Below are 104067 nucleotides of genomic sequence, written 5' to 3' on the forward strand. Positions count from 1 at the left end.
CAGTGCTTCTTTGTATATGTGTTGTAAGGCCCTTTAATAGTGCCATTCCCCAGGGCAAATTACAGAAGTAAACCCACCAATGAAATATCCTTTATTGAAGGAAGTCAACTTTCAACTATGGCAGAGTCAGGGACAGCAATACACCAAGGGTCATTCACACAATACACTTGTTTCTTAAAGGTACACTTAGACAGATATGTATACTCCACTAGACAAACTTGCAAGTCCCAAGCTCACTAACCAATAGTTGGTGGTGTATCTTTGAAGTAAAGTTGTAGGGCTGGGTCTTGCTCAGTCACCACCTAGCATTTAACTGAGGAAAACAACTCTCGGATCCTATGAGAGATTAGAACTAGCAAAGATCTACAAGCCCATTCCTTTCAATGGGTCCTGTGAGACACAAGCTGTGGGGAAGTCTGTCTCAGCTTTTTGGGAGAGTCACAAGCTGGGGCTAAACCTTCACCAGTGAGCTCCAAGCCAGCAAGATAGGCCTGGTCCTTGCAGGTTAGGGCAATTTTTCAGAAGGATGTTCAGAGCAAGTAGCCTTAGCAGCAAAATCCAAGCCAATAACTCAATTTCCTATCCCCTCTGAAGTCAGGTCCAAGCAACATGCAGAATCATCTGAAAGCTTCAGAGACACAGCGATATTATGAGCTGAAATCATCAGATTGGCATGTAATCCACAATTCCCTCTACCAGTAACAAGTAGTGCCAAATGGTACTAATGAAGAGAAACTCAGCCAAGCTATTAGCATCACCAACTGACACAACTAATACTGTTGGTTTGAGAGTGAGAACAATCCTAATGACATTGTTAACTAACCCAAATAACCTGAGGATTATAAAGTGAGAGAGATTCCTTCAGCATTGCCAATTGACCCAATTAACATTGCTAGTTAAAAAGTGAGAGAAATCTCATCAGTATTGACAACTGACCCAACTGGTACTACAGACTGGAGTTAAAATGATCCCATTATCAATAACAATTGAATTAACTGGCATCAACTACCCAACAGGTTGAGAGATTTAGCTAATAATGGCGTCAAGAGCACAGTTAACTGGTACCACTGAATGAGGGGATAAACACCAAGTAATACTGGTACAAAATGATTGATCCCGTAATTAATCAGCAGAGAATATTGATATCATGACGTAATGATTGAATTGGTTACATAGTCTTTGAAGACTTAAAATGGGAGATGAAGCAAGAGCTCTAACACCAGCTGGAAGAAGGCAATGAAGGAAAATTAGTGTCTGTATGGAGGGACTCGATGGATCCCGCACTCAAATTCAGTGACAGACTGAAGGAATCAATAATTCATGCAAAAAATATGGGTAAAAATCTATCGTCCCTCATTGCACCTCATTTCTATCACACAAAACTTTTTGTAATGGTTCAAGATGTCTACGAAATCCCAAGGTGCAAGTAATTCATAAGGATAAATGTGGGAGAGCAGCAAGCTACAAGTTATGGGACAGGATGCTCATGGCTATATTTGGCTCTGGACTGACAGGCACTTCACTTTTCAGATAATAAACCGGAGGGGAAACGCCTTTCAGAAGAATGTTGCCAAAGATATGACATGACATATTTCATGTGCAAATAAAGAATACTACATTGCAGACACTAGTTCTGCATTCGCTCCAGAGACTGTGCCAAGTGCATGATCTGACTGGACATCCCTTACAACATGATGGAAGGACTTTTACTTCTAGGCTTTGTTGCAGTTGTTCTAAGCAGAGTTCCTGATGACCAATATGCTGGGTAAGGAGAGACACTAACTTCATAAATTTTTTCCGCATGGTAGTGTAGCAGTTAGTGTAACGCTATTACAGCGCCAGCGACCTGGGTTCAATTCCCACCACTATATGTAAGGAGTTTGTATGTTCTCCCCGTGACTGTGTGGGTTTCCTCCGGGTACTCCAGTTTTCTCCCACGTTCCAAAGACGTACGGGTTAGGAGCTGTGGGCATGCTATGTTGGCGCCGGAAGAGTGGTGACACTTGCAGGCTGCCCCCAGCACATTCTCAGTAATACAAAAAGAAGCATTTCACTGTGTTTCGAAGTACATGTGACTAACAAATAAATATCTTATCTTATCTTCTGTAGTCTCACTCTCCCTTCTTTTGTCCATGCAATGCATTTAGAAGTCTGTGCTCCTCCAATTCTAGCCTTTTGTCTATTCCCCCTTTCCTTTGCTCCACAACTGCCAACATCCATCCAGCATTCAAAACCCTAAAAGTTCTCCCCTCAGCCTCTGGCTCTCTTTTCCTCCTTTAAGATCCTCCTTAATACAGACTGTCCCTGGGTTACGAATGCCCAATTTATGGACACCCTTACATACTGTATGAATGAGCTCTCATAATATCAGTAAACTCAAAAGTCTGATATATATACATACATTCGTTCCTTTTCATGGCAGGACTCATCCTCCCTCCCTCTTTCTCTCCCCTTTTGGTAATTGTTTCTTATCAGTCTTGTGTGTTTTTGATGCCATTTGTTACAACACTGTGGAGGTATGATTGCCATATCAAATGAATTTTGTGCATTTTCCAACTTACGGGCAAAATCGTCTTAAGGACGTCAGTAAAAAAAGCAAACCCCTTCATTACACGGGATGGTTTGTACTTACCATTTTGATCAAGCCTTTTGAAGCTTCCACTCTTTTTAGCTCATTATCAATGACATCTGATTTTCCTCCTGTGGCATCATGAAATCCATATGATGAGATACTACCTCAATTAAAGGGGTGATATAAACACCGGTCATTGTATCGCAGAAGCATTGGGTGCCATATGTAATAAAGCTCACATTTACCTCTTGTTAAAGGGATAAAGTTCTGCATCTGAAACCAGAAAATGAACAGCACCTGCAGTTTATAAGGGACATGGCTCAAACAGTAAAGGTATGACGTCCAGTTGCTACTTAGCAAGATGATGGTCAGTAACTTTTGATGAAATTGAATCATTAATTACGTCCTTGGTGTGTTCACAGATTGATTTCTGGCAGCCGTCTTCTCTCGACCTGGTGACCACCAACAGGAGTGTGGATTTCAGGGTCCCTGCAGACTGGGTTTCTGACATTCAGTCCCGGCTGGAGAAGATTGGATTGAAATACAAGTTAGTTTCGGATCCCACATTAACTCTAAGGCACCATCTCCATCTTACACGCAGTTCCCAATAGTGTCTAAGGTTGCAATAGTTTACTAAACTTAATTTGTTTTCTTCAAGGTAGACCCAGTAGATATGGAGATCATGTTTCCTCTGGCAAGGTATCTAGAAACAGGGGTCACAGTCTCAAAATAAGGGGTTGGCCATTTGGGATTGAGATGTAAAGAATTTTCTTCAATGCAAAGGGTAATGAATCTGTGAAATTCTCCACTCAGGAGGGTTGTGGATGTTTGGGTATAAAGGGACCCAAGACCTATGAGTTTTGAACAGAAAAGTAGCACTTGGGTAAAGGATACTGTATTATGGAATAGAGGAACAGAAGCAAAAGGCCAAATGGTCTACTTCTGCTTCTTATATTCTAAGTTTCCCTTCAATTTTGTTTGCTTTTTACTGTGCATATAAACTTCCACAGGCCAACATAATTGTAGAAAGTGTTAAAACATTATTGGTTTTTCATCCATCCATAGTCTTTGCTCATGGAAACCAGTTATAGTTTGACTAATACTACTGAAAATGGGATCCTCACAAAACAAGATTCACAAGAGTATCTAATCCCCTATAAGCAATTGCATTTTAAATACATGAAATTACTTTAAAAATGTAGAATTTGTTACTATATATATCAATGTATAATATTCAGTTTCTTAGCAGGGTAGAAAAATTAAAATTTTAAGGGATGCCTTTTAGTGCCAAATGAGCTTAAGAGGAAGCAAAAGTTAGTTCTACCAGCCACCTGGAGACAGCTCAAAGATCAATAGCTCCTTACAGAGATTAATCCTGTTTAATGGGTGATTATTCATTATTAATTAGGTGACTAATCAGTAATCAATTCTGATTGATCTGGATTAATATGTAATTAATCCTGATTAATCAGTGATCAATTCTGATTAAAGTAATTAATCCTGATTAATCAATGATCAATCTCGGTCCATGGCAGTTTTGTGGGGTGTGGCGAGTGGTTGGATTTGCTTTCTATGTGTATCAATGTGACTATTTTTTAAATCTAACATAAAAGACTGGAGAAATTCCAATTGTCCTTGGTATGACGTGTCCCTGATATTCCTCCCTCTTTCACACTAGTTTGGCTAATTTGTGGTGAACTGTGAAGCCAGTAGAACCTCTACCCACTAACCTTCAGGATGCACACATACTGTTTCCTAATTAATCTTATTTCACACAGCGTGTTAATTGACGACATGAAGACCCTGATAGAAAACCAATTTGACCAAAAGGATACGAGCTCAACGTTCTACAATTATGAAAAATATCATCAGTGGATTGAGGTAAAAATATGATTGAGACAAAAATACAAAACTATAACAAAAGTAAAACCATGTTGAAGGAGAGATACATACTGTAAAAGCTTATATACAGGAGATAAAGATTTCACTTTGCTCTGAGAATGGTGAGGTTGGAATTATGATTCAGGTAAGTTTTCTTGTTCAGTGTTCCTAGTGAGACAGTTTTTTAAAGTGCCTGTCATTTTATATCAATGCTGGGGCCTCAGTTATAGAGTCATACAGCACAGAAACAGGCTCTTCAGCCCGACTCATCCCTGCCGACCGAGATGCCCATCTAAGCTGGACCCATTTACCCGTGTTTGACCCATATCCCTCCAAATCTTTAGTTTTGTGCAAACTATATTAAGGGACTGGGTTAAAAAGAAACAAATGCCCAGAAATTCAATTGAATGAGTTTTCCCTGTTGTGCAATCCAACTTCTCCAAAAAATAAAAAGCAAATAATAATGAAAGTTTCACCATATGATCACAAAATCCACAAGTTTTGTTTTGGGTACTTCCATGGTACTCACAAATGAACTTGGACTTGCACCAACATCACTTCCAGGAAATTTGTACGTGTAACTGCAGGAGGAAATTCCCAGCGTGCTTTAATCTTTTGCTGTTCAAGTTAAAGGGGCTGTCCTGGGCAGGTGCTGGGAATCTAACTCGGGTAGCTTCCTTAGAGATATTGGTTTAAGTCACACTGCTTCAGACCTTCAACCCCAGAGACTGTGATCCTCAACCACCCACAAATTACAAACTAGTGAAATTTAGGATATCAGCTAAAGTCAAAGACAAATTTATTGTCAATATGCACAATTACATGTATGCACGGGTGCAATGAAAAACTTACTTGCAGCAGCATCAGATAAATAGCATTCACAAGATAAACATTAATTAAACATAAATTATGCACAGTTTTTACAAGAAAGAGCACAATTAATGGTCATAGTGTTGCTATACTGAGTCAGTAATTAGGGTTGTGCAGGTTGGTTCAAGAACTGAGTGGTTGAAGAGCAGTCACTATACGGTGAAATGCAAAATGCACAGAGCAGTGATTCTAATCCAAAGTCAGGATTCTCTAGTTTAAGTTCAAGTTTATTGTCATGGGCATACATACCCAGGGTAGAAATGTCATGAAAATTTGATTTTTGCAGCAGCAGCACAGGACAATACAAAGAGGACAAACATAAATTACATAAAGTTAAATTAACATAAATTATACATAACTTAGACAACAAACTAAACAAAAATAGACATTGAGTCAAGTTGAGGGAAATATAGTCCAAAGTAGAATTAAGGTTTCTCAAGTGGGTTCAAGAACCTGACGGCAGTGGGGAAGAAGCTGTTGTTGAACCTTGAGGTGTGGATCTTCCGATGTTGTTTTCTCTTGCTACAGAGTACAGAACTAGGGGGCAGAGTCTCAGGATAAAGGACTGGCCATTCAGAACTGTGATCAGGAGAAATTTCTTAACACAGAGGGTTAGAATTAGGGTACGTAGGTGCTTGTCATTGAATATCTTCAAATATGTCCCTCTGTAAAGATCGATAGATTTTTGTACTATGAAAGCTAGGACACAGAATCTGTCATGGTCATGGTGGAGTAAGCTTGAGAGTTTGAAGCAACAATCTGCTGAAAGGACTCAGTGGGTCGAGCAGCATCTGTGGGGGGAAAGGAATTGTTGACATTTCATGTCCAAACTTTGCATCAAGACCAAAATGTGGACAATTCCTTTCCCCCCACAGATGCTGCTCGACCCGCTGAGTTCCTCCGGCAGATTGTTTGTTGCTCCATATTCCAGCCTCTGCAGTCTCTTGTGTCTCAGCCTTGAGAGTTTGTAAGGACAACTCCTGCTTCTGTCCTTTTTTTATTGTCTTGATATATTTAATGATGATAAACTGGTGCAGCTGGAGAAACTGATGTCCAGATGTTGGCATCCATTCTGTCCATTTACGTGGCTCCAAACAGGTGCAAACTATGTCAGCTGAAGAGCAGAACATTCTGGGTCCCTAAAGCTGAATGGAAGCAGGCACCAGTACCTTGGAAATATATTGAGTGGAAAGATTCCTGGGCAACATGAGTTGCCAATGACAGACACGTGCTGGGTCTGTTCTTGTGCAGAATCACCAAGCAATCAACCAATATATAGTATTTTTTTAAATAAATGGGAACTTTCCAAGGAGGGGAGATACCAAAATCCCATTACTTATGCCACATCTTTTACTCACTCTCCTCCTCCTTCTGAAACCTACCTGAACATTTTTTGATACAGTCTGCCACAGCCTCTTGTTCCTCCGGTCTTTTTCACGGCCATCACACCACGGGCTAGTACATCCCGCAGATAGGTAGAATCAGTCAGCATCTTGAAAGCCACATGCGGCATTCTCAAAGCAAAATCAATGAGAATATAAATGGTACATGGTTTGCGTTTACTGCCGGTGCGGAGTTTTATTGATGAATAAAATGTAGAAAGCAATTTTTTGAATAGCCATCAGGAGAAATTTTTTAGTTTATATCAGTTAAAAAGGAAAAATTATGACTTAATCATATTATATACAGCTTTGATATTCTTGAAAAATAACAAATGTTGAAAAAAGTAGAAACTTGTAACATATATCTAAGCAGTGATAAAAGTTGTCATCAAATTCTGGAGTGTTTACATTGAAGATGAGCTCACAGCTGAATTCTCTATTGTAGATTGAATCCTGGATTGCTAAAGTTGCAATCGAAAACCCAAGACTGATTTCTTGGTTCAGAATTGGAAGGAGCTATGAGCATCGCAACATCTATATCCTCCGGGTAAAATCGCTTATGGCGTTGTAAATGTGAGAGTTTCTGATCCCTCCAGCCCACCCTAGATCAAGTGCCAGAAGCCTTGGTGCTTTGAGTGATATTGCTTGGTTATCAGCAACGTTGGTTAATGCAGCACTCTAGTACGGTAGCAGGAGCTGTGGTTTTCTGAGTCAGAAAATTACCAGTGCAAGTTTCACTCCTAAAACCCAGGCTGGAGCTCAGGGAAATACTAAGAAATGCAATACTCTGAAAATACTAATTTTTGGACAAAATATTAAATTAAGGCTTTGTTTTCTCTCTTACTGGACATAAAATTCCCCATGGCATTATTTTTTGAGGGAATTATCAGTGGTGTGCAGCACAGTATATTTTCTCTTCTGACAACATCACCAAAGCAGATGGCTGTTTGTGGGAGCTTGCTGTGCATCAATCGTTTACTGAGTTTTTAAATTCAATTTCAGTGTCTGGGCATTGCCAGCAAAGCCATTACTTATTGTCTATCCCGAATTACAGCCAAGGTGGTGATGGTCAGACCCCTTCTTGAACCACTGCCATGCTTCTGATGAAAGTACTCCCACAGTGCTGTTGAGTAGGGAGTTGTAGGAATTAGACTCAATGACAAAGAGGGAGTGATGATATACTTCCAGTCGTGACGGTGTGTGACACGAAGGGGAACCTGCAAGTAGGGATCTTCCTGTGCCTCTGCTGCCCTTGATATTTTTGGTAGTAGATGTTATGGGTTTGGAAGGTGCTGTCAGAGTAGCCTTGGCAAGTAACCGCAGTGCATTTTGTAGATGTTAAACTACAATGTTTCCAACATTACAACAGTGGCTTCACCTCAAGGGTAAAGTGCCTTTGGACAGCTTGAAGAGGATGTCCAAATGCACTATGTAAATGCAAGACTTTCCTTTTTTTGACAATGTCTGCCAATCTCTCACTAAAGGTCGGCAAGAGAACAGGTGTGGTGAAGCCCACCATCTTCATGGACTGTGGAATCCATGCCCGGGAGTGGATTTCTCCCGCCTTTTGTCAGTGGTTTGTGAAGGAGGTCAGTGGATCAATTGTGGAGTTTATTTAGTGAAATTTTCTTTAGTCAGGATCGAGGAACATATCATCTAATAAGATAATGTTTCCACAGGCTGTTCAATCTTATGGAAAAAATTGTAGCATGGCCACCCTTCTTGATAACCTGGATTTCCTGATTGTTCCTGTTGTCAATGTGGATGGTTATGTCTACAGTTGGACCAAGGTAAGTATCAGAACCTCTTTGGATGACCCAGAGTAATTTACAATGTGATAGTTTGCAATCTTGCTGGGACTAAGCAAACATAGCCACTTAAACTCCTTGAGACAAAAGATGGGAAGTCGTAATACAGATCAAAGAGACCAAGAATTTGGTGCAAAACCCAATTATGTAAAAAAAAAAGAGTGGGTGACACTCAAAGCTGCTTGCCATTGCTAAGATCAGGACTGATCCATTTCTCAACATCACTTTGCCACCAGATCCCTTCTTAAATACCTAACCTTTGCTTCTACTCATTGACTGAGCATCCACAGATCTCTACAGTAGATAATTCCAAACTTCTGTTAGGAATTTTCTCCTCCTTTCACTCCTGAATGGTTGACCATTAACCTGAGATGGGACCTCTGGTTATAGGGAGAATGTTTCTTCTTTGTCTTGGCTAGTCCTTGATGAGATCATCTATAGTCACGTAAGGATCCCTCCCTATTTAAATTTGGGTTGGAATGTTGTTATGACTGAATCATTACTCTTCTCCCAACCCTCGTTAAGGGAATGGTCCCTGTGATTTTAGGAGCTGAACCATTATATTCTCAGTACTACTAGGAACTGCAACATGCAGATCTGACCTGATACAGGGTTTTGACCCAAAATATCAACAATTCCTTTCCTCCCACAGATGGTACTCAACCCAATGAGTTCCCTCAGCAGATTGTTTGTTGCTTCAGATTCCAGCATCCTTTTTGTGTCTCTACTGTGACCCTTGGAACTGACTTGATTATATGCTGAATAAAGAAGCAGACACGTTTTTTTGGGAGGGAGAAGGACCAAATTGTTTGCAACCAGGTTAAAACTGGTTAAGAAAAAAATGATAGTGTCTTGGGTTAACGTTGGGAGTGAGTGTTAGAAAATTGTTAGAATTCTTTATGGTAGAAAGACCCAAGACCCCTGCTTCCAGCCAACATCTGCGCTTTGACCAACATTATCTGTCATTTATCTCGCTGCTGTTTATGGGATCTTGCAGCGTGCATATATTACTTGTCTTGATAGTCTGCAATGCAACAGGGACTACACTTCAAAAGGTACTTTGGGACATGATAAGATATCTTTATTAGTCACATGTACATCGAAACACACAGTGAAATGCATCTTTTGCGTAGAATGTTCTGGGGACAGCCCGCAAGTATCGCCACACTTCCAGCGCCAACATAGCGTGCCCTCAACTTCTTAACCCGTACATCTTTGGAATGTGGGAGGAAACCAGAGCACCCGGAGGAAACCCACGCAGACACGGGGAGAACGTACAAACTCCTTACAGACAGCGGCCGGAATTGAACTGGGCCAATGGCACTGTAATAATGTTATGTTAACCGCTACACTACTGTGCCTGCCTCCTGTGGAGATGAAAGGATGTTCTGAATCAGAATCAGATTCATTATCACTGACATATGTCGTGAAATTTGTTGTTTTGCGGCTGCAGTAGAGTGCAAAGACGTAAAGACATAAAAATTACTACAATCTGCTCCAAAGACTTGACCACTCACTCTAGCCTGATGCCAAGGGGGTGACGCATTGTCTATGGTGCTGGATTTCCAATGGGATGTTATACCAAGGCCAGTCAAAGATCAAGCATCCCATTATACCATATGAAAACAAATCACAGCATTTTGAATGTCCACCTTATCCAGGCTGAGAAGATCTCAAGATCCTAGATGGAGACAATAGTGGATGTTTCAAAATAATACAGACAGAGAGACAGAGACAGAGAGACAGAGACAGAACAAAAGCCAGCCCTGCAACCCAGTAGGTCTGTGCCAACCATCAAGCACCCATTTTTACTCTAATTCCACCCTGGCCCATTCTGTTCTCCCTAGGCTCCCATCAACTCCCCCCAGTTCTACTACTCACTTGCCCACTGGGGGCAATTTACTGTGGTCAATTAACCTGCATATCTTTGGGATATGGGAGGAAACCAGAGCACCCAGAGGAAACCTACGCCGTCACAGGCGGAACATTCACGCTCCACACAGGAGACAGCACCTGAGGTCAGGATTGAACACGGGTCACTGGAACTGTGAGGCAGCAGCTTGACTGAACTGCCCCAAAAATAAAAACAGAAGAATATTTAGAGCAGGAGTGTAGAGCAGGTGTATCGACAGTTGGAAATGTAAAAGCTAATTTGTATTTCAGGCATTGTCTGGATGAAAATGGTTTTTGATCATGTTACCATTTCCCATTCTCTCGAGGAGCCTCTCGCCAACCCTTTTTCTTCTTTCTTTCTTCAAGCGTTGCCCAAACCAGCCCTGCGTTTTGTTCTCGTCTCTGTGGATGCAAATGATAGCAGATGCATGTCCACTTGGCAGGCCTCCCTTGCTCTATACACCATTAATTTGAGGTTATCCCAGTCTCTGCTGCCCACGTCCTAACCCACACCAAGTCCCAGTCACCCAACACTCCTGTGTTTGCTGGCCAATCGATATCTTAATTTAAAAAAACACTTGTTTTCACACCCCTGTCTGGCCTCACACTCCCAGTCCTCAAGAATTCCTCCAACCCTCATAGATATCTACATTCCTCCAGTTCTGGTTATTTGATCATTCCTGATGTTTCCCAGTTGCAGCCACACCTTGAGCTACCAAAGTCCTAATCTTCGAGTTCCCTCCTAAACTTCTCTACATTTCTTTCCTCCTTTAAGATCTCTTTATACACCCTACTTCTGAAGGACTTTTCACTTATCTGTTCTACCCTTTCCCTATGTGGCTTAGCATCAAACTTTCTTTGATAATCATTCCAAGGTGGTACTTTTGGGACACGTTGCTAGGTTAAGTAAAAATATAGGTTATCGTTGTTGTTGCTGCTGCTGCCTACAGGACCGACTATGGAGGAAGACGCGCTCCAGGAATCTTGGCACTAACTGCGTGGGCACTGACCCCAACCGAAACTTCGATGCTAAGTGGTGCTGTGAGTTTGTACTTTTTAACAAACACTCTGTAAGCAAGGCAGGAGCACTTGTTAAAGCAGAAAGAAAGAAATCTAAGCTATCAGCAGTGTCGGGCAAACCTTGTTGACAAAACATCATCTGTGGGGAGCAGTTCCTGTCCACGAGCCCTAGTTCCTGTCGTAATCATAGTTGAGGTGGGAGGAAAGGAGGAGATGAGGACAAGGGGTTGGAGGGCTTGAGTTGTAAGGAAAGACTGGATAGGCTGGGGCTTTTTCCCTGGAGTGAGGGAAGCTGTGGGGTGACCTTATAGAGGTCTATAAAATCAGGAGGGCCATGGAAAAGAGTCAGAGAGTCTAAAACTAGAGGAGTTTAGATTTAAGGGGAGGGGGTAAAGATTTAAAGGGGACACAGAATACATGTACTTGTGCATATGACAATAAAGTCGACTTTGACCTTGTGACCACAGCAGGTGCTATCTAGAAGCCTGTCACTGTTACCCACTCGACAATCTCCTGTCGGGCTGTTTTTCAGGGGTGATGTTGTTCTAAATTGTGTAACAGTTGCATTTCACTAATGCGCTTTTAAGACAAGAGGGTGTAGGTTTTGGGTAAGGGGGAAGAGATTTAGATGGGATCTGAGGAAGAACCTTTTCACCCACAGGGGGGTTGGAATCTGGAACTAACTGCCTGAGGGAGTGGTGGAGGTAGAGACCCTCACAACATTTAAGAAGTATCTAGACAAGCAATTGACTCACCAAGGCAAGATAGAGGTATACAAGATGATAAGAGGCATAGATCGAGTGGACAGTCAGGGACTTTTTCCCAGGGCAAAAATGGCTAACACAAGGGGGCATAGTTTTAAGGTGATTGGAGGAAGGTATAAGGGGGATGTCAGAGGTAAGTTTTTTTACACAGTGAGTGGTGGGTGCGTGGAACGCACTGCCGGCAGAGGTTGTGGGGGCAGATTCATTAGCGACATTTAAGAGACTCTTAGATAGCCACATGAATGATAGAAAAATAGGGGGCTATGTAGGAGGGAAGGGTTAGATAGATCTTAGAGCAGGATAAAATATCGGCACAACATTGTGGGCCAAAGGGCCTGTACTGTGCTGTAGTGTTCTATGTTAAGGGGCAACTTTTTTTTTAACACAGGCACATACACAGAGGGTGGTGGGTATATGGAATGAACTGCCAGAGAAAATGGTAGAGGCTGGTACAAGAACAACATTTAAAAGACATTTGGACAGTTATATGGATAGGAAAGGTTTAGAGGGACGTGGGCCAAACACAGACTAGCTCAGGTGGGCACCTTGGTCTGCAGGGATGGAGTAGGGCCGAGGGGCCTGTTTCTGTGCCATGACTCTGTGACTCCAAGGAAAGGGGGAGAAGAGAATGGGAGAAGAGGTGAAAGGAAAAAGAGGTAGGAATGGAAGGGAAGGAAAAGGAGGGGAAGTGAGAGCGTGAAAGATTGTGGGGAGAGAAAAAAAGTGATGTGGCAGAGGGTGAGGGAAGGGGGGGGGTCAGCATACGAGTAGATTTCACTTGGAGGAGAAGAGAGATTTGGATGGGAAAATCCATAGGGAGAAAATGTCACCTTTCCTTCAAAAAAAAATCACAGGCAATGGGACAGGCAACTTGGGTGGGTGGGGATGTGACATCCTTTCAGATGAGACATGAAATCAAGGAGCTGTCTGCTCCCTCAGGCAGATGCATATGATCCCACAACAACAATATACAAAACATAACAGGCCAGATCAGGCTCCTGTAGAGAACCTCTTGCAGGCTGCAGTGTGCACCTCAGTGTGTTCCGACCTCTGCATCTACACACTGCAGTGCTGAAATACGGAATGCTCTGGAGGTCCGCTGCTGGCACAGTGGAACTCCTATTCTGCCACTGGACTCAACACCGAGCCCGGGTAGTTCCTGATTGTACACAGCTGAGGGACTGGTCACTCTTCATACCTGGTCAATCACCTTTACACCAGCCACTGCTGTTTGTTTTAGCTGCTGGCTTGTTATTAATTAACTTCATTTTAATCAACATTTATGTTTTAATTAATTCACATGATTGAAAGGGTTTTTAAATAAAATTAGTTTTTAAAAATTAAAAAAAGAATCGATTTTATCTTTCATCAGAGGCAGTATGGGGCAGGAGAAAAGGACTTTGACAGTGAGAGATCCCAGAGGACTTCAGAGAGGTTTGGGGAATGGGGCTTGAGTTTCTGCTGTCTAAGGTGTAGTCACTGCTCGGAGCCCTGCTGTTCACTGAACACTAATCAAGCATCCAAAGCAACGAGAGCCACACGGCTACAAGAGGTTGATGCCATCTGGGTCAAGAATGATCCAGCCCACTAACAGGGTCATTCGTTTCACTGCTGTATGTGAGATCCAGCTAATTGGATAGCACATATTCTACAGTGCAACAATGACTTTGTTTCAAGAGTAGTTAACAGGTGGTAAACTACTTTGGGTTGTGAAACTCGCTACGCCAATGCAAACTCTTTCATTTTTATCTGCAGCCATTGGTGCCTCGAGGAACCCATGTGATGAGACTTATTGTGGGTCGCATGTGGAATCTGAGCAAGAAGTCAAAGCTGTGGCAAACGTCATCCGTAAATACAAAGCGATCAAGGCTTACATCACAATGCACTCGTACTCTCAGATGTGTCTCTTTCCATATTCCTACACATACTCATTGACCCCAAACTACAAGGAACTGGTAGGTGGCAGTCATCATTTATTATCTAAGTGAGATACTTCAGTACTGTGAGATTACTGTTGGTTAACAGTGCAACAATGGAGCAGCCATATTTCATTAAGAAACAATATGCATGCACTATGATCTTCCAGCTCCAGTGCAAGGTGATCATTTTCATTCTACTCAAGGTGGGAGCAGGCACCTTATGCTGCATTTAATCCTTTCTGGAGCCTTGTATCTCCAGTGAAGCATTTGCTGTTCAACAGGTAAGAGCCTTCAGCACAGGACAGGTGCCCAGGAGTGTAGACCATTGATGCAGAGCCATGAGTTCCAATCTCACTCTGGCAACTGGAGAACTCATGTTCAAATTCACACAAAGACTCAGTCCTGGAGACACAAGAGACTGCAGATGCTGGATTCTGGAGCAACACACAATCTGCTGGAGGAACTCAGTGGGTCAAGCAGCATCTGTGGGAGGAAAGGAATTGTCGACGTTTTGGGTCGAAACCCAGCATCAGCACTGTCCTGATGAGGGTTTCAACCCAAAATGTCAACAACACCTAGTCTTGGTGAGTCTTGACCAGAAGGCCACTTGACTGCTGTACACACCCATCTGGTTCACCAAAGGAAGGAAACCTACCACCTGAAATCCTTGCCTGGTCTGACTTATTGTGACTCCAGGAGGCTAATCTGCATCCCTCTTAACTCTCTCCCCAGTTCGGGGACCAATAACGATGGACAATAGATGCTGGTACTGCCAGTGTGTGTAAAAAAAAAAATGAAAGCCTCTGGACAGTCTTACGGGCTGCTGAGAATCTGCAGGGCGCAGGAACCCTGGTTAGTTGCAAGAATGAACCACAGAAACCTTTGAGCTTCAACATAATTATTGTCACTGCTGCAATAAGGCAACAGTGGGGACTCCTGAGGAATTCCCTTTACTAGGAATCCGGGGATTATTGGATGGCAGTGAGGATCAGCAGTCTGTGAAGTACAGGACAACCCAATAGGTAGCAGCTGACTGAGCCAGGGATGAAAGGATGCAGGAGATTTACTGTGGATTTGTAAAGGTGTGCCTTGGTTGCAATGTAACAGGAGGACTCAAAGGACAAACATGAGCGAGGCTTGTTAGCTCACATTCTCAGCACTGGCGCCCCACAAGGCTGCGTCCTCAGCTCCCTACTCTACTCCCTGTACACAAACGACTGCGTGGCCAGATTCTGCTCTAACTCCATCAACAAGTTTGCAGGTGATACCACAGTTGTGGGCCGTATCTCAAATAATGATGAGTCAGAGTACGGCAAGGAGATAGAGAGCTTACTGACATGGTGCCATGACAACAACCTTTCCCTCAATATCAGAAAAACAATAGAGCTGGTCATTGGCTTCAGGAAGGAGGGTAGTGTGCATGCACCTGTCTACATCAATGGTGCTGAGGTCAAGAGGGTTGAGAGCTTCAAGTTCATAGGAGTGAACATTACCAATGGCCTGTCCAATCATGCAGATGCCATGGCCAAAAAAGCTCACTAGCACCTCTACTTCCTCGGGAGGCTAAAGAAATTTAGCATGTCCCCCTTGACACCCACCAACTTTTTTCAATGCACCACAGAAAGCATCCTATCTGGATGCATCATGGCTTGGTATGGCAACTGCTCTGCCCGGGACCTCAAGAAACTGCAGAGAGTTGTGGACACAGCTCAGCGCATCAGGGAAAACAGCCTCCCCTCCATGGACTCTCACTGCCTCGGTAAAGCAGCCAGCATAATCAAAGACCCCTCCCACCCGGGACATTCTCTCTTCTCCCTCCTCCCATGAGGCATAAGATACAAAAGCCTGAAAGCACATACCACCAGGCTCAAGGACAGCTTCCATCCACAGAGACAAGACTATTGAATGGTTCCCTAGTACGATAAAATGGACTCTTGATTTCACAATCTACCTCGTTATGACCTTGCACCTTATTGTCTACCTGCACTACACTTCCTCTGTAGCTGTGACACTTTACTCTGCATTCTGTATTGTTTTACCCTACCTCAAAGCACTATGTAAAGAATTGATCTGTATGAAAGGTATGCAAGGCAAGTTTTTCACTGTACCTCGGTACATGTGACAATAATAAACCAATTCCAATTAAGTTCTAGGTGCTTTTACCTCAGCCAGCCAACACTAGATATCATAAGATCACAAGAGAAAGGAGCAGAATTAGGCCGTTCGGCCCATCGAGTCTGCTCCGCCACTTCACCATGAGCTAAACTATTCTCTCATCTAGCCCTAACTCCCAGCCTTTTCCCCATATCCCTTGATACCCTGACTAATTAGATACCGATCAATCTCCCCCTTAAGCACCCCCCCAATGATCAGGCCTCCACAGCTGTATGTGGCAATGAATTCCATAAATATCCCAACCACTGTTAAGTAATGTACAGAATCAATGCCACGTCCAGCAGGAACCTCCGGTACACAGGAGGCAAACTCAGCTGGTAAAGTGCAGCCCATCTATAATCATGCCTAGTAACCCCAGTTAGCTGATCCTGAGATCTTCCAGGTCGTAGATCAAGTGGACATGCACCCTGCCAACATGGGGTGCCCACACTCACCAACTGAGGCTGGAAGGTCTGAGGTCAGATACCAAGTGCAGGCCCAGCGTCGAGTGTCTGGGAGTCAGCATCTGAGTTGCGTAGCTTAGTGGAGATTCCAGTTCAAACCACATAGGCCAAGTCTCCAGAACTATGTGTTCCACGAAATAATCTTCTCCTGCTCAGCTACTCCCTATTAACTATCTCTTGCCTGCATCTACCTATCACCACCTTGTGCCCACCCCGCCTCCCCTCTTTTGTTCACCTATCACTGCTCTGCTTTTCCCTCCTATATATCGGGCTTCCCCTTTTCCTATCTTCAGTCCTGAAGAAGGGTCCTGACCCGAAACATTGACCGCCTGCTTTTCTCCACTGATGCTGCCTGGCCTGCTGAGTTCCTCCAGCATCTTGTTGATTTTCATCTAGATTCCAGCATCTGCAGTCCTTTGTTCCTCTCCCCTATTAGCTAATTCACCCTCCTCCCTAGAATTATTGCCCAACATTTTTTATTGATCAACAGGCTACATATTTGAATCATCCCTCATCTACTGCACTTGCTTTCCTCATGTCTAAACATACCTTAACCAAATCTGTCATCCAGACAGCATCGTCTGCCCCTGTCCAGCCCAGCATTGAGGCTCTCTGGTTCCCTCTGGTGTTTCCACACAAAATTTAATTGGGTGATGTTGCAACCTGGGTCAGTTTGTATTGTGCATTAACGATAACCTAACAACCAAAGATACAGCATAACACCAGTGGTTCAGTTACTGGATTACAGATGAAAGGTCTGGGCTATTGAGTTTGAAGCCCGCCAGAGCAGCTGGGAATTTTAAATTCAAGCAATTCAATAAAATCTGGAACATTTAAAAAAAATAAATGGGTTTATTATTGTCACATGTACCAGGGTACAGTGAAAAACTTTGTTTTGCATGCCATATATATAGGTCATTTCATTGCATCAGTGCATTGAGGTAGTACAAGGGAAACCAACGACAGAATGCAGAATCAAGTGTAACCGGTACAGAGAAAGTGCACAATGAAATAGTGGGACAGGATAAAAATTGTCAATTTGTAATCCTTACCTGCACTCTGGCCCATGTGATTCCAGATCTATGGTAGGTTACTCTTAATTGCAATCTTCTTGATTGACTCTGAATTCAATGACAGTCAAGGATGAACAACAAACCCTGACCTAACCAATGATGCACACAACCAGTGAATGAATAAACAGGTAGTCTCCCTCAATTATTTAACTGCTTAGTATCTGTGAAGCAAGGATTTGAGCAAAAGTATGCAGGCTTTAACAAATTATTTTAAGGAATTAACTGATTGATTTGGATTAATTGCTATTTTAACAATTAATTTGTTTTCTTATGCACACATCACAGATCAGCCTTGCGATTATTTCCGCACCTGCCATTCCATGTGCACTCGCATTGGTGCATCTGACATCTTCCAGTGTCAGATGCCCACCAAGTGATGCCACTGTACATGCAACACTCACTTTCTCCTCTTGCCAATATAAATTGCAGCTCTTGGGTGCCGCCTTCAACCAACAACGAGCGCTCATAGAGTCACAGAGTCATACAGCAGAGAAACAGGCCCTTCGGCCCACCACATCCATGCTGACATTTTGCTGCATTAATCTCATTTGCTCGCATAGAACCCTACCCTTCAATGCCTTCCCTTGCCTTTCAATGCCTATACAAGTTCCTGTCTAAATATTTCTTAAACATAGTGATTGTATCTGCCTCCATCACCTCCTCTAGCAGCACATTCTAGATATCAACCATCTCTCCTTGTAAAAAACTTTCCCCTCAGATCCCCTTTGAAACTCCTTCCTCCCACATTAAACCAATGCCCTTGTTTTTTTTTGACACTCCTACCATTGTACCTGTACCATACCACATTAGTGCATATGACAATAAACCCAACTTGACTTGGCCTAACTTGGAAGCTTTAGGACTCACTGCAGGTTACTTAAACATAGTGTGCCCTGTGTACCCAGTGTTCCTCCAGCACTTAACTCCCATCGTAATAAATGAGTGCACCAATGGTGGGAATACTGATGATAATTTATTACTGGAGGTTTCACTCTGGCACTGAATGGCCACACAGTGTGTTGGGGACCTTGAGGCAGGAAGTGGACATGTCCATCTGCAAGGAGTCTGGTCTCAGAGATACCACATCCCACCTGATGAACAATATATTTGCTGGTTCAGGTTTGGCATGGCTGAGATACTTGCACTTGACTACTCTCTTGTGCCTGGACTACATGCTGTGGAGGCCAGGGTCACATTAACTCTCAACTACTTCACCACAGACTCAGCCCAATACATCAGGGTCACATCCCTTCCTACCATCGGTAGTATCTACATGAGGTACTGCCTCAAGAAGGCAAACATCTGTCATCAAAGATCCCCACCATCCAGGACATGCCATCTTCTCGCAGCTACCATTGGGCAGGAGGTACAGAAGCCTGAAGTCCCACACCACCAGGTTCAAGAGCAGCTACTTCCCTTCAACCATTCGGTTCTTGAACCAACCAGCACACCCCTAATTACTACCTCAGTATAGAAACACTATGACCACTTTGCACTACAAAGGACTTGATATTTTTGTTCTAATTGTTCCAATTCTCTTGTAAAAATAATGTGTATTTTATACTTAATTTCTTGTGAGTGTTGTATATCTGATGCTACATACCTGTGATGCTGCTGCAAGTAAGTTTTTCATTGCACCTGTGCATACATGTACTTGTACATATGACAATAAACTTGACTTTGACGGTGGCTATAGCAGATCTCCACCACGATTCAACAACGCTCACAGCTGCATCAGAGAGGTCACTCGAGCAGTGCATTCCAGTCAGATGATTTAGTTTACTTCAGTGAGGAACAGAGCATATCGAGCACTGGGATTTGCCAGCCTTACTGGTTTCCCATGAGCACAGGAAGCTCCCATGGAGAACTCAGACCCTATCACCAACAGGAAGTGTTTCCACACCCCCAACCTGCAGATGGTTACTGATCTTCAGAAGAATTTGTACATGACAAAATAGGACTCCTTCATCCTCAGGGACATAGAACTGCTGGGAACTGTTCTGCCTCAAGAGATGGACCTTGAGGGATTGCCTACCATCTACTTCCCAGGCTTCTGACACTGATTCTCCCTACAACAAGAGCCTCACAACCTCCAGAGTCATTGTGGAAAAGCCCAGTGGTCTTCTGAGAAATAAATCCCTGCATCAATGCAGAGAAGTGGGGGTGGGGGCTCTCCAGTATACACCCGTCACTATGTACCATACGTCACCCAACCCAGCAACCAGCACAGAGGAAGAGCGCCCTGAAGACCTGGAGCCTGTGGCACAGGGTGAAGAGCCACTAGAGCAGGAGGATGAGGGAGGTAACCAGTGGAGACTCCCAGCAGAACAACAACCTCATCTCCCTGCAGAGCAGAGAACCATTGGCTGCATGGGCTCTCTGACAGGCAAATGCTTTTTGTATAAAGCCTCAATGCACAGCTCCAAATCCAGACAAAGTGAGGACATCCCCGTATCTGAGGAAGGATGTGCTGGTCCTGGAGAAGGTCTGGAGGAGGTTCACAAGAACAATCCAAGGATGAAAGCCTTGACACATGAGGAACGTTTGATGTCTCTGGGCCTGTACTCGATGGAGTTCAGAAGGATGAAGGGCGAATCTCATTGAAACCTACCGGATACTGAAGGGTCTGGATAGAGTGGAGGAGGAGAGGATCCAATATCACAGCTCAGAATAAAGGAATGTCCCTTTAAAACTGAGATGAGGAGGAATTTCTACAGCTAAAGGGTAATAAATCTGTGGAATTCCTTGCCACAGAGGGCTGTGGAGGCCAAGTCATTGGGTGTATTTAAGGCAGAGATTAATAATTTCTTGACTGGTAAGGGGGTTAAGGGTTATGGGGAGAAGGCAGGAGAACAGGGTTGGAAAAAAAATCAGCCATGATTGAATGGCAGAACAGAGTTGATGGGCTGAATGGCCTAATTCTGCTCCTATATCTTATGATCTTATAGACAAATGCTTTTTGTGTAGAGCCTCTTAATGCATAGCTCCAAATCCAGACAAAGTGAACCTCTCCACACTCTAATCCTTAATATCAACGTAGTTCACCAGTACAGGATAATCCATCATAATCCCTGACATCTGCCTTTACAGGACCTCTGGTTCTGATCATGATTGAATGAATCCCTGATCATTTACTGAAATGACTCACCACAACCGTGAAGATATAACATTTATTTCAGTATTATTGAATGTGTGGGGATCCCCACAGCTGGAGAAGAAAGCTGCAGCCCCCTCCCATGAGACTCTTAGCCCTAGAAAGTTGCAGTAATCTGATATTAAACCCATTTTTATTCTTCCCACATTCTCATCAACTGGGTGATCGATGGTCAACACTGCTTTGGTGGGTTGAATGGATTTCTGTGTTGTATCCCTCTATGACTATGATCCATTGCTTTCAATCTGCCAACTCCTTATTCCTCCAGAGCTTTAACCTCTGGATGGGTAACATCTGATGTCTGCACTTCTACTATAGGGTTTCTGAAAGAACTATATCAAAAATCTTTTAAGAGTCCACTCTGTGTATCGCATCCTCAGAAGGAAAGATCTGACCCTTTTGAAATCATCGATTACTGGTTCACTGCTAAACCTCAGAGTAATCTTGTTAACTAGACAGTTAGACTACAGTTTGTTGGTTAGGTTGATTACATGCCTTCATGCACATACATGACCATGGGGCCACCAGAGGGCACGGTGGCACAGCAGTTAGAGCTGCTGCCTCACAGCTCCAAGGACTTGGCTTCAATCCTGACATCTGCGTGAGGTTCGCACATTCCCCTCATGACTGTGTAATTTTCCACCGGGTGCTTTGGATTCCTCTCACATCCGAAATATGTGCTGGTGGGTTAATTGGCCACAGTATATTATCTCTCAGTGTAATTATTACCTCTAAGCGACAAAAGAATCAAAGGGACATTGATGGACAGCTAAGGAAGGATGAGTTCTAGGGCTACAGGGAAATAAGGGAAAGGGGAATAGGACTGATGGGATTGCTCTGCTGGGAGCTGGCATGGTCCTGATGGGCTGAATGTTCTCCTTCAGAACCATAATTGTTCTTTGTTCATAATAAGTAAGTAAGTAAACCAAAAGGGAATGTTTAAATTGGTAAATCGGTTTATTATTGTTACATGTACCGAGGTACAGAGAAAAACTTTGTTTTACATGTCATCCATACCGATCATTTCATCACATCAGTGCACTGAGGTAGTACAAGGGAAAACAATAACAGAATGCAGAATAAAGTGTTACAGTTACAGAGAAAGTGCAGTGCAGGCAGACAATAAGGTGCAAGGTCATAACGAGGTAGATTGTGAGGTCAAAAGTCCATTTTATCATACAAGGGGACCATTCAATAGTTTTATAACAGAGGGATAGAAGCTGTCCTTGAGCCTGGTGGTACGTGCTTTCAGGCTTTTGTATCTTCTGCCCAATGAGGAGGGGAAGAAGAGAGAATGTCTGGGGTGGGTGGGGTCTTTGATTATGCTGGCTGCTTTACCAAGGCAGCAAGAAGGATAGGCAGAGTTTACAAAGGGAAGGCTGCTTTCGGTGATATGCTGAGCTGTGTCCACAACTCCTTGCAGTTTATTGCAATATTGAGCAGAGCAGTTGCCATACCAAGCCATGATGCATCCAGATAGGATGCTTTCTATGATGCATCTATAAAAGTTGGTGAGGGTCAATGGGGACATGCTGAATTTCTTCAACCTCCTGAGGAAATAGAGGCCATGATGTCTACATGGCTGGACCTTTCCTGCCCCCCTAAGCATAACAGTATTTAAATCCTCTCCCCACATAGTCATCAGGGATGTCACCAAGGCATCCATTCAAACATCACGCAAGCTATCATATCAATAGGATCATCAGGGTACAATACTATTAACAATATCTTGGGGTATAAATGCAAAATGATTATCAGTAAATCCAAAGGCAAATCAGGAGAAATTTCTAAACTCAGTGACTGGTGAGTAGGTGGAATCTACTACCACGTGATACAACTGGTGCACGTAACTCTTCAGGGAAAGCTTAACTAGCATAAGAGGGAGAAAGGAAAGAAAGATGCGGTGGTAGATTTAATTTAAAAAGTGGTGAGAGGTGATCCAAACATTGGCTTGGATCAGTTGGGCTGAATAGTCTGCTACCATGTTGTTCAATACATGAACCTTTCCTTAACTTAAATGAAGATTCAAAGTGAAGCAAAGTGAGACTTTCTGTATCATATTTTGCCATTGACTCTATTTTTGTTTCTGTGATTGTTTGTTAGAATTTCATCGCCAGGAAGGCAGTTATGGCCTTGCAGAGCCTTCACAGAACTCGATATTCCTACGGTCCAGGTGCACTCACAATATGTAAGTGACAGTAATTATTCATGCCTGTGTAAAGCTGTAGATCACTAGTTGGGAACAGGTGCTGTGCTTGCTGCATCAAGCCAGTGAGCACCTACCCAGCAGAGGGTCCAAACTTGATCACCATTCTATCGTGAGTTAGAGGACACTAGAAAGGGAATTCAAAGAGGATCTCCACATGTCCGCATTGACCCTAGCCCACAGCAGAAACAGCAACAAGGGTTTGTATTTCTACCCAATGTCCAGTGAAAGAGTCCAATGAAAACAAAATTGTGCTTTGTTCTACATTTGCTCATTTTAAGGAATAATGGATCAGGTTCCAACAAGAACAAACTGGAAAGTCCACTCCCACAGATCTACTGATGTATATCTCACATTACAGAAGCAATTCTTAAAAATCTTCTTAAATGTTAAGATAAGAAATCTTTATTAGTCACATGTACATCGAAACACACAGTGAAATGCATCTTTTGCGTAGAGCGTTCTGGGGGCAGCCCGCAAGTGTCACCACACTTCCGGCACCAACACAGCATGCCCACAACTTCCTAACCCATATGTCTTTGGAATGTGGGAGGAAACCGGAGCAGCCGGAGGAAACCCACGCAGACATAGGGAGAACGTACAAACTCCTTACAGACAGTGGCCGGAATTGAACCGGGTCACTGGCGCTTTTATAGCGTTATGCAGATCTACCAACGTATATTCACATTACAGAAGCAATTCTTATAAATCCTCTTAAATGTTAAGATAAGATAATATATCTTTATTAATCATATACTGGAGCTGGATAAATATCTGAAAGGAAAGAATTTGCAGGATTATGGAGAGATGGTGGGAGGATGAGATAGCACAATTGATCTTATATTGGCCTGGTACAGACTAATTAAACAGGAAGGCCTCGTCCACTGTGATCATTCTACAGTTCTATTCTATCCCTTTCCAGATCCTTCAGCTGGAGGTTCAGATGACTGGGCCTATGATTTTGGAATCAAATACTCGTTTACCTTTGAACTCCGTGATACAGGCAGGTATGGCTTCCTCTTGCCTGAGTCCCAGATCAAACCAACGTGTGAAGAGACCATGTTGGCAATCAAATATATCGCCACTTACGTACTCAGGCATCCATATTAATCTACCTCGGTGAATAAGTAACCACTGACTCTCAGAAAATATTGCGTATGTATGTTTCCATTGCTTAGGGTGTATCAGTGTATAATTGATTATGTGGAGGGAGCAGAGTTCAGAGATCTTCTGGTCAACTTCTCTCGGGGTTTGAAAATATGATCTCTCTCTCTCTCTCTCCTGTTTCTCTGTTGTCCGGTTCTTACTGTTCCTCTTTCTCTCTCTCTCCATTCTTTTTCTTTTTGCTTCTTCTCCCTCTGCCTTTCTCTCTGTTTCTTTCCCTCCAGAAGGAGGTGATGGAATTGGAAGAGGAAAAATGTCCCACCTTGAGGATCCACTTCCACTTCTTGCTTCAATTACTCGTGTTCCCCACCTCACCCACCCCACCACCTTGCTCCTCCAGTTCTCCACCCCTTCACTCTCTGATAAGAACATTCACTCCCCTTCATTCCCTTCAATTTTACTAGCCCTTTGCCACCAAACTCGATGTTTAGTTTGTCTATTCTCTTCTCCCTTCACTTCCCTCTCATCAACCAAACTAGTCCTTCCTCCACAAGACTGATATCTCCTTACCCTCTACCGATTCCCAGCCTCCATAGACCTCACAACGTCTACCCTACCCTCCTATTCATTTCACTCAAATGCTTGCCTTGCTTCCAAACCTAACCTATCTTTCTCTCTTTCTATTTCTACATCGAGCTCATGCGGGGTAGAAAATACACATTAGATAGCCACATGAATGATAGAAAAATAGGGGGCTATGTGGGAGGGAAGGGTTAGATAGATCTTAGAGCGGGATAAAATGTCGGCACAACATTGTGGGCTGAAGGGCCTGTACTGTGCTGTAGTGTTCTACGTTCTATGTTCTAAAATCACAGTAGCATAGAGAAAATGGGATTCAGCATGTACCAGGTGAGCGACTCGCTAACATTCAGGCTTGTATTTAATTTTTACCTCTGTGTCTGTCTTAGTCCTAATATTTGGTTTTCCACATCAACAAAGCACTGGCAAATTTATGATAGCTTTGAAAGCCAACATATTTTTGAAAATTGAATTCATATTAACATTGTAAATATGTGTCTGATTCGTTTTCTATAGTTTGTACAAAACAAAATTGATTTGTTTGGAGTACACTGTCATTTCATGCTCGTTGAGGTGCCCATGCATACTGTCAATAAGAGCTTCAAATGTATACATTCCAATTTGTCCTGTAATGTCAAAAAACTTGAAACATATCTGAGCAGGAGATGTTATCAGTTAAAATTCTTCCTTCCCATGGCTGATCAGTTAAAGATCTTCCTTCCCATACTTGGCAGAGATGGGGCCAATGGAAGCAAAACCAATGTTAACTTTCAAAAGAGAGTTAATTTTAACGTCTAAGAAAATTACGGAGTTATTAGGGAAGAGCAGGAGAGTGTGATTAACTGGCAGTTCTTTCAGAGAGCTGACAAAAGCTGAATGGTTTGGATGGTCTTAATTTATCCAGTAATTCAATAATTCCAAGGGTGCACTATAAATTGTCAAACTGCACAAAACTAACATTTTCCACAGGGTCATAGCTCTGGGGAAGATAAGAGTCCCAAATCTCTCACTCTCAATTATATGATGGCATTTAACAATATAGTTAGTAGATTAGGACCTGAAGATGCTGGGTTCTGGATTTCTCCATCCAGATTCTTTCTGGAGCAGAGTTTCTTTCACCTAATGGGTAGAGGGAGAGAAATAATCCCTTCCACGACTCCACATCCCATTCCAAATCTAGCGATTCGCTGTTCACTTATTCCTGTTGTGTATTCCAGAAGTTTGCGCTGCCGGAGGTGGAGTTTCCACCTAGAGGTCCAACCTTCAAGCTGATGTTACATGCCCAAAGATACATCAGCTTTCAGCCCCTTTCCATATAACAAGAGCACAGGTTACAACACAACGCACTTGTACGCAGGTCTCCAACCAGCTCTCAGGTTTCAGAACCATACAATGCTAGAAGGAAACACCCATCATCAGCTCTCCATGTGCCAAAAAACATATTATCTGCTGCATTATTTGCTTTCATTGTGGAAAAGATATTTTATTTATAAATGGTTTTGTTTCCTTATGCATTGTGGGATAATGTAAGTGCCGTAATAAAAAAACACACTTAACAAAGAGTCATTGTGTCAAATCTTTCAGCAAAATAATCCACATTTAACCATTGCGCAGGATCTGTTGGCCAATCTTGCTTTTTCCATTCATTCATTGGAGTACTTCGTTCAATTAATTACATTTCAAGAACAATTTTATACTGTAAATGAAGAACATTTAATTGGAATTTTAGACATTTGACCTTGAACTTTACATAGCACTAAAGGACAAAACTACCTTTGACTGCTCTGAGCTTGATGTACTTCTAAAGGCACTCATATAGGTAAAGGGGTGCTTTTACCTCTGTGTCAACTTATTGAGGGATCATCCTGTACAAGTAATATACTTGGAGAGTAAGAAAATGTTAACAGCGTCAATGGATGACCGTGACCTCAAGAATTAGTTTTGTTAATAGTGGTAGTGCACCAATTAAATCAGGTTACCAGACCTGACTAACATGACCTGACAAAGGCCTGGACTAACAATCCATGGACCTGAGTTCAAATCCCACCACGACATTGTGGAAATTAAATGCATTTAATAATTTGGAATGAAATAACAATGAAATCTGCCATCCTTCCTTAACCTGTTCTATGTGTGACTCCAGACCCGCAGCTATGATTTAATTGCCCTTTGGAATAGTCCAGGATACTGCTCAGTCATGCCATTACTTCTGGACTGTGGCATTACAAGAATATGACTCGCCGTCACTTTCTGTAGATGTACAGTGGAGAGCATTCTGACTGGTTGCATCACCACCTGGTATGGAGACTCCAATGCGCAGGATCACAAGAGGCTGCAGAGGGTTGTAGACTCAGCCAGCTCCATCATGGGCACAATCCTCCCCACCATCGAGGACGTCTTTAAGAGATGGTACCTCAGGAAGGTGGCATCCATCACTAAGGACCCTCACCATCCGGGACATGCCCTCTTCACGTTACTTCCATCGGGAGGAGGTACAGGAGCCTTAAGACCCACTCTCAATGATTCAGCAATACCTTCTTCTCCTCTGCCATCCGATTTCTGGCCCATGAACCCATGAACATTACCTCATAATTCCTTTTTTTTGCACCATTTATTTATTTTTGTAATTTATATTTATTTTATGTCTTTGCACTGTACTGCTGCAACAAAACAACAAATTTCATGTCACATAAGTCAGTGATAATAAACCTGATCCTGATTCTGACTGTCAAGAACAATTGGGAATGGGCGATAACTGCTGGCCTTGCCAGTGAGGCTGTATCCCGGAAAATGAACAAATTAACAATAAGAACGATTGGGATCCTGCTATCTGCTGGAGAATTGGGAAGTATATTTCTCTGTAAAGTTAACATGGCTTTTGCCCAACTAGTTCTGATTTCATTTCTGCTTATATGTTAAATCTTTGGAGGTTTGGAGGCTTCTACCTTATCGAAAATATTGGTTAAATTCTTGCACATGGATGGGCTTTGTAGGAATGTGGAGGTGTGAGGTGAGGTTTTCATTGATGAGTGAACCGCCATTGTTTGGACACTGGGCACTGCCGCATCCTTTCATTGGCCGGGGCAGTTGAAATATCACACATCCTGTGCATCCTCCTCATTACTATTGAACATCATTCGTAAATGGAGCCCTCAATAGAGGGATCGGAACTTCTCCATTACCTCAATTTTTCCATCCCCTAATATCACTCACTTTTGATTATACTCAACGACTGAGCAATAACTGACCCCACGACTGCACAAGGTTCACAACTTTAATTTTCCTCAGCTCCTTACCCAAAAACTAATTCGGGTTCAAGATATGGAAATAGATCCAAGGGAATGCCTATAAACACATTGGCTGCAGAATTTAAAGGGAGTTCAGCTCTTTAGGTCTATTAGTTACTTTAGCTATCACCTGACTGCTATACCTAGAGGGAATATTCAGATGCAGTTTGATGAGGAGATGGTTATTCAGGAAACATTTTAGCCTTGTTACATCTTCAAATTCTTCTCAAGCCGGGTAGTAATCTGGACGAGAAATCTAATGGCTTGCTCTTGGATTGTTAGCCTGTTACTATATCTGCCAGGATGCAGCAGTGTGCTCAATGAAAACCTCACCCAGTATATTTAGAATAATAATTTTCTCATAAGTAAATGGATATGTACTTTGTAACCAATCACTGCGATACTTTAAAATGGTTGATAATTGTTGCTGAAATATTATGTGCACTTGGACACTTGTTTAAAGATGATATTGTCAACTAATCATAAAACCACAGCTTCCTTTAGCTGCTTTTGTTTAGGATCTGGCTTACAACCCGTTTCTCGTGTGCCCTCAGTGATGTGCTTTAGTTTGGCACTGCAGTAACGGAACAATACCTGAACCAGGTTTAACTTGTTTAATGTTATGTGACCCTGCAATCGGATGCACACTACCAATTTCCCTCTGTTATATCATGGAGTTCACGCAACTGAGATGTATTAAATGATTTGCCCTCTTCTTTAGTTTCCATGTAATGCTCCCCGATACCAGATGACACTGAAAATCATCTTGGGCATTCAGGCAAATAGGACATTTAAGCATAGGAACATCATTGTAGACATAGACACTGCACATAGATGCAATCATAAGGAGAGCACACCAGTGTCTTTACATTCTTAGGAGGTTAAGGAGGTTCGGCTTGTCACCGAACACTCTAACAAACTCCTACAGATGTATTGTTGAAAGTATCTTGACTGGTTGCATCATGGTCTGGTGCGGCAATTTGAATGTGCAGGAACGTAAGAAGCTGCAGAGAGCAGTGCTCTCTGACCAATACATCATGGGTTCATCCCTCCCTACCATTGGTAGTATCCACAGGAGGCGCTACCTCAAGAAGGCAATATCCATCATCAAAGATCGCCACCATCTGGGCCATGCCATCTTCTCACAGCTACCATCGGGAAGGAGATACAGAAGCCTGAAATCCCACACCACCAGGTTCAAGAACAGTTCCTTCCCTTCAACCATTCAGTTCTTGAACCAACTGGCAAAACCCTAATCACCACTACAGTTTATCAACACTATGACCACTTTGCACTAAAATGGACTTTTTTTGGTTTTAATTGTGTTCCTTCTTGTAAAAGTTGTGTATGATTTATGCTTAATTTATGTTTTTCTTGTGAATGCTGTTTATATGTTGCTATGTGCCTGTGATGCTGCTGCAAGTAAGTTTTTCATTGCATCTGTGCATACATGTACTTGTGCAGACAACAACAAACCTGACTTTAACTTGACTTTGACATGATGCTGCCTGGTTTAGAGAGTATGCATTATGAGGAGAGACTGAGGGAGCTAGGGCTTTACTCTTTGGAGAGAAGGAGGATAAGAGGAGACATGATAGAGGTGTACAAAATATTAAGGGGAATAAATAGAGTGGACAGCCAGCACCTCTTTCCCAGGGCACCAATGCTCAATACAAGAGGGCACAGTTTTAAAGTAATGGGTGGGAAGTTCACGGACGATGTCAGAGGAAGGTTTACCCAGAGAGTGGTTGGGGCATGGAATGCACTGCCTGGGGCGGTGGTGGAGGCAGGTACATTGGTCAAATTTAAGAGATTACTAGATAAGCATATTGAGGAATTTAAAATAGAGGGATATGTGAGAGGAAGGGGTTAGAAAGTCTTAGGCGAGGTTTAAAGGTCGGCACAACATTGTGGGCCAAAGGGCCTATATTGTACTGTACTGTTCTATGATTCTATGACTTGATTTTGCTAGATACTGAGTTTCTCTGATGTCAGTAGATCTGATAATCAAGACTGAAGTTTAACTACATGAATTGTCATAACACTCACTTTGAATATCTGTTTGGTTCCATTCATTTGAACAGGCTCAATGGAACTAAGTAAAAGGAGATGAGTATAACTGATGGACATTCAGTGCTAGTGACGAGGACCCAATTTCGCCCTTGTATTATTTCCAGTCAATGTGGAGCATGAAGGACTTCCCCAATGATCAGTCGCAACAACCAGACAGCTGGACAATTTGTTGCCATGCACCTTTTGTTCCTTCAGTCTTCAACAAGGGAGAGGCTCTTTTCACCAGAAGGAGGCCACAAAGGACAGAGATTAGAGGAACATCTTCTTTGTGCATCGTTATTATAATGTGGAACAAAGAGCCTGAAAATGCAGTGTAAGAAAATACCCTAAAAATTTTCAAGGGAGATGGATAAGTGCTTAATTATAAAAAGGAACATGATAAGAGGAAATTGAGTCTAATTGTGTCACCTATTCAAAGAGGCATCACAGACACCATGAGCCAAACATCTTCCTTCTGTACTCTATGATCCTATAACAAGGACGAATAATCTAAGGCAAATGTTATCCTAATGAACTTGTGTAAGTCCTTTATACTTTTGAAAGAGACATTAATCATTTCCACTTGCAAAATCAAAACTGCTTTTAATTCTACATCTAAACTTTAAAGACAGTCTACATCTATCTTTAACTTTGTCCCGTCATTAGAAGGTTTAATATGGATGGTTGAGAACGTAAGCAGCGATGTGGTTGATCGCCAGCATGGTCTCTTCACACGTTTCCTTGATCAGGGACTCAGGTAACAGGAAGCCATGCGTGCCCGTGTCACGGAGTTCAAAGATGAATGTGTATTTGATGCCAAGATCATAGGCCCAGTCATCTGAAGTTCCAGCTGCAATATCTAATGGGGAAGACATATTTAAGTATCATTATGGCTAATTTAATGAACATATTGTATAACATAAAACATAGTCAGACAAGAATGGGCTTTCTGGCCCCTTAGACTGGTTAAGATATTTCCGGTATTGGGCTGGATCTCTTCTTGGCCCAGAGATGAAGTTTGAGTCGGATTATACTTCAGTGACATGCCGGTGGTGAGCTATTAGCAGAAGGCAGATAGTCACACCAGCCTGGGCTTAGTCGCCTGTTGGGACAGGTCTGAGGGGATGTCTTGCCCGGAGAATGGAAGGAGCAGGAAGTCCATGTGAGACCCATAAAGACAAGCCCAGTGTGTGGCCTTGCTTTCTTACATTAAACTTCAGAATTTACAACACAGAAACACTCTAACCGCTCTCTGGTTGTGTAACCAATCATCAGGAACCCTCTCCCAAGCTATTTTATCTGATCTTAGCCATGCAGCTTTCTACTCCTCTCCCCCTCATGTATTATCCCTTTAAACATACAACATTCACCCTGAAATATTTAATGTGATAGCAAATGCCATTTTCTAGCCACTAGTTATTCCTCTTAAAGAATCTTGAACAATTGAGGGCCAAGAACCGGTGTATGAGGTACTCCACTAGTTACACTCCTCCAGTCTGAAAAGGACCCAGTTATTCCAACTCTGTTTTGTATGTGACAGCCAGTTTTCAAGCCATGCTAAGACACTTGCCCCAATGCTTTGCGGTCTTAATTTATGCACCAGCCTTTTATGTGGCACCTTGTCAAATACCTGATCAGTGAAAATCCCTTTCAATGTAAATCAATTCTGATGTTTTATTGATCAGCCCACTGCTGGCAATAAGTTGAAGTGGAGTTGACTGGCTCATCACATCTGGGACAGTTGTGGCCAGACACAAAGGAAAGCAACATGTTGCCCTTCCCCCCCACCAACAACCGCCCCCCCCCCGCCCCCCATTGTTCACATGGTAACCTGTTCGATCATTGAAATGTGACTATCTGGAGAAAGCTCTTTACGATTTGACTCACTTCCCAGCACTCAGCACAGCAATGATTGGCAGCTCTGATCTGAGCTCCTGACAGTAAGCACAACAAGCTCCCATTTGCAGGAGCAATCACCAATAGATGAGGATGTACAAAGGCTCTTCTATTACACCACAGTGGAATGTTGTTATTTTTAATGTAATTTTGCCCAATCTTGCCAAATCTTTAGGGAGAGTCAAGCTGGGCATTAGTTCTGTACACAGTACTTTAGCAAACCAAGAGGTATTTGTGAGGTCTCAAAAAGGTAACTGCTTCCTCAGACAAGAGGGTGTAGAAGTAGGAACCTCTGCGTAAGGGATAGATCATTTAGGACTCAGATTAATAACCACGTTCAAAAGACATTTGGATAACTACATAGACAGGAGAGGTTCAGAGGGATATGGGCCAAATGCAGGCAAGTGGGACTAGCTTGGTGGGCATCAGGGCCAGCATGGACAAGTTGGGCCGAAAGGCCTGTTTCCATGCTGCTTTACCCTCTGACTCTAAGGAGAAATTCTTTTCCCAAGAGGACTATAAATCTTTAGGATTTGCTATCACAGACGACTCCAGTTTTTCTGTTGTCAAAGCTGAGGTCAATGATTCCATGCTGTATGGCTCTATGATCCATATAATGGGATGCTTACATATTGTCCTTGCTGAAGTACCGTATTTGTAGTCAGTTCCATGAAGGCTTCTCAATTTCGCAACCGCATTCCGAGCTAGGGCATTCTGAAATAAAATCACCAAGAAATAATCTGGTTATCAGAAATGTCAAATTGAAAGACAAGAGACGATATTTCTACATTCTAACTAGTTGGGCGTTGCTCCACCAAGGTGCCCAGAATCAAGCAACCTGTCAGGAGAGGCCAGGAGGAGAAGTCGGCCCCTGCATTACTACCAGAGTGGCCGTACATGGGATCAATGCACTCACCCCGGCTGTAAATAGTTTTGGTGCTGTGCTCACTCATTAGTGCCATGTCTCTCAGAATAACATGAAACCCATCCATTGCAACAAAGGCAAACTGCAGATTAACTTAACACAGCAAACCACAAACTAACACATGCTGGGAACAGAAATGACAAAAAACAATAGGAACAAAGTTATGGCATTTTCTTGGATCTTCAGGGTCAGAGCCACACAAATCTATGGAGGCAACAAGACAAGTTGATAACATAAAATAAGATATCTTTATTAGTCACATGTACTTCAAAACACACAGTGAAAAACACCTTTCTGCGTAGAATTTTTTGGGGGCAGCCTGCAAGTGTCGCCACACTTCTGACACCAACGTAGCATGCCCACAACTTCCTAACCCGTACATCTTTGGATCGTGGGAGAAAACCAGAGCACCCGGAGGAAACCCACGCAGACACAGGGAGAACGTACAAACTCCTTACAGACAGTGGCCAGAATTTAACCCAGGTCACTGGCGCTGTAACAGCATTACGCTAACTGCTACTCTACCGTGCCCGCCCATATAAAGGTATATGAGACCCTTGGCTTAATAAACAGGAGGTGTGGAACAGAAATGTAGATATGTTCTGGTAAACACTTGCTAATGAACATCAAAAAATCTGCAGCTGCTGGAAACCTGAAATGAAAACAGAAAATGGTGGAAACACTCGGAGGTCAGGCAGCATCTGTGGAAAAGGAAGAGAGTCAACATTTCAGACCTGAGGCACTTTGCCAGAACTGGGAAAGAGGGCAACAAATTTGTTTTCCGTTGCAGAGAGAGTGAGGGAGGAATGGACAAAGGGAATATCTCTGATTGGGTGAGGCCAGGATTGATGCAGGGATAAGAACATAAGAAATAGGAGCAGGAGGAGGCCATCTGGCCCATCGAGCCTGCTCCGCCATTCAATAAGATCATGGTTGATCTGGCTGTGGACTCAGATCCACCTATCTGCTTTTCCCCATAACTCTTAATTCCCCAACTATGCAAAAATCTATATAACTGTGTCTTAAGTATATTTAATGTGGTAGCCTCCACTGCTTCCCTGGGCAGAGAATTCCACAGATTCACCACTCTCTGGGAAAAGCAGCTTGCCCTCATCTCCATCCTAAATCTATTCCCCTGAATCTTGAGGCTACGTCCCCTAGTTCTAGTCTCACCTGCCAGTGGAGACAACCTTCCTGCCTCTATCTTACCTATCGCTTTCTTAATTTTATAGGTTTCTATAAGATCCCCTCTCATCCTTCTGATTTCCAGCAAGTATAGTCTCAGGCGACTCAATCTCTCCCCATAGGCTCAACCCCTCATCTCCGGAATCAACCTCTGCACTGTCCAAAACCAGTATATCTTTCCTCAAGTAAGGAGACCAGAAATGTTTGCAGTACTCCAGGTGCGGCCTCACCAATACCCTGTACAGTTGCAGCATAACCTCCCTGCTCTTAAATTCAATCCCTCTAGCAATGAAGGCCAACGTTCCATCTGTTGTACCTGCAAACCAACCTTCTGCGATTCATGCACAAGCACTCCCAAGTCCCTCTGCACAACAGCATGCTGCAATCTTTCACCATTTAAGTAATAATCTGATCTTCTATTTTTCCTTCCAAAGTGGATGACCTCGCATTTACCAACATTGTGCTCCATCTGCCAGACCCTTGCAGGATAAGCTGTAGATGAAGCCATCTGATTGATAAGTTAATGAGGTGAAGTTAAAAAAAAGAACACAAACAAAAAAAACAAAAGCTCCTAAATGCAGAGTTGAGTCCATCATTTTCTCTTTTTATCCAGGTTCTAAATGTTGCATTAATGCATCAGACATTTTCTCAAATACACAAGAGATTTCTACATTGGCTTTAAATTCATCAGTAATTCATTTCTGACACACAACAACTTACCAGCTCTTCATGATCAGCTGAAAGTGAATAGTTGTAGCCGTAGGGAAACATAAGGAGTTGGGAGTATGAGTGGATCGAGATATATCCTTTGATGAGTTTACGGTGACTACGGACAAAGTCCGCAATAGCTTTGACTTCCTTTTCAGATTCCATGTACGGCCCACAGTACACATTAGAGCATGGATGTGTTGAGGAACCATTGGCTGTGGATTAGAAAAGTCATCATCGTGGAGTCACGAAGTCAGACAGCATGGAAACAGGTTCTTCAGCCCACTGGGTCTACACGAGCCATCAAGCATCCGTTTACACTAATCCTACTTTATTTTCCCGACATTCCCATTAATTTTCCCAGATTCACTCACCTACATCGGAGGGTGGATTTACACTAGCCAATTAACCTACCAGCCTGCACATCGTCGACATGTGGGAGGAAACCAGGCACCCAGAGGAACTCCAGCCAAGGCTTATCCACTCAATGCTTCTACTGTTTGTCAGCATAATGCATTCGGACAGCCTTAAGCAGTCGCCAAGGAGGCATGGCCCCATTGCATATCAAAGCACCAACTGGCAGGGAGAATGGAAAATGGAAAAATGTAATTCTCACTTTGGAGAGGAGGCTCTGAGGTCTGAGCTCACGAAATGAACAAAGTAGAGGGAGCATCAGTCTGAAGCTGGTTGTGTTATCCAACTTCTCTGGGGCTGATTTTACCTCAATCCATCTGGTATGTATTTAAATTGACCCAGCCAGAGGCTCCAGAAATACAGTCATTCAAGATTTTAATGGGAGACACAAGATACTGCAGATGCTGGAATGTAGAGCAAGATAAAAACAAAAATGCTACCACTCAGCAGGTCAGGCAGCATCTGTGGAGGGAAATAGACAGTCGATGTTTTGAGTCGAGCCCGTTCAGCTGGCCTTCGAAACAGAGGGGAGATAGCGAGTATAAAGATCTAAGGGGAAGGGGCGGAGACAGAGTTGGCAAGTGATAGGTGGCTCCAGGTGAGGAGGGGTGATAGGCAGGTGGCAGAGGGAAGAGTGGAAATAGCGACAGAGGCTGGGAGGTGACGGGTGGAGGCGACAGAGGGCTGCAGACGATGGAATCTGATAGGGAAGAAAAGTGGAGCATGGCACCAAATAAGGGAGGTGGGGTGGGCAGATGGGAAGAGGAGGGGACCATGTGGGAGGAGTGTGTGGGTGATGGGCTGATGGAGTGGGTGGAAGGGAGGAAAGAAGGGGAATGAGGGTGGTGGGGGGAGGGGTGTAGGAGGAACTGGGTAGATCGGGGGAGAGAGGAAAGGGACAGAGGGGGAGCAGGTTACCTGAAGTTGGAGAATTCATTGGAAAGGACGTGGGCTGCGGTAGTGAGTCTGGGCAAGAATGTGGTGGCAGAGCAGGAGAGCAGCAGACGTCACAGGGGGGCAGTGAGAGGGGGTGTCACTGAACTCCCATCGGAGAAAAACTTCTTCAAAGTGGGTGTACCTTGAAGAGATTTTAACTGGTTCTCCTGGGCAGTTTCCCAAAACTGATGGAGTCCTTCTCCACATTTCCCTGTTAAGCCTCAGTAACATTGAGACTCAATTGTAATCTAACTCATTCGAGGAGAAAGCAATCACAGACTTTCATGCCAGGCCAATTTGTCAAAGGATTAGCCATGAAGAGACCGTGAAAGCTAAACTTTCTTCCTTCCTTTGAGAGAGTTCCCCTGGCCCGATCGCCTCACTTGCCTCCTGATTGGAAAAACCCTGGTAAGATGCCTGTAAGAACTGCCCATCATAATAAAGCCATTCAATTTTCCACAAGTCACTTCCTGCCTCCGTCACACACATTTCAGGGTTAAAATAGCCTGGGCCTGATCTCCGAAATTCGCAGCCGAACCATCCAACATATTTCTGGATGAACAACGGGTTTCAACACTGGAGCAGCAGAAAGAAACAGGCTATGATTCCTTGACGTCATTCCTTTCCACAAGCACAAAAACTTAAACCATTTCAAAGCTAAACTCCCGGCTCCTCATACGGAAGGTCTGTGTTAAAATGCACAAACTCACTACACCACTTGGCATCGAAGTTTCGGTTGGCGTCAGTGCCCACGCAGTTAGTGCCAGGATTCCTGGAGCGAGTCTTCCTCCAAAATCGATTCTACACAAAAAACAGGCACGTAGTTGGTCAGATTTGTCATTATAGGTACAATTTATGCAAGCGTTTAATTTGTGTCATTTCTCTCCGGTACAATAATTATGATTTAATGGCGCAGCACCTCAGCACATTATCTCTGGATTAATGTGTTGCTGACCTCTGGAATTTCTTCCCTAAGGTCTCTGCCATGCCACCCCTACCCCTTCCTTTAAGCCGCACATTAAAAGCTGAGCAAGCTTGTTGGCTCCCTGTCCCCATATCCCCTTCGTGCCTTGTTGCTAGTTTTCATCTGATGACACACTGTGATTTCCCTTGGATTGCTTTACTTGGTTAGGGGCACTACTTGAACAGAGGTTGTTGATGTTCTGGGAAAAAGCATAGACTGGGACTCATTGAATAGCTCTGCCAAAGAGCCAAGGCAAGCAAAGGGATAGAACGAGCTCCATTTGTGCTCTTATCAAAATCTGGCCCTACAATTAAAATGTGCTTTTGTAATTGTTTGTAACCTCCATTTGCATTTTGTATCAACCTCATTCAACAAGATGTAGCATTTTAGACCATAAGACAAAGGAGCAGAATTAGGCCATTTGGCCCACTGAGTCTGCTCTGCCATTCGATCATCGCTGATTTATTTTTCCTCCCTCAACCCATTTTCTCCTGCTTTCTCCCCATAACCTTTGACACCCTTACTAATCAAGAACCTATTAACCTCTGCTTTAAATATTGCCAATGACTTGGCCTCCACAGCCGTCTGTGGCAATGAATTCCACAGATTCACCACCCTCTGGCTGAAGAAATTCCACCTCATCTGTTCTAAAGGGACGTCCTTCTATTCTGAGGCTGTGCCCTCTGGTCCTAGACTCTCCCACTACTGGAAACATCCTCTCCATGTCCACTCTATCCAGGCCTTTCAATATTCAGTAGGTAATTTCCTCCTGTCTGCAACTCTTTGTGGGAGATTGAAGATTTCATCAGTTCAGGGAGTTCAAGTAGGTTTTTAACTGCAGGCATTTCAACAGTATGTACTGAACTTGGTGGTGCATTTCACTGGCATCGTCCCCCTTTGCTAAGAGGTGCCCTCCGCGAGGTATGGAAAGTGGCCCATTCCTGACTGCCCTTGGGAAGGTAGTGGTGTGCCAACTTTTTCCAGTTGTTCTGGTGAAGGTAACTCCATAGTGCTATTGGGCAGCAAGTTCAAAGAATTATTTTCAAGTCATGATGGTGTGCGACTTCGAGGAGAACTTGGAGGCAGTGGGGTTGTGATGCAGAAAATATTCCACCCTGCTGGATATAGTATAGCAGACAAAACTGTGAAGAAGGTGGATATCTGATAGAAACAGCAAATGCTGGATGTATTAACTGAGGCAACATGGCCTGCAGAGTATTTCCAAGATATCCTGTTTACCTTAAAGAATGTTGTATTGACCTGGCTTCTGCACTGAGGGTCAATCATCTGTCCTTCGCCTTTCAGGCTTCATCATCATTTTACACAAATGTAGGAGCTGCTGGCATTTATTGCCCACTCCTAGTTGCCCATGGGAAGAAGGGGTGAACTACCTTCTTGAACTGCTGCAGTCCTACTGGTGAAGGTATCTAACAGTTAGTGACAATGATAGAAAGCTGATATGTTTCCAAGTCAGGACAATATGTGAGTTGGAGGTGATGGTGTTCCCTTACACCTGCTGAACTTTACTGTAGCTGTAGCGAAATGTGTACATCACTGTTCAGAAATGGAATTAAGCCCAATCGCAATTACTAGTCAATGTCATTAACCTGTCAACATGTCAAATATCAATGTATCAACCAAAAAGATAGCTGAACCAGTTTACAGAGAATGGAGTATGGAAAACCAGCCTGAAAGTTTACAAAAGCCACAGAGACAGGCAGTATCACAGAGGTATGAACAGCCAAGCTCGCCAGCAGACACAGGCCACAGAGACAGGCAGTATCACAGAGGTAGGAACAGCCAAGCTCGTCAGCAGAGAAGCTGGGATTAGACGCTGAGGGCAAGGTTACAAAGAACCCATTTCGGCCTTAGGCAGTTGTGGCTTTTGGGGAAAAGATCGTTGGGTGGGGTGGTTGTGGTGATGTGAGGATCCTGGGGACAGTGGGTAGGGAAGCCTCCAGTTGTGGTGGCTTCAGCCATCCAAGTGCTTATCTGAACAAACAGCTTCTCTCCATCCAGAAACTGAAGCAAAACAATTGCAGGGGTTAGAAATCTAAAACAACAGCAGAAAACGCCAGAAACACTCAGCAGGTCAGGCAGCATCTGTGGAGAGGGAAAGACTCTTCATCAATATTGAGTTCTGATGAATGGCCATTCACCTGAAGCATTAACTCCATTCCTCTCCCCACAGACGCTGCCTGACCTGCTGAGCGTTTCAGACATTTTCCATATTTGTTGCCACTGGATGTAGCGGAACAATACGACGATTCAAAGCAAGCAGAGGAGTTGGGATAGTGCACCGTTTTACAACTGACATCAGCATACCTGTGAGTCCAATTAGTTTTCAGATTAGCTTGCTGATGATAGCAATTGGAAGGGATTGGGCTGACCAAGAAGGGAGCTTCAGAGAGCTCCACACATTGTAGAGTATGCAGGAGAATTATAACAGTTGTGGCTGCTGAGCAGGCAATTCTTTTTGTAACAGAACAAAGTCCCTGTCCTATTTAACAAGTCAGGCCTGTTGGACAGTACAAATAAGAGGAAACAGATGGTGATATACAAGAAGGATTTAATTGACCTTCCTGGCTCCAAAGGGACAGACTATGAATTGGCTACAACAGGCCACTGAAGACCAAAAGCTTGTTTCTAAAGTGACTAACCTCTGCAGGAGGTAATAGGTTTCTGATCACCAATGGTCAGCAGAGGAAATAAGACTACTATTAATAGGCCGGTTGAGTACAAATGACCAGTAGAGGGATGTGACTCTGATTAATTAGTTGCATCACCAGGATATTTTGTTATCATCAGATACTGATGAAGGCAGGTGTCTTATCTCTGATTAGTAAAATAGTGTTGGGTTTAAAAAAAACACTCACTTTGGATGTGTGAACTTCTACAGATGTACAGTTGAAAGTATCCTGATTGGTTGCAATATGGTCTGATACAGAAATTTGAATGCACAGGAATATAAAAAGCTGCAGAGATTAGTGGACTCTGCCCAATACATCACGAGCTCATCCATCCCCACAATCGGTAGTATCTACAGGAGGCGCTGCCTCATGAAGGCAACATCCATCATCAAAGACCCCCACCATCTGAGCCATGCCACCTTCTCGCAGATACCATCGGGAAAGAGGTGCAGAAGCCTGAAGTCCCACATCACCAGGTTCAAGAACAGCTACTTCTCTTCAACCATTCAGTTCCTGAACCACCAGCAAAACCATAATCACCACCACAGTTCAGCAACACTATGACCACTCTGATCACTTTGCACTAAAATGGACTTTTTTTTTCCTCCTGTGTTTTTTTTCTTGTAAAAATGGTGTATAATTAATGGTTAATTTATGTTTTTCTTGTGAATGCTGCTTATATGATGAAATGTGCCTGTGATGCTGCTGCAAGTAAGTTTTTCATTGCACCTGTGCACACATGTACTTGTGCACACGACAATAAACTCAACTTTGACTTGGTACTGGAAGATAAAGGTCATAAGTAATTCTTCTTGGAGTATAATAATTACTGTATGAATTGTGATACAAGCCAGCCTAGAACTCTGCATTTGAGTAGCTTCCTTGCACAGTGTTGAATAAACTAGTGAATGAAAGAACTTGAGTTTTATCCAATGACATGGGTGGTGTGGAGAATTGCTGAACTACAACACTGCAGGTATGGAAAGAAAATAACACTGCAGTGGATTCTTGGGCTATGACCAGACAGATGAATAGATAGGTTGTGGAGATTGGAAGAGAACCTGGTAAATGCTCAGTCAACTACAATCACACGCACAAACTATTTTACACAATGATGCTTACATTAGTCCAGGTATAAGCGTAACCATCCACATTAACAACTGGGACAACCAGGAAATCCAATTCATTGATAAGTCTGTTCAAGAGGGATCCAGTTTTGTCAGATGCAACAGCCTACGAAATATAAATGGTTCAGGTTGAATTGTACCTGGGTGTGATTCTCAATGTCTGTAAGGAAGTTTCTGTAAATAAACTCCACAGTTGAGGTTTCTCCACTGACCTCCTTCACAAACCACTGGCAAAAGGCGGGAGAAATCCACTCCCGGGCATGGATTCCACATTCCAGGAAGATGGAGGGCTTCAGCACACCTGTCCTCTTGCCGACCTTTAAGAAGGGATTGGAAGTTAGCATCCAAGTGCCAGCAAATGTAACCGTGAATCTAATCAAGCTTTTGGAAAATGCAGAACAAATAAAACTGCAGATGCCTGAATCTGTAAGCTGGAAGAACTCAGTCAGTCAAGCAGGACCCGCGAAAAGAGAAACTATTTAATGTTTTGGGTCAGGGACCCTTTCACGGACCTGGGGGAAGAGTGAAGGAACAGAGAACTGGAAGTGGAATTGGTTTATTATTGTCACATGTACCGAGGTACAGTGAAAAACTTGTCCTGCATACCGTTCCAAGAGATCAAGTCAATACGAAGTGTATTGAGGTAGTACAAGGTAAAGCAATAACAGAATGCAGAATAAAGTGTCACAGCTACAGAGAAACAATAAGGTACAAGGTCATAATGAGGTAGACTGTGAGGTCAAGAGTCCATTTTATTGTACTAGGAAACCGTTCAGTAGTCTTATAACAACGGGATAGAAGCTGTCCTTGAGCCTGGTGGTACGTGCTTTCAGGCTTTTATATCTTCTGCCTGATGGGACGGGGGAGAAGCGAGAATGTCTGAGTTGGGTGGGAGAACATAAAATATAGGACAGCACAGGAACAGGTCTTTCAGCCCACAATGTTATGCTGAATTAATTAATCTAGTAATTAAATGCCTAACTAAACTAATCCCTTCTGCCTACACAATGTCCATATCCCTCCATTCTCTGCACATTCATGTGCCTATCTAACAGCCTTTTAAATGCCTCTGTCGTATTTACCTCCATCACCACCCACCACTCTGTGTAAAAGAACTTACCCCGCACATCTCCTGGAGCGGCTGTCCATCCCTCAGCTGCTTTCTGGCTGAGTTCATCTGACATTTCAGGGATTTTTTTTTCGGAAAATGCAGGTCTGCACTTGAGCCAGGGGCAAGTTCTGTTTGGGGTAGGGGTGGGGTTTGGATGCTAGGTCGGGAATCGCGGAAGGAATGGTTTCTAAATGTTCTGCAGAATCCAACTGGAATGCCAGCCCACAGGAGAGAAGGTTGATCATCTGGAATACCTCTGAAGTCCATGAGGACAGAAGGGCACATTGGGAGAGTGACCATGAATCTAGAGGAGGTTTCTAGGGCACAGATGTGGGGAGGAGTGTTCTGACAAATGTGATTGAAGGTTCCATTGGTGGTGGGAAAGGGCAGAAGGTAGGTGGGGAGATTGGAGAGTTTCATCTAGGCCCAACATGGTTACTGGTGAACCACTCCTCAGTTGCCCCTGCTCCCCACTATCCAAGGGGACCCTCTCTTGTAGATTCAGGCTTTCCGTTGGTTGAGTTTCCCCAGAGCTGGGAAACCCCTTCTAACCTGGCCCAAGAACAGAATGTTTATGACCTTACCAACGCCAATAAATCAACAACCCTCATTCATCCAATGACTGGCAACCTACCCCTCATCCGTCATCGTTAAAACTGTTTTCTAATGGCCTCTAGATCAGCTCAGCATTGACTCCCCATATCTGAGAGCTAAAATGCAGCCGTTGGTGTTCGGTTGCAAATTGACAGGGTGGGACCGAGAGACCAGGAACCTCCACAACACAAGAGGAATATTGGATGATAAAGGCAGCATCCATCAAAGATCCCCACCATCCTGGTCATGCCCTCTTCTCACTGCTACCATCAGGCAGGAGGAACAGAAGTCTGAAGTCTCACACCACCAGGTTCAGGAACAGCTACTTTCCTACAACCATCAGGTTCTTAAACCGACCTGCACAACCCTAACCCTACCTCAGCAATGGAACACTCTGGACCACCTCTTACATTGTCTCTGTTTGTGCTTTTGCACTTTGCACTAAGGTCTTGATTTTGCAGTCTTTCTTACTCTATCTCTTTGCACTGTCTTGTATAATTTACGCATAATTTATGGTCTGTGTGTTGTCTGCACCTACGTGTCTGTGACACTGCTACAAGCAAGTTTTTCATTGTACCCCTACCTCACCGTACTTCTGCACATGACAATAAACTTGTCTTGACTTAAACATGATCTTACCCGGAGGAGATAGATGCTTCTTCCCTCATAGCTCTTTCCAATTTCAAACCGAGAAATTAGGCGTGGGTTTTCTTCCGCTATTTTGGAAGTCCAGGCTTCAATCTACAATTGATTATCAAAACTTTACTGATTCTGGATATACCTTTATTAGTTTGGATGTGTCAGCCTGATAAAGAAGATTTTGGTATTGAGCAAGTCATTGAAGGTGCAGGTTGATGATTCCAGAAGGATGTTTGCATTGCCTACAGAACAACAGGTACTGATGACTGATGGACTGACCACCTCATCATCTCCTCTGGTATCTGTCCCAAATCCCTGGTCCCAAAGCAACAACAGCCACCGATACATTGTGGAAGAAAATCAGCATTGAAAGTCTCAAGGACCCTGAAAAGAGAGATATTCTCAGCCAGTGCCTCTTTACCCCCGATCAACAAGAACAGTGTCTGGACTGCCCTGAGGTCCACCATAACTAGCACCTGTGATGAAATTCTTGGCTTCTCTAGTAGAAAACACCAAGACCACTTTACTGAGCATGGCAAGAAGATCCAGGAGCTAGCTAACCTCAAACGCAAAGTGTCCTTGTCTTAGAAACTTCACCAGACCTCAAGAGAGTAGAAAAAGCTCTCCAGGCACCTGAAAGCCAAGATCTGCCAGGAAACCCATGACTTAATGAACACCAGGTTACTTTGATTTTGGATAGCACAGTGCTGAAAAGGAGAGCTATGTGACTCAAACTCTTGATATTTTACCTTCCTGTAATGCACCATGATCTTTACAAGCTGTATCTCCAGAGGTGGCAAAAAGATGTGGGTTCCAAAATCACACCAGATACTTAAGCATATAATTCAGGCTGACACTCCAGTGCAGGGCCAAGAGATGGCTGCACTGTTGGAGGTGCTTTGTTTTCGTAAAGTAAATAAATGCAAAAGATCCAAAAGAAATATTCTTAGAGAATCAGAGAATTTTCCCAGTGTCCTGATCAGTGTTTATCCATCAGACAATGAACAGATGACCTGCATACTTCCCAGAGAGGTGTTATATGAAGCTGTTGCATATTAATTCTTTGCCACATTCTTGCAGTTTTTGATTTAGTGCATGGAATGCCTTGCTAAAGGCAGTATATAAATACCAGTCTGCGCTATTAAACTGATCAGTTAGATTGCATGCATGTCACTTAAAGGGATGTGCAGTGGCTTATATAAAGCATGGTTAACATTAGATTCAGCTCAGATTGACAGAATTAGATAGATTTCAGGGGGGAAAAAAACATGATTGTTAACAGGCACTAATAATATCAGGAAGTGTTAATAAACCCCAGCAGTTCCTGCTAATGTCCATTTCCCTTCCAGATCTTTTCTATTGTTGGAGAGTTCAGCAGGTTTCTGACCAGAGGTAGTGAATGGAGATCCCGTGCAGATTGAATCAAATAGCAGGACCGTTTGAGAGGCTGAATAGTCTACTATTACTGCTATGCTTTTATGGCTACCAGCAGTCCTACACCAGATTGTGCACCATGTGAAACAATACTGCCAAAACGTTCATTTTACCTGTTCCCAATTATGATAATTTTCATAACTGTAGGTCTCTTCTGATGACTTCTGATCAAGCTGATCCGCAATCAAGATTTGCAGTTTTTCATTTAATACCCTGCAGAACACAAAGCATTGTTTTGTTTCCAACAGAATGGAAGGGATTAAACAATGATAAGACTTGATAAATGTTTAGAAGGAACCTGAAACTGACTCATATTTTAATGCAGTCTTCTCCAGCTGACTTAGAACTTCTGAAACCCACTCTCCAGGAACCCGGACGTCCACACTCGAGTTTATAGTCACCAGCTCTACCCAAGTTGGTATCCAGAAATCAACCTACATGCACATAAAAGACTCGATTAATTCTTTAGTTTACCTGCATTCACTTAAGCTTCAGCTGGCAGCAAGAAATAATACCTGCTCAGTTTGAGACACGTTCTTTAAGTATTGAAGGTGCTGTTCGTTTTCAGGTCTCAGACGCAAAACTTTATCCCTTTCAAAATAAAAATAAAGTCAGATTTAGTTTGTCCGGTAGAATTCCCCAGATCTGCAGCACATGCAGGGATGTTCCTTACCCGGAGTGCAGTCCAACGGGAAATGCTTCCGAAATCACGGCAACAAGCCCTAGAAACAGAAGTCCTTCCATCATTTACCTCAGATTACTAATGACACCCAAATAGATGGGACAGTTATATATACCTTGTACAGCATCCCAGCCCAAACTACCAACAGGTGACTTGTGCGTAAAACACACTTTTCTGGTTTAATCCTGGAATTTGCATGACGCAGATGCCTGACAATAGTCCAGTAGTTAATTATATAGGTGGGCTCACTTATCAACTTGGAAGCTATCTGCTGATTGCCTGCAGCCACTCCTAAAACTGAGAAGGGATTAGAGATGTCTGTGTAAACTGGGCTATCACCTTTCTCTTTTAAATCACTGCACTCCAACCCCAGATATCACTGCGCTGAAATCTTTTAAACCCACCAACTTTACCAGGGTGATACTGACTGTACTCAAACTGTGGTACCTGCTTCCATGCTGGAGACACTCTGGGCAAAGAATGCTCAGCACAATGGCGCAGCTGGTAGAGTGGCTGCCTCGTGGCTCCTGTAATCCAGGTTCAATCCTGACCTCCGGTGTTGACCCCAGAAGCAGCTCGTCCAAACAGGGAGCTGGGAACCATGGGAAAATTAGGCAAGCTGACCTATGATTAGTGTAAGGTCCAAATCCCTGTCACGGTCCCAAGTGCTGGTTCTTGATTCTGCCCCTTATCCCCGTGATGGTGCCTTGTTGTGTAGCACATGGTTTCCATGTACTACTATTTGCCTAATGACACACACCTGAGTTCCATCAGGAGACTAGTATAAGAACCCTGGTTCCACAAACACTGGTTGCCAGATTATTGGTCCATCTCTGGGTATACTTTGTCTCCTGGCTGCTTAGAGAGGACAACTCTATCTTTTTCCATCTTTTTATTAGATTTTAAATTAATAAACATAATAATTCTACACATGATACAAAGAGATTGGGATTACAATAATACCAGTTAATGTATACAAACACAGAGTAAAATATGTAACCTGAACCTCCCAATCTCTTGATAATTGAACATGAAGAAGATTTAAAAAGAAATTTGATTATATGGAAAAAAAAAACCCAAACTAAAAAAAAACAAAACTAAATGAATAGTAATAATAAACAAAAACTAACCAAGAACTAAACAAAGCTGGGCTGTCGTATTTTGTCAAATAAAAACATTATTATGTCATTAACTCTGCTCCTCTATATTTGAAAAGAAAGTTATTGAAAGGGATTCGGAAAAGGTCAACTTACATCATGTGAAAATGCTGGATAAATGGGCTCCAAGTTTCTTCAAATTTAACCGAAGGATCAACAGTACCACTCCTAATTTGTTCTAGGTTTAAACATGTTATAGTATGGGAAAACCATTGGAATGTAGTAGGAGGTTTAGGATCTTTCCATCTAAATAGAATGGATCTCCTGGCCATTAATGCAACAAATGCAATCATACGACAAGTTGAGGCAGATAAATGGCCAGAATCCATCATTGGTAACCCAAAAATTGCAGTAATATGATGTGGTTGTTACTCAATACCACTGAAATAATATCAAAAATGTCTTTCCAATATTTTTCCAAAAGAGGGCAGGACCAAAACATATGTGTTAGGGAAGCCACCTCAGAATTACATCTATCACAGATAGGATTTATATGGTTATAAGAATGAGCTAGCTTATCCTTAGACATATGGGTCCTATGAACCACCTTAAACTGCATCAAAGAGTGTCTAGCACACATTGAAGAGGTATTAACTAATTGGCGAATTTTCTTCCATGTCTCTATACGCAGTAGTATCTGAAGTTCTCTTTCCCATTCATTCTTAATTTTATCCGACATCCCTAAACATATTTTCATAATCAGATCATAAATGTTTGCAATCAAGCCCTTCTGATAAAGGTTAAAACCTAAAATTTTTTCTGTAATTTCAATTGGATGTGGTATCAGAAAAGTAGGTAGAGTAACATTTAAAAAGTTTCTAATCTGTAAATATCTAAAAAAAAATGATCTAGGCAAATTGTATTTTTGACAGCTGTTCAAAAGACAAGAAACAGTTATCAACGAATAGATCATAAAAACATGTTATTCCCTTTATTTTCCATAAAAGAAAAGCTAGATCAATTCTAGATGATTGAAAGAAAAAATTGGATAGAATAGGACTTGATAAGATAAATTTATTCAATCCAAAAAATTTACGGAACCGTCAACTCTAGAGCAGTCCCGGTTTCGCTGTTTCTCCTAGAAAACTCTGTTTCCATGTTGGGACTCCGTCACAGAGCCCCGAGGCAAGATTCCTTCTGTTTGCTGTTCTGCGTTCAGTCCCGAGGAAGCATCCCGACTCCAGTCTCGTACCGGTGTTCCGCATTTGGGTTCTTCGCGATCTCGCTCTTTGTGTGACATTGTGACAATCCCCAACTCTAGCTGGGCCAGACATTTAGTCTCAGCTCACGGGTAAGAATATCTATGGCAAGAATAGGTGCCAGTGACCACAGCGCAGGTCCATTGGATATTTAACGTAAGTATCGGTCCAGGGTAAGAGAAACAATAGAGAGGCAGACTGAATGCAGCCCAGGTTTCCCGCCCCTACCTCATTTGGAGGTCTGCATTCAAGGCTTCCCCCAAACTCATCATCCTTCAGACCAGCAGTGGCACTCCCATCTCGCCATCCAATTGGTCAAGCCAAGAGAAGTTTTTGGAAGGTCACAACAGGGGTATAAGTACCCCACACCCCAATCAGAAAACACTGCCCTCGTGGTCAGCAATGAAGAACCTTGGCAGCGAGGACCACAGCCAGCGAAGGCCTATCTGAGGTCTCCGAACAAGGCACGAGCACCACCTGAGGTAGGAGGCCAAATCTCATGAAGAGCAGAGAACCCTGGACACCAGGAGCCCAGCAAAGACACCTACGACCAGCCCAAAGCATAATGGATAGGGTTAGGGTCACGGACAGTAAGGTAGAGCCAAACTGTTGCATGATTAACTGTGTGTGTGGTTTGTGTGTGTGTGTGTGTGTGTGTGTGTGTGTGTGTGTGTGTGTGTGTGTGTGTGTGTGTGTGTGTGTGTGTGTGTGTTCAAGTTCAAGTTTATTGTCATAGGCATACATATCCAGGGTAGAAATGCCATGAAAATAAGCTTTTTGCAGCAGCAGCACAGTACATTGCAAACATGACAAACATAAATCAGACGTAACTTACACAACAAAATAAAAATAAACATAATGACATTAGTGCAAGTTGAGGGAAATGTAATCTGAGGTAGAATAAGGTCGGTTAAAGAACCTGACGGCAGAGGGGAAGAAGCTGTTGTTGAACCTTGAGGTGTGGGTCTTCAGGCTCCTGTACCTCCTGCCTGATGGCAGCATCGAGAAGAGGGCATGGGCCGGATGGTGGGGGTCCTTAATGATAGATGTCGCCTTCCTGAGCCATCAGCTCTTGTAGATGCCCTGGATGGTGGGGAGAGCTGTACCCCTGATGGAACTGGCTGAGTCCACCACTCTCTGTAGCCTCTTGTGTTCCTGTGCATTGGAGTTACCATACTAGGCCATGATGCAACCAGTCAGAATGTGTGTGTGTGTGTGTGTGTGTGTGTGTGTGTGTGTGTGTGTGTGTGTGTGTGTGTGTTAATTGGGTCAGATGGTGCTTAACTTGGCCCATGTCTTAAACCCGCCCACTTCCCCCCTTCCACTCACCTGCAGGCCTCAATACCATGGCCAGCATGCAGCCACTAGGCCTCAGGTGGTGGATCCACAGGCATCTGACCACCTTTTTACATTTGCCTGATAAAAATGAATTAAGAACAATAATATTAATTAAAACATAGACAGAAACACAGAAAGCTACTTACCTTTGCTTACCTTTTCCATTCAGGTCAGTGACCTTATTCAAATGAGCACAGCCACACCAGACAGGCCAGCAGCTGAGGGGCCAGGTGTGAAGTGCATCCGGCCCTCAGTTCAGTGAACCAGGGTTCTATGCAGAGTGGCGTCATGGTGGCATCTGCCAATTGTGATTAACCTGCATTCCTATCAATACTACACATGCGTGCAAATTTTCTTCACAACATATTATCTGGTATCATAGACACCTAAAAGAAGTTTATTTTAAGGATTGTCTATTATCTTCATTCTGTTACCTGAGGTCCATCTGTTTTCCCGCAGAGTTGGTGTTTTAGTTTGCTCGTTGACGCAGCTTCTCCAGAGTCAGACTGGGCTAGGCTGAGGGGGCCTCAAGGTTCACTGCTGACTCTGCACTTAGTGATAGGGTCTCCTGCCCCAAGGACACCAGCCAGTAACAGAGTCAGCAGCAGCAATACAAAAAACAAAGGTCACACCTCCAGGGTTGTAATGCAACTCATATTTATCAATTAATTTATTAATAGGCAGGTTAGTGTAACGCTACTACAGCGTCAGCGACCCGGGTTCAATTCTGGCCACTGTCTGTAAGGAGTTTGTACGTTCTCCCCGTGTTTGCGTGGGTTTCCTCCGGGTGCTCCAGTTACCTCCCACATTCCAAAAACATACAGCTTAGGAAGATGTGGACATATTATGTTGGCGCTGGAAGCGTGGCGACACTTGTGGGCTGCCCCCAGAACACTCTACGCAAAAGATGTATTTCACTGTGTGTTTCGATGTACATGTGACTAATAAAGATCTCTTATCGTAATCATATGGAGAGCTCTCCTGAGGAACAGTCCTCAGCTTGCTGTTTGCAAAGGATGGAAATGCAATTGTTATGTGTGGGTACTGGATTCAGAGACCTTGTGTCTGGTGTCTCACTATTCAGTGGGCTGTGTTTGCTTTGCTTGAAGCTTGCTTTAGCAGGATCCACAGGAAGGGGTGTTGTCTTGTAATTCTTATAGATAGGTGAATCACCTTGCTGTAAGAACATAATAATGACTCAGGCATTATCTCCCACATTCAAATGCTCCTTCAACACTGCACTTTATTATGGAATCTATGAACCAGGCCTCGCCCTTAACACCTCAATAATCCGCTTATTGTTGCTCTGCCAAGGGTAACAGTTTCTCACTCTATTCTGAATCTGGTTCAAAAATGAATGACTGCCAAAATTCTATCTCCATTATAAATATGACAGATCATGTTCCTGATTAAAATTCGGGATATCATTTTTCATCCACCTCAGAATTTTGTGTTTTTTTCTCCCCAGCCCTTCCCTTTCGTTCATCCTTTGTGTTTCTCGTGCCCCCCCCCCCCCCCCCCAAATCACATGCACTCGGAAAGATATAACAGAGCGGCTTGTCCCACTGGCATGGTTATTTGATCTCCCTCACATCCTGTGTGTTGTCCTTGTCACAGGCTTGTGGGCCCAGGTCTTGCAGGAGAGATCTGAGGGAGTGCAGCACCCTGGCAGGTCAAGGCTTGTCTACTCTCAGTGACATAAAAGTCACTTTGGTTTTACTTCAAAGAGGAATGGGCAGTTCCTCTTGAAACAGTTGCTCCTGAACTATTGGGTGTGTTAATCATCGCCACATTGCTGTTTCTGGGAACTTGTTATATGCAAGTTGTTGTCAGTTTTCCAATGTGACAACAGTAACTTTACTTCTATAGTAATCTGTTCGTGATAGAGTGATCTGAGGTGTTGAAAGGTGCTGGATAAATCCAAGTCAATTCTTCTTTCTTGAGAGAACCCCTGTAGTCTGCCCAAGAGGCCACTCTACTTACTTTGGTAAGGTCAGTGCCGAAGGGCATGGGTAGCATTAGTGTCAGACTCATTGTAAACATGTTGAATCCCTTATTCAAAATCAGAAAATGCTGGAAACACTCAACAGGTCAAGAAGCATCTTTAGAAAGAGAAATAGCATTTAAGGTTGGATTCTCTTCATGAGAATTGGGAATGAGGGGAAATGCTAGTTTTAAGTTGTACAGGAGATGGGAAGAGGGATGGATAGGAAATTAAAAGTATTTTTTCCACTGAAAAACACGATGATGCTGGAGGAACTCAGCAAGCCAGGCAGCATCCGTGGAGAAAAGCAGGCGGTCAACTTTTCGAGTCAGGACCCTTCTTCAGGACTGAAGATAGGAAAAGGGGAAGGCCAATATATAGGAGGGAAGTATATACTGTCCTAGTCAAATCATGTAGATGCCACGGCCAAGAAAGCTCACCAGCACCTCTACTTCCTCAGGAGGCTAAAGAAATTCAGTATGTCCCCTTTGACACTCACCAACTTTTATTGATGCACCATAGAAAGCATCCTATCTGGATGCATCACGGCTTAGTACGGCAACTGCTCTGCCCAGGACCACAAGAAACTGCAGATAGTTGTCGACACAGCTCAGCGCATCACGGAAACCAGCCTCCCCTCCTTGGACTTTGTCTTTACCTTGGTGAAGCAGACAGCATAATCAAAGACCCCACCCACCCGGGTCATTCTCTCTTCTCTCCTCTTCCATCAGGTAGAAGATACAGGAGCCTGAGGGCACGTACGTCCAGACAAGGACAGCTTCTATCCCACTGTGATAAGACTATTGAATGGTTCCCTGATACGATGAGATGGACTCTGACCTCACGATCTACCTTGTTGTGACCTTGCACCTTATTGCACTGCACTTCCTCTGTAGCTGTGACACTTTGCACTGTTATTGTTTTTACTTGTAATACCTCAATTCACTCTGTACTAACCTAATGTAACTGCACTTTGTAATGAATCGATCTGTACAATCGGTATGCAAGACAAGTTTTTCACTGTACCTCAGTACAAGTGACAATAATAAACCAATTCTAATCCCAATAACGATCTGAACTTCGGATAAGGCTTTCTCTTACAGATGACTGGTAGCACAAGAACACCAGAAAATAGGAGCAGGCCACTCAGCCCCTCAAGCCTGCCCCACCATTCAATATGAGCTTGGCTGATCTACCCCAGGCCTCATCTCCTCTTCTGTACCAGATCCCCATAGTACTCAATTCCCCAATCTTTCAAAAATGTATCTATCTCAATGAAATGGTTGAGGCAGGTATAATGACAACTTCTGAGAGACAGTTGGACAGGTACATGGACAGGAAAGGATTAAAAGGATATGGGTCAAAGGCGGGCAAATGGGATCAGTTTGGATGGGCATTTGGTTGGCATGGACCAGTTGGGCTGAAGGGCCTGTTTCCGTGCTGTATTAGTCTAGAATTCTATGATTCCACTTTAAGTACTTCTAATGAATTAAGAAGGCCCAGACCCAGCAGTTCAAGAAAACCAAGGCCAGAAACCTGCCACCAAGCTGCATTTTAAATGCACCTCCCTCAGATCTCGAGTGGGGTGACCCCCAGGGAGCAGGAGGCTTACCCCAATCATGGCTCTCACTTTGTTAGTAGCTTTAGGTTCATGGGATGGCATGCTTGGGCAACTCACGTACCTTGACCCAATGACAGCACTGTACAGCTGTATGAACTGGAACAAGATCAGATCCTTTAGTCATACTACCAGCTGCAGTGATGTTAGTGCTGGTGTGTGAGCCTCTACTGTCATTAATATCGACTTGCTCTGGGGCCTCTTTCCCAAGACTGATGTACCGTTTTGGTTGTTGACTCCTTGCTGGAAGCTTCACTTACATCCAAGACTCCAGGAGAAAGTGCTGAGACATCACACGGTTTCGAAACTGAAAATATCCCATCCTGTATGCCTTTCTGAGGCTGGGATTGTGGGGGGTTGGGTCTAGGGGCTCGATCGGGGTTTCATGTTGTTACTTGCAAGGAGAAAGTCGGGGACATAGCAACCAGGATTTTGAAGAAAATGTCAGGAATTGGGAAGGATTTAAGAGCAGTATTTGGAATATTGTTTGGGGGAAGGGTGGAAGGATCTTGATTGGAATCGGGCTCAGGATTGTCAGAATCACTGGTTGAGGGTGGATGGTGGGTTGGTGAGTGACTGAGACTGGGAATCGAGCAATCACAGGGTTGGTGTTGGAGGGAGGAAGGCTGGAGATTGGGGGCTGCTGGGGATTGGTCCAAAGGTCGAAGGAAAATAGTTGGCTTCCCAGCCCATCCCCCACAACTTGGAAGGTCACATTGCTCAGGAGAGCACAATGATGGCTAATCCCAGGACAGATTTCCCTACAATGCTGCAAAAGGAACAATGGACAGGGAAAGGCATCCCCCTGTATGTAAGGATAACTCATGCCCAGATAAGAACATAGGAAATAGAAACAGAAGAAGGCCATTCGTCCTCTCCTGCCTGCTGTCCTATTCAATAAGATCATGGCTGACCTTTCAAATCTGGGTCTCCTTCCTTCACCATCCCCATATCCTTTGATATCTTAGATATCTTACTGTTCGAATTTGCAGGGGAACACAACATAGTTCAGGATGACAATATCATATTGGTCCTCATAAAAAGATGATTTTCAATTGTATGATGCTGTAAAAAAACAGCATCATGCAATTGGATATCCAGGCAACTGTGCCTCGGATCTCTTATATATATATTCAAACAATGACCATATTTTAAAAAGTTTGTAATCTGTATAATGACTGGGATTATATGTGCTCAGGATCTGTTTTGCAGGAATATGAGGTTTACCTTCTTCAAGTTTGGCAGATGACTCATGACTGTGTGGCTAGACACAACTCAAACGCCATCTATAAATTCACCGATGACACCACCGTTGTTGGCAGAATCTCAGATGGCGATGAGGAGGGGTACAGGAGTGAGACAGATCGGCTGGTTACGTTGGGCCACAACAACAACCTTGCACTCAACATCAGCAAGACCAAGAAATTGATTGTGGACTTCAGGAAGGGGAAGTCAGGAGGACACACACCAGTCTTCATTCAGGGTTCAGTGGTGGAAAGGGTGAGCAGCTTTAAGTTCCTGGGTGTCAAGGATCTGTCCTAGGCCCAACACACTGATCCAATAAGTTAGCCATGATTGAATGGCAGAGCAGATTTGATGGGCTGAATGGCCTAATTCTGCTCCTATGTCTTACGCTTTCCACTCAGCTTCCCATTGGAGTATAGAACACCTTGCTGCCCAGTTTACTATTTGAAACGACCTCCCAAAACATCTCCATCACTTTCTCCCCCTTCAAAAACTCAGCTCAAGACCCAATGCACTCCCAATGTACAGGATTGCAAGAGGCTCCAGAGGGTTATAGACTCAGCCAACTCCATCACGGACACAACCCTCCTCACCATCAAGGACATCTTCAAGAGGTGGTGCCTCAAGAAGGCTGCATCCATCATTAAGGACCCTCACCATCCGGGACATGCCCTCTTCACGTTACTACCATTGGGGAGGAAGTACAGGAGCCTGAAGACCCACACTCAATGATTCTGGAACAGCTTCTTCCCCTCCGCCAACAGATCTCTGAACGGTCCATGAACCCATGAACACCATCTCGTTATTCTTCTTTTGCACCATTTCTTTATTTTTGTAATTTATAGTAATTTTTATGTCTTTATGTCTTGCACTGTACTGCTGATGCAAAACAACAGATTTCACGTCATATGTCAGTGATAATAAACCTGATTCTGATTCTGATTCTGAGATACACAAACTTACAGCTGACGCACAAGAGTTAAACTGCAGCTCCACTCGGGGTAATGTAATTGGTTTAACACTGGCTTTTAATCCTAAACAGCTAAATTTCAGCTTCACCTAGGGTCATGTGAACATTTAAAACTGGCTTTTAATCCTAAACAGCTAAATTTCAGCTCCACCTGGGGTCATGTGAACGTTTTAACACTGGCTTTTAAACTAAACAGCTAAATTGCAGCTCCACCCAGGGTCATGTCAACATTTTAATTCTGGCTTTTAATCCTGTAAATATCAGTAAAAAGACAATTCCCTTCACTAGTACTTAGGACCCTCTTATTCCCCGATGAAAGCCCTAGTTGAAGCAGGTTTATTGGCAAGCCACAACACACCAGGGCAGCGTTTCACTTCACTGGGTCTTCTACTGCAACAGTGGTGTATTTTTCAGATGCTCCTGGGCAGGGGGATAGCATCTGTCTCTGGAGTATTACACATGACATAGGCTTCCCATCCTGACAGAAACAATATTTCAATGGTTAATCTACGTTCAGACTTCCCCAGGAGTCAGTAGAAGCAATAAGTGTTGATGCTCAATACAAGAGGGCATGGCTTTAAGGTAATGGGTGGGAAGTTCAAGGGAGATATCAGAGGAAGGTTTTTTACCCAGAGAGTGGTTGGGGCATGTAATGTGCTGCCTGGGGCAGTGGTGGAGGCAGGTACATTGGTACATTCAAGACATTACTGGATATGCGTATGGAGGAATTTAAAATAGAGGGATATGTGGGAGGAAAGGGTGAGATAGTCTTAGGCAAGGTTTAAAGGTCGGCACAACATTGTGGGCTGAAGGGCCTTATTGTGCTGTACTATTCTATGTTCTATGTTCTATTAATCCAAATGCAAGTTACAACTTTTTCTTTTCAAAAATGATATCCTGGGAACTAAGTAATTTGAGACATGACACGTGGTGGGCTTAACAAACTTCGGAGGATCAGGTTTTGGATCCATGGTTCCCATTGTTCTGCTGTCCTGGAGATTTCATGTAGCTTCAGGTATAAGGCGACACTCACTGGATGGTTTGGGTTTATTTTTTTTGAGTGAAGGTGGCTGAGGGGGTAGCTGATTAAGGCACACAAAATTATTGGGGGCTTTACTAGATTAAACAGTGAGAAACTTTTCCCCTGAGCAGAGCTGTCAAGAGGGTATAGGTTAGGGTAAGGTGTGGGACATTTTAGAGGGAATTTGATGCAGCAATTCTTTTTGCACCCAGAGGGTGATTAAAATCTGGAAGGCACTGCCAGAGTGCGTAGGCAAGGCAGATACTCCAAAAACATTTAAGTATTTAGATAGGCACTTGAAACGCTAAGACATATCAAGGAGGTGAAAGTGTTGGTTCTCTTGAAGAGCATTAAAATGGATAAGTCCACAGGCCCTGATGGCATCTATCCCAGGTTATTAAGAGAGGAGATTGCAAGGGCCTTGACAGAGATCTTTATAACCTCTTTAGCCACAAGTGAGGTCTCAGAGGACTGGAGAATAGCCAGTGTTTTTCCTCTGTTTAAGAATGGCAGTAGAGAGTAGCGGTTAGTGTAATGCTATTACAGCACCAGCGACCCGGGTTCAATTCTGGCCACTGCCTGTAAGGAGGTTATACGTTCTCCCCGTGACTGTGTGGGTTTCCTCTGGGTGCTCCGGCTTCCTCCCACATTCCAAGGACGTACGGGTTAGGAAGTTGTGGGCACGCTATGTTGGTGCCAGAAGCATGGCGACACTTGCAGGCTGCCCCCAGAACACTCTACACAAAAGATGCATTTCACTATGTGTCTTGATGTACATGTGACTAATAAAGATATCTTATCTTACCTAAATTTTAGGTCAGTGGTACCACGACCAGTGGTAGGGAAATTATTTGAGAAGATTTTTAAGGATAGGATCTGTTTGCATGTGGAAAGGCATAGACTTATTAAGAATAATCTGGATGGCTTTTTGTGGGGGAGATCATGTCTACAAAATGATTGAGTTTTTGAGGAGGTGACAGAGATCATTGAAGAGGGTAGGGCAGTGGATGTTGTATACGTGGGTTTAGTAAAGCATTCAACAAGGTCTCTCATGGTAGGCTGATCCAGAAGATTAATGCATGTGGGACCAATGGAGACTTGGTAGATTAGATTCAAAATTGTCTTGGCCAGAGAAGACAAAGGGTGCTGGAGGGGTTTTTTCCCGACTGGAGCCTGTGACCTATGTTGATCTGCAAGGACTGGTGCTGGAACCTGTGTTATTTGTGATATATACCTGTATACATATGATTTGTATTAAAACATAGATGGCTGATTTGTAGGCTGCAAATGACAGAAAGTTGGCAAAGTTGCAGATAGTGAGGAAGATTGTCAAAGGATTCAGCGGAACATAAACCAGATGAAAATATGGGCAGAGAGATGGCAGATGGAGTTTAATCCAGACAAGTTTGAGTTGTTGTACTTTGTGAGGTCAGTTTTAAGAGATAACAGCAGGACCCTAAGAAGCACTGATGTACGGAGGGATCTTGAGGTGCAAGTCCATAGCTCCCTGAAAGTGGCAAAACGTGTAGATGAGATGGTAAAGAAGGCGTACAGCATATTTACTTCCATCAAAGTGTTGAGTATAAAAGTCAGGAAGTCATATTAGAGCTGTATAAACTTTGGTCAGGCCACATTTGGAGTACTGTGTGAAGTTCTGGTCGCCAAATTACAGGAAGGATGTAGAGGCTCTGGAGATGGTGCAGAAGAGGTTCATCAGGCCATTGCCTGGATTAGAGAGTATTAGCTATAAGGAGAGATTGGACAAACTTGGATTGTTTTCTCCAGAGCATCAGAGGCTGAGGGGCAACTTGCTCAAAGTATATAAAATTATGAGAGGCAGACATAGGGTAGATAGTCAGGCTCTTTTTCCCAGGACGGAAATGTGAAATACTAGATGGCATAGCTTTTAGGTGAGAGGGGGGAAAGTTGAAAGGAGATTTACGTGGCAAGGTCTTACACAGAGAGTGGTAGGTGCCTGGAACATGCTGCCAGAGGAAATGGTGAAAGCAGATATGATAGCAATGTTTAAGAAGCATTTAGACAGCACGTGAACAGACAGGGAGTGAAGGGATACACACCATGTTCAGGCAGAGGCATCATGGTCGGCGCAGACTTCGTGCACCAAAGGGCCTGTTCCTGTGCTGGACTGTTCTATGTTCTATGTTTAATTGGTGGGATATGGGATTAGTATGGATGGACACTTGATGGTCAAAGGGCCAGTTTCCATGCTGTATGACTCTATAACTCTGTTTTCCTACACTCCATGTCTGGATATATTGCAGGTCCATTAATAGAGAATAATTGCTGAGATTATTCAACAACTTTAATAACGCTTCCATCATCCAACTATCAGGATAGCAGATGCGATGGTCTTCCACCACCTCATGGTTTCTATATCTCTCTATTATTTACTTGAATCACTCACTGCAGAAAAGAAGCAAATACAGTTAGATATTGCTCTACAATCCCTCCAAATCATTCCTGCCTCCCAAACCTCACTTAGATTTGAATCTTTCTCTTTTGAGTCCGACAATTCTCCACTATGGTCCTGAAGTCTCGTCACTTTCCCTTGTGCAGAGTGCATCACCATCCTCAGAGTGGAAGTCATGGAGTTATACAGCACAGAAACAGGCCCTTCAGCCCAATTTGTCCATGCCAAACAAGGTGCTTACCGGAGCTTGTCCCATGTGCCTCCATTTGGCCTGTATCCCGCTCAACCTTTCCTATCCATGTACCTGTCTAAATGCCTTTTAAACGTTGTAGTTCTACACGCTTCTACCTCTTCATCTGGCAGCACATCCCTTATATCCAGAACCTTCCATGAGAAAAACCTGCCCCTCAAGTCCCCTTTAAATCTCTCCCCTCTCACATTAAACCTATACCCTCTAGTTTTAAGACTCTTCTACCCTGAGACCATCCATTTTATCTGTGCCCCTCATGATTTTATATACTTGTAAGTCCTTTTTAACAAAACATTTGAAGAAGTGTACCACACCCTCATCAGGATCAGATAATCATCAGCATGGATTCTTTTCTGTATTCTGACTCTTTGGTTCCCTCTGGTGTAAACTATTTAAGCGTGTTTTAATGAGTAAAGAGCCACAGAAGATGACAAAATAAATGCAGCTGAAGAAGGCCAAGCAATCCTACTTCATCAGTTCAAAGAGATCCTTGTATTTCTCATTTTAAGAGATAAGAATACAGTAAACAGTAGGACCCGAAGAAGCACTGTTGTACGGAGGGATCTTGAGGTACAAGTCCAAGGCTCCCTGAAAGTGGCAATACATGTAGGTGAGATGGTAAAGAAGGCGTGCGGCATGGTGGCTTAGGAAGAGGCCATTCAGCCCACTGACTCAGCAGCCTGAAGCCCCACACCACCAAGTCCAAGAACAGCTACTTCCCTTCAACCATTCGGTTCTTGAACCAACCTGCACAACCCTAATCACTACAGTTCAGCAACACTTTCTACTTTGATCATTTTGCACTAAAATGAACTTAGTTTTTTTTTGTTCAAATTAATTGTGTTCTTTCTTGTAAAAAAAATGTGTATAATTTATGTTTCTCTTGTGAATGCAGCCTATCTGATGCTATGAGCCTGCAATGCTGCTCCAAGTAAGTTTTTCATTGCACCTGTGCATACATGTACTTGTGCAGATGACAATAAACTTGACTTTGATTTTGACTTTAAGTCTATGCCAGCTCTTGGAGCAATCCTATCAATCCCATTCCCCCTACTTAAAATTCATGAAAGGTTTGATTGCAGAGGGGAAGATGCAGAGATTTACCAGGATGTTGCTGGGACTGTAACATGTTAAGTAGAAGGGATAATTACATCAGCTAAGGCTCTATTTTGGAGGCTGAGGGAGTACAATTGAGGTAAATAAAGATGAGGGACCGAGACAGAATAAAAACACCTATTTTCCTTACCAGATGGGTCTGAAACTGGGGATTATAGATGTAAAGTAATTAATAGAAGGATTGGGGTGGGGGGAAGGTTGGGGAAAATGTTTTCTCCATCCAGAGGATGGTAGGGGTCAAAAAGGGTGTTTGAAGCTGAAACACCATCTCTGCTCAGTAGGACTAGGAACCACTGCTGGATTCAGTGCCGACTTCCACAGCAGAGTGGGAGGTCAGGTGTACTGCCCTCTGATCTCCAGCCTGTTCCACATTTCTGCACTGCAGTGGGCAGGCTAGGGTATCTGGAACACACGGCCATTTGTACTGCAGCTGGATCTACGGGACCATCAGTTCATCTGGCCCAGTATGACCTGTAGGCTTTTCATTCCTCCTGAATTTGATAAACCACTTGTTCATTCCCCATCAAGTATCTAGTGCTGGTTGGAACAAAACCATGAGGGGCATAGATAGGGTGAATGCATTCAGTCTTTTTCCCAGGGTTGGGGAATCGAGAACTAGAGGGCATAGGTTTAAGGTGAGAGGGGAAAGATTTAATAGGAACTTGAGGGGCAACTCTTCTTCACAAAGGGTGGTATCAATGTGGAATGAGCTGCCAGAGGAAGCGTTTGAGGCAGGTACAATAACAACTTTTAAAACACAGTTGGACAGGTACATGGAGCGGAAAGGTTTAGAAGGTTATGGGCCAAATGCTGGCAAATGGGACTAGCTTGGATGGGGCATCTTGGTCGGCATGGACCAGTTGGGGCAAAAGTCCTGTTTCCATGCTATATAATACAGGACTGAAGGTGTGATATTTGAATGCATGCAGTTTACAAAATAAAGTAGATGAGCTTATAGAGCAGTTAGAAATTGGCAGGTACGACGTTATGGGCATCAGAGAGTCGTGGTTGAAAGAAGATCACAGCTGGGAGCTAAACATCCAAGGATACACATCCTATCGAAAAGACAGGCAGGTGGGCAGAGGGGGTGGGGTGGTTCTGTCGGTAAAAAATGAAATCAACTCCAAAGGAAAAAGTGACATAGGATCAGAAGATGTAGCATCCTTGTGGGTAGAGTTAAGAAACTGCAAGGGTAAAAAGACCCTGATGGGAATCGTATTCAGGCCTCCGAATAGTAGCCAGGATGTGGGGTACAAATTACAACAGGAGATAGAAAAGGCATGTAAAAAGGGCAATGTTACGGTGGTCATGGGGGACTTCAATATGCAGGTAGATTGGGAAAATCAGGTTGACACTGGATCTGAAGAGAAGGAATTTGTAAAATGCCCACGAGATGGCTTTTTAGAGCAGCTTGTGGTGGAGCCCACTACGGAAAAGGCAATTCTGGATTTGGTGTTGTGCAATGAATCAGATTTGATTAGGGAGCTTAAGGTAAAGGAACCCTTAGGAGGTAGTGATCATAATATGATATAATTCACCCTGCAGTTTGAGAGGGAGAAGCTAAAATCAGATGTATCAGCATTACAGTTGAGTAAAGGTAACTACAGAGGCATGAGGGAGGAGCTGGCCAAAGTTGATTGGAAGGGGACCCTATCAGGGATGACGGTAGAGCAGCAATGGCAGGAGTTTTTGGGAGTAATTCGGAAGATGCAGGATCAGTTCATCTCAAAGAAGAGGAAGCACTCTAAAGAGAGGATGAGGCATCCGTGGCTGACAAGGGAAGTCAAAGACAGCACAAAAGCAAAAGAGAGGGCACACAATATTGCAAAAGTTAGTGGGAAGCTGGAGGATTGGGAAGCTTTTAAAAATCAACAGAAGGCAACTAAAAAAGCTATAAGGGGAGAAAAGATGAAATATGAAGGTAAGCTAACCAATGATATAAAAGAGGATACCAAAAGTTTTTTCAGATATATGAAGAGTAAAAGAGAGGCAAGATTGGACACTGCTGGAAAATGACACTGGAGAGATAGTAATGGGAAACAAAGAAATGGTGGAAGAACTGAATAAGTATTTTGTGTCAGTCTTCACTGTGAAAGACACCAGCAACATGCCAGAAATTCAAGATAGTCAGGGGCAGAAGTGAGTGTGTTGTTATTACTAAGGGGAAGGTATTTGGGAATGTGAAAAGTCTGAAAATAGATAAGTCATCTGGGCCGGATGGACTAAACCCCAGGCTTCTGAAAGAGGGAGCTGAAGAGATTGTGGAGGCATTAATCGTGATCTTTCAAGAATCACTAGATTCAGGAATGGTTCCGGAGGACTGGAAAATCGCAAATGTCACTCCACTCTTTAAGAAGGGAGGGAGACAAAAGACAGGAAATTATAGGCCAGTTAGCCTGATGAGGTTTTGGGGTACTTGGAAGTACATGATAAAATAGGCTGAAGTCAGCATGGTTTCCTTAAGGAAAATCTTGCCTGACGAATCTGTTGGAATTCATTAAGGAAGTAACAGGCAGGATAGACAAAGGAAAGTCAGTGGATGTTGTTTACTTGGATTTTCAGAAGGCCTTTGATAAGGTGCTGTACATGAGGCTGCCAAACAAGATAGGAGCCCATGATATTACAGGAAAGGTACTAGCATGGATAGAAGACTGGCTGACTGGCAGAAGGCAAAGAGTAAGAATAAAGGGAGCCTTTTCTTGTTGGCTGCCGGTGACTAATGGTATTCTGCAGGGGTCAGTGTTGGGTCCGCTACTTTTCACATTACATGTTAATGATCTGGATGATGGAATTGATGGCTTTGTAGCCAAGTTTGCAGCTGATACAAAGATAGGTGGAGGGGCAGGTAGTGTTGAGGAAGCAGGGAGTCTGCAGAAGGACTTGGACAGGTTGGGAGAATGGGCAAAGAAGTAGCAGATGGAATACAGCGTAGGGAAGTGTACGGTCATGCACTTTAGTAGAAGGAATAAATGTATGGACTAATTTCTAAATGGGGAGCAAATTTAGAAATCAGAGGTGCAAAGTGACTTGGGAGTCCAAGTGCAGGATTCCCTAAAGGTTAACTTGCAGGTTGAGTCGGTAGTAAGGAAGGCAAATGCAATGTTAGCATTCATTTCAGGAGGACTAGGATATAAATGCAAGAATTTAATGCTGAGGCTTTATAAGGTGTTGGTCGGACCACATCTGGAGTATTGTGAGCAGTTTTGGGCCCATAAGGAAGGATGTGCCGGCATTGGAGAGGGTCCAGAGGAGGTTTACAAGAATGATCCCGGGAATTAATAGGTAAATCTCTGAGGAGCACTTAATGGCTCTGGGCCTGTACTCACTGGAGTTTAGAAGGATGAGGGTGGATCACATTGAAGCCAACCGAATATTGAAAAGCCTGGATAGAGTGGACATGGAGAGAATGTTTCTAGTAGTGGGAGAGTCTAGGACCAGAGGGCACAGCCTCAGAATGGAAGGACATTCCTCTAGGACAGAGATGAGGAGGAATTTCTTTAGCCAGTGGGTGGTGAATCTGTGGAATTCATTGCCACAGACGGCTGTGGAGGCCAAGTTATTGGATATATTTAAAGCGGAGGTTGATACGTTCTTGATTAGTAAGGGCATCAAAGGTTACAGAGAGAAGGCAGGAGAATGGGGTTGAGAGGGAAAAATAAATCAGCCATGATTGAATGGCGAAGCAGACTTGGTGGGCCAAATGGCCAAATTCTGGCCCTATGTCTTATGGTCTTATGCTCTCCACTCAGCTTCCCATTGGAGTATAGAACACCTTGCTGCCCAGTCTACTGTTTGAAACGACCTTTCAAAACATCTCCATCTCTTTCTCCCCCTTCAAGCACTCAGCTCAAGACCCAATGCATTCCCAACGCAGAGGATTGCAAGAGGCTCCAGAGGACTCAGCGAGCTCCATCACGGACACAACCCTCCCCACCATCGACGACATCTTCAAGGGGCAGTGCCTCAAGAAAGCAGCATTTATCGCTTAAGGAACCTCACCATCCAGGATATGCCCTCTTCACATTACTACCATCAGGGAGGAGGTACAGGAGCCTGAAGACCCACACTCAATGTTTTAGCAACAGCTTTTTCCATCCGCCATCAGATTTCTGAATGATCCATGAACCCATGAACACTACCTCATTATTCCTTTTTTTTGCACTATTTATTTTTATAATTTATAGATTTTATGTCTTTGCACTGTACTGCTGCCGCAAAACAACAAATTTCACATCATATGTCAGTGATAATAAATCTGATTCCAATCTCGTAGGCCAAACTTTCCTCCTCGCCTCACCTTTGTGAACGGTGTCTCTTCTTCTCCCATTAGAACACATTAGGACATTCATTCATGTTAAAGGCTCAAGTCAATGTACATCCAACACCGTTGGAACTAGCATTGACTAAGTTTGTGTGTCTAAGCCCAATAATAAGTACAACTACATCCAACATTAAATATGAAATGAAAGTACAAATGAGAATATGAAAGGGTACTGCATTAGAATTTCTATTCACAGCGCAACATTTTTTTGTGCATTATTCGTTCAATTATCAGCAGAAGACCAATTGTGTTGACTATATTGCATGAAGCTTGCTTTGTCGTTAACAACTTTTTGCCAGGGAGTTTGCCCACCGGGACTTCTTGTATGTAGGTCCCCTTTAAGAATTTAACATGGCCCTCACAAGTACATCCTCCACCTCACTGCTGGTGTTATTTTGGCTCTCAGAGCACACCAGGCCAATCACACACTCAGGCCTTCCCTGGTCTGATTGGGACTCCCCCATGTCCTGAACCCTTTGGGTCTTGTCCACAATAGATGCTTGCAGTGGTAGGAGTGTAGCAGGCACAAAACACACTGTGCATCACCAGTTTAACACATTTTTTCTGTTAATTTTTGTTTTGGGATGTTGTCATCACTAGCAAGTTCACCATTTTTCACCCATCCAAAATGGTTTTCTAGGCCATTTCAAAAGATTTTAAGAGTCAGCCACATTGATGGGGCCTGGAATTACATTTAGGACAGGTAGGGTGGCAGGTTTTCTCCCTGAAGAACATCAGTGAAACAGCTGAGATTTGACCAAATTCCAATTATTTCATGGTCATCATTGTAATGATGATTTTTTTTTAACTTCCAGGTTAATGACGGAATTTAATTCCACAGCTGCCATGGTGGGATTTGAACTCAGGTCTCTGGACTGGTAGTCCAGGCCTCTGGATTACTTAAACCAGTCATTTAACCACAATGAGGGATATCGACCAAACACAGACAAATGGGACTATCTTGGATGGAAAGTTTGGTCAGCGTGGACCAGTTTCTGTGCTGTATGACTCTATGACTGTAATGTTTCACCCTTTTGAGATGGGGAGCACTTTCAAAGTGAAGAAATATCATGTTGGCAGTTAAAGAGGTTCAGAAGTGAGCAGCTTCATTGTATTCAACAATCAGTTCAAGATTAGTAAAAACATAGTAATATATATAAAGAAAAAAATTCCACATTTTAGCAAAAAGTAGCAAACATTTGTTTTATAAATCTTCACTCCTTTCACCAAATAGTGTTACTGACAATCTCACAGCCCATATTCAATGCCAAGACTGTTGGTCCCAGTGGACAGCTGTGCATAACTTTATTCCATTTCAGTATCTTACTAAATATTCTCTTGCACCACGAAATGGAATCACACAACGACAATTCTGAGAAAAAAATCAATGGCAACAAAATGACATCAGGCATTTCCCACTTCTAATGTTATGATGGTGCTGCTAAAAATATGCAAGTCCCATCGCCCTAGAAATGAATCAACTTTTAATCAATGCTATTTGTTTCCATTATCACTGCAGCCCAGGCCAGACGAAGGAAATGGAATCCATATTCATTCTCATTTTGAGGCTTGTAGTAAGATGTGAGCCTGAATTCCACTATGTTTTGGATAAAGGGTCTCGAAATGGAGCACTAAACTCACTAGCAACACTTACAAAAGCCTGAAAGCACGTACCACCAGGCTCAAGGACAGCTTCTATCCTGCTGTTGTAAGACTATTGAACGGACCTCTTGTACAATAAGATGGACTCTTGACCTCAAAATCTACCTCGTCATCGCCTTGTACCTTATTGTCTGCCTGCACTGCACTTTCTTTGTAACCGTAACACTAGATTCTGCATTCTGTTATTGCTTTTCCCTTGTACTACCTTAATGTGCTGATGTGATGTGATGATCTGTATGGATGGCATGCAAAACGTTTTTCTCTGTACCTCAGTACATGAGACAATAATGAACCAGTTACCAAATTACATCCATCACACAAGTCAGTCTCCCATTCCAGCTGTCCCTCTGAAATGCCAGGATTATATCAGAGACTCAAAAGTTTATAGAACTGTGAACCTGTCACTGAACATCCTCCCCATCAGGAATGAGTGCTAAAGTTACAATATACTGAATTTTGGAGGGGGTGATTGTGTGTCTTAATCTTATGCGATATATGTCTGCACATGTCCATGATGTATAAGATATCTTTATTAGTCACGTGTACATCAAAATACACAGTGAAATGCACCTTTGCGTAGAGTGTTCTGGGGGCAGCCCGCAAGTGTCGCCACACTTCCGGTGCCAACATAGCATGCCCACAACTTCCTAACCCATACGTCTTTTGGAATGTGGGAGGAAACCGGAGCACCTGGAGGAAACCCACGCAGACACTGGGAGAACGTAGAAACTCCTTATAGACAGTGGCCGGAATCGAACCCAGGTCTCTGGCGCTGTAAAGCGTTACACTAACCGCAAAACTACCGTGCCTGCCCTGGTTTATGTTTTGATGATTTTGAGAGAGAGCCAGAGCCCTGTTTGCCCTTGTCTCGATATACCCGTTTTCCACCGTCATGGAAATGTTTCCACAGTCCGTCTAATACAGTTTATAATTGGATTTGTGCCCCACTATCCTCATGTATCCAGCTACAAACCAGTGTGGAATCTGAATTGTCCAAATCTCATCCCATTCGTTTTCTATGAGTTCACCTTTTGCCCCTCTTGCTTGGTTTATATTCAGTCACAATTACCCACTGATAAATCCAACAGATGAATTATGTTGATTTTCATTGTCCTTGTAGGTGTTGACAGACTGTTGAAACTGTAACCATCATCTCATTTACAGAATGAAGGCACAATGCTTTATTGTCCAACTGTCTGATAATGTGGGGAACCAGTACAAAGGTTATCAATATATCACTTAAGGACAGGCGATCGTGGTACACTTTATCCCTGCCAACACAAAAAGTCATCCTGCAACAGATAACAATATTTGATTCTGCAGTTTACAAATTTAGATCTCCCGTCCTCCCGCACACCCATCTCCTTGGGGTACAGATTCAGTCTGAACTATAAGTCTCTGGCTGCAGAAACCATGACTCATAGGCAAGCATAGTCAATTAGAGGAGGCAGTCTATTTCACAATGGGAATACCACAGATAACTGCAGCCCAGATCTCACCCAATTCCCACATAACCGTACTTTTCAATATTGTTGGACCCAGGCTGACCTTCCCTCTCTTTAGTCCAGAAACCAAAGACAATTTCAGAACCTTAGGCCACACAGGAGTTCAAACCTACAATCGTTCTGATCATTATATGCATGACACTATGCAGTGCTTTTTGCTACTAAGCTACTGTGTGACTCATTTTGATCACATTTTGTTGAGCTGTTCCTCACGCTCTCCCTCTATATCCTCTGGTATGGCAGAAAAGCTGACACTAAATTTGCACATCTTCCTAGACTATTCAATACAATTTCACTTGGACCACTTGGCAGTGCAGGTCAACCTTCCCAACGGGCTTCAGAAAATTAGAGAAACATTAACCATTGATCTTATATCTGGTGTCTATATCTAGAGGTACTACATGAACTGGTGGTTATGTAAAGTTTTTCAAAAACTTAGAATGTTCTGATTTTTTTCAGAGCCAATAGAACTCCCTGAGGATACTGCTGTAATATGTGGAAAGATAATCTTCATAGGAAGGTCACAGAGGAGGAATGAGATAAATGTACAATCTGTGGATTTATTTTATTCACTTATTGGGATCTCGGCAATGCTGGCAAGGCCAGTCTTTACCTGTACATCCTTAAATGCCACAGTGAAGGTGATGGTGTCTGGCTTGTTGAACCACAGAGTGCTTCCGGGGAAGGTCATCCCAGAAGTTTAGGACTCTGATCCAGCAACGACGAAGGATGGCAATATCCTTCTAAGACAAGACGGTGTGCTCTCCCAGGCAAGTGAAGAGCATTCCGTCACACCATGGATTTGCGTCCTGTAGATGTGGAAAGGCTTTGGTGTGTCAGGAGGTGAATCATTTGGCCAATCTCTGACCTGCTTTTTTAACCCTGATTTCTATGCAGCTGATCCAGTGGTCAATAGTAGCCTCCATGTTGTTAATGGTAGGGGACTCAGTTATGGCATTGCCATTGAATGTCAAAGGTAGGTGGTTGAGCTACTTCCTGTTGGAGATGGTCATCATCTGGCACTTTTGTGGCAGGAATAATATCCGCCATTGACGTATTTTCCCCTTGATGCCCATTGACTACTGTTTTACCAGGGCTTCTTGATGTCACATTCAATAAAATGCTGCTTTGATGTGAAGGATAGTCAGATGCCACCTCCCTGCATGGTGGATGCTGTCTCCCTGGCCCTACACTCATCTTTATAGTACCTGGATGAAAAACACACCTATGCCAGACTACTATATATGGATAGTGTGGAGGGCTGTCAGAACTTACAGAGGGATATTGATAGGATGCAGAGCTGGGCTGACAAGTGGCAGATGGAGTTCAATCCAGAGAAGTGTGAGGTGGTACACTTTGGAAGGACAAACTTCAGGGCAGAGTACAGGGTAAATGGCAAGGTACTTGGCAGTGTGGAGGAGCAGAGGGATCTGGGGGTTCATATTCACAGTTCACTGAAAGTTGCCTCACAGGTGGATAGAGCAATTAAGAAGGCCTATGGGATGTTGGCTTTCATAAATTGTGGGATTGAGTTTAAGAGCCACGAAGTGATGATGCAGCTTTAAAAAACTCTAGTTAGACCACACTTAGAGTACTGTGTTCAGTTTTGGTCGCTGCATTATAGGAAGGATGTGGAGGCGTTGGAGAGGGTGCAGAGGAGGTTTACCAGGATGCTGCCTGGATTAGAGCGTATGGAATATGAGGAAAGGCTTAAGGTGCTAGGGCTTTATTCACTGGAGAGGAGGAGGATGAGAGGAGACATGATAGAGGTATATAAAATATTGAGAGGAATAAATAGAGTAGGCAGCCAGCGCCTCCTTCCCAGGGCACCAATGCTCAAGACGAGAGGGCATGGCTTTAAGGTTATGGGTGGGAGGTTCAGGGGAGATGTCAGGGGGAGGTTTTTCACCCAGAGAGTGGTTGGTGCATGGAATGCACTGCCTGGGGTGGTGGTGGAGGCAGATACATTGGACAGGTTCAAGAGTTTGTTGGATAGGCATATGGAGGAATGTGAGACAGAGGGATATGCGGGAGGAAAGGGTTAGATAGTGTGAGGGTGGTTTGATGGACGGCACAACATGGTGGGCCAAAGGGCCTGTTTTGTGCTGTATGGTTCTATGGTTCTATGGACTACAGCTCCGCCTTCATACCATACTTCCAAGCAAACTCATCTCTGAACTCCTATACCTGGGACTCAACACTTCCCTTTGCAACTGAATCCTTGACTTCCTGACCAACAGTCAGCAATCAGTAAGGAGAGGAAGCAGCACCTCCCCCACGATTATCATCAACACAGCTGCCCCACAAGGCTGTGTCCTCAGCCCCCTACTTTACTCCCTATACACTCACGACTGTGTGGTCAGATTGTGCTCAAACTCCATCTACAAGTTTGCAGATGATACGACCGCTGTGGGATGAATCACAAATAATGATGAGTCGGAGTGCAGGAAGGTGATAGAGAGTCTGGTGGCATTTATCATGACAACAAACTTTCCCTCAATGTCAGCAAAACAAAAAAATTGGTCACTAACTTCAGGAAGGGGGGCAGTGCACATGCTCCTGTTTACATTAATGGTGCTGAGGTGGAGATGGTTGGGAGCTTCAAGTTCCTAGGAGTAAACATTACCAACAGCCCTGTCCAAGTCCAACAACGTAGAAGCCATAGCAAGAAAGCTCACCAGTGCCTCTACTTCCTCAGGAGGCTAACGAAATTTGGCATGTCCCCTCACCCATTTTTATAGATGCACCATAGAAAGTACCTACCTAGCAAAAGGGACACCTGAACTCAAGGGACCAATGTCCTTGTGGGCAGGTTTGCTAGAGTTATTGGGGAGGGTTTAAACTAAGTTGGTGGGGGATGGGAATCAGAGTGCTAGGTCAGATGATGGAGCAGTTGGTGTAAAGGTAGGTGCATTGTGCAGAGAGACTGTGAGGAAGGATAGGCAGTGGATACTTTAATGTGAGAAGTATTAAGAATAAGGGTGATGAACTTAGAGCATGGATCAGTACATGGACTTATAATGTGGCCAGTAGAGACGGTTGAGGGGGGAGGGGGGAAGAGAGAGAATGCAAAGGGATGTGAGGAGAATTTTTTTGTATTTAAGGATTAGCTATGATATGGAACACTATCTGCAGACTGGTGGAAACGGAATCAGTGACTTCAAAAGTGAATTAGGTAGGCACTCCAGAGAATAATTTGCAAGGCTATGAGGATAGGGACTGATAGGATTGCTCTACCAGGAGCCAGCAGGGGTCTGATGGGACCAATGGCCTCCTTCAAGGATTCTATTCTTCAAATCGGCCAGGATACCAGGGGCATTCTGATATAGTAGATCGCTGGAAATACTCAGCATTTGTTAATGTTTCGGGTCAAAGACTGATGATGACCTGAACATTAACCCTGTTTCTCTCTCCACAGATGCTGCCTGACCTACTGAGTTTCCAGCATTTTCTGTTTTTGATTTCAGATTTCCAGCACCTCTTCCATCAGCTGAATTGCTTTATGGATACACAAGTTTAGAGGGATTATGGGTCAAACACAGACAAATGGGACTAGCTTGAAGAGACATCTTGGTCAGCATGGACGAGTTGGGCCAAAGGGCCTGTTTCTGTGCTGTATAACTCTAAGACTTCTATGACCTGAAGTATTTTAATTTCTTTTTTATCCTGTCCTTCCTGAGGTGCCTTGGTTTTAAGGCCTCATCCGGGACAGTAGCACACACCCTCCTCGACTTAGGGCCCCTTTCATCTAGCTGAAAGCCAATACATTTGGACCATAAGATTTGGCCAAGTGAATGCCAATTTGGCTCTGGGGAGGAGTGGGTGTATGGACCTTACTGGGGTACATACTTGCTGCACAGAAGACAGTCCCTTGGGATTGAGTATGACTTGAAGAACTCGCACACTTTATCTCAACCTATGTTTCCCACCCTGATTCCAATACTCCCTACCCTCCCAATGTAACAACAGTTGGAACTGGAGGCACGGTAGCGTAGCAGTTAGTGTAAAGCTACTACAGCGCCAACGATTGGGGGTTCAATTCCTAACTCCGTCTGTAAGGAGTTTGTATGTTCTCCCCATGACTGCGTGGGGGTGATCCGGTTTTTCTACCACATTTCAAAGACCTACGGGTCAGTAGGTTAACATGGGCGCAATTGGGCAGCGTGGGCTCGTTGGGCCGGAAGGGCCTGTTACCGTGCTGTATAAGTAAAGTAAAGCTGAGTGGGAAAGTACTACAAATCTCACAATCCCCTGTGCTCAAACAATCTGCCTCAAAGGTCACTGTTCCCACAATGCCTCAGCATTCACTGTTTGTATATTGGGAGTTCTCCTTGGCTCTTCCCCAGAGATCACCACCCTGGTATCTGGAGACTGTAGGGTGCATTCGAAGAATCCCAGGGCATGTTCAGTGCGGTGTGGCCCAGTTTGTGTGTGGAGTTTGAACCCACGCCCTCCGGCTCCGTGGCGAGTGGGCCCAAGGCAGCCACCTGCCCAAAGCATCATAAGCTCAAACCCACAGACATGTAAGTTCAAGTGTACTTGGAACATAGAACACTACAGCACAGTACAGGCCCTTCAGCCCACAATGTTGTGCCGACATTTTATCCTGCTCTGATATCTATCTAACCCTTCCCTCCTACATAGCCCCTTATTTTTCTATCATTCATGTGTCTACCTAAGAGTCTTTTAAATGTCCCTAATGTATCTGCCCCCACAACCTCTGCAGGCAGTGCGTTCCATGCACTCACCACTCTCTGTGTAAAAAACTTACCCCTGACATCCCCCTTATACCTTCCTCCAATCACCTTAAGATTACCTCCCCTCGTGTTAGCCATTGTCTCGTTTGGAACAAGTTTCTGTCCACTCAATCTACGCCTCTTATCATCTTGTACACCAACAAACACCATAAACATACACCAGGCACAACACGTGTCTAAATAAATATATGCAAATGCACATGCATTGTGCAATAGTAGAGGATATGCATTTAATGCGTGAGGGGGAAAGTTTAAAGGAGATGTTTTTTTAACAGTGACAGGTGCCTGGAATGCACTGCCAGGGGTAGTAGTGGAAGCAGATACAATAGTGGTATTCAAGAGGCTATTTCACACATGAACATGCTAAAATGTTCATGCTAAAAGGGGATGGAGGGATATGGATCATGTGCAGGCAGAAGTGATTTAGTTTAATTTGGCATCATGTTCAGCACAGACATCATGGGCCGAAGGGCCTGTTCCTGTGCTGTACTGTTCTCTTGCATGGCACATGCATCCAACATTAACCTCACTACACGTAATGCAGAACCCTGGATCCTCTCACAAACACAGCTCACACAAACATCATCCATAGCTCGACACTCAGATTGCAGACATCCCACAAATGAAGACTCCGGCAAACCAAACACACATGCACACCCCACTACGCAAGACTGAACATTGACAACACACAAGAACCCCACCTGGAAATGAAAACCAACAAAGTATCACCCACCCCCCACGGAAAAAAAACCCTGACACACATATAAAAATATTGAGCATACACAGGAAAAACACATAAATGAACATTGACAACATAACTAGTGCACACACACACAGAGCTGCCTTGCACAGTGACGTTCTCTCTCACACACACACAAACTGGGCAGTCTCTGGCGCTCTGACGTGTCCCTGCCGCTGTATATAGAACGGAGTGAGCGATTGCGGCTCCCAGCGAACACACTGACAAGGGCGCACAAGCAGTGGGCAGCTCCGAGCTTTTGCCTCTTTACTCCTTGCGTTCATCGGACCGTGTCAGCATGTCGGGTGAGTGCCGACTGCCCGCAAACACCCCCACCCCACCCCCCCCTTCTCTCGCTTCTGGGGCTTTGTGCATTCTTGCTCAGCTCCAAGCTGCAGATAATGTGTCTGCGATTTACCTTGCAGCGGGATGGGGAGCAATCGCAGGCTGCGACAGCCCAGCTCCGCTCTCTGCAAGCGGGCTGCAGTTTACATTTCTTGCAATTAGTTGCCTTCCTGGTATTTTCTCTTCACTTTCCTTTTAAAACCAAATTCTCTTTCCGCTCTCTCTTCTTCCGGTTGAAACTGACCCGGGTCGTATTGAAATGAACCAGTTCTGGCCCACAGCAGGTTTCCTGCGCGCCCAATGTGTTTCCAAGACTGCATCTGAGCGCCGTGTTCTTATCTTGATCTTTGGCGTATTTTGTAAGGATTGCACGGTTCCGAATATTTTCCTCTAATTTAGCCCTGTGTCGATCCCAAACCAAGCTTCTTCATAGACTTTCCCCCAACTTTGCACTTAGAATATTAGGCCACACAACTGCTGCCTACTTTGATCATAATTGCTTTCAACCGATGGATTAAAATACTATTCGATGTGTATCAGTTAAGCGGTGTTGTTAAAAAAAAAAAGTTGGAGCTTATTATTTACGAAATAACCTTGCAATAAAACTTTAGCTTTCTGACTTGTAGTTTAAACATTCTCCCTCCAGTTCCGGAGTTGGCCAGCAGCTGGCGCAGTTCTTTTGCATGAGACTTGCGGCTTTTATTACTAACTCTGACAATGAGTTAATTTTAGCATCAAGTTGACCAGTTACAAGGTTAACATCATAGATATATTGATTTATCATCTCTTTGCATTTAGCATTGCATGGCTTTGAAATTAAAACTTGATGTTTATCTGGGTTCATATATGAAACAGAAAATGCTGGAAATACTCAGCGGGACAGGCAGCGTCAATGGAGAGAAACGGTTAACATTTCGGGGTGAAGATGCTTCATTAAAACTGGGAAAGAGTGAAGTGAGTGGAGAAGGTTGTGGAGGTGGATAGGGTAAAGGGAATATCTCTGATAGGGTGAGGCCTGCGTTGTTGTGGTGGTCAATTGGGGCAGTGAGAGAAAATCAATAAAAACTATGAAATGAAGGCATTTGGAGAATGAGTCCACTAACAAAGGTGTGAGCCGGTGGGAATGGCTGGTTCTGATACAGACAGAGAAAGTGAGTAACCTGAAGTTGTAGAATTCAATATCGAGTGCAGAAGACTGCAAAATAACCAAGAAGTTGTTGAAATAATGTTTCCTCAGCTAGTGTTGGGCCTCATAATAACAGTACAGGAGGTCACAAATGGATCAATGGGATGGAGAATCAAAGTAGCAGGCAACAGGTTGCCTGTTACCTCCACAGGTCTTCTGCAAAGAGGTCACCTGATTTGCATTAGTTTTTTTTCCAAAGATGGGGCAATCACGTTTGAGCAGTGAATGCAGTGCAGTTGATTGGAAGAAGTGTGTGTGAATTACTGTTTCACATGGAAGGACTCTTTGGGTTTCTGAATACAGGGAAGGGAAGAGGTAAAATAACCCATCAATTGGATGACTTCTACATCTTATCCCCACAGAAACCCTGGCTTCACCATATATTCCATCCATCCCCCAGCTTTTCTGCAACTTGAAACTAACCTGTATTTTCTCTTTTCCTATTCTGATGAAGGGTCTTTGTCCTGAAATATTATACAGTAGCTTAGGCAGTATCACTTTCCACAAATACTGCCTAATCTGCTGTGTGTTTCTGGCATTCTGTTATTAATTTGGACTTCCAGCATCTGAGGGTATTTTTTATTTTTATTTACTGGCCCTTGTGTGTTGTTTAATGTTTGCTGATTCTCCATTTCAATGTCTCAAGTCCCGCTTCAACCACTTCTCATTCAAAACTGCAATCTGTTCTTCTAAATTCATTATGGTTTCCCACATACTTGTACTTGTGGTCTTTGCTTTTCTATGTCCCAGTACATTGATTAATTAAAATTAAATTAATTTTAGTTTGTAAATAAATTCTATAAATATTAATTTAATAATTAGGAAAACAGAATTTAATAATTAGGGAAACATGATGGTCACTCAGCAGGTGGAGCAGAGTGAAAGAGTTAAGGATTCAGTTGATCACCCTTCATTTCCTAGTTTTATTTGACATTTCCAGCATCTGTGGGTTTTTTTTATTCCTTTCACATCGATTTCAGAACCTTTATCCTACATTCCTCCACAGACTTGCCCTTTGTATCCCTGTAACCTCTTTCAGAGTCTTGTTTCAACACCTGCTCTCCTGACTTGACTTGAGACTGGTTCCTTTCTGCATTCCTTCCTGTTGGAGACATAAGTCTGCATCTTCCCAGTCACACCCATAGACTCTATGTCTCTTTCCCCTTTCTTGGTAGCCTTGTCTAAACCTATGATTTGTTCCACAGTCGGTCATCCTTAACCTCTGTCATAACCGATCCCATGCCATTATCCTGCTGTCCTGGCCATGTTTAACCCCCCAGTTTCTAAAAAGATTACCTGGCCATTTTCATAGCTGTTTGTGGGAGCTTGCTGTGCGCTAAATGTTTGTTGTGTTTCTTCCATTCTCTGCCTCAACAAATAAGAGTTTAAGAATTTGGAGGTGATGCAGGAACTGTTTCTGACAGCAGAGCACAACTTGTGCATTTCAGCTTAGCACATTGCAGGTAAGATGTGTTTGCACTGGAGTGGCTACTGACTGTTTCCTGGATCAGAAAATTGTACCAATGAAGATTGGATAGGCTGTGGGTGTGTTATATTTTGGCTTAGAGGTGACTGAGGAGGAAACTTAACAAGGAGCTATATAACGTTATGCAAGGCCTGCATAGTGCACAAGTGGACATGGATATAACTGGTAGAAAATTAGAGAGACGAAAAATTCTTCCAGAGGGTGGAAGGAATGTGGAAGTCAATGGTAAAAGCAGGATCTTCATCATATTTAAGCAGTACAGTCCACCCCACGTTACGGGATGCGTTCCTAGAAAATGGTCCATATTGTGATTTTTTTTTTCTTTTTTTTTCTTGTTTTTCCTTTTTATTTTCTGGACCATGAAGCTACAACACTTGGCATGCATCAAGAAATGTGAGTTGAAACAATATTTTGGATTTATTTATTTATTTCCCCCCCCCCCCCCCCCCCCCACAAGTTCCGTGAAAGCAAATTTTATTCCCCATCTCAAATTTTTGGGTAATGACTTGTGATTTCCATAAGGGTAAATTTCCATAACCCAAATGGGGATTGCCTGCACATGGATGTGTACTTGAAGAGCCATGACCTGCAGGGCTCTGGATCCTCTACCAGAGCTGGGATTATGATTTGTAGTTCTTCTGTGACCAGCAGTGTACACGATGAACTGCAGAGCCTCCTGTATTGTATGTTTTCACGATCACAACAGGGTGACTGTAGTTCAGACATATAGGCAGCACCAGCTGAGGTAGCAAGTTGCCCCCCTTTGGGAGGTAGAAGTGTTTATGGTTTCCCATTGGAAGGTACAGGAGGCTCCAAAAGCAGCATTGAACTTAATACATTAGTTTTTAGAAAGCAGAGTTTAGAATGAGCAGGCAATTGAAGCCTGAGATCATGATGAATCAGGTGGCACAGTGGGGCAATTTGTAGAGCTGCTGCCTCACAGCACCAGAGACCTGGGTTCAATCTTGACCTCGGGTGCTGTCTGTGTGGAGTTTGCACGTTCTCCCTGTGGCTGCATGGGTTTCCTCTGGGTGCTCCAGTTTCCTCCCACATCCCAAAGACGTATGGGTTAGTTGGTTAATGGGCCACTGAAAATTGCTCCTACTGTGTAAGTAAATTGGCTTATTATTGTCACATTTATGGAGGTACAGTGAAAAATTTTGTTTTGCATGCCATCCATACAGATCATTTCATCACATCAGTACATTGAGGTAGTACAAGGGAAAAGCAATAAGAAAATGCAGAATTTAGTGTTACAGTTACAGAGAGTGCAGTGCAGGCAGACAATGAGGTGCAAGGCCTTAACAAGATAGATTGTGAGGTCAAGAGTCCATTTTATCGTACCAGGGGACCGTTCAATAGTCTTATAACCAGGGGATAGAAGCTGTCCTTGAGCCTGGAGGTAGAATGGTGCAGAATTTGGTGGAAGCTGACGAGAATGGGTAAAATGGGATTAATGTAGAATTATTGTAAATGAGTGCTTGATGCTTGCTGAAGACTCAGTGGGCCAAAGGCCCTGTTTCTGGGCTGCATCTCTCTATATGATGCTGTGTTTTCCCCTTCTACCTGCTTTATTTCTACACTTTTTATAAAACAAAATTGTTTGAGATTTTCAGCTAACCTTGCAGCCTTTAGGGGAGAGAGATCCAGGATTCAGTCCTATGTGTGAAGAAGTCCTTCTTGACTTTACCCCTAATTTAAAAATGAATGTCCTTTGTTCCATACCCTTCCTGAGGTACAGTGCCTAGAACCAGCAGTGTGTGGAGAAGGACACCCTCTTGGCTTGCCAAGTTTAAGTTCATTAGGTGTTGGTGGTTTCCAGGGCCATCAATGGAGGGTTGATATCTGCTTGTGGCAATGGATGGACTTGGGTTAGAGGTTGATGTTTGGACCCATTGGGATTCCAAAGAGTGTGTGCAACCAGAGTGGGAATTTGTTGAAGCATTTGGTTGGGATGGAGTATTGTTAATTTTCTAAATTATCACATTTTGCCTTTAGGTGTGTGTCAGTGAGTTGAGTGAAAATTGCCACAGATTATTTTGAGGGTCGAATGTGATTGTTGCCATGGAAATGTAATCAGAAGATCAGCGGCGTGTTCTTGGGGTGTGATTAGTCCCCAGTTATAGATATTTGCGTTTGCTGGATGGATTTTGCATCAAATTACTCTGAATTGTCAGTTGAGGTATCTTTGAGATTTAAAAAAACTGCTCAGTAATATTTGAGGTGCTGGAAATTTGAAATCTTACTGCAAATACAGTCATTGGTTCAATTATAAATGTTCAGCAGAAACCATTCATTCTCTCTCAGATTTAATAGTTTTGCCAAAATAGTCTGATGTAAGATTACAAAGGGAAATGATGCCTTGAATCAGTTAGAATTTTGTAAGCTTTCCACTCTAGCTTCTTGTGAATCAGAGGTGCTCAGGTACTGTAGGTGTCTGCTTACAACTCACTTGTAAAATGTGGTGAATCTGTTTTGTGACAAGATGGTGTGAAGCATTTTAAAGATGACATCTTTAAAATCTCCAAGGAAACTTCGTGGTATCTGTTAGATGAGAATCTGGGGGATTTTTTTTTTGAGGGATATTTCCATCAGTAGCTTTTAATTTACTCAATTGGTGCAGTATGTTCTGTACATTCCATTTGTTTTATATTGATAACTTTAAATTTCAGTATTGTACCTCTTTTTTTTTCTTATCTGTGACATGCAGTTTAGTCAGTACTTTGGGTCTGCGCTGTGTCCTCTTGTGTATGTGCTGATGTCCAAGTCACTAGTCTATCTTGGATCCCCTTGTCCCAAACCAACGTCCCCAGCCTTGAGCCAGTTCTGCAGGACAGGCCACATCACTTAGGTGCTCGACAACACACTCTACTCTGAGTTCCATCATGGCAAGGGGATATCAGGTCAGCAGGGTAGTGAAGAAGGCATTCAGCAGACTTGCCTTCATCAGTCAGGGCATTGAGTACAAGAGTCATGTTACAACTGTACAAAATGTTGGTGAGATCACACTTGGATCATCGTGTGCCAATCTGGTCACCATGCTATGGGAAGGATATCATTAAGCTGGAAAGGGCACAGAAAAGATACATGAGGATGTCACTGGGACTGGAGGGCTTGAGTTATAAAGAGAAACTGGATAGGCTGGGACACTTTTCCCTGGCGTGTAAGAGGCTGAGGGATGACCTTGTAGAGATATTCAGAATCATGAGGGGCATATGATAATAGCCTTATTCCCGGGGTAGGGAGTCTAAAACTAGAGGCATAGCTTTAAGATGAGAGGGGAAAGATTTAAAGACGAACCGAGGGGCAAGTTTTTCCACACAGGCTGGTGAGTAGATGGAATGAGCTGCCAGAGGAAGTGCAGAGACAGGTACAACTATAATGTTTAAGACATTAGGCAGGTACATCTATAGGAAAGGTTTAGCAGGATATGTGCTAAATGCAGGCAAATGCGATGAGCTCAGTTAGGCAACTTGGTCAGCAGGAACAAATTGGGCCGAAGGGCCTGTTCCCATGACTCTCCACACAAATTTGTGGGAATCCCTGACCTGTGACAGCTCAACATGGCAGAGCGTTCAGTGTAGCATTGACCCTCGTGTTCCAGCTAAAGCACGCAGAAGCCCAGTGGAAGTGATGCAAGGGTGCGCACACCTCCAGAACTACCCACCACACAGCTCATAGAGTCACAGTCATGGAGAAATAAAACAAGCAGACCAATCCTTCAGCCCACCGAGTCTGTGCTGACCATCAAGCACCCATTTTTTTTGTTGATCGAATCCTGCCCTAGCACAGTACAGCAGTGTAGTGGTTAGTGTAACGCTATTACAGCATCAGCGACCTGGGTTCATTTCAGGCCACTGTCTGTAAGGTGTTTGTACGTTCTCCCCACGTCTGCGTGGGTTTCCTCCAGGTGCTCAGGTTTCCTCCCACGTTCCAAAGACGTACGGGTTAGGAAGTTGTGGGCATGCTATGTTAGCGCCAGAAGTGTGGTGACACTTGCAGGCTGCCCCCAGAACTTGGATTGTTAACCTGTTACTTTATCTGCCAGGATGCAGCAGTGTGCTCAATGAGAACCTCACCCAGTATACTTAGAATAATAATCTTCTTGTAAGTAAATGGATATGTACTTTGTAACCAATCACTGCGATACTTTAAAATGGTTGATAATTGTTGCTGAAATATTATGTGCACTTGGACACTTGTTTAAAGATGATATTGTCAACTAATCATAAAACCGCAGCTTCCTTTAGCTGCTTTTGTTTAGGATCTGGCTTACAATCTGTTTCTCATGTGCCCTCAGTGATGTGCTTTAGTTTGGCACTGCAGTAACAGAACGATACCTGAACCAGGTTTAACTTGTTTAATGTTATGTGACCCTGCAATCGGATGCACACTACCAATTTCCCTCTGTTATATCATGCAGTTCACGTAACTGAGATGTATTAAATGATTTGCCCTCTTCTTTAGTTTCCATGTAATGCTCCCCAATACCAGATGACACTGAAAATCATCTTGAGCATTCTGGCAAATAGGACATTTAAGCATAGGAACACCATTGTAGACATAGACACTGCACATAGATGCAATCATAAGGAGAGCACACCAGTGTCTTTACTTTCTTAGGAGGTTAAGGAGGTTCGGCTTGTCACTGAACACTCTAACAAACTCCTACAGATGTATTGTTGAAAGTATCTTGACTGGTTGCATCATGGTCTGGTGCAGCAATCTGAATGTGCAGGAACGTAAGAAGCTGCAGAGAGTAGTGCTCTCTGCCCAATACATCATGGGTTCATCCCTCCCCACCATCGGTAGTATCCACAGGAGGCGCTGCCTCGAGGGCAATATCCATCATCAAAGATCGCCACCATCTGGGCCATGCCATCTTCTCACAGCTACCATCGGGAAGGAGATACAGAAGCCTGAAGTCCCACACCACCAGGTTCAAGAACAGCTCCTTCCCTTCAACCATTCAGTTCTTGAACCAACTGGCAAAACCCTAATCACCACTACAGTTTAGCAACACTATGACCGCTTTGCACTAAGATGGACATTTTTTGTTTTAATTGTGTTCTTTCTTGTAAAAGTTGTTTATAATTTGTTTTTCTTGTGAATGCTGCTTATCTGATGCTATGTGCCTGTGATGCTGCTGCAAGTAAGTTTTTCATTGCACTTGTGCACACATGGACTTGTGCAGATGACAATAAATTCAACTTTGACTTTGACATCAGAGAAACTCAGTTTCTAGCAGTGGATCTGATAATCAAGACTGAAGTTTAACTGGGTGTCCAGTGTAATACTACCTGAATAGTCATAGCACTCAATTTGAATATCTGTTTGATTCCATTCATTCTGAACAGGCTCAATGGAACTAAGTAGAAGGAGATGAGTATAACTGATGGTCATTCAGTGCCAGTGACGAAGACCCAATTTCACCCTTGTATTATTTCCAGTCAATGTGGAGCAGGAAGGACTTCCACAGTGATCTAATTATGTCACCTATTCAAAGGCATCACAGACACCATGAGCCAAACATCTTCCTTCTGTACTCTATGATCCTGTAACAAGGACGAATAATCTAAGGCAAATGTTATCCTAATGAACTTCTGCAAGTCCATTATACTTTTGAAAGAGACATTTAATCATTTCTACTTGCAAAATCAAAACTGCTTTTAATTCTACATCTAAACTTTAAAGACAGTCTACATCCATCTTTAACTTTGTCCCTTCATTAAAAGGTTTAATATGGATGGTTGAGGATGTAAGCAGCGATGTGGTTGGTTGCCAGCATGGTCTCTTCACATGTTTCCTTGATCAGGGACTCAGGCAACAGGAAGCCATGCGTGCCCGTGTCACGGAGTTCAAAGATGAATGTGTATTTGATGCCAAGATCATAGGCCCAGTCAGCTGAAGTTCCAGCTGCTATATCTAATGGGGAAGACATATTTAAGTATCATTATGGCTAATTTAATGAACATATTGTATAACATAAAACATAGTCAGACAAGAATGGGCTTTCTGGCCCCTTTAGACTGGTTAAGATGTTTCTGGTATTGGGCCGGATCTCTTCCTGGCCCAGAAATGAAGTTTGAATCGGATTATACTTCAGTGACATGTCGTTGGTGAACTATTAGCAGACGCCAGGTAGTCACACCAGCCTGGGCTTAGTCACCTGTTGGGACAGGTCTGAGGGGATGTCTTGCCTGGAGAACGGAAGGAGCAGGAAGTCCATGTGAGACCCATAAAGAGGAGCCCAGTGTGTGGCCTTGCTTTTTTGCATTAAACTTCAGAATAAAAGTCTAACTGGCCTCTGGTTGTGTAACCAATCATCAGGAACCCTCTCCCAAGTTATTTTATCTGATCTTAGCCTTCTGCTCCTCTTCCCCCTCATGTATTATCCCTTTAAACATACAACATTCACCCTGAAATATTTAATGTGATAGCAAATGCCATTTTCTAGCCACTAGTTATTCCTCTTAAAGAATCTTGAACAATTGAGGGCCAAGAACCGGTGTATGAGGTACTCCACTAGTTACACTCCTCCAGTCTGAAAAGGACCCAGTTATTCCAACTCTGTTTTGTATGTGACAGCCAGTTTTCAAGCCATGCTAAGACACTTGCCCCAATGCCTTGGGCTTTCAATTTATGCAGCAGCCTTTTATGTGGCACCTTGTCAAATACCTGATCAGTGAAAATCCCTTTCAATGTAAATCAATTCTGATGTTTTATTGATCAGCCCACTGCTGGCAATAAGTTGAAGTGGAGTTGACTGGCTCATCACATCTGGGACAGTTGTGGCCAGACACAAAGGAAAGCAACATGTTGCTCTCCACCCTGCCACCCCCACACCCCCCCCCCCCCCCCCGCATAGTTCTCTCTCACCTATATGGCAGCCTTTTTGATCATTGAAATGTGACTATCTGACTCACTTCCCAGCATTCAGCACAGCAATGATTGGCAGCTCTGATCTCTGAGCTCCTGACAGGAAGCACAACAAGCTCCCATTTGCAGGAGCAATCACCAATAGATGAGGATGTAGAAAGGCTCTTCTATTACGCCACGGTGGAATGTTGTTACTTTTGATGTAATTTTGCCCAATCTTGCCAATTCTTTAGGGAGAACCAAGCTGGACATTAGTTCTGTACACAGTACTTTAGCAAACCAAGAGATGTTTGAGAGGTCTCAAAAAAAGTAGCTGCTTCCTCAGACAAGAGGGTGTAGAAGTAGCAACTTCTCCATAAGGGATTGACCATTTAGGACTCAGATTAATAACCATGTTCAAAAGACATTTGGATAACTACATGGATAGGAGGGGTTTAGAGGGATATGGGCCAAATGCAGGCAAATGGGACTAGCATCATTGGCACTAGGTCCGGCATGGACAAGTTGGGCCAAAAGGCCTATTTCCATGCTGCTTTACCCTCTGACTCTATAAGGAGAAATTCTTTTCCCAAGAGGACTATAAATCTTTGGGATTTGCTATCACAGACAACTCCAGTTCCTCTGTTGTCAAAGCTGAGGTCAATGATTCCATGCTGTATGGCTCTATGATCCATATAATGGGATGCTTACATATTGTCTTTGCACCACTACCATATTTGTAGTCAGTTCCATGAAGGCTTCTCAATTCCGCAACCGCATTCCGAGCTAGGGCATTCTGAAATAAAATCACCAAGAAATAACCTGGTTATCAGAAATGTCAAATTGAAAGACAAGAGGGGATGTCTTATGAGGGAGGTGTTACGGACTCAGTGAAAGTCCCTTTAAGATAGAGAATGTGTGTGTGGGGCGCTTATGTCAATAGAAGATAAAGGGCATAATGACGTTGAAGAAGTTAGAAGAAGGAGAGAGAGAGAGAGAAGGGAGAGAGACACCAGCCTGCTAGTTTTCTCTATCGATGGATGAGAAACAATAACTGTGTCTGCCACTGAAATCCATGTATGGAAGTTGGAAGTAATCCGGTGGAGTTCACTTTGTTGCTGACCTGTAGAAGGAAACAGGTATTTGTGTGTGTGGACGACCACGATTCGGATGCTTTTCGGGGTGAGGAAGTCACTACCGAGTAAACACTGAAGTGTCGTTTGGGTTCCATCGTGGAACATTTGGATTTCGTATGTACTCTCTCTCTGTTTTTCTACATCTACGTCTTATCTTCTGACAACGGTGGTTGTTGAAGAAGCCCTTGCTCATGTTTCACCTTATGGCTTGCGGAACTGAACTTTACGAACTATTCCTGAACTGGGAGTTCTGGACTTTGCCACACACACACACGAAGAGTTTAGTTTTTGGGGTTAACGTTCAAGGTTTAACATTTTTGAATTCTAACATACTAACATTTTTACTTTTATTTTACGTATTATCATAAGTAGTGATTAATAAAATAGTTTTTAACACTGAATCATGCTCAGTGTGTTTCTTTTGTTGCTGGTTCGTGACAATGGGTTGAGCAAGCTAGGGTTTTTTCTCTTTGGAGAGAAGGAGGATGAGAGGTGACTTGATAGAGGTGTACAAGATGATAAGGGGCATAGATCGAGTGGACAGTCAGAGACGTTTTCCCAGGGTGACAATGGCTAACACGAGGGGACGTAATTTTAAGGTGATTGGAGGAAGGTAGAAGGGGGATGTCACGGGTAAGTTTTTTTTACACAGAGAGTGGTGGGTACATGGAACGCACTGCCTGCAGAGGTTGTGGGGGCAGATACATTACGGACATTTAAGAGAATCTTAGATAGACACATGAATGATAGGAAAATAGGAGGCTATTTGGGAGGGAAGGGTTAGATAGATCTTAGCAGGATAAAATGTCGGCACAACATTGTGGGCGGAAGGGCCTGTACTGTGCTGTAGCGGGCTATGTGTCTACCTTCTAACTAGTTGGGCATTGCTCCTCCAAGGTGCCCAGAATCAAGCAGCCTGTCAGGAGAGGCCTGGAGGAGAATCTGGCCCCTGCATTACTACCAGTGTGGCAGTACATTGGATCAATGCACTCACCCTGGCTGCAAACAGTTTTGGTGCTGTGCTCACTCGTTACTGCCATGTCTCTCAGAATAACATGAAACCCATCCATTGCAACAAAGAAAATCGGCAGATTAAATTAACACAGCAAACCATAAACTGATGCATGTTGGCAACAGAAATGACAAAAAACAATAGGAACAAAGTTATGGCATTTTCTTGGATCTTCAGGGTCAGAGCCACACAAATCTATGGAGGCAACAAGACAAGTTGATAACATAAAATATCTTTATTAGTCACATGTACATCAAAACACATAGTGAAATACACCTTTTTGCGTGGAGTGTTCTCGGGGCAGCCCGCAAGTGTCGCCACAATTCCGGCGCTCACATAGCATGCCCATAACCTGTACGTGTCTGGATTGTGGGAGGAAACTGGAGGAAACCCACGCAGACACGGGGAGAACGTACAAACTCCTTACAGACAGTGGCCGGAATTTAACCCAGGTCACTGGCGCTGTAACAGCATTACGCTAACTGCTACTCTACCGTGCCCACCCATATAAAGGCATATGAGACCCTTGGCTTAATAAACAGGAGGTGTGGAACAGAAATGTAGATATGTTCTGGTAAACACTTGCTAATGAACATCAAAAAATCTGCAGCTGCTGGAAACCTGAAATGAAAACAGAAAATGGTGGAAACACTCGGAGGTCAGGCAGCATCTGTGGAAAAGGAAGAGAGTCAACATTTCAGACCTGAGGCACTTTGCCAGAACTGGGAAAGAGGGCAACAAATTTGTTTTCTGTTGCAGAGAGAGTGAGGGAGGAATATCTCTGATTGGGTGAGGCCAGGATTGATGCAGGGATAAGAACATAAGAAATAGGAGCAGGAGGAGGCCATCTGGCCCATCTAGCCTGCTCCACCATTCAATAAGATCATGGCTGATTTGGCCGTGGACTCAGATCCACCTACCTGCCTTTCCCCCATAACCCTGAATTCCTCAACTATGCAAAAATCTATATAACTGTGTCTTAAATATATTTAATGAGGTAGCTTCCACTGCTTCGCTGGGCAGAGAATTCCATAGATTCACCACTCTCTGGGAAAAGCAGCTTGTCCTCCTCTCCATCCTAAATCTATTCCCCTGAATCTTGAGGCTATGTCCCCTAGTTCTGGGTCTCACGTGCCAGTGGAGACAACCTTCCTGCCTCTATCTGATCTATCCCTTCCATAATTTTATATGTTTCTATAAGATCCCTTTTCATCCTTCTGAATTCCAGTGAATAAAATCCAGGCGACTCAATCTCCCCATAGATTCACCCCCTCACCTCCGGAATCGACCTGGTGAACCTCTTCTGCACCGCCTCCAAAGCCAGTATATCTTTTCTCAAGTAAGGAGACCAGAACTGCACGCAGTACTCCAGGTGCGGCCTCACCGGTGCCCTATATGTTTGCAGCATAACCTCTCTGCTCTTAAATTCAATCCCTCTAGCAATTGAAGGCCAACATTCTATCTTGATAACCTGTTGCACCTGCAAACCAACCTTCTGCGATTCATGCACAAGCACTCCCAAGTCCCTCTGCACAACAGCATACTGCAATCTTTCACCATTTAAATAATAATCTGACCTTCTATTTTTCCTTCCAAAGTGGATGACCTCGCATTTACCAACGTTGTGCTCCATCTGCCAGACCCTTGCAGGATAAGCTGTAAATGATTGATAGGTTAATGAGGGGAAATTTAAAAAAAAACAAAAGCTCCTAAATGCAGAGTTGAGTCCATCATTTTCTCTTTTTATCCAGGTTCTAAATGTTGCATTAATGCATCAGATATTTTCTCAAATACACAAGAGATTTCTACATTGGCTTTAAATTCATCAGTAATTCATTTCTGACACACAACAACTTACCAGCTCTTCATGATCAGCTGAAAGTGAATGGTTGTAGCCGTAGGGAAACATAAGGAGTTGGGAGTATGAGTGGATCGAGATATATCCTTTGATGAGTTTACGGTGACTACGGACAAAGTCCGCAATGGCTTTGACTTCCTTTTCAGATTCCACGTATGGCCCACAGTAAACGGGAGAACATGGATGTGTTGAGGAACCATCGGCTGTGGATTAGAAAAGTCATCATCGTGGAGTCACGAAGTCAGACAGCATGGAAACAGGTTCTTCAGCCCACTGGGTCTACACGAACCATCAAGCATCCGTTTACACTTGTTTTCCCGACATTCCCATTAATTTTCCCAGATTCACTCACCTACACCATAGGGTGAATTTAGCAGTAGCCAATTAACCTACCAGCCTGCACATCGTCGACGTGTGGGAGGAAACCGGGCACCCAGAGGAAATTCACTCAGTCACAGGGAGATCATATAAACTCCACACAGACAGCACCAGAGGTCAGGATTGTACTCAGATTGCTGGAGCAACTCTACCAGGTTATTTAACTGCCTCCTTCTTCTTGACCACAACATCTACCCTTTCAACTAAGTGTAGGTCATAGTCAAAGGACTGACCCTCCTAAATCCTATGCCCTTCTTCCCAAGCAGGTGGCAGAGGGAAGAGTGGAAATAGCGACAGAGGCTGGGAGGTGACAGGTGGAGGCGACAGAGGGCTGCAGATGATGGAATCTGATATGGAAGAAAAGTGGAGCATGGCACCAAATAAGGGAGGTGGGGTGGGCAGATGGGAAGAGGAGGGGACCATGTGGGAGGAATTGGTTTATTATTGTCACATGTACCGAGGTACAGTGAAAAACTTGTCTTGCATACCGTTCCTACAGATCAATTCATTACAAAGTGCATCGAGGCAGTACAAGGTAAAACAATAACAGAATGCAGAATAAAGTGTCACAGCTACAGAGAAAGTGCAGTGCAGGCAGACAATAAGGCGCAAGGTCACAATGAGGTAGATTGTGAGATCAAGAGTCCATCTTATCGTATTAGGAAACCATTCAATAGTCTTATAAAAGCAGGATAGAAGCTGTCCTTGAGCCTGGTGGTACGTGCCTTCAGGCTTTTATACCCTTTGCCTGATGGCAGGGGGGAGAAGAGAGAATGTCTGAGTTGGGTGGGAGAACATAAAATATAGGACAGCACAGGAACAGGTCCTTCAGCCCACAATGTTATGCTGAACTAATTAATCTAGTAATTAAATGCCTAACTAAACTAATCCCTTCTGCCTTCACAATGTCCATATCCCTCCATTCTCTGCACATTCATGTGCCTATCTTAACAGCCTTTTAAATGCCTCTGTCGTATTTACCTCCATCACCACCCACCACTCTGTGTAAAAGAACTTACCCTGCACATCTCCTGGAGCGGCTGTCCGTCCCTCAGCTGCTTTCTGGCTGAGTTCATCTGACATTTCAGGGATTTTTTTTTTGGAAAATGCAGGTCTGCACTTGAGCCAGGGGCAAGTTCTGTCTGGGGTAGGGGTGGGGTTTGGACGCTACGTCAGGAATCGCAGAAGGAATGGTTTCTAAACGTTCTGCAGAATCCAACTGGAATTCCAGCCCACAGGAGAGAAGGTTGATCATCTGGAACAACTCCGAAGTCCGTGAGGACAGAAGGGCACATTGGGAGAGTGACCATGAATCTAGGGGAGGTTCTAGGGGACTGATGTGGGGAGGAAAGTTCTGACAGTTGTGGTAGAAGGTTCCATTGGTAGTGGGAAAGGGCAGAAGGTAGGTGGGGATCAGGGGCAACTGAGGAGTGGTTCACCAGTAACCATGTTGGACCTGAATGAAACTCTCCGATCTCCCCACTATCCAAGGGGACCCTCTCTTGTAGATTCAGGCTTTCCGTTGGTTGAGTTTCCCCAGAGCTGGGAAACCCCCTCTAACCCGGCCCAAGAACAGAATGTTTATGACCTCACCAACGCCAATAAATCAACAACCCTCATTCATCCAATGACTGGCAACCTACCCCTCATCCATCATCGCTAAAACTGTTTTCTAATGGCCTCTAGATCAGCTCAGCATTGACTCCCTCATATTTGAGAGCTAAAATTCAGCCATTGGTGTTCGGTTGCAAATTGACAGGGTGGGACCGAGAGACCAGGAAACTAAACAACACAAGAGGAATATTGGATGATAAAGGCAGCATCTATCATCAAGGATCCCCACCTCTTCTCACTGCTACCATCAGGTAGGAGGAACAGAAGTCTGAAGTCCTACGCCACCGGGTTCAGGAACAGCTACTTTCCTACAGCCATCAGGTTCTTGAACTGACCTGCACAACCCTAACCCTACCTCAGCAATGGAACACTCTGGACCACCTCTTGCACTACTGTGGACTTGTCTCTGATTGCGCTCTTCTACTTTGCACTAAGGTCTTGATTTTGCAGTCTTTCTTACTCTCTCTCTTTGCACTGTCTTGTATAAAATATGCATAATTTATGTAGAATATATGTTCTGTGTGTTGTCTGTACCTACGTGTCTGTAATGCTGCTGCAAGCAAGTTTTCCATTGTACCTGTACCTCACCGTACGTCTGCACACGACAATAAACTCGACTTGACTTAAACGTGATCTTACCCGGAGGAGATAGATGCTTCTTCCCTCATAGCTCTTTCCAATTTCGAACCGAGAAATTAGACTTGGGTTTTCTTCTGCTATTTTGGCAGTCCAGGCTTCAATCTACAATTGATTATCAAAACTTTACTGATTCTGGATATACTTTTATTAGTTAGGATGTGTTGGCCTGATAAAGAAGATTTTGGTATTGAGCAAGACATTGAAGGTGCAGGTTGATGATTCCAGAAGGATGTTTGTATTACCTACAGAACAGGTACTGATGACTGATGGACTGACCACCACATCATCTCCTCTGGTATCTGTATTACCCTGGTCCAAAGCAACAACCGCCATGGAAACATCGTGGAAGAAAATCGGCATTCAAGGTCTCAAGGACCCTGAAAAGAGAGATATTTTCAGCCAGTACCTCACGACCCACAATCAACAAGTACAGCAGAGGGTCCACAGTGTCTGGACTGCCCTGACGTCCACCATAACTAGCACCCGTGATGAGATTCTTGGCTTCTCTATTAGAAAACACCAGGACAGCTTTGCTGAGCATGGCAAGAAGATCCAGGAGCTAGCTAACCTCAAATGCAAAGCGTCCTTGTCTTCACCAGACCTCAAGAGAGTAGAAACAGGTCTCCGGGCACCTGAAAGCCAAGATATGACAGGAAACCCATGACTTAATGAACACCAGGTTACTTTGATTTTGGATAGCACAGTGCTGAAAAGGAGAGCTATGTGACTCAATCTCTTGACATTTAAACTTCCTGTGATGCACCATGATCTTTACAAGCTGTGTTTCCACTGGTGGCAAAAAGATGTGGGTTCCAAAATCACATCACATACTTGAGCATATAATCCAGGCTGACACTCCAGTGCAGGACCAAGAGATGGCTGCACTGTTGGAGGTGCTTTGTTTTGGTAAAGTAACTTGATGCAAAAGAACCAAAAGAAATATTCTTAGAGAATCAGAGAATTTTCCCAGTGTCCTGATCAGTGTTTATCCATCAATCAATGAACAGATGACCTGCATACTTCCCAGAGAGGTGTTATATGAAGCTGCTGCATATTAATTTTTTGTGACATTCTTGCATTTTTTGATTTAGTGCATGGAATGCCTTGCTAAAGGCAGTATATAAATACCAGTTTGTGCTATTAAACTGATCAGTTAGATTGCATGCATGTCACTTAAAGGGATGTGCAGTGGCTTATATAAAGCACGGTTAACATTAGATTCAGCTCAGATTGACAGAATTAGATAGATTTCGGGGAAAAAAGCATGATTGTTAACAGGCACTAATAGTATCAGGAAGTGTTAATAAACCCCAGCAGTTCCTGCTAATGTCCATTTTCCTTCCAGATCTTTTCTATTGTTAGGGAGTTCAGCAGGTTTCTGACCAGAGGTAGTGAATGGAGATCCCGTACAGATTGAATCAAATAGCAGGACCGTTTGAGAGGCTGAATAGTCTACTATTACTGCTATGCTTTTATGGCTACCAGCAGTCCTACACCAGATTGTGCACCATGTGAAACAATACTGCCTAAACGTTCATTTTACCTGTTCCCAATTATGATAATTTTCATAACTGTAGGTCTCTTCTGATGACTTCTGATCAAGCTGATCCGCAATCAAGATTTGCAGTTTTTCATTTAATACCCTGCAGAACACAAAGAATTGTTTTGTTTCCAACAGAATGGAAGGGATTAAACAATGATAAAACTTGATGAATGTTTAGAAGGAATCTGAAACTGACTCATATTTTAACGCAGTCTTCTCCAGCTGACTTAGAACTTCGGAAACCCACTCTCCAGGAACCCGGATGTCCACACTCGAGTTTATAGTCACCAGGTCTACCCAAGTTGGTATCCAGAAATCAACCTACATGCACATAAAGGACTCAATTAATTCTTTAGTTTACCTGCACTCACTTAAGCTTCAGCTGGCAACAAGAAATAATACCTGCTCAGTTTGAGACACGTTCTTTAAGTACTGAAGGTGTTGTTCATTTTCAGGTCTCAGACGCAAAACTTTATCCCTTTCAAAACAAAAGTAAAGTTATGTTTAGTTTGTCTGGTAGAATTCCCCAGCTCTGCAGCACATGCAGGGATGTTCCTTACCCGGAGTGCAGTCCAACGGGAAATGCTTCCGAAATCATGGCAACAAGCCCTAGAAACAGAAGTCCTTCCATCATTTACCTCAAATTACTAGTGACACCCAAATAGATGGGACAGAGATATGTACCTTGTATAGCATCCCAGCCCAAACTACCAACAGGTCATTCGTGCGTAAAGCACACTTTTCTGGTTTAATCCTGAAATTTGCATGACGCAGATGCCTGGCGATAGTCCACTCATTTATTATATACTGTAGGTGGACTCACTTATCAACTTGGAAGCTATCTGCTGATTGTCTGCAGCCACTCCTAAGATTGAGAGGGGATTAGAGATGTCTGTGTAAACTGGGCTATCACCTTTCTCTTTTAAATCACTGCACTCCAACCCTAGATGTCACTGCGCTGAAATCTTTTAAACCCACCAACTTTACCAGGGTGATACTGACCGTACTCAAACTGTGGTACCTGCTTCCATGCTGGAGACACTCTGGGCAAAGAATGCTCAGCACAATGGCGCAGCTGGTAGAGTGGCTGCCTCGTGGCTCCTGTAATCCAGTTTCAATCCTGACCTCCGGTGTTGTCCCCAGAAGCAGCTCCTCCAAACAGGGAGCTGGGAACCATGGGAAAATTAGCCAAGCTGACCTCTGACTAGTATAAGGTCCAAATTCCCAAATCTAGCTGGGCCAGACATTCAGTCTCAGCTCACAGGTAAGAATATACAATGGCAAGAATAGGTGCCAGTGACCACAGTGCAGGTCCATTGGATATTTAATGTAAGTGTCGGTCCAGGGTAAGAGAAACAATAGAGAGGCAGACTGAATGCAGCCTAGGTTTTCCGCCCCTACCTCATTTGGAGGTCTGCATTCAAGGCTTCCCCCAAACTCATCATCCTTCAGACTAGCAGTGGCACCCCCATCTCGCCATCCAGTTGATCAGGTCGGGAGAAGTTTTTGGAAGGTTACAACAGGGGTATAAGTACCCTGCCCCCCAGTCAGAAAACACCGCCCTCGTGGTCAGCAATGAAGAACCTTGACAGCGAGGACCACAGCCAGCGAAGGTCTATCTGAGGTCTCCGAACAAGGCACGAGCACCACCTGAGGTAGGAGGCCAAACCTTATGAAGAGCAGAGAACTCTGGACACCAGGAGCCCAGCAAAGACACCCACGACCAGCCCGAAGCATAATGGATAGGTTAGGGACACGGACAGTTAGTTAGAGCCGAACTGTTGCATGATTAGCCATGTGTTTGTGTGTGTGTTCAAGTTTATTGTCATAGGCATACATATCCAGGGTAGAAATGCCATGAAAATAAGCTTTTTGCAGCAGCAGCACAGTACATTGCAAACATGACAAACATAAATTAGACGTAACTTACACAACAAAATAATAATAAACATAACGACATTAGTGCAAGTTGAGGGAAATGTAATCTGAGGTAGAATAAGGTTGGTTAAAGAACCTGATGGCAGTGGGGAAGAAGCTGTTGTTGAACCTTGAGGTGTGGGTCTTCAGGCTCCTGTACCTCCTGCCTGATGGCAGCAATGAGAAGAGGGCACGGCCCAGACGGTGGGGTCCCTGATGATGGATGTCGTCTTCCTGAGACATCACCTCTCGTAGATGTCCTTGATTGCAGGGAGAGCTATACCCGTAACAGAACTGGCTGAGTCCCACCACTCTCTGTAGCCTCTTGCATTCCTGTGCATTGGAGTTACCATACCAGGCCATGATGCAACCAGTTAGAATGTGTGTGTGTGTGCGTGCGTGCGTGTGCGCGTGCATTGTGTGTGTGGATGTCTGCGTGTGCATGTGTGTATGCATTTGCATGTGTGTGTCAGTGCACTCGTGCATGTGTGTATGTGTGCGCGTGCACATGTGTATGTGTGTGGGTGTGCATGCACATGTAGTAGGGCAGACACGGTAGTGTAGCGGTTAGCGTAATGCTATTACTGCGCCAGTGACCCAGGTTCAACTCCCGCCACTGTCTGTAAGCAGTTTGTATGTTCTCCCTGTGTCTGCATGGGTTTCCTTCGGGTGCTTCGGTTTCCTCCCACATTCCAAAGGCACATGGGTTAGGAAGTTGTGGGCATGCTAATTTGGCACTAGATGCATGGCGACACTTGCGGGCTGTCCCCCAGAATGCTCTACACAAAAGCTGCATTTCACTGTGTGTTTCGATGTACATGTGACTAATAAAGATATCTTACATGCGTGTGAGTTTGTGAGTGCGTGTGTGTGTGTGTGTGTGTGTGTGTGTGTGTGTGTGTGTGTGTGTGTGTGTGAATGAAGCTGAGATTGTACTGGGATCCAATTTGTGTCCTTTTGTTTGCCTCGAAAGCATAAATCACCAGGGGTAAACGAACTTAAAGGGATATTGATGGAAATGCCCAGAACCCACAGGAGCAGCAGTGTGGAGTTTGCACGTTCTACCTGTGGCTGCGTGGATTTCTTCTGGATACTCTGGTTTCCTCCCACATCCCAAAGATGTGCAGGTCGCTAGGTTAATTGGCTGCTATAAGTTGCCCCTAGTGTGTAGATGAGTGGTAGAATCTGGGAGGGGGCAGTTGATGAGAACGTGGGGAGAACAGGTTACAGGAAAATTAGTGGGGGATGGGATTGCTCTGTGGGCCAGCATCAACCCAATGGGGCGAAATGCCTCCTTCTATGTCGTATGGAAATATGGTGTCACTTTCCAACAAGCTCCACCCCACAGATCCCACTGCCAATGATTGGGTCACTTTAAGGGGTAGGGGGGAGGAGGAGGAGGAGGAGGAGGAGCAGACATCAGCATTTCCCATTCTTTTCCAATGAAAACCTTACTTGCTCACACTCACTGAAGCTCACACTCACTAAAGCTCACACTCACTGAAGCTCACACTCACTAAAGCTCACTCTCACTGAAGCTCACACTCACTAAAACACACACCCTCATCTGCCTCCCCCCAACCCCAATTCCAGATCAACACCTAGTGGTGCTATAAGGAGCAGGGACCATCCCAAGGATTCCCAGGGACTGAGAGAAGCCCGTTGATTAGGGCAACAAGCGTGCCAAGCATATTTTATTTTTATTAATTTGTAAACTTTCTAATTAAATTATCTCCAGTATTATTAAGGCCTCCAAGACCCTGCATAACCTTTGGCATTGCCTTGAAGTGATTGGAGGCAATAATATTTATAACAAAAACATCACAAGGACCTTCACTTGGTGTGAACTAATGTCCACACATTTTAGTGTGTGTGTGCATGTGTTGTGTGTGTGTGCGTGTGTGTGTATGTATGTAAGGGTATGTGTACATGTGTGTGTGTTTATGAGCATATGTGTATGTGTGTGTGTGTTTATGTGTGTATATGTGTGTGTGAGAATATGTATGTGTGTAAGGGTATGTGTTCATGTGTGTGTTTGTGAGTGTGTGTGTGTGTGCATGTGTGTTACTTGGCCCAGATGGTGCTTAACTTGGCCCATGTCTTAAACCCGCCCACTTCCCCCCCCCCCCCACTAACCAGCAGGCCCAATGCCATGGCCATCTTTCAGCCACTAGGCCTCAGGTGGTGGATCCGAAGGCACCTGACCACCTTTTTACATTTGCTTGATATAAATGAATTAAGAACAATAATATTAATTAAAACATAGACAGAAACACAGTAAGCTACTTACCTTTTCCATTCAGGTCAGTGACCTCATTCAAATGAGCACAGCCACACCAGACAGGCCAGCAGCTGAGGGGCCAGGTGTGAAGTGCATCTGGCCCTCAGTTCAGTGAACCAGGGTTCTATGCAGAGTGGCAGTTCTGACATGGTGGCATGTGCCAATTGTGATTAACCTGCATTCCTATCAATACTACACATGTGTGCAAATTTTCTTCACAACATATTATCTGGTATCGTAGACACCTAAAAGAAGTTTATTTTAAGGATTGTCTATTATCTTCATTCCGTTACCTGAGGTCCATCTGTTTTCCCGCAGAGTTGGTGTTTCAGTTTGCTGGATGACGCAGCTTCTCCAGAGTCAGACTGGGCTAGGCTGAGGGGGCCTCAAGGTTCACTGCTGACTCTGCACTTAGTGATAGGGTCTCCTGCCCCAAGGACACCAGCCAGTAACAGAGTCAGCAGTGGCAATACAAACAACAAAGGTCACACCTCCAGAGTTTTAATGCAACTCATATTTATTAATTGATTTATTAATAGGCAGGCATGGTAGTGTAGCAGTTAACATAACGCTATTTCAGCGCCAGTGACCCGGGTTCAATTCCGGCCACTGTCTGTAAGGAGTTTATACATTCTCCCTGTGACTGCGTGGCTTTCCTCTGGGTGCTCCAGTTTCCTCCCACATTCCAAAAACATACAGGTTAGGAAGATGTGGACATATTATGTTGGCGCTGGAAGCGTGGCGACACTTGCGGGCTGCCCCCAGAACACTCTACGCAAAAAGATGTATTTCACTGTGTGTTTCGATGTACATGTGACTAATAAAGATCTCTTATCGTAATCATATGGAGAGCTCTCCTGAGGAACGGTCCTCAGCTTGCTGTTTGCAAAGGATGGAAATGCAATTGTTATGTGTGGGTACTGGATTCAGAGACCTTGTGTCTGGTGTCTCACTATTCAGTGGGCTGTGTTTGCTTTGCTTGAAGCTTGCTTTAGCAGGATCCACAGGAAGGGGTGTTGTCTTGTAATTCTTATAGATAGGTGCATCACCCTGCTATAAGAACATAATAATGTCTCAGGCATTATCTCCCACATTCAAATGCTTCTTCAACACTGCACTTTATTATAGAATCTATGAACCAGGCCTCACCCTTAACACTTCAATAATCCGCTTATTGTTGCTCTGCCAAGGGTAACAGTTTCTCACTCTATTCTGAATCTGGTTCAAAAATGAATGACTGCCAAAATTCTATCTCCATTATAAATATGACAGATCATGTTCCTGGTTAAAATTCAGGATATCATTTTTCATCCACCTTAGAATTTTGTGTTTTTTCTCCCCAGCCCTTCCCTTTCGTTCACCCTTTGTGTTTCTCATGCCTCCCCCCCCCCCCTCTTTTAATCCACATGCACTCAGAAAGATATAACAGAGCGGCTTGTCCCACTGACATGGTTATTTGATATCCCTCATGCCCTGTGTGTTGTCTTTGTCACAGGTTTGTGGGCTCAAGTCCTGCACCAGAGATCTGAGGGAGTGCAGCACCCTGGCAGGTCAAGGCTTGTCTACTCTCAGTGACATAAAAGTCACTTTGGTTTTACTTCAAAGAGGAATGGGCAGTTCCTCTTGAAACAGTTGCTCCTGAACTATTGGATGTGTTAATCATTGCAACATTGCTGCTTCTGGGAACTTGTTATATGCAAATTGTTATAAGTTTTCCCATGTGACAACAGTAATTTTACTTCTATAGTAATCTGTTCGTGATAGAGTGATCTGAGGTGTTGAAAGGTGCTGGATAAATCCAAGTCAATTCTTCTTTCTTGAGAGAACCCCTGTAGACTGCCCAAGAGGCCACTTTACCTACTTTGGTAAGGTCAGTGCCGAAGGGCATGGGTAGCATTAGTGTCAGACTCACTGTAAACATGTTGAATCCCTTATTCAAAATCAGAAAATGCTGGAAACACTCAACAGGTCAAGAAGCATCTTTAGAAAGAGAAATAGCATTTAAGGTTGGATTCTCTTCATGAGAACTGGGAATGAGGGGAAATGTTAGTTTTAAGTTGTACAGGAAATGGGAAGAGGTATGGATAGGAAATTAAAACTCTTTTTCCCATTGAAAAACACGATGATGCTGGAGGAACTCAGCAGGCCAGGCAGCATCCGTGGAGAAAAGCAGGCGGTCAACATTTCAGGTCAGGACCCTTCTTCGGGACTTAAGACAGGAAAAGGGGAAGCCCAATATATACCTGTATATTTGCCTCCTATATAATGGGCTTCCCCTTTTCCTATCTTGAGTCCTGACGAAGAGTCCTGACCCAAAACGTTGACCGCCTGCTTTTCTCCACGGATGCTGCCTGGCCTGCTGAGTTCCTCCAGCATCATCATGTTTTTCATCTAGATTCCAGCATCTGCAGTCCTTTGTTTCTCTATTTTTCCCGTTTCTGACTTTGTCTTGAAACGTTATTTCTGTTGATGGCAACACACAAAGCGTTGACGTCTCAGGTCGAGACCCTTCATCTGGGTCCAGACGAAGGTTCTCGACCTGAAACATTGACTGTCCATTTCCCTCCACAGATGCTGCCTGACCCTCTGAGTTCCTACAGTGCTTTGTGTGTTACTCCAGCTTCTTGTGCCTCTGTCATTGTTTCTGTTGATACTGCCTGACCTGCTGAGTGTTTACAGTATTTTCTAATTTCGTTTCAGATTTCCTACAACTGTGGTTTTTCGTTTCATTTTAGAGAATTACTGATGTCAGGAAGAGCAGTGCAAGAGCTCACTCCATTGTCCATTCAAAAGTCACCTTAGGCTGTTTTAACGTACAGACTAGGTCGAGAGGGTTGAGAGCTTCAAGTTCCTGGGACTGAACATAACCAACAGCCTGTCCTGGTCCAACCACGTAGACGCCATGGCCAAGAAAGCTCACCAGCACCTCTACTTCCTCAGGAGGCTAAAGAAATTCGGTTTGTCCCCTTTGACACTCACCAACTTTTATCGATACACAGAATGCATCCTATCTGGATGCATCACGGCTTGGTAAGGCAACTGCTCTGCCCAGGACCGCAAGAAACTGCAGAGAGTTGTGGACACAGCCCAGCACATCACAGAAACCAGTCTCCCCTCCTCAGACCTCTCGCTGCCTTGGCAAAGCAGCCAGCATAATCAAAGACCCCACCCACCCAGGTCATTCTCTCTTCTCTCCTCTCCTCTTACATCAGGTAGAAGATACAGGAGTCTGAGGGCACATACCACCAGGCTTAAGGACAGCTTCCTTCCCACTGTGATAAAACTATTGAACGGTTCCCTTATAGGATGAGATGGACTCTGACCTCACGATCTACCTTGTTGTGACCTTGCACGTTATTGCACTGCACTTTCTCTGTAGCTGTAACACTTTACTCTGTACTGTTATTGTTTTTACCTGTACTACCTCAATGCACTCTGTACTAACTCAATGCAACTGCACTGTGTAATGAATAGACCTGTACAATCGGTATGCAAGACAAGTTTTTCACGGTACAAGTGACAATGATAAACCAATACCAATACCAATTATGATCTGAACTTCGGATAAGGCTTTCTTTTACTGGTAGCACAAGAACACCAGAAAATAGGAGCAGGCCACTCAGCCCCTCAAGCCTGCCCCACCATTCAATATGATTATGGCTGATCTACCCCAGGCCTCATCTCCTCTTCTGTACCAGATCCCCATAGTACTCAATTCCCCGATCTTTCAAAAATGTATCTACCTCAATGAAATGGTTGATGCAGGTATAATGACAACTTCTGAGAGACAATTGGACAGGTACATGAATAGGAAACGATTAGAAGGATATAGGCCAAACGCAGGTAAGTGGGACCAGTTTGGATGGGCATTTGGTCGGCATGGACCAGTTGGGCCGAAGGGCCTGTTGTCGTGCTGTATTACTCTCAAGCTCTATGACTCCACTTCAAGTACTTCTAATGAATTAAGGAGGCCTGGACCCAGCAGTTCAAGAAAACCAAGGCCAGAAACCTGCCACCAAGCTGCATTTTAAATGCACCTCCCTCAGGTCTCGAGTGGGGTGACCCCCCAGGGAGCAGGAGGCTTGCACTAATCATGGCTCTCATTTTGTTGGTAGCTTTAGGTTCATGGGATGGCATGCTTGGGCAACTCACATACCTTGGCCCAATGACAGCACTGTACAGCTGTATGAACTGGAACAAGATCAGATCCTTTAGTCATACTACCAGCTGCAGTGATGTTAGTGCTGGTGTGTGAGCCTCTACTGTCATTAATATTGACTTGCTCCGGGGCCTCTTTCCCAAGACTAATGCACAGTTTTGGTTGTTGGCTCCTTGCTGGAAGCTTCACTTACATGCAAGAGCCCAGGAGAAAGTGATGAGACATCACACAGATTCAAAACTGAAAATATCCCACCCAGTATGCCTTTCTGAGGCTGGGATTGTGGGGGGTTGGATCTAGGGGCTCAATCAGGGGTTCATGTTGTTGCTTGCGGGGAGAAAATCAGGGACATGGCAACTGGGATTTTGAAAATAAGGTCAGGAATTGGGAAGGATTTAAGAGCAGTATTTGGAATACTGTTTGGGGGAAGGGTGGAAGGATCTTGATCGGAATCGGGTTTAGGATTGTCAGAATCACTGGTTGAGGGTGGATGGTGGGTTGGTGAGTGACTGAGACTGGGAATCGAGCAATCACAGGGTTGGTGTTGGAGGGAGGAAGGCTGGAGATTGGGGGCTGCTGGGGATTAGTCCAAAGGTCGAAGGAAAATAATTGACTTCCCAGCCCGTCTCCCACTCTACTTGGAAGGTCACGTTGCTCAGGAGAGCACAGTGATGGCTAATCCCAGGACAGGTTTCCCTACAATGCTCCAAATGGAACAATGGACAGGGAAAAGCATCCATCTGTATGTAAGGATAACTCATGCCCAGATAAGAACATAGGAAATAGAAACAGAAGAAGGCCATTCGTCCTCTCCTGCCTGCTGTCCTATTCAATAAGATCATGGCTGACCTTTCAAATCTGGGTCTCCTTCCTTCACCATCCCCATATCCTTTGATATCTTAGATATATTACTGTTCAAATTTGCAGGGGAACACAACATAGTTCAGGATGACAATATCATATTGGTCCTCATAAAAAGATGATTTTCAATTGTATGACGCTGTAAAAAAACAGCATCATGCAATTGGATATCCAGGCAACTGTGCCTCGGATCTCTTATATATATATTCAAACAATAACCATATTTTAAAAAGTTTGTAAGCTGTACAATGATTGGGATGATATGTGGTCATGACCTGTGTTGCAGGAATATGAGGTTTACCTTCTTCAAATTCAGCAGATGACTCATGACTGTGTGGCTAGACACAACTCAAACGCCATCTATAAATTCACCGATGACACCACCGTTGTTGGCAGAATCTCAGATGGCGATGAGGAGGGGTACAGGAGTGAGACAGATCGGCTGGTTACGTTGGGCCACAACAACAACCTTGCACTCAACATCAGCAAGACCAAGAAATTGATTGTGGACTTCAGGAAGGGGAAGTCAGGAGGACACACACCAGTCTTCATTCAGGGTTCAGTGGTGGAAAGGGTGAGCAGCTTTAAGTTCCTGGGTGTCAAGGATCTGTCCTAGGCCCAACACACTGATCCAATAAGTTAGCCATGATTGAATGGCAGAGCAGATTTGATGGGCTGAATGGCCTAATTCTGCTCCTATGTCTTACGCTTTCCACTCAGCTTCCCATTGGAGTATAGAACACCTTGCTGCCCAGTTTACTATTTGAAACGACCTCCCAAAACATCTCCATCACTTTCTCCCCCTTCAAAAACTCAGCTCAAGACCCAATGCACTCCCAATGTACAGGATAGCAAGAGGCTCCAGAGGGTTATAGACTCAGCCAACTCCATCACGGACACAACCCTCCCTACCATCGAGGACATCTTCAAGAGGTGGTGCCTCAAGAAGGCTGCATCCATCATTAAGGACCCTCACCATCTGGGACATGCCCTCTTCACGTTACTACATCGGAGAGGAGGTACAGGAGCCTGAAGACCCACACTCAACGTTTCAGGTACAGCTTCTTCCCCTCCGCCATCAGATTCCTGAATGGTCCATGAACCCATGAACACCATCTCGTTATTCCTCTTTTGCACTATTTCTTTATTTTTGTAACTTATAGTAATTTTTATGTCTTTATGTCTTGCACTGTACTGCTGATGCAATACAACAAGTTTCACATCATATTGTCACTGATAATAAACATTCTGATTCTGATTCTGAATCCAATTCTGATTCTAAGATACACAAGCTCACAGCTGACGCACAAGGGTTAAATTGCAGCTCTACTCAGCATCATGTAATTGTTTTAACGCTGGCTTTTAATCCTAAACGGCTAAATTTCAGCTCCACCTTGGGTCATGTGAACTTTTTAACACCGGCTTTCAATCCTAAACAGCTAAATTTCAGCTCCACCTAGGGTCATGTGAACGTTTTAACACTGGCTTTTAAACTATAAGTTAAACAGCTAAATTGCAGCTCCACCCAGGGTCATGTGAATGTTTTAATTCTGGCTTTTAATCCTGTAAATATCAGTAAAAAGACAATTCCCTTCACTAGTATTTAGGACCCTCTTATTCCCGGATGGAAGCCCCAGCTGGAGCAGGTTTATTGGCAAGCCACAACACACCAGGGCAGCGCTTCACTTCACTGGGTCTTCTACTGCAACAGTGGTGTATTTTTCAGATGCTCCTGGGCAGGGGGATAGCATCTGTCTCTGGAGTATTACACATGACATAGGTTTCCCATCCCGACAGAAACAATATTTCAATGGTTAATCTACGTTCAGACTTCCCCAGGAGTCAGTAGAAGCAATAAGTGTTGATTAATCCAAATGCAAGTTACAACTTTTTCTTTTCAATAATGATATCCTGGGAACTTAGTGACTTGAGACATGTCATGTGGTGGGCTTAACAAATTTCGGAGGATCAGGTACATTTGGATCCGTGGTTCCCATTGTTCTGCTGTCCTGGAGATTTCAGGTAGCATCAGCTGTAAGGGGACCCTCACTGGATGGGTTGGGTTTGTTTTCCTTGGAGTGGAGGTGGCTGAGGGGGTACCTGATCAAAGTACACAAAATTATTGGGGGCTTTATTAGATTAAACAGTGAGAAACTTTTCCCCTCAGCAGAGCAATCAAGCAGGTATAGCTTAGGATAAGGTGTGGGACATTTTAGATCAGATTTGATGCAGAATTTCTTTTTGCACCCAGAGGGTGGTTAAAATCTGGAAGGCACTGCCAGAGTGGGTAGGCAAGGCAGATACTCCAAACACATCTAAGAATTTAGAAAGGCACTTGAAACGCTAAGACATATCAAGGAGGTGAAGGTGTTGGTTCTCTTGAAGAGCAGTAAAATGAATAATTCCCAGGCCCTGATGGCATCTATCCCAGGTTATTAAGAGAGGAGATTGCGAGGGCCTTGACAGAGATCTTTGTAACCTCTTTAGCCACAAGTGAGATCCCAGTGGACTGGAGAATTTCCAGTGTTTTTCCTCAGTTTAAGAATGGCAGTAGAGAGTAGCAGATACCATAATACTATTACAGCACCAGCAACCCGGGTTTAATTCCGGCCGCTGTCTGTAAGGAGTTTGTAGGTTCTCCCTGTGACTGCATGGGTTTCCTCCGGGTGCTCCGGTTTCCTCCCACATTCCAAAGACATACAGCTTAGGAAGTCATGGGCATGCTATGTTGGTGCTGGAAGCATGGCGACACTTGCGGGCTGCCCCCAGAACAGTATGCAAAAGATGCATTTCACTGTGTGTCTTGAGATTTACATGGCAAGGTCTTACACAGAGTGGTAGGTGCCTGGAACATGCTGCCAGAGGAAATGGTGAAAGCAGATATGATAGCAATGTTTAAGAGGCATTTGGACAGCACGTGAACAGACAGGGAGTGAAGGGATACACACCATGTTCAGGCAGAGGCATTATGGTCGGCGCAGACTTCGTGCACCAAAGGGCCTGTTCGTGTGCTGGACTGTTCTATGTTCTACGTTAATTGGTGGGATATGGGATTAGTATGGATGGACACTTGATGGTCAAAGGGCCAGTTACCATGCTGTATGACTCTATAACTCTGTTTTCCTACACTCCATGTCTGGATATGTTGCAGGTCCATTGATAGAGATTAATTGCTGAGATTAGTCAACAACTTTAATAACGCTTCCATCATCCAACTATCAGGATAGCAGATGCGATGGTCTTCCACCACCTCATGGTTTCTATATCTCTCTGTTATTTACTTGAATCACTCACTGCAGAAAAGAAGCAAATACAGTTAGAAATTGCTCTACAATCCCTTCAAATCATTCCTGCCTCCCAAACCTCACTTAGATTTGAATCTTTCTCTTTTGAGTCCGACAATTCTCCACTATGGTCCTGAAGTCTCGTCACTTTCCCTTGTGTCATGAACCAGCAACAAAAGAAACACACTGAGCATGATTCAGTGTTAAAAACTATTTTATTAATCACTACTATTGATAATACGTAAAATAAAAGTAAAAATGTTAGTATGTTAGAATTCAAGAATGTTAAACCTCGAACGTTAACCCCAAAACTAAACTCTTCGTGTGTGTGTGTGACAAAGTCCAAAACTCCCAGTTCCTGAATGGTTCTTAAAGTTCAGTTCCGCAAGCCATAAGGTGAAACATGAGCAAGGGCTTCTTCAACAACCACCGTTGTCTGAAGATAAGATGTAGATGTAGAAAAACATAGAGAGAGTACATACGAAATCCAAATGTTCCACGATGGAACCCAAACGACACTTCAGTGTTTACTCGGTAGTGACTTCCTCACCCCGAAAAGCATCCGAACCGTGGTCATCCACATACAAATACCTGTTTCCTTCTACAGGTCAGCAACAAAGTGAACTCCACCGGATTACTTCCAACTTCCATACATGGATTTCAGTGGCAAACACAGTTATTGTTTCTCATCCATCGATAGAGAAAAACAA

General features: G+C 43.7%; 3 protein-coding genes across 3 annotated transcripts; 1 reads left to right on the forward strand and 2 right to left on the reverse strand.

The window, feature by feature from the left end:
• The first annotated feature begins 1646 nt into the window (after positions 1 to 1646).
• Positions 1647 to 26405, forward strand: LOC127571501 (carboxypeptidase B-like). The gene is made up of 11 exons (XM_052017920.1): positions 1647 to 1765; positions 2830 to 2905; positions 2995 to 3119; positions 4351 to 4453; positions 7151 to 7252; positions 8190 to 8294; positions 8385 to 8495; positions 11357 to 11447; positions 13946 to 14145; positions 23058 to 23142; positions 24083 to 26405. Exons 1-11 carry the CDS (start codon positions 1692 to 1694, stop codon positions 24268 to 24270), a joined length of 1260 nt encoding a protein of 419 aa, XP_051873880.1. The 5' UTR covers positions 1647 to 1691; the 3' UTR covers positions 24271 to 26405.
• A 4360-nt stretch (positions 26406 to 30765) lies between these two features.
• On the reverse strand, positions 30766 to 73530 carry LOC127571262 (carboxypeptidase B-like). Its single transcript, XM_052017497.1, has 13 exons — positions 73219 to 73530; positions 49173 to 49259; positions 45479 to 45527; positions 45321 to 45396; positions 45115 to 45239; positions 44919 to 45018; positions 43372 to 43473; positions 41240 to 41344; positions 41023 to 41133; positions 36957 to 37047; positions 34909 to 35111; positions 32708 to 32792; positions 30766 to 31041 (listed from the first exon to the last, which is right to left on the reverse strand). Exons 2-13 carry the CDS (start codon positions 49198 to 49200, stop codon positions 30854 to 30856), a joined length of 1263 nt encoding a protein of 420 aa, XP_051873457.1. The 5' UTR covers positions 49201 to 49259; positions 73219 to 73530; the 3' UTR covers positions 30766 to 30853.
• Positions 73531 to 81179: 7649 nt separating this feature from the next.
• On the reverse strand, positions 81180 to 88142 carry LOC127571893 (carboxypeptidase B-like). The gene is made up of 4 exons (XM_052018641.1): positions 88079 to 88142; positions 86682 to 86884; positions 83387 to 83471; positions 81180 to 81742 (listed from the first exon to the last, which is right to left on the reverse strand). Exons 1-4 carry the CDS (start codon positions 88140 to 88142, stop codon positions 81555 to 81557), a joined length of 540 nt encoding a protein of 179 aa, XP_051874601.1. The 3' UTR covers positions 81180 to 81554.
• Positions 88143 to 104067: the final 15925 nt, after the last annotated feature.

The sequence above is a fragment of the Pristis pectinata genome, chromosome 6, assembly GCF_009764475.1.
Source record: "Pristis pectinata isolate sPriPec2 chromosome 6, sPriPec2.1.pri, whole genome shotgun sequence".
Lineage (NCBI taxonomy): Eukaryota > Metazoa > Chordata > Chondrichthyes > Rhinopristiformes > Pristidae > Pristis > Pristis pectinata.

Coding starts and splice junctions, on each gene's coding strand:
- LOC127571501 (XM_052017920.1), top strand. CDS start 1,692: ATGATGGAAGGACTTTTACTTCTAGGCTTTGTTGCAGTTGTTCTAAGC. Junction 3,120..4,350: donor AAGATTGGATTGAAATACAA/GTTAGTTTCGGA, acceptor TATTTCACACAG/CGTGTTAATTGACGACATGA. Junction 4,454..7,150: donor AATATCATCAGTGGATTGAG/GTAAAAATATGA, acceptor TCTCTATTGTAG/ATTGAATCCTGGATTGCTAA.
- LOC127571893 (XM_052018641.1), bottom strand. CDS start 88,142: ATGTCAGATGAACTCAGCCAGAAAGCAGCTGAGGGACGGACAGCCGCT. Junction 86,885..88,078: donor CGCTCCAGGAGATGTGCAGG/GTAAGTTCTTTT, acceptor TCTAATCCACAG/CCGATGGTTCCTCAACACAT. Junction 81,743..83,386: donor TAGTGGTGCAAAGACAATAT/GTAAGCATCCCA, acceptor CTTCCCCATTAG/ATATAGCAGCTGGAACTTCA.
- LOC127571262 (XM_052017497.1), bottom strand. CDS start 49,200: ATGCTGGCCATGGTATTGAGGCCTGCAG. Junction 45,397..45,478: donor CCCGTTGGACTGCACTCCGG/GTAAGGAACATC, acceptor TTATTTTGAAAG/GGATAAAGTTTTGCGTCTGA. Junction 45,240..45,320: donor ACGTGTCTCAAACTGAGCAG/GTATTATTTCTT, acceptor ATGTGCATGTAG/GTTGATTTCTGGATACCAAC.